We start from the raw sequence: 139,655 nt of genomic DNA, 5'->3' as shown, positions 1-139,655 counted from the left end.
AACATCTGGTGAGGGGTGGACCTAGCTGTGAGGAAAGTACAGCCTTTTTGAAGGGGAGTGTTTGATATATATAGGGAAGGTGAGGCCATTTTAGCTCTCTCTTGTGGTGATTTGCCTGGTTTGGTGAGTGCTGCAGTGCAGATATTTTGGTCACATTCGTGAGAGTGTTTATCAGCGCTTTGTACCCTCTGCCTTTTTTGATCATCCCTGATTTATTATGTCTGCCCGCCCCCAGCGTTCTGCCCGGCTTCCGGCTCGGTACCGCGGTTCTGGCGGTCGAGCTGGGCCGGGTGATGAGGTGGGTGGCCTGGGGGACGGGGCTCCGTCCCCCGGGGCCTCCCCGAACGCGGGCACGGGCGCAATGCGGCGGGCCAGGTCGGCCTCGCCGCTCGGGGCCGGGCCGGCTGTGCTGGCCGGGCGCGGGCGGCGTGGGGGGCCGGAGGTCCTGTCAGGCCGCCCGGAGGTTGGCGGGCATCGGCCCTCGCCTCCGGGAGCGGCAGAGTCCACGGCGGCGTTGGGCGCCCGCGGGCGCGCGCATGCGCGCCGCGGAGGGTGCTCGGCGGTTAGTGCAGGCTCAGCCCCTATCGCTCCCCCCTTGCCGCGGCTGAGTGAGAGTGCCGGGCGGGGGGAGAGGGCAGGACGGGGATCGGGTGGTCGCCGCGCGGGGCCTGTCTTAGAGCCTCGCGCGGCGGCTGTTAGCGAAGCACCAGCCGGGGGCTCAACGGCGGGAGGAAGTGGGACGCGCGCACGAGGTGCGTGCGCGCCCACGCTCGCCCCAGGCGGCGCCGGCCGCGCACGGCTGCGCGCAGCAGCGCCGCCAGCACCTCTGTCCCCGCAAATAACTCCCAGGCTGCCGGAATCAGGCAGGGGGAGGGGGAGGAGCAGGGGGGTGCAACGGTTTCCTCTAAGGAACAACGCTGGGCAGGATCTGATTATGCAGGCAGATGGGGACATGGCAGTGAGCGGCGTGGGGGCGCGCGCATGCTATGCGCGCGAGCCCACCGCGGGCCGTGCAGGGCGCGGGGGAACGAGCGCAGCTGCGCCGCGGTTTTCCCTGTCTCCCCATATCACTCCACCGGAGCCGGGATACAGCGGCTTTCAGGGGAGGAGGGGGGACAGGGAATGGGTTAGTGGCCGCAGGGCTGCGGCCACTGTACGTGCCGCTTTGCATGGCAGCGGGTCCTCCCCAGGATCGGGGAATATTTCTGATCCGCACGGGGAGGAGGCGTTTTCGGAGGGGGAGAGTGTGAGTGGTCCGACAGGGGGGCCCCCGCTTTCCCGCCGGGGCGGCGGACGTCGGGTCCCCGGGTCACGTCTGATGGACGGCGGGCGCGGGATCGCGCCCAAGCGCGGGCCGGGGGTTGTTCGGAGGCCGTTGCCGAGCAGCACGGCAGGCGGGATCCTTCCGGGTCGCTGGCGTCGGCTCTGGCCACAGTGGTGGAGGCATTGGGGCCGCTAGCCGCAGTAGCCTCCCCGAGGGCGGCAGGGAATTCCGGCCAGTCTGCGGGGGCAGGCGGAGGGCCTCAGCGGCGCAGCGGGTGGCACGAGCCTGCCGAGAGCTTGGAGCGGCCGCTGCGGAGTTGGAGCTAGGTCCGGGGCAGGATGGGCAAGGGCGCGTGGCCACAGCGCCCCCCACACGTGGGGCACGGTATGCGCCGCGAGCGCGGGCCGGGTCCCCCTCTGCTTTGTCTTTTACAGGGGACCATGAGGAAGTAGGGATGGCAGACTCCGTGGAGGACGACGTATGGGCTGACGCGGATGAGGATTCCAGGTCGGAGCGGTCGATGGCATCAGGTGAGTTGGTGCGGTCAGTATCGGTTTCTCCCACGAGCTCGAGTTCGCGCAGCTCTTCTTCTTCCTCCTCTTCATCTTCTCTGTCGTCGCAGGCGTCCGAAGTAAGTAGCACTACTAGGGCGAAGAAGAGGGCGGCGAAATTTGCCAAGCGGGCAGCAAAGCAGCAGAGGAGGCGTAAGCGGCGCAAGCGGGTTAGCGATGAAGCTCGTAGGGCCAAGAAGCGCCGCGATTTGCCCGGGGTCGTTCGCTGCGACTACACCGCAGTAATGCGGGGGCTGCGGGACAGCTGCCGCAAGAAGATTCGTAGGGGTGACTTCGTGGACGTGTTCGTAATAACAAAGGCCATGAAGAAGGATTATAAGGCGGCGGCCGCGAAGAAGCGCATTGGGGCTGAGGCTTTCCGGTCCTTCGATAATTGGCTGGCCGGTTTCTGGGTATTTGCGGCGTGCTACTTAGAGGATAGGCCGGAGGAGCACATGAATGTAATCCGGTACCTGCATCTCGTACACGACATGCAGCGCACATCCTCGGGCTCGGAGTGGCGTCGGTATGATCAGGAGTTTCGGGAGAAGCAGGACGGTTTGCGGGTCATGGACTTCGGATTCAAGGATGTGGAGGTCTGGCTCAAAGTAACCCGGGCCTCGCAGCAGGAGGAGGAACCCCGGAAACAGGGGGCGGACGGGCGACGCGCAGGGTCATCAGCCCAGGGGTCCGGCGCGGACGGCGGATTTGCAAAGGCAGGTGTGGATCGGCCGTCCGTGCAGGAGGGCGCTCCGCCACGAGAGGAAAGTGTTTTGCGTTTAACAGCGGAACATGTTCCTTTGGCAAGCAGTGTCGTTTTCGACACTCCTGCCTGCAGTGTGGCGGATCCCACCCAGCCTCCTCCTGTTTCAAAGGCGGTAGACAGGGGGCGCGGGGTAAGCAAGCGTACCCCAGGCCGGCCGCGAGCGGGACCGCTCCGCAGAGCTCCAACACCAATTAAGTTGGGGACTATGGGCCGGTGGTTGGAATTGTATCCGAACAGAGAGGATGCTAATTTTTTGTTTGACGGTTTTAAGTTTGGCTTTCGCTTGCCTGTTGCGAGTGAGGTGTCCGTGCGGGCACAGAGGAACCTCCAATCTGCCCGAGCCTTGCCGGGAGTGCTACGGGAAAAAGTGGATAAGGAGGTCAGGTTGGGCAGGATGGAGGGACCGTTTATGTCACCCCCGGTGGATGATTTGGTCATCTCTCCGGTCGGGGTGGTTCCTAAGAAGACTCCAGGCGCTTTCCGGCTCATCCAGCATCTTTCTTACCCGTTAGGGGCATCGGTCAATGACGCAATACCGCCGGCTCATTGCTCGGTGGTGTATCAGTCATTCGACGAGGCGCTAGAGATGGTCCGCAGCTACGGGACCGGGGCCCTTATGGCTAAGATTGATGTTGAATCAGCTTTTAGGTTATTGCCGGTGCATCCGGACTCATTCCGTTTTATGGGTTTCCGGATTGGGGCGGAGTATTTCATCGACAAATGTTTGCCGATGGGATGTTCCGTTTCGTGCTCATTTTTCGAGCGTTTTAGCACGTTTCTTCATTGGTGCGTGGAGTCTTCGTCAGGGGGTCACGGGGTTGCCCATTACCTCGATGACTTTCTGTGTGCGGGTCCGGCTAATAGTACAAGGTGCGGCGACTTGCTTTTCAGCATCCGAGCTCTCTTTTACCACTTCGGTGTTCCCGTGGCCGTGGACAAAACAGAGGGTCCGGCCTCCTGCTTGTCATTTTTGGGGATTGAAATTGACACAGTGGCGGGAGAGTGTCGGCTGCCCCGGGACAAGGTTTCGAAGCTCCGCGACACCATTTGTCGGTTCGAAGGGTCGCGTAAAGTCACGCTGCAGCAGGCGCAATCCTTGCTGGGCATGTTGAACTTTGCTTGTCGGGTAATACCGATGGGCAGGATTTTCTGCCGGAAGCTTGAAAGGGCGACGGCGAGGTGTGCCAGGCCATATCATTTTGTGCGTTTGTCCTCCGAAATAAAAAGGGATTTGGCCGTATGGGCCTCGTTCCTGGAGGAGTTCAACGGGGTGTGCATATGGCAAGCGCCAGCGGTGGACAGCGAGCGGTTGCAGCTGTTCACCGACGCAGCGGGTGCCTCTGGATTCGGTTGCTTTCTGGAGGGATCTTGGTGCGCGGCATCCTGGCCGGCAAAATGGCATAGCGAAGGTCTAACAAAAGATCTGGTGCTTCTGGAGCTTTTTCCCATTATGGTAGCGTTGGAGGTCTGGGGCGAGCGGCTGGCTAATCGCAGCATATTGTTTAGATGCGATAATCTGGGCGTGGTGCATGCGATTAATAACCAGAGGGCAAAGTCGTTGGTGGTTCTGCGGGTGCTAGGGCAATTGCTTTTGACATGCTTGCGCAGGAACCTGTGGTTCCGCGCGCAGCATGTGCCCGGTTTGGAGAATGGAATTGCAGACGCTTTGTCGCGAGGACAGTGGGAGAGGTTTTGGTTGTTGGCACCCGAGGCCGACGAGCAAGGTTTTCATTGTCCCGGTTATGTTTGGCAGGTGATCGGGCCGGACTGGAGGGTCTAGCGTTGCGGTCAGTCGCGCCAGCCACGCTCAAGGCTTACGGACAAGCTTGGAGCGAGTGGGAGGAGTTTGTCCAAGGTCGTCAGCAACAAGGTAAGAGCAGGCATCGGCTGATGCTTTCTTTTATTTGGCAGCTGTATGTTTCCGGTAGGTCCCGAGCGGTGGTATCCCGGTACTTGGCTGGGGTCTCGTTTTTCTGCAAGCTGCGGGGCGTCCCCGATGTGACAAAAAGCGATGTTCTGCGGAAGGCAATGAAAGGGTGGGCGCGAGTAGCGCCGACGCCACCGGATAGGAGGCGGCCCATCGATGCGGCTTTGTTGCCGGCCGTCATCGCGGCGGTGGGGCGAGTCGCGTCGTCCAGGATTGAGACGCTTTTGTTCAGTTTGGCGTTCTCAATGGCTTACCACGGGGCCTTTAGGGTTTCGGAGTTGGTAGCGCCTTCCAAGAGAGCAGATTCGCGCATGCTGGTCGGAGACGTGGTGGTGGGTGAGAGGTCCTTGCTGTGCAGATTGCGGCGCTCTAAGACGGACCAAGTGGGGAGAGGTCGCTGGGTCACTTTGGTTCCGGCGCAAGAGGAGAGCGTTTGCCCAGTAGGTCTGGCTGTGCAATATGTGGCGGTGCGACCCGTTAGGAGGGGGTCATGGCTATTGCATTATGACGGGCTGCCGGTGACGAAATACCAGTTTCGTTGGATGCTGAGTCGTTGTTTGGCGAGCTTGGGCCTCCCACCCGCTGCGTTCGGTACCCATTCCTTTCGAATAGGCGCTGCGACGTCGGCTGCGGCGGCGGGTTTGTCCAGAACTGTAATCCAGGCGGTGGGGCGATGGAAGTCGTCAAGTTACAGACGATATATTCGCCCCGTTGCGCGAGAGGTCGGATTGCGCATGGTGCTTTGTTTATTTGCATTTGTATTATGTTTGTTACAGTTCTGTGAGTTATGGTATTGTGCATTTGTTGGTGCCCCCCCTTTTTTTATCCTACTCAGGGATTAGCTACTCGTCGTTGCTGGCATGAGTCGGCAGCGGGGGTCTGGAGTTATTTTGCGATTTTTGCCTGACTTGACGGACTGAATTCTAATCTACAATTCGGCTAATCTGTTCTAATCAGAGTCCCTCAGCAGGTCTTTACGCTTTCACCTGCAGCTGAGTTATTACATGTGTTTCCCGTTTTATACCCCCCCCCCTGTTTTAATTTCATTGATTTTATTTTGAACTTCCCCTTTGTGTGTCTATGTTCGCTTCAAATTGGCTAGAAGCATGGTGCAGATCGGCTAGGCCGTGACTGCTGCAATAGCGAGATCTGAAGTTTTTTCTTTTTGGCAGATCCTTCAGGTGAAAGCAATTTATGAAGCTTTTTAGTAATCAATTTACCCCTCTTTCCCCTTCAGGTTGGTTTGAAGACAATTTGGCTATTTGGGTGGTCGGCCACTCTTATGTATACTGGGCAGCCAAGTTTGTGGCCTCGGAGGGGGCTCAGGCGTTGCCTGGAGCACAGGGTGTCAGACGGCTTGGCTGGCGAGGGATGATGTGGAGCGAGCTGAAGAGTAGGCTAGTTAGTCAGGCCAGCAAGCATGGAGTCCCTAGGGTCTTGGTTGTCCATCTAGGTGGCAACGACCTGGGGAAGAGGACATCCTTGGATCTGCGGTGGGCCATGATACAAGATCTGGCAAGTGTGGCCGCGGCATGGACCAATTGCGTGTTGGTTTTTTCATTGATGGTGCCGAGGTTGAGTTGGAGGGGTGTGGCGGATGGTCGCCAGATTGATGAGGCCCGGAAAAAGGTGAACGGGGCGGTGGCGAAGTGGGTGCTGTCCCACGGGGGCAAGGTAGTTCGCCACCCTAGGATTCGGTTCAGAGACAGTCACCTGTATCGGCCTGATAGGGTACATCTATCCAATGAGGGGATGATGTTTTTCCTGGAGGATCTGGGTTTCGTTTTGCAGGAGTTAGGGTAGGTTATGGTGGCGGTGCGAAGACTTTGGGGATGAGTCTTTCGCTGTTGGCGGAAAAGAACGGCAGTTTGGTATTTGTATGATAAGCTGTAGTGTTTTACAGTTTGGTGTGGTTTAGGTGCACTCACCTCCATCGACTTATTGGCCGCTTGACCACCCGTCCGGGAAGGCAGCGGCAGGGCACCCAGGAGCGGTGGGTAGTCACTGTGGGGGTTGAGTTGTCACCTATTACCGGTTTGTGATAGTTGTAGTAAAATTACAATGGTTTCGAATTTTTAGTAATTTAAGGTTAATTTAGGTTAATAGAGCCGTTCTTTTTGCTTCCACCATATGCCGGCTGGATCGGCATCTTAATAAAATTTTCTATTACAGGTTTGCTACTGGTTAGGGTCAAATAAATAGCTAGCAATTTTTCTGCCAAAATTCAAGTCTCTGTGTCTTTATTTCTGGTTTTGAGGGTAATGAATGCTTTACTTTAAAAGAAGGGGGTCCACCAAATATCACTAGGATGTTTAGGATAGAGAATTGACTGCATAGGAAAGGAAAGAGTTAAACATCTGGTGAGGGGTGGACCTAGCTGTGAGGAAAGTACAGCCTTTTTGAAGGGGAGGGTTTGATATATATAGGGAAGGTGAGGCCATTTTAGCTCTCTCTTGTGGTGATTTGCCTTCCCACCCTCCCGCCCCTGTGGTCAGAAATTCTGGCACGTGGTGCCTTGGCGTTAAGTTGTTGGCTGGTTTTATCGTTGGCTATTTATTGGCGGAAAAGAACGGCAGTTTGGTATTTGTATGATAAGCTGTAGTGTTTTACAGTTTGGTGTGGTTTAGGTGCACTCACCTCCATCGACTTATTGGCCGCTTGACCACCCGTCCGGGAAGGCAGCGGCAGGGCACCCAGGAGCGGTGGGTAGTCACTGTGGGGGTTGAGTTGTCACCTATTACCGGTTTGTGATAGTTGTAGTAAAATTACGATGGTTTCGAATTTTTAGTAATTTAAGGTTTGCTACTGGTTAGGGTCAAATAAATAGCTAGCAATTTTTCTGCCAAAATTCAAGTCTCCGTGTCTTTATTTCTGGTTTTGAGGGTAATGAATGCTTTACTTTAAAAGAAGGGGGTCCACCAAATATCACTAGGATGTTTAATAGCCTAAAAGTGGACTTATTTTCAAACACTTATGCTTGCTATTGTTAAGTGACCTTTGTTACTGCATATATAACTTCTCAATAAAACAACAAGTGGTCTCATGCGCTATAGCGAGTAGTGTTTATGTTAAACTGTATATCAGCAGCCACCCAGAAAGGGGGTATGCCAGCACCTCAAAAATCAGACAGTTATACAAGAGAATCCATATGGCACTTAATAGTATATATGAATTAATAATATTTATGTAAAGATACAATGTTAATAAACCTCCTGGGTGTATAACACAAAATATATCACATCAATGTGATTTATACATAGAATACATTATTATATAAAAGCACAATGGAATAAAAGTAGATTATTCCAAAAAAATATCTAATCATTCAATTTAGTTTGGATGATGGGATTGCCGCACACTGTATTTGGAATATACAATAGACAATACTTAGAACTAACATTTAATGGAACAATGAGCCTCAGTGCATTGCAGTGGTGCAATTAGAAACTTTTTTCTTGGTGGCACTGATACTAAAAATGGGCATGGTCACGTGTCATGAGGGGCGTGGTCACAGAACACTAGGGAAGTGGCTACATCACAATAGGGGCATGGCCACACACCATAATGCCCATTATACATTATGCCACACACCGTAATACCCATTAGACATTATGCCAGACACTGTAACACCCATTACACATTATGACACACACCGCAGTGCCCATTACACATTATGTCTAACACTGTAACACCCACTACACATTATGCCACACACCATAATGCCCATTACATATTATACCACACACCGTAATGCCTATTACATATTATGCCACACACAGTTATGTGCCAGTGACACCATTTTATGTCCCACACACAAAAATGCCCCTTATAAATTATGCCCCAGTGGTGGGCTGGTGGTACTGAGCACCACCACCATATTTCTTAATGGTACCCCGTACCACCCTACTTTCAGCACTGGTGCACTGTGATACAATGGCAAGAGTACTTAAACGAAGACAGTTTACCGTGGCTGTTGTAATTCTGGTAGATGGAAAGAGTGGCATCCAGTTCCAATCCTTTGTGTGCCGGGATCAGCGCCGCGACTGGAAACGGACCCCGGTGTATGTAGCGGCAATTGTTTCCGGATTGTGTAGCTTGTACCATTAAGCGCCACCTGGATTCTCTTGTATAACTGAATATAATTTCTGCCTATTTCCAGTATCTCTTGTAACAGCCAGAAATGATAAAACAATCCACTGAATAAGTTCCACTTGGTTCTTAACATAAAAATGGTCAAAGGATGTTATTAGCATTTGATACAGTACACTGACCTGTGTTTCCGAAATCCGACCCTTGGGACACAATAACAATTCTAGTTTTCCAGATATCTTCATATCATCCCAAAGGGATTGGTATGGGATCCCAGCATACGGGATGCCGGCTGTCACTATACCGACAGCAGCATCCTGGCCGCCAGAATGCCGTCAGCGGGGCGAGCGCATTGAGGCCCTTTGCGGACTCGCTGCGCTTGCCATGCTGCGGGCGCAGTGGCTCGCTTTGCTTGCCTCAGGTTCTCTTCTCACTCTATGGGTATCATGGACACCCACAGAGGGAGAATCACCTACCTCGCCAGTATTCCGGTGGCAGGATTGTACCCGTCGGGATGGCGATGGGCGGTATTTTAAATGCATACCATCCCAAAGCCAGAAAATGGACAACGTGGTTATTCACATAAATTAATTAATCCGAATTTAACTAACTTGTAGGAACAACCATTTTGTCCCTTTTACAGTGTTCGGGAATCGATGTGCAGTTGTCACTTCTCATTAGATACCCAAATATCTTTCACACAAGGGCCCTCATTCCGAGTCGTTCGCTCGGTATTTTTCATCGCATCGCAATGAAAATCCGCTTAGTACGCATGCGCAATATTCGCACTGCGACTGCGCCAAGTAATTTAACAATGAAGATAGTATTTTTACTCACGGCTTTTTCATCGCTCCGGCGATCGTAATGTGATTGACAGGAAATGGGTGTTACTGGGCGGAAACACAGCGTTTTATGGGCGTGTGGATGAAAACGCTACCGTTTCCGGAAAAAACGCAGGAGTGGCTGGAGAAACGGGGGAGTGTCTGAGCGAACGCTGGGTGTGTTTGTGACGTCAAACCAGGAACGACAAGCACTGAACTGATCGCACAGGCAGAGTAAGGTTGAAGTTACTCAGAAACTGCAAAGTAGTTTGTAATCGCAATATTGCGAATACTTCGGTCGCAATTTTAAGAAGCTAAGATACACTCCCAGTAGGCGTAGGCTTAGCGTGTGTAACTCTGCTAAATTCGCCTTGCGACCGATCAACTCGGAATGAGGGCCAATATTAAAACCCCAGATAGCCATTGATAGGCTAACAGGGGCTGGCTGACAACTTTCAACCTGATGTGAAACATAAATATGAGCCCCTGCTTTTCTATTAGCAAACTGTGGCGGAAAATAATACACCTTTCACACCGCACAAATAACCCGGTATCGACCCAGCATATTGCCGGGTCGGCGTGCGGTGTAAAAGGGGCATTGACGAAATTGCGGGTCGCCTGACCCGGCGATTCAACCCGGGAATAAAGCAGTGTTATACCCGGGTTGAATACCGGGTCAGTGGCTGCGGAAATGGGCTCCCGGGTCGATGCGACCCGAGACCCATTTACTAGATAGGGAGAGGCGGCGCGGAGATGAGCTCATCTCCCAGCGCCGCCTCCACCTCCACCTCCGCCCCCCCACTGCTATGGCAACCCGCCCGGCTTGTTGCCATGTCGGGAAAGCCTGCAGCAGCTGCCAATGCCGGATCCCACCCGGGAAGGACCCGTTTCCAATTCCCGGGTGGGATCCAGCATTGGCAGTGTGAAAGGGGTATAAGTGTAACAAAAATCTCACAGGAGCGGTTTATCTAATGTGGGTGTGGTTTAAATATCCAGTTTACTATGTAAAGAATTCTTATGTCAACGAGCTATAAACAAATGCAAAACCCGATAGCCCCAAATGACAAAGCAGCGACTATTTTAGTGCACTCTGGTCAATACAAAGAGGACTACACCTTTATACAGTAAACACAACTGACCACTTCTCCTCACTCATCAAAAATCATATGCCAGATCATAGCACCAGATTTCACTGCACCAAACCTCCATTCAGAGGTGTAGCATGTAGCCACGGCACCTGGAGCATGTGCCTGCTATGGCGCCCCCCAAGTGTGCACATAGGGTTAAATTAAAGGGGTATCTCCCCATGACTGCCTCCCCCCTGTCTCCCCATGACTGCCTTCCCCCCCTTTAGCGCCCCAAGACTGTCTACCCCCTCTGTATTCCCATGGCTGCCTTCCCCCTGTGTCTTTCCATGGCTCCCCCATGTCTTGTCTCCGCATGGCTGCCCCCTGTGTCTCTGCATGGCTTTCCCCCCCCTGTCTCCGCAGGGCTGCCCCCCTTGTGTCTCAGCATGTCTGCCCCCCCTATGTCCCAGCATGGCTGCCCCCCCTGTGTTTCAGCATGGCTCCCCCCCCGTGTCTCTGTGCAGCTGCCCTCTTGTGTCTCAGCATGGCTCCCCCGCTGTCTTGTCTCCGCATGGCTGCCCCCCCGTGTCTCAGCATGGCTGCCCCCCCTGTGTCTCTGCATGGCTGCCCCTCCCCGTGTCTCAGCATGGCTGCCCCCCCTGTGTCTCAGCATGGCTGCCCCCCTTTTGTCTCAGCATGGCTGCCCCCCCCCCCCCCCCTGTCTCAGTATGGCTGCCCTCCCTGTGTCTCTGTATGGCTGCCCCCCGTGTCTCTGCATGGCTGCCCCCCCGTGTCTCAATATGGCTGTCCCCTATGTCTCAGCATGGCTTCCCCCCGTGTCTCTGCATGGTACCCCCCCTATGTCTCAGCATGGCTGCCCCCCCCCCCCCCCCGATGTGTCTCTGCATGGCTGCCCCCCCCCCCCCCCCCGTGTCTCAGCACGGCTGTCCCCCTTTTGTCTCAGCATGGCTCCCCCGTTGACTTGTCTCCGCATGGCTGCCCCGTGTCTCTGCATGGCTGCCCCCTCGTGTCTCAGCATGGCTGCCCCCCCCCCGTGTTTCAGCATGGCTCCCCCCCCTGTGTCTCTGCATGGCTGCCCCCCCCCCCCCGTGTCTCAGTATGGCTGTCCCCTATGTCTGAGCATGGCTGCCCCCCCCCCCTACCTGTGTCTCTGCATGGCTGCCCTCCTGTGTCTCAGACAGTCCCCCCCCCCCTGTTCCCAGTTACCTGTCCTGCCTTTGTCTCGGATCACTGCTGAGATCCTCGTCGCTGCAACGGTGGCTCCTCCTCATCTTCAGTCATAGCGCACGGAAGTCATGACGTTGCGCAATGTGCCAAAAAAAAAAACTTTATTGTGCTAGGGTCGCCGGGGGGGAGGGGGGAGGGGGGGGGGGGGGGCGGCGGTGGGGGGGAGCATCCATCCCTCTCATCCCGCAGAGAAGCTGCCAAGCTGCTACTAGCAGGACTGCGGACGCCGCGCCCTTGCCAGAGACAGGCGCCTGGGGCATGAGCTCCACTTGCCCCTGAGTGTGGTGGGCTGCTGTAGCTATGTTTGTTTACCCTGTACTTGTCCTATATTGTCTTCAACTGTAAGTCGCTATTTCCCTGTTTTGATTATTTGTTTATGTACTCTGTAATTGGGCGCTGCGGATCCCTTGTGGCTCCATATAAATGAAGGATAATAATAATACAAATGACTCAGAATAAGCAGCCCATACATCATCAATCAATTCTGTGTTTTGCTGATTATTTTATAAAAAAAACAAATCGGCAAAATCCAACATGTTGGAAATCCTCAATTGGCTGATTCTGATCCAGAAATGGACAAAATCAGCGAGATGGGGATTTCTAACAGGTTGGCTTTTGCAGATCATCGGAAAATCACAGATCGGGGATCAAGACATTGGATCGTGGACAAGGGATCAGAATCAGGCAACTGATGTGCGGGCTTTTAACTCTAGTAACACAGCCACTACATGGTCACAACACTCACATACGACGGTTCTCTTATGTCTGTATGGCCAGTTGTTACCCAGAACTGGCCATTTCATGTGCGAAGAAAAACAGCTGAGATCCATCCAGCTTAGATTCCCCCGTAGATGCACACGTTCACAACTGTGCATGCTCAGTTTGCTAAAATTGACAAGATAGAGACAGATACAGACCTGCGTGCGACTCAGAAACAGGCCTAGCATGCAGGGGAAATGTGGGGGAATAGACCGCTTAACTGTACTGAAGCCGCAACCAGTTCCTGTTGGAGCGGTTTAGCGGCACTTAGGGGCTAATTTATAGGTGGACGGAGATATCAGCGGTCACCCATCTGTGAGTTTTTGCAAATACCACTACTCCACCATCAGTCGCACTATCAAAACCTCCACCAGACCTATGGCAGGTGCAGTTTTTCCATCCATGTATGGTCGCGTTTGTGGGTGGTTAAGCATCTGTGTATGCAGCTATTTCACTGACATTCTCATGACACGCCCATAAGATGGACCATCTCTGTGAGTGCACTAAGCCACCTTCCGGTCACTCTCATCACGTTTCCAATACATTTCTGATACCGTGCTTCTCAGTCACAGCAGCACTTCTGTGCGTACATGCAGTGTAACGCATGCATTTTTAGGTATTTTTGAGCATGCACAGTAGCAAAAAAATCGCTCAACTTCATGAACCTCAGCAATGCAAGAAGCTCTGAATTAGAGATATGCAGGATCGGACTTACCTGATTTACGCAGATCTCGAAACGGCATCTTATTGGCTGTCCGGCTGTCACATGTTTTAGATAGCCAATAAGAAAAATACGGATAAATCTGAACATGCGTTAACTTAGCATTAACAACATTTATCTCCAGGCAAGGCTTGGCTTAGTAAATAGACCCCTTTGTCATAAAGGGAACTGGTCTATTTAAAACAGGATATTTGGGATGGAAGTATACTTATAATGTACAGTAGGTAGGAACTCATTATCTTTGCAGTTACCCCAGCAAGAAGGGTGTACTATGGTATGCCTGCGCTTGGGATCCCAGCGCCCAGCATACCATCAGTGGGGGGTGAGTGCAAAAGAGCCCCTTGTGGGCTCACCGCGCTGTGGGCGTGGTGGCGCGCTACTCGCGCCACGTTATTTATTCTCCCTCCAGGGACGTCGTGGACACCCCAAGAGGGAAAATAGTTGTCGTATGTCGGCTGTCGGGATTCCGACACCGGTATGCTGAGCACCGGGATCCCGACAGCCGACATATCTAGTGCCACGCCAGCGGGAATAATAGTGAGAATCAAATACAGTATTATGAAAAGGTTTTATTTTATTTTTAACAATAGGCTCAGAATTACTGTATGTTTCAGACACAAAGCAAATGGCAAAAAGGACAGTATATTATACCTGTATACGTATTTGCAGGTAAGTGAACGGACTAACTGGTTTTTAAGTGAGCTTGACCCATGGCAGAAACGTGAGTTTAAATTTAAATAACTGTGCACAAAACCGGTCCATCCAAAACTGCACAAACAAGTTGAAGTATAAGTCCAGTAATGTCTGTTCTAACTACAAATGTAACATTCCAAAAGACTCACTAATCTTCTATATTACTTAAAGGACCACTCCCAGTTAAATGTTACTCCTTCCGCTTAACGAAACCCTGGCAACTGAGGTCCTATTTCAGATTTGTATGGAAACCCAATGGTTTACATCCAAGCTGATGTTTAGGGATCTGCGCAGGCGCAAGAACCGTTCTGCACATGTCAATCATACTGCACTGCGGTATTTGTGGGGGCAGAGCTTGGGTGGCATCCTGCATCGCTGCCGTGTGTTGGGTTCAGGGTCTGCATCAGATGCAGACTTCCTGGACCTGGGTGTCCGGATCCTACGGCCAGTCTGAGTAAACTTTAGCTTATGCGGACTCACTGTGGTCTGCAAGTGTCGTGAATCGTGACTGATGGTTGCAATGGTGATCCCAGGCTAAAGAGGATCTTGCAAATGTATTCAGGAGGCATCTATCTTCTAGATGCCTCCTGCTGCATTTGCATTTTATTTGCACGGAATTGAACAGCTGCTTCCCTGCGGCAGTGCAATGCTTTATAAATAAGAATCAAGTCCGGAGTTCGGAAACAGTTTGTTTCAGGTCTCTCCAATTGCTATGACACAGGTCCTGTCTTTTTTAGCTGGTTAAAATTTTTAAACAGCCGAATATGTCTGTCACATGTGGATAAGCCTGCGTCAACCAATAGAAAGGGATAAGCTCTTGGGTTTCAGCTTCCTATTGGTCCCTGCAGTCACACCTCCATAGATTGTATATAATATATTAAAGTGTTTGTGCACAATCTCTAGCAGAGATGAGCGGGTTCGGTTGTGCTGCTGAACTGGGCGCAAAGTCAGAGACTTAGGGGGTCATTCCGAGTTGTTCGCTCGTTATTTTTTTCTCGCAACGGAGCGAATAGTCGCTAATGCGCATGCGCAATGTCCGCAGTGCGACTGCGCCAAGTAAATTTGCTATGCAGTTAGGTTTTTTACTCACGGCATTACGAGGTTTTTTCTTCGTTCTGGTGATCGTAATGTGATTGACAGGAAGTGGGTGTTTCTGGGCGGAAACAGGCCGTTTTATGGGAGTGTGTGAAAAAACGCTACCGTTTCTAGGAAAAACGCGGGAGTGTCTGGAGAAACGGAGGAGTGTCTGGGCGAACGCTGGGTGTGTTTGTGACGTCAAACCAGGAACGACAAGCACTGAACTGATCGCAGATGCCGAGTAAGTCTGGAGCTACTCAGAAACTGCTAAGAAGTGTCTATTCGCAATTCTGCTAATCTTTCGTTCGCAATTTTGATAAGCTAAGATTCACTCCCAGTAGGCGGCGGCTTAGCGTGTGCAAAGCTGCTAAAAGCAGCTTGCGAGCGAACAACTCGGAATGACCCCCTTAATCAGGCACATTGAAGGCCGTATTCTGATGGAGAATCTGCACCTGGCATGGTTTCTGCAAGTTTCAATGGTGCAGTCCAATGGTTGTGTCTAAATATACGCACAAAATGGTACTTCAGTAACTAACGATGGTGGTCATTCCGAGTTGTTCGCTCGTTGCCGTTTTTCGCAACGGAACGATTAGGTAGAAAATGCGCATGCGCATAGTTATTTAACACAAAACTTAGTAGATTTACACAAGCTCGAGCGACGTTTTTTCAACGCTCGAGCGATCGTAGTGTGATTGACAGGAAGTGGGTGTTTCTGGGCGGCAACATGGCGTTTTCAGGGAGTGTGCTAAAAAACGCAGGCGTGCCAGGTAAAAACACAGGAGTGGCTGGAGAAAGGGGGGAGTGGCTGGCCGAACGCAGGGCGTGTTTGCGACGTCAAACCAGGAACTAAACGGACTGAGGTGATCGCAGTCTAGGAGTAGGTCTGGAGCTACTCAGAAACTGCAAGGAATTATTTATTAGCAGTTCTGCTAATCTTTCGTTCGCTATTCTGCTAAGCTAAGATACACTCCCAGAGGGCGGCGGCCTAGCGTGTGCAATGCTGCTAAAAGCAGCTAGCGAGCGAACAACTCGGAATGAGGGCCCATGTTCTAAGTGGGCGTCTTAGTCTTTGCACATGCAGATGTACACCAGGAAAGGGCTTGAAGCATGAGCATAGAGTCACACATGCTACACCGGCAAAAGACGCACATACGGACTTAGTGTGTTTCATTAAGTGGCAAACTGTACAACTTTTATACATTTTTGTGAATTTTCTTTCAATGGAATTCATTTATGGGTTGTCCAATTTGTCAGCAATATTATTCTCCACAAACAAAATTGGCAGGCTATTCACACAATGCTGTAGTATACTGTAGTTACACAAAGGAATATTTGAATTAGCTTTTGTTGTGAGACTATGGGCCTGAATCGGTGTATGAAGACGCAGCAGCGATGTGGAAATATGCTAATGCAGCAGGATGCGTCTAGTGTAAATAGACGCCTCCTGCCGGCTTCTGTTGAGTCCTAAAATGCAGCATCTGACCATTCTGCAAAGACATCGGCTACCTAAGTGAGCAGACACGTTCCCATTTTCAGAAACACTGGCCACCCTTGTCCCCGACCCAACCCCAAATGTGTAACTACAATAGATCTTGCAGTAGAAGACCGGCACATGTAACAATCTTCTAACATCAGAGTAGTACACAAACCATCTTATTTGCATACTACTCTGAATCAGATCCTCTGGGGGATAACCTATTAGGCCCGGTAAAACATCGGGTGCGAAAAACGCATATGTTTTTCTTGATTTTTCTTGATGTTTCACCGATATTTTTTTTACAGGCTATCCAGATTGATCGCCTGTAAAAAAATGCCCTTTCTCCCGAAAACACACAGGTTCAGTGAAACCTGTGTGCGAAAACGGTGCTGCTTCTGGGGATTTGGAAGCCCCTGAAGAGCGGGACAACCTGCAGCGTCCCATGTCCACTGCAGCAGCAGCAGGCTGAGACTGCAGGCACCCGGAAGCTGCCCTCGGCACAGTGACCCCCGGCGGAGAAGCAGGGGCAGCCCCGTGACCGCATCCACCCTCTCCTCCGCCCCTGGCAGCGGTCACTTGACGGGGGAGTGGCCATGTAACCGGGGAAGCCGGAGGAGCAGCGCTGCACCGGGTGCTGTCAGGAGCTGGCACCCGGTGCAGCTTCAGGTAAACCCCGATAAGCCACCGCTCGTGCTGGCTTATCGGGGGTAATAGGATAGCCCCCGGCGGGACAATTAGCCCCGGTAAATTACCGGGGCTAATTGGATATCCCCCTCTGTGCACCTGTGGTTTCAGCTGTGGATGGGAAATCAGAGGGTGATGTGACTACACGCATGAAGTCGTACGGATAATTACATTCAGAAAACCTTTTCTGTACTTCATTGTTTCGATACTGTATTACGCTGTTAAGCGCCTTGAGTCCTATTGGAGAAAGAGTACTATATAATTAAAATGATTATAATTATCATAAGGTAGTAACACTGACAGTTTGAATTCCACTCGTAGCACACACCAAACTCCTATGCTATGTCGTCAAGCGACCAGCATAACATCTCCAGCATGGAAGTACCTCCATGGTGCTAGAGGGAACTGCCCCCATGAAGATCTTGGTGTACTGTAGGTGGTGTCCTTCTGGTTGGTGCGCATCCTCTGTGCCCTCGTTGTGCTCTCCCAGTACCTGCTCTGCACACACCTCGCTCTCAGGGGACCTGGACACTCATGCAGGCAGCCAGAGGCTGGGTAACGGAGTGGGGAGCTGGCAGGTCCCTTCCTTGCGCTGTGTTGGTGCCTGGCAGTGTATGAGGTAGATAGGCTGCTGCAGTGCTCAGCAGGGTGTCCCGCATGCCTTGTTACAGTAGTAGTGTTCGGAGGACATCAGCAGCAGCCTCAGACTGTCAGAAAAGAGTAAGGGGACAGCGCAGCTAAAGGGGAAAAGAATCACTCTTCTACAAAGCTGGTTCTGCAGTTTTTCACAAGTGATACTTTAGTTAATGGAACATTATATTATAATGTTTATTAAACTCATAGCTGATATTTTTATCTTGATGGCCCCTAGGTACAGTATGTTGTATCAGCAGATCAGCAACACAATAGCAATCCATGCACTATTACTTCTCTGGTAATATCCATTTTTCAATTCCAATTCATTTTCAAACATGGCACTACCATCCCTATAATTGCTACTACAAAACGTATTTATCCTGCACAAGTATTGGTATTAGATACTTTTGGGGATGTTGGATGTTATTCAGGTTTGTTAGCAAACCAAAAAAGTTAGCAATTGGGTAAAACCATGTGCACTGCAGGAGGAGCAGATATAACATGTGCAGAGAGAGTCAGATTTGGGTGGGGTGTGTTCCAACTGAAATGTAAATTGCAGTATAGAAACTAAGCAGCCAGTATTTACCCTGCACAGAGACAATATAACCCACCGAAACCTAACTCTCTCTGCACATGTTACATCTGCCCCACCTGCCGTGCAGCTTGGTTTTGCCCAATTGCTAACTATTTTGGTTTGCTAACAAACCTGAATAACCTCCATAAACTGTCATGGTGCTTCCTGGGAGAACTTGTAGTTAAATACGAATATGCTTAAACAGTTTTCCAAACACTTTGCTTCTTAAATCAGTAAATGTTATTAATACATTTTGGTATTCATTGAGTCATTTCCCAGGACATCCACACATTTTGCCACATAATATTTACTATAAAAAGTTTATTGCCATTATCAGACTCCTTTTGCACCTGGAGAATAAGGACCTGTGACATATGATGCTGACACAATAGTTATACCCCTTTTCCACTAGCTCAAAAAACACGGGTAAATGCACGGGGGCGCGCATTTACCCGTGTTTTTTGCAAGTGGAAAAGGGTAAACCCGGATCAAGTGATCCGGGAATCCTACCCTGGTAGCTAGCCGGGTTGAACACGTGTTCAACCCGGCTAGCTGTCTAGTGTGAACGGGAGCCGTGTCGAGGTGACACGGCTCCCGTTCACAGTGCATAGGGAAGGCGGCGCTGGGAGATCATGTGATCTCCCTGCGCCGCCCCTGCCGTGTCACTAGAAGCGTCACCAACCCGGCATTTGCCGGGTTGTGACTGCTAATGGGAAAGGGGACCGAGCACGGGTCGCAGCAGGGGGCAGCTCCCGTGTCAGGCTCCCGGCTGCGACCCGTGCTCGTTAGTGGAAAAGGGGTATTACTGAATTTGCACCCCGGAAGGAAGCAAGGAACATGAAAGGATGGCGAAACAGACAGGAAAATCTGCATCCATCATTTGGTATTAGTAACTATCAGTACATTCAGCTATAATCTTATCTGTCAAAATATTATTTCTGTATATGTATCTTGACAACTCAAGGAAGTAAGAATTATATTTGTACATGACAAAGAAAAAGTGTTTTAAAAAAATGTTCATAAATTAAAAAAATGTTTACATTTTTAATAGAATAGTTACTAACTTGAAGTGTCCAATTTTGAAATGTGAAAATAACGCTTAACAGACATACAGTATATATATATATATATATATATATATATATATAAATACTGTACTGTAACTTGTAATATGCTCTTCTGCAGTAGGAGTAGAAGGTTATAGCACAATGCTATGCAATTACTGCCATCGCTGCTGTCTGTCACTGATAAACTCCATCCCAGGACTTTGGCAATGCTAATACAGGACAGGCTCAAGCGGTGCGATAAAAAAAAGGTTTTGTTTGTTTTCAGTCCAACTCATACTCAATGTCATCATCTTCCTGTAACAGCCAAAGAGCCGAAGAGCTTTCTGCCAACTTGTCTTCTCTGTTGATATCTTCTGCAATGAGATCACCACACAAAACATATGAAGGTGAAACTTAGGAAATATCACACATTACATCCTGAGGTAGGGCAGTACAGAGCCTGGCCGGGCCCAGGTTCTTTTCAGGGGGCGTGGTCTAATCATGGGAGGCGTGACCTTGCACATTTAGAAAAAAACGCAGAAAAAGTACTTTATGTGCCTCCCTGGCCAAACTGAAGCCCAGCACACAGCAGCGTGTGCTATGCTAAGGAGACGAGCTGCAAGTGCTGCTGCCTGGTAAGGAGATGGGGGACTTGGGCCCCCTATGGGCCTGAGAAAATAGTACCTCCCCATCCCTCTGCACCAGTGTCCTGAGGTATCAGTAGTACTTAAAATCTACTAACACAAGAAATGTATTACACAAAACAATCTTGATTTTGTACGCATCTCCCTTTATGACACTTTTCACAATAATTTTGCCACTCTAAAGGGGGGTACACACGGGGATAGATGTGCCAAAGATGTGTACTGAGCGATATAGCACAGATCGCTCAGCACACAACTCTGGACGCTCAGCACACAGCGCAATGTGTGTTGAGCGAGGGTAAAAAAAAAAACCAGCGGTGAAGTGAGCCATCTGACTAGATTTGGTAACATGTGCAGAGAGAGTTAGATTTGGGTGGGGTGTGTTCAAACTGAAATCTAAATTGCAGTGTAAAAATAAAGCAGCCAGTATTTACCCTGCACAGAAACAAAATAACCCACCCAAATCTAACTCTCTCTGCACATGTTATATCTGACCCCCCTGCAGTGCACATGGTTTTGCCCATCTGCTAACAAGTTTGCTGCTGCGATCAACTCTGAATTACCCGCACAGAGCGATGTGTGCTTAACTTCTAAAGGGCAGTATTCACGGGCCGATTTGGGGAGAGATGTGTGCTGAGCGGTTCGCTCAGCACACATCTCTTCCCCCGCTCAGCACAGCGCGATGTGGGTGAAGTGATCGACCTGCTAGATTGGCCTGCATGCAGGCCAATCTAGCACCAGCGATAGCGATGCGCGGGGCTGCGCATCGCTATCGCTATGAGGGGTACACGCGGAGAGATCGCTGCTTAAAATCTAAGCAATCTAGTCAGATTGCTTAGATTTTAAGCAGCGATCGCTCCATGAGTACCCACCTTAAGCAATCTATTCAGATTGCTTAGAATTTATGCGCACATCTCTACGTGTGTACCCCCCTTAACCACTTAACGGACAAATTTTTCTCTCCAAAAACCGCTCCGAAATTGTCAGGGTTTTTTTTATGATTGATTTAGGTATAGAATAGTTTAATAAATTAACCAAAATGATTTTCTTTAAAAAAAAATAAAAAAAAAATAAGATTTTAAACCTACCGGTAAATCTTTTTCTCGTAGTCCGTAGAGGATGCTGGGGACTCCGTAAGGACCATGGGGATAGACGGGCTCCGCAGGAGACATGGGCACTTTAAGAAAGACTTTAGGTATGGGTGTGCACTGTCTCCTCCCTCTATGCCCCTCCTCCAGACCTCAGTTAGAGAAACTATGCACAGAGGAGACGGACAGTACGAGGAAAGGATTTTTGTTAAACAAAGGGCAAGATTCATACCAGCCCACACCATTCACACCGTATAACTTGTGTATAAACTAACAAGTTAACAGTATGAAAAAACAACATAGCATCAGTCGGAGACCGATGAAAACTATAACATAACCCTTATGTAAGCAAAACTATATACAAGTCTTGCAGAAGTAGTCCGCACTTGGGACGGGCGCCCAGCATCCTCTACGGACTACGAGAAAAAGATTTACCGGTAGGTTTAAAATCTTATTTTCTCTTACGTCCTAGAGGATGCTGGGGACTCCGTAAGGACCATGGTAATTATACCAAAGCTCCCAAACGGGCGGGAGAGTGCGGATGACTCTGCAGCACCGATCGAGCAAACAGGAGGTGCTCCTCAGCCGGGGTATCAAACTTATAGAACTTTGCAAATGTGTTTGAACCCGACCAAGTTTCAGCTCGGCACAGCTTAGTGCCGAGACCCCTCGGGCAGCCGCCCAAGACAAGCCCACCTTCCTAGTGGAATGGGCCTTGACCGATTTTGGTAACGGCAATCCAGCCGTCGCATGTGCCTGCTGAATCGTGTTACAGATCCAGCGAGCAATAGACTGCTTTGAAGCAGGAGCGCCAACCTTGTTGGCTGCATACAGGACAAACAGTGCTTCTGTTTTTCTGACTCTAGCCATTCTGGCCACGTAAATTTTCTAAGCCCTGACCACATCAAGGGACTCGGAATCTTCCAAGTCCCGTGTAGCCACAGGCACCACAATAGGTTGGTTCATATGAAAAGAAGAAACCACCTTGGGCAAAAATTGAGGACGAGTCCGCAACTCCGCTCTATCCACATGGAAAATCAGATAGGGACTTTTGTGAGATAAAGCCGCCAACTCCGACACTCGCCTTGCCGACGCCAAGGCCAACAACATGACCACTTTCCAGGTGAGATATTTTAATTCCACCGTTGTAAGTGGTTCAAACCAGTGAGACTTGAGGAACCGCAACACCACGTTAAGATCCCAGGGTGCCACTGGAGGTACAAAAGGAGGCTAGATATGCAGCACTCCCTTCACAAAAGTCTGGACTTCTGGGAGAGAAGCCAATTCCTTCTGAAAGAAAATGGATAGGGCCGAAATCTGAACCTTAATGGAGCCTAATTTTAGGGCCAAATTCACTCCCGTCTGTAGGAAGTGAAGAAAACGGCCCAGATGGAATTCTTCCGGAGGAGCATTCCTGGACTCACACCAAGATACATACTTTTGCCATATACGGTGATAATGTTTTGCCGTCACGTCCTTCCTAGCCTTTATCAGAGTAGGAATGACCTCATCCAGAATGCCCTTTTCCGCTAGGATCCGGCGTTCAACCGCCATGCCGTCAAACGCAGCCGCGGTAAGCCTTGGAACAGACAGGGCCCCTGTTGCAACAGGTTCTCTCTGAGAGGAAGAGGCCACGGATCTTCTGTGAGCATTTCCTGCAGATCCGGATACCAGGCCCTTCGCGGCCAATCTGGAACAATGAGAATTGTCTGTACTCCTCTTCGTCTTATGATTCTTAATATCTTTGAGATGAGTGGAAGAGGAGGGAACACATAGACCGACTGAAACACCCATGGTGTCACCAGGGCGTCCACCGCCACTGCCTGAGAGTCCCTTGACCTGGCGCAATACTTTGGTAGTTTCTTGTTGAGGCGTGACGCCATCATGTCTATCTGGGCAGTCCTCACTGACTTGCAATCTGTGCGAAGACTTCCTGATGAAGTCCCCACTCCCCTGGATGTAGATCGTGTCTGCTGAGGAAGTCTGCTTCCCAGTTGTCCACTCCCGGAATGAAGACTGCTGTCAGAGCGCTTACATGATTTTCCGCCCAGCGAAGAATCCTGGTGGCTTCTGCCATTGCCACTCTGCTCTTTGTTCCGCCTTGGCGGTTTACATGCGCCACTGCGGTGATGTTGTCTGACTGAATCAGAACCGGTAGGTCGCGAAGCAACTTCTCCGCTTGACGAAGGGCGTTGTATATTGCCCTCAACTCCAGTACATTGATGTGAAGACAAGCCTCCTGGCATGACCAGAGACCTTGGAAGTTTTTTCCCTGTGTGACTGCTCCCCAACCCCGGAGGCTCGCGTCCGTGGTTACCAGAACCCAGTCCTGAATGCCGAACCTGCGACCCTCCAGAAGGTGAGCACTCTGCAGCCACCACAGGAGAGATACCCTGGCCCTGGGGGACAGGGTGATCATCCGATGAATCTGTAGATGTGACCCGGACCACTTGTCCAGAAGGTCCCATTGAAAAGGTCTTGCATGGAACCTGCTGAATGGAATGGCCTCGTAAGACGCCACCATCTTTCCCAGAACTCGAGTGCAGTGATGCACCGACACCCTTTTTGGCTTCAATAGGTCCCTGACTAAATTAATGAGTTCCTGGGCCTTTTCCAACAGAAGATAAACCCTCTTCTGGTCTGTATCCAGAATCATGCCTAAGAAAGGCAAACGAGTCGTTGGAACCAACTGTGACTTCGGGATATTGAGAATCCAGCCGTGCTGTTGCAACACCCTCAGGGAGAGTGATACGCTGTTCAGCAACTGTTCTCTCGATCTCGCTTTTATTAGGAGATCGTCCAAGTACGGGATAGTTGTGACACCCTGCTTGCGCAGGAGCACCATCATTTCCGCCATTACCTTGGTGAAAATCCTCGGGGCTGTGGAAAGCCCAAACGGCAACGTCTGAAATTGGTAATGACAATCCTGTACAGCAAATCTCAGGAACGCCTGATGAGGCGGATATATGGGGACATGAAGGTACGCATCCTTTATGTGCAGGGACACCATATAATCCCCCCCTTCCAGGCTGGCAATGACCGCTCTGAGCGATTCCATCTTGTACTTGAACCTTTTTAAGTATAGGTTTAAGGATTTTAAATTCAAAATGGGTCTGACCGAACCGTCCGGTTTCGGGACTACAAACAGGGTTGAGTAAAACCCCATCCCCTGCTGAAGCCGGGGGACTTTGACCACCACTTGTTGAAGACACAAGTTTTGAATTGCATTTAAAACTATCTCCCTCTCTGGGGGAGAAGCCGGTAGGGACGATTTGAAAAGCCGGCGAGGAGGTACCTCTTCGAATTCCAGCTTGTAACCCTGGGAAACAATTTCTATTGCCCAGGGATCCACCTGTAAATGAACCCAGACGTGGCTAAAAAGTCGAAGACGTGCCCCCACTGGGGCGGACTCCCTCAGCGGAGCCCCAGTGTCATGCGGTGGATTTTGTAGAGGCCGGGGAGGACTTCTGCTCCTGGGAACTAGCTGTGGTTGGCAGCTTTTTCCCCTTGCCCTTACCTCTGGCAAGAAAGGAAGATCCCCGCACTCTCTTGGTTTTATGCGACCGAAAGGACTGCATCTGATAATGTGGCGTTTTCTTAGGCTGTGAGGAAACATAAGGCAAAAAAGTTGATTTACCTGCCGTAGCTGTGGAAACTAGGTCCGTGAGACCTTCCCCAAACAATTCCTCACCCTTGTAAGGTAAAACCTCCATATGCCTCTTCGAGTCGGCATCACCCGTCCATTGTCGGGTCCATAGGGCTCGTCTAGCAGAAAATGCCATAGCTTTGGCTCTGGAACCCAGTAAGCCAACGTCTCTCTGAGCATCTCTCATATATAAGACAGCATCTTTAATATGACCCAGGGTCAATAAACTGGTTTCCTTATCCAGCGTATCTAAATCAGCAGATAAGGTATCTGTCCACGCAGCTACAGCGATACAAACCCAAGCCGATGCTATCGCCGGTCTGAGTAAGGTACCAGTATGTGTGTAAATAGACTTCAAGGTAGTCTCCTGCCTGCGATCAGCAGGATCCTTGAGGGTTGCCGTATTCTTTATTGCAATAATCATATAATGAATACTTTTAGCCAACTTTGGCTGCAACTTTGCATCATCGTAGTCGACACTGGAGTCAGAATCTGTGTCGGTATCAGTGTCTACTATTTGGGAAAGTGGGCGCTTTTGAGACCCCGAAGGCCACTGCGACATAGTGAAAGGCAGGGATTGACTCCCTGTACATTCCCTGGACTCAGCTTTGTCCAACCTTTTGTGCAATAAATTTACATTTGCATTTAAAACATTCCACATATCCAACCAGTCAGGTGTCGGCGTTGCCGACGGAGACACCACACTCATTTGCTCCACCTCCTCCCTAGAAGAGCCTTCCGCTTCAGACGTGCCGACACACGCGTACCGACACCCCACACACTCAGGGAATTCTCTAACTGGAGACAGTTCCCCCACAAGGCCCTTTGGAGAGACAGAGAAAGAGTATGCCAGCACACACCCAGCGCCAATGACCTTGGACAAAAATATACCCAGATAGCGCTTTTATTTCATATAAATATATCACTGTGCCAAATTATGTGCACCCCCCCCCCCCTCTTTAAAACCCTCTGTCACCGTGTTCAGCAGGGGAGAGTCCGGGGAGCCAGCTTCTCAGCGGTGTGCTGTGGAGAAAATGGCGCTGGTGAGTTCTGAGGATCAAGCTCCGCCCCCTCAGCGGCGGGCTTCGGTCCCGCTTGATTTAGTTTAAAAACTGGCGGGGGATCTCAAATATACAGTGCAGAGCCTATATATGTACTGTTTTTGCCAGACCAGAGGTTTAAATTGCTGCCCAGGGCGCCCCCCTGCGCCCTGCACCCTTACAGTACCTGCCGTGTGTGTGTTATGTGGGAGCAATGGCGCTGCGCGTTACCTCAGTGAAGATCTGAAGTCTTCTGCCGCCTCTTATGTCTTCTATCTTCTCATACTCACCCGGCTTCAATCTTCCGGCTCTGTGAGGAGGACGGCGGCGCGGCTCCGGGACGAACTGCTAGGAGAGACCTGCGTTCCGACTCCCTCTGGAGCTAATGGTGTCCAGTAGCCTAAGAAGCAGAGCCTAGCATTGAAGTAGGTCTGCTTCTCTCCCCTCAGTCCCTCGATGCAGGGAGCCTGTTGCCAGCAGTGCTCCCTGAAAATAAAAAACCTAACAAAATACTTTCTTTCAGGAAACTCAGGAGAGCTCCCTGTAATGCACCCAGTCTCCTCTGGGCACAGTATCAAACTGAGGTCTGGAGGAGGGGCATAGAGGGAGGAGCCAGTGCACACCCATATCTAAAGTTCTTTTTAGTGCCCATGTCTCCTGCGGAGCCCGTCTATTCCCCATGGTCCTTACGGAGTCCCCAGCATCCTCTAGGACGTAAGAGAAAAAAAATGTTGAAAATAAAATAAAATCAGAAAATCATCGTTGATCGAAACATCGCGACCATCGATATTCGGGACATCGCGACTTCCCGTTTTAGGCATGAGGCCCACGGAGCACTTCCAGCAGGCACTGGAGAAGAGGGAACCAGGAAGCAGGGGGACCGGAGGTCCCTCTGAGAGCAGCAACTGCACAGTGGGCTTTCTGACTGGTCGCATCAGATGCGACCATGTCAGGGAAAGCCCAGCCTGGTATGGTTGCATCTGCTGCGACCATGCCAGGCAAGTGGTTAAGGCACAGTGCTACTTCCATATATGGATAATATACAGTAGATGGATAATATACAGTCATTGCCTACATTTGAAATTGATTCCAGAGTTATCAATAAACATCTCAGATGTTAAAATATTTTGATGTACAATTTTAGCATGAAGAGCTTGACTTAACTTGGTGCTAATATAATTCAGTATTTATAATAGAACAGATTATGTGAATTAAATATATCTTGGGTGAAACAAAGGATAACTATCACAAAATCATTTTTTTTTGTCAAAATCAATACCTTTTAAAACAGAACCTGTTGTATGCTGAAAATTGTTTTTGCGCCTCTCATGCTTGTGTCACAAAGTCACATTTCTGTTGCTGAATAATGGTCCCATACTACTTGTCTATAGGAAAATCTAAACTATAAACATAAACTTAGCTCACAGCAGACTGCCGTATTTTGGGGCTAATTCAGTCCTGATCATAGCCGTGCGCTACGATCAGCCACCCTGACATGCGGGGGAACGCCCAGCACAGAGCTAGTCCGCCCCGCATGTCTGGCCCTCCCCCCGCCGCACGGGTGAGATAGCATAGCACGGCGGTGATGCTATCGCACCCAGTGAGTAAGGCCCTACCTGCGTGACTTTTCACCACGTCTTGGGTCGCAGCGGCTGCGTGTGGCATCACGCAGCTGCCGCAGCCTGTCCCCGCACGGTCCAGGCACACCTGCTGGCCCGCCGTCTCTTGCCCAGCGAACACCTCTGCCTGTCAATCAGGCAGAGGCGATCGCTGGGCTGAGATGCCGATATCTCTGGCATGCATATGCGCACTGCGGCGCATGTGCAGTGCAGACCTGATCGCCCGCTGTGCAAAAACAGACAGTAGCGATCAGGTCTGAATTAGCCCCTTTGTGGCCTCCCCCAGACTCATGAGAGATCAGGTTATTCTCCCCCACTCCCCCCACTGCCTAGTTACAGAGCAGGATGGGGAGTGGGATGACGTGATTCTCAGTGAAACACGGTATAACTGATCTATAAACGCATTCATTGTTATTGCTGCAGTCATGATGTCGGCAGTCAGAAGACCAATATTAATTTTGTCAATATGAAAAATGTCAACAACGGCAGAGTGCAGACATCAGAAACATTGGATGTCACAATGTCGACATGTTAATGTTAATATCGACATTCCAGGAGACTTAGGGTTAGGGGACAGAATTAGAACAAAACCTATATGTCAACATGCTAACAAATGCTGACATACTAAATGTCAACATTGTCAATATCACAAACATGCCGACATGGTCAACGATGACACTGTGACCATCGACTAGATATATTGCACCCATTTCTAATTATCTTCACTTATATGCTGAAGGTGAAATATGACCAAAAGAAAAAATAAATACAAACAAGTATAAATAATCAAAGAAGCAATGTATAATACATAAATTAGTATAATCATCCTAAATCCAATTACCAGACTATTGAATACATTCCTGGGAAACTGCAAAATATAAAGCATGAGTGCAGTTATAAAAATCAGTATATTTTAGCTTTTATTTTTAATGCTGTTAAAAAATAAGAATTGTATACAAATGTACACTAGAGGGCGCCAACAGGCTCACATGTTGGAGAGTAATATTGTGCATTAGTGCCCCCTGCTGATAGCAAACATGGTACAGGTACTGTACTATATACTACTATGTACAATTAAAGCAGACAGTTAATATATAGATAGTAAGGCAGCAGTGTCAGGCATACCAGAACACCTTTCGTCCTTTATAGATAGACTGCTGAATACTATAAGAACATTCATAAGGAAATGACAACAATAGATGCTGGTGATATTAGGTGAGTGTGATGTATAAGTTATATGAGCTACAGTCTGTGCAATAAAGCCTGCTCTATCTGTACAGATGAAGCCCTACCTGTACAAATGAAGCTCAAATTATGAATATATTATTGATTATCCCACTGCTATCTCTGGACTCATTTGATAAATCGTGTTATTCCTAAACGACATGCTTTTCCTAAAGTGGGTGCTACAGTCTTACTAAAGCGGGTGTTATTTCTAAACCAGGAGTTATTCCTAAACCATGTGTTAAGTAGGCTACGAAGACTTTGGTAAGTGTATATTCATTTCCATAGTTACCTGGTGTTAAGTCCTGCTGGGGCGCACTATTTTCTGGATTATCCCTGTGCTCCTCATCATCTGCATGTACAGCATCCAGTTCCTGAATGATCGGCCTTACTCTAGGCTTCAGTGCTCCAGTGTCCACTTGTCTTTGCTCCTGCAATTGGTCTCTATACAGTTCATCACTGGGCTTATTAAGTAGGTTTAGCACAGGGAGTAGAGTTTGCACGTTTTCATTAAGTTCTGTGGTCACGTATTCTCTCTCCCACTCCCCATCACTATCACTATGGTCACTGTCCGCAGAAATCACTTCAATCATTGGGCGATATACCTGTTACAAGACACGATGGGTCAGTAACTGTCATGAAATATAAATAGACTATGTACTGTATGACAGGGAATACACAGAGTGTAATAATTACTCATGCTATACAAATAAGATACAGGTTGTTCTGCTTGCTGCAGTGATTATTCATTCTTATTTTGTAACAGTCACTTGGTTCATGCGTACAGATAATAAGAATTTACTCACCGGTAATTCTATTTCTCGTAGTCCGTAGTGGATGCTGGGAACTCCGTAAGGACCATTGGGAATAGACGGGCTCCGCAGGAGACTGGGCACTCTAAAAGAAAGATTAGGTACTATCTGGTGTGCACTGGCTCCTCCCTCTATGCCCCTCCTCCAGACCTCAGTTAAGGAAACTGTGCCCGGAAGAGCTGACACAACAAGGAAAGGATTTGGAATCCAGGGTAAGACTCATACCAGCCACACCAATCACACCGTACAACTTGTGATAACCATACCCAGTTAACAGTATGAACAACAACTGAGCCTCAGTAACAGATGGCTCATAACAATAACCCTTTAGTTAAGCAATAACTATATACATGTATTGCAGAGAGTCCGCACTTGGGACGGGCGCCCAGCATCCACTACGGACTACGAGAAATAGAATTACCGGTGAGTAAATTCTTATTTTCTCTGACGTCCTAGTGGATGCTGGGAACTCCGTAAGGACCATGGGGATTATACCAAATCTCCCAAACGGGCGGGAGAATGCGGATGACTCTGCAGCACCGCATGAGCAAACTCAAGGTCCTCCTCAGCCAGGGTATCAAACTTGTAGAACTTAGCAAACTTGTTTGACCCCGACCAAGTAGCAGCTCGGCAAAGCTGTAAAGCCGAGACCCCTCGGGCAGCCGCCCAAGAAGAGCCCACCTTCCTTGTGGAATGGGCTTTCACCATTTTGGATGCGGCAATCCAGCCGCAGAGTGAACCAGCTGAATCGTGCTATAGATCCAGCGAACAATAGTCTGCTTCGAAGCAGGAGCGCCAACCTTGTTGGCTGCATACAGAATAAACAGCGAGTCAGACTTTCTGACTCCCGCCTTTCTGGAAACATAAATTTTCAAAGCCCGGACTACGTCCAGCAACTTGGAATCCTCCAAGTCCCTAGTAGCCGCAGGCACCACAATAGGCTGGTTCAAATGAAACGATGATACCACCCTAGGAAGAAATTGGGGACGAGTCCTCAATTCTGCCCTGTCCATATGGAAGATCAGATAAGGGTTTTTACATGACAAAACCGCCAATACTGACACACGCCTAGCCGAAGCTAAGGCCAATAGCATGACCACTTTCCACGTGAGATATTTTAGCTCCATGGTCTTAAGTGGCTCAAACCAGTGGGATTTCAGGAAATCCAACACAACGTTAAGATCCCAAGGTGCCACCGGTGGCACAAAAGGAGGCTGAATATGCAGCACCCCCGGAACAACGTCTGAACTTCAGGCAGTGAAGCCAGTTCATCTTTAGAGAAAATGTATAGGGCCGAAATCTTGACCTTTATGGATCCTAATTTTAGGCCCATAGTCACTCCTGACTGTAGGAAGTGCAGGAATCGACCCCGCTGGAATTCCTCTGTAGGGCCTTCCCGGCCTCACACCAAGCAACCTATTTTCGCCATATACAGTGAAAAAGTCTTGCTGTCACGTCTTTCCTAGCCTTTATCAGCGTAGGAATAACTGCATCCGCCCTTTTCCGCTAGGATCCGGCGTTCAACCGCCATGCCGTCAAATGCAGCCGCGGTAAATTTTGGAACAGACAGGGCCCCTGTTGCAACATGTCCTGTCTGAGAGGCAGAAGCCCTGAGTCCTCTGGGAGCATTTCCTGCAGCTCCGGGTACCGAGTCCTTCTTGGCCAATTCGGAGCAAAGAATATTGTTTTCACTCCTCCTTTTATTACAATTCTCAGCCCTTGGGTATGAGAGGAAGAGGAGGGAATACAGAGACCGACTGGAACACCCATGGTGTTACTAGTGCGACCACAGCTATCACCTGAGGGTCCCCTGACCCGGCGTAAAACCTTTTTTAGCTTTTTATTGAGGTGGGACGCCATCTAGTCCACCTTAGGCAGTTCCCATCAATTTGCAAACTGCGTGAAGACTTCCTGATGAAGTCCCCACTTTCCCGGGTGGAGGTCGTGCCTGCTGAGGAAGTCTGCTTCCCAGATGTCCACTCCCGAAACGAACACTGCTGACAGTGCGCTTACTTGATTCTCCGCCCAGCGAAGAATTCTGGTGGCTTCTACCCTCGCCACCCTGCTCCTCGTGCCACCTTGGCGGTTTACATGAACCCCTGCGGTCTGACTGGATCAGAACCGGTTGGTCGCGAAGCAGGATCTCCGCTTGACTTAGGGCGTTGTATATGGCCCTTAGTTCCAGGATATTGATGTGAAGGCAAGTCAGTTGACTTGACCACAGACCTTGGAAATTTCTTCCCTGTGTAACTGCCCCCCACCCTCGGAGGCTTGCATCCGTGGTCACCAGGATCCAGTTCTGAATGCCGAATTTGCGGCCCTCGAGAAGGTGAGCACTCTGCAGCCACCACAGGAGAGACACCCTGGCCCTGGGGGATAGGGTGATTAACCGATGCATCTGAAGAGGTGATCCGGACCACTTGTCCAGTAAGTCCCATTGGAAGGTCCTCGCATGGAACCTGCCTAAGGGGATGGCCTCGTATGATGCCACCATCCTTCCCAGGACTCGAGTGCAGTGATGCACTGACACCTGTTTTGGTTTTAATAGATTCCTGACCAGTGTCATGAGCTCCTGAGCTCTCTCTATCGGGAGATAACCCTTTTCTGGTCCGTGTCTAGGATCGTGCCTAGGAGAGGCAGATGAGCTTTAGGAACCAACTGCGACTTTGGAATATATAGAATCCAGCCGTGTTGCCGTTACACTTCCAGAGAAAGTTATACGCTGTTCAGCAACTGCTCTCTTGATCTCGCTTTTATGAGGAGATCGTCCAAGTACGTGATAATAGTGACACCTTGCTTCCGCAGGAGCACAATCATATCCGCCATTACCATGGTGACTATTCTCGGGGCCGTGGAGAGACCAAACGGCAACATCTGAAATTGGTAATGACAATCCCGTACCGCAATTCTGAGGTACGCCTAATGAGGTGGATAAATGGGGACCTGAAGGTATGCATCCCTTATGTCCCGATTCACAATAAAGTCTCCCCCTTTTTAGGCTTGCACTGACCGCTCTTAGCGATTCCATCTTGAACTTGAACCTTCTCAGGTATACGTTCAGGGATTTTTAATTCAATATGGGTCTGACCGAACCGTCTGGTTTCGGGATTACAACATGGTCTAATAATAACACCCTCTTGTTGAAGGAGGGGACCCTTGACCACCACCTGTTAAAGATACACTTCGTGAATTGCAGTTAACACTGGCTCCCTCTCTTGGGGGGAAGCCCGCAGGGCCGTCGGTGAGGAGGCATCTTCTCACAGTCCAGCTTGTATCCCTGAGACACAATATCTATTGCCCAGGGATCAAACAGGGAGTGAACCCACTTGTGGCTGAACTTACGAAGGCGTGTCCCCACCGGGCCTAGCTCCGCCTGTGGAGCCCCAGCGACATTGGTGGATTTTTGTAGGGGCCGGGGAGGACTTCTGTTCCTGGGAACTAGCTGCCCGGCTCTGACAAGAAAGGACGCCCCTCAGACTTTCTTGTTTCTTTATACGAAAGGCTGCATTTAATAATGTCGTGCTTTCTTAGGCTGTGCAGGAATATAAGGCAAACTAGCAGAATTACCAGCTATAGCTGTGGAGACCAGGCCCGAGAACCCTTCTCCACACAATCCTCAGCCTTCCATATGCCTCTTAAGTCGGCATCATCTGTCCAATGCATATTCTACAGGACACGTCAAGCAGAGATCGACATAGCTTTGACTCTAGGACCCAGTATACTCATGTCTCTTTGGGCATGCTTTATAACTATATAACTATCACTTAAGACAGCATCTTTAATATATTTATATTGCATACTAGGGTCTCATCTCTGCTGATAAGGTACCTGTCCACGCTGCCACAGCGCTATAAACCCATGCCGACACAATCGCCGGTCTGGGTAGTATACTAGAATGTGCACGCTATCTGCAGGATCCCTGAGAATAGCAAGTGCTACCGTCTGTGCAAACAGGACACCCCAGGGGAAGATTCTCAACATATCCTGGCCCTAGTGGGGAAAGGATACAGCCTGAGAATTCTCTTGTGGGAAGCTGCCGTCTCTTGTCTGGAGATTCACGCTCTTTTTCCTCATGAGAGGAGGGAAATTTACCTCAGCATTCTTCCCCTTAAACATGTGTACTCTCGTGTCAGGGACAGATGAGTCATCAGTGATATGCAAATCATCTTTTATTTCAATAATCATATATTGAATACCTTCTAGCCATCTTGGCTGTAACTTTGCATTATCGTAGTCGACAGTGGAGTTAAACTCCATGTCGATACCAGTGTTTGTTATTATGGATAGTGAGCATTGAGAGACTCTGAAAGTCTCTGTGACATAGGGACAGACCTAGGTAGATTTCCTGTCTGTTCCCTAACCTTTTGTGCAATAAATTCACCTTAGCACTTTCACATATCCAAACAGGTGTCGGCGTTGTCGACGGAGACACCCTCTCACACACATATCCGCTCTATCACCTCCTTAGAGGAGCCTTTTACCTCAGACATGTCGACACACGCGTACCGACACACCACACATACAGGGGATGCTCTATTTGAGGACAGTTCCCCCACAAGGCCCTTTGGAGAGACAGAGAGAGAGTATGCCAGCACACACCCCAGCGCTATATAACCCAGGGATTACACTACAACTCAGTGTTTACCCAGTAGCTGCTGTATATACAAATTTTGCGCCTAAATTTATGTGCCCCCCCCCCCCCCCCCTCTCTTTTCACCCTTTGTGTACCAGGATACTGCCGGGGAGAGCCTGGGGAGCTTCCTTCCAGCGGAGCTGTGAAGAGAAAATGGTGCTGGTGTGCTGAGGAAGAAGGCCCGGCCCCCTCAGCGGCGGGCTTCTGTCCTGTTTCTGACTAAAAATGGCGGGGGTTTACACATATACAGTCACAGACTGTATTATGTGTATTTATTGCCAAAAGGTATTCTTATTGCTGCCCAGGCCCCCCCCCCCCCCGCCCCCCCGCTGCAGTGCTGTGCGCTACCTTAATGAAGACCGGAGTCTTCTGCCGCCGATTTTATCTCCTTCTTCTGTCTTCTGGCTCTGCAAGGGGGACGGCGGCGCGGCTCCGGGAACGGACGATCGAGGTCAGGCCCTGTGTTCGAACCCTCTGGAGCTAATGGTGTCCAGTAGCCTAAGAAGCACAAGCTAGCTGCACGCAGGTAGGTTTGCTTCTCTCCCCTCAGTCCCTCGTAGCAGTGAGTCTGTTGCCAGCAGATCTCACTGAAAATAAAAAACCTAACAAATACTTTCTTTCTAGCAAGCTCAGGAGAGCCCACTAGGTGCATCCAGCTCTGGCCGGGCACAGATACTAACTGAGGTCTGGAGGAGGGGCATAGAGGGAGGAGCCAGTGCACACCAGATAGTACCTAATCTTTCTTTTAGAGTGCCCAGTCTCCTGCGGAGCCCGTCTATTCCCCATGGTCCTTACGGAGTTCCCAGCATCCACTAGGACGTCAGAGAAAACAGCGTTAAAAAATAATACATATATATATATTTCAAATAATGGGACTCAGCTAATTATGGTGGTTTTACTGGCTGACACCACTGTCATTTCAGGCATTACAGCTGGAGAAGTTTTATATTGTGAAAAACTTTGTGAAAGGGATGTGTGCAGCTTCAATAATGAAGCAGCTCGTACAATAACGTACTGCCCCCCCCCTTCATAAACAGGGACAGTGCGCGTCAAAAATATAGGGGCGTGGCTTCATGGGTAAGAGGCATGGCCACAGAATAGTACCAATTCACATTACACCGCACAGAAGTGACCTTCAGTCACATTACACCACACAGTAGTACCCTTATACACATTACGCCAGGTAGAGCCCCTTATACACATTACACCAGGTAGAGCCCCTTTTATACACTTTATGCCAGGTAGAGTGTAACAAGTGCATCTCACCTGCCAGGAACAGTAGTAGTAAATACACTGCAACAGGTGGGATCTCTCCGGCCAGGTATTTATAGAGACATCGTGATAAGATGGATCTCACAGGGGGCTGGAGTAGGTACAATGTAACCAGTTTGATTCCACAGCCGGGCAGTAGTATGTAATCAGTAGGGATCCCACAGCTGGCCAGCAGTAATGTAACAAGTGGGTCCTATCCTCACTTTGATCTTGTGCAGGGCCCTCTCCTCCTCCAGGATCTACACCCACACTGTGATCCCACACTTGTTATAACTCAGAGTCCAGCCAGATTCCAAGTGACACTCACTTCTGAAGTCCTGAAAGTCCCAGTCATCTGAGAATTGGATGCTGTCCCTGGACACGTTGGAGCAGGGGAGGCTCTGAGCGACCCCTGGCAGACAGTTCTGGCTCTTCTCGCACACTCTGCTCCCTAGCAGCTTGTCCATATGTCAGCAATGCTCTGATCCAGCCCTGGGTAGCTGATCCGCTAATAGCAGTCAGACAGGAGCAGCCCTGATTCCAGAAAGAGTGTGCTGAGCAGGGAGCAGGTCCCCCGGCTCCCCACAATCTCTTACCTCACTTTCACCCAGCATGCAGCTGGATGGAATTAAGTAGCAGGCAGCGGGTGGCGGCCAGCGCGGTGTGGGTAGCCGGTGGGCGCATGAAGATCAGATGGTACTAGCGTGGTGACTGCGGCCGCCCCCAAGTCTCACCTGCAGTAATATGTACCTTATTAGTGCGCATCTTGTCCTGCAGAGCTGGAGACAACTCATCAACTTCTGCATCTTCTAAATCTGGCAAATCCTATAGAAAACAGTTCCAGGTATCAGTTCACATTTACATGTTATTTTATCAGTATATCAGAAAGCTGATGTTTTTTGAGCGCAGTCCAAGATAGTGACACCTTTGCTTTCTGATGGCTCAGTGTACACAAACTTTGTTTCATGTACAAAATTATCATAAATATGGTATAAAATGACCTTCGGGCTGTGTGCACACGGTGTATATGAAACACAAATGCATTATGTGTTTAGACTTTGGTCACATCCCCAAGATATCTTATTATGATATGCAAATAATCCAAAATATGGAAGAATATGAAATCCGAAATACTTCTGGTTCCAAGCATTTCATATATGAGAGACTCAATCTGTATTAACTTTTATGTATAAAGGCACCTCAAAGTGTACACAGTGCTGTACAGGGTAAACATATAAAATAGCAATAGGGTATCAGAGCATAAATACAGTACACCATGGAAGGCCACAGCACAAGTACATTCAATAATATATTACCACAGATGGGACAGATTGACAGGGGCAATGGTAGGGAAACCCACTGAGGCAAGGTAATTCAGTACTCAGTAATCCTGCACCCACTGAATGGCTTAGTCAGAGTTACTAAGGGGAGGAAACAAGAGAGAAGAGCACTGGTGACATGGATAGTGTTAGGGAACAAGAGGATCGAAGGCCCTGCCTGTGAGAGCTCACATACTAAGGGAAAGGGGTGAACAGCTGGAGCGTGAAATGGGAAGGATACATAGTGGAGGGGTAGAGTAGAACAGTATTGAATTAGCAGGAGGGCTGGTACGCATTCATTTAAAAAAATAAAATTTATGGTAAGAACTTACCGTTGTTAAATCTCTTTCTGTGAGGTACACTAAGCTCCACAAGGATTAACATCGGGGTGTAGAGTAGGATCTTGATCTGGGCTGGTTAACGAAACTGAGCTCCTGTGCACGGAGACGGGGTTATAGAGGAGGCGGCGCTGTGCATCTTGGGAACAGTCAAAGCTTTGAGCCTGTTGGTGCCTCGGATCAAGATCCTACTCTACACCCCGATGTTAATCCTTGTGGAGCCCAGTGTACCCCGCAGCAGAAAAAAAAAAAATGTTTTAAGGTCATGTTTAAAGTTAATGAGACTAGTTGAGAGCTTGTTTTAGCGAGAAAGTGAGTTTCAAAAGATAGGGTATATTAAGCAAAATCTTGGAAGCAGGCATGAGATGAAGTGACCAGGTTGGATGCCAGGAATTGGTCTGAGAAGGAACAGAGAGGGCGAGAGGGAGGGCGGAGAGAGATGAGGTTAGAGATGTAGGGAGGGGAGAAGTGGTTAAGGCTTTGTAAGTGAGGGGAAGTAGTTTTAATTGAATTCTGTGCAGGATAGGGAGTCAGTGAAGCAGGTAGAAATGACTGCCCCCCAGGAGTGGAAAATTAAACGAATACAGTAGCAGCACTGAAGTGAGTCTGAATTAGGGAGTGGGAGAGCGGAGGAGACCAAAGAGTTGCAGTAGACTAGATAGGGAATGAGTAGAGCATGAATGAGATATTTGGTGGCACCTGGTTTAAATAAAGAGTTATATTCTGACACTGGGCCTAATTCTGAGTTGATCGCAGCATCAAATTTGTTAGCAGTTGGGCAAAACCATGTGCACTGCAGGGGGGACAGATATAACATATGCAGAGAGAGTTAGATTTGGGTGGGGTGTGTTCAAACTGAAATCTAAATTGCAGTGTAAAAATAAAGCAGCCAGTATTTATCCTGCACAGAAACGAAATAACCCACCCAAATCTAACTCTCTCTGCAAATGTTATATCTGCTCCACCTGCAGTGCACATGGTCTTGCCCAATTGCTAACAAAATTGCTGCTGCGATCAACTCGGAATGACCACCACTGTTTCAAGCTAGAAGTGACCTTTATATGGGGAGTGAAAGACAGCATAATCGACTATGACACCTTTACAGCAAACTTCAGGTACACAGGAGATACTAATGTTATTAACACAGAGAGAAGAAAGGACCCTGGAAGTGGGAAAAACAACTAGCTTGGTTTCCGTCATGTTGAAGGAAGAGATGGAACATCCAGGAGACAGACAGTTGGAGACATATGAGGAGATAGAACGAGAGAGGTTCAGAGAGGAGAAATAGATGTGGGTGTCATCATCATAAAGATTCTAGTGAAGGTTGAAAGGATCTGATGAGGTCTACATGGGAAGAGGTACAGAAGGAGAAGAGAAGGGGGCCAAGAACAGTCCCTTGGAGGATGCGTACAGGTACATTAAGTCAGAGAAGGTGGATACAGAGTTAAAGACTGAAAAGGAGTGATTGGAGAGGTAAGATTGAACCATGAAACAGTCTATTTACTAAGCCTTGGATGGAGATAAAGTGAATTGAGATAAAATACCAGCCAATCACCTCCTAACTGCCATGTTACAGGCTGTGTTTGCAAAATAACAGTTAGGAGCTGATTGGCTGGTACTTTATCTCAGTTGACATTATCTCCATCCAAGGCTTAGTAAACAGACCCCAGAGATATGGAGGCCACTGGAGTAGAGAGTGTGGAAGAGAAGACGGTGGTTGACAGTGTCGAAAGCAGCAGACAGATCAAGGAGGATGAGTAAAGAGAAGTCGCTCTTAGATTTGGCTAGTCGAGAAGGTCCTTAATGATCTCGGTGATGGCAGTTTCAGGAGAGGCGATGAATGAAGGCGGTCAAGAATTGAGCAGTAAGTGGGTATTAGGAAGTGAAGTGGAATCTTCTCAAGAATCTTGGAGGTATCGGGGCGAGAGAGAAAGGGCAGTAGTGAGAGTGTGTCTGGATAAAGTAAAGGTTTTGAAAGGCTGGGAGAGACCAGGGTATGTTTAAAGGAAGATTGGACATTGCCAGAAGGGAGGGATAGGGTGAAGAGATGTGCGAAGTGGGAGCAAACATTCATTTAATGTTTGTTTTATATGTATAAATAAGTAAAGACTTATTGCTGCTTTATCAGGGGAGAGTGAAGGTGTGAGGATATAGGGTCAAGAGTCAAGAGGGATTAGATGAGCAGAGGAGAATATGGACTTTAACCCTGGTTATCATCTTTATTATCCTAAATTTATATGGTGCCACAAGGGTTCTGCAGCTCCTAACAAAGTACATAACAAAATGAGCTCACAAGAAAACAGTGACTTAAATTCGAAGACATTGCAGGACAAGTAAATGGTTTATAAATGTTGATGCAAAATTGGGTATACCACTCAAACAAGCAGCAAGGTGACAGAAAACAATGGTTAGGTGCCATTGAAAGGAAGTATGGAGTAGATGATAGTATAAATAAGGGAAGCCAAAGAACATGAGGGAAGAAGGCCCTGCTTGTGAGATCATAGAGGTTGTGGGGGAAAAGGCAGACACGGCGGGAAGGCAGTTGAGAGAGAGTAGCGGCAAGAGGGGAGAACCAGGCATGGCGGCAAGAGGGGAGAACCAGGCATGGCTTCCATTTTGGAAGTGAATTTATTGGTGTAGTAATGTAAAGAGCAGATAGGGAGGAGGGTAGGAGAGGAGCTCTTTTTTGCTTTGCTCCCAACTAAGAATGAGCCCCAAAGAGAATATAAAGGGATTGTTGTCATTTACATACGGCAATGGATATAGCACAGGGATACTATGTTGCCAGTTTCACCTACATCAATGAACAGCTTCTGTGTGACCTTCAGAGGAACAGATTCTACATCTGCTGCATCAACCATTACAGTGGTCAGAGTACCTTCTGTATTCATCTCCTCCTGTGACTCTACAGACAAAAGATAATGACATCAGCTTACAAGTGCTGTAGCAACAGGCATCAGATTTATATATATATATATATATATATATACGGAAAGTGCACCAAGGGGGTAATTCTGAGTTGATCGCAGCAGGATTTTTGTTAGCAGTCGGGCAAAACCATGTGCACTGCAGGGGAAGCAGATATAACATGTGCAGAGAGAGTTAGATTTGGGTGGGTTATTTTGTTTCTGTGCAGGGTAAATACTGGCTGATTTATTTTTACACTGCAATTTAGATTGCAGATTGAACACACCACACCCAAATCTAACTCTCTCTGCACATGTTATATCTGCCTCCCCTGCAGTGCACATGGGCCCTCATTCCGAGTTGTTCGCTCGCTAGCTGCTTTTAGCAGCATTGCACACGCTAAGCCGCCGCCCTCTGGGAGTGTATCTTAGCTTAGCAGAATTGCGAACGAAAGATTCGCAAAATTGCGAATAGAAATTTCTTAGCAGTTTCTGAGTAGCTCGACACTTACTCTGCCACTGCGATCAGTTCAGTCAGTTTCGTTCCTGGTTTGACGTCACAAACACACCCAGGGTTCGCCCAGGCACTCCCCTGTTTCTCCAGCCACTCCCGCGTTTTTCCCAGAAACGGCAGCGTTTTTTCACACACACCCATAAAACGGCCAGTTTCCGCCCAGAAACACCCACTTCCTGTCAATCACACTCCGATCACCAGAACGAAGAAAAATCCTCGTAATGCCGTGAGTAAAATACCTAACTGTTGAGTAAAATAACTAAGCGCATGCGCTCTGCGAACATTGCGCATGCGCAGTAAGCGACTAATCGCAATATAGAGAAAATCGGCAACGAGCGAACAACTAGGAATGAGGGCCATGGTTTTGCCCAACTGCTAACAAAAATCATGCTGCGATCAACTCAGAATTACCCCCCAAATGTACTGCCAACAGTTTTAAAAGCACAGTTTTAGCAAAAATCATTGTAGAAATAACACAGTAATTTGCAGCATACATTATTACATTTCTGTGATACAGAATCTGGAGGAAATGTAATAGCTGGTGACTTGCAGGGCATGCACCCGCGAGATTACTGCAAGTCTGTTATAACGTGGCAATCATTTAAAAGTCAAAACCAGGTAGGTCGGGCATTTTAAATGATTGTCACTTTAAAATATTAGACAGGCTCTCCAGGATCTCGTTAATGCCTGCAAGTCGCAGGATTTTACATTTCCCCATATATGTTTGATGTAGTGTAACCTAAACTTCTGGATTATTTTATAAATATAATGTTAAACTGGGCTTGCATAGTTATAGTCACTTTGGCAAGTTGTGTATAATGTTATCTGCATTTTTACACATTTATTGATGAAATATGCATTCTCTGTAAGTGTAATCATTGTAGCTTGTGGACCTTATTCAGTAAGGATTGCAGATTCTGCTTTCGCCGGCCCAAAAATGCTCAGTCGCCGCCCCCCACATGCCCCGCGAACGCCTCTGCCAGTCAGTTAATGCGACTGACTCATGCAGGACAGGATGCGCAGGACAGGACCGAGCGTTTTCGGGCAGGATGGGACCTGCACAGAGCACGCCTTTCTCAAAAACTGTGGTCGCATTGTGATTGCGATGTGACTTGAATAAGGCCCTTTGTCTGCCAATCTCCTCTCATTTCTGCGCACCCAACTTGGAGGAACTGTTAACTTTTGTCACTGAAAAACTGAATAGAGGAAGTCACTGGATGTGACAGTATAAGGTCATGTGGAAAAGAGTAGGACAAAGAATTAAAGGTGAGTACCCCAGAAATGATCAGTGAGCTCCGTGCTGGTCATTATGTTAACTTGAATTACTGCAGTGCTGTTGCTTGTAGGACGTGTTTCCATAGGACATAACTTATCTTTATTCTGAACACTGCAATGCTCATTATCTGTAAATGTAGACGATTCCTGCTCAGACTGAGGAAACATCTCATCCTGCTTCTGCTCATCTGTGTCCAAGGGTTGTATAGGGTGACTTTTTGGTGTATCCAACCCATCTTTATTAGCGTATAACTCCTCGCAAGCCTCCATAGCCCCTTCTACAAACTTTTGGATCTTCTCCTGAGACTCCTCATTCCTGCAGAGTTTCTCCTGTTGCTCAGGAGCTGCATTACTCTCTGTGGACAGTTCTCCTAAACAATCATTCACAACATCATTCATAATGCAGTTTTTCACACGGGCATATATCGTATAGATAACATATATTAAAAGGGTTGGGTACGGGATACCGGCGGCCAGAATACCGACAATGGGATCCCGACCGCCAGAATGCCGGCAGGGGGGCAAGCGCAATGAGGCCCCTTACAGGCTCGCTGCTCTTGCCACGCTGCAGACTCGGTGGCTCGCTGCGCTCGCCGCAGGTTCTATTCCCACTCCATGGGTATCGTGGACACCCAGGAGTGGGAATAGTTGTGGCAGAGCTGCCGGCATTCTGGTGGTCAGGATCTCGGTGTCGGTATTCTGACCGTCGGGATCCCAAGCCGCCAGGATCCTGACTAAATCCCATATTAAAACATATGTCAATGAAAAAACAGGATTTTAATACCTACCGGTAAATCCTTTTCTCCTAGTCCGTAGAGGATGCTGGCGTCCACTACAGTACCATGGGGTATAGACGGTTCCGCAGGAGCCATGGGCACTTTAAGACTTTTCTAGAGTGTGAACTGGCTCCTCCCTCTATGCCCCTCCTCCAGACCTCAGTATAGGAACTGTGCCCAGGGAGACGGACATTTCAAGGAAAGGATTTACTTTAAAGTTAACGGTGAGATTTACACCAGCTCACACTTCAACCATGCCGCACAACATGGTATTAAACAAAACACATGCCAACAGCATGAACATTACATCAAACGTGTTAAAAACATTTTCAACAAAATAATAACTGCAGGTAAAGTACGCACTGGGTTGGGTGCCCAGCATCCTCTACGGACTAGGAGAAAAGGATTTACCGGTAGGTATTAAAATCCTGTTTTCTCATACGTCCTAGAGGATGCTGGGGTCCACTTCAGTACCATGGGGTTATACCAAAGCTCCAGAACGGACGGGAGAGTGCAGATGACCCTGCAGAACTGATTGACCAACCTGTAGGTCCTCAAGGTGTCAAACTTGTAAACTTAGTAAACGTGTTTGCCCTTGACCAAGTAGCTGCTCGGCAAAGTTGTAATGCCGAGACCCCCCGGGCAGCCGCCCAGGACGAGCCCACCTTTCCAGTAGAATGGGCAGTCACCGAATTCGTTAACGGCAATCCTGCCGCGGAATGAGCGTGCTTAATCGTACCTCTGATCCAGCGCGCAATAGTCTGCTTAGAAGCAGGACACCCAATCTTGTTGGGAGCATACAGGACAAACAGAGCCTCTGTTTTCCTTATCCGAGCCGTTCTAGCGACATAGATTCTCAAAGCCCCAACCACAGCTAGGGACTTTGAAGCAGCGATGGTGTCAGAAGCCACTGGCACCACAATAGGCTGGTTTATATGGAAAGAAAAAAACACTTTTGGAAGAAATTGTTGACGAGTTCGTAACTCAGCTCTATCTTCATGGAGAACCAAGTAAGGCTCTTGTGAGACAAGGCCTCTAACTCGGACACCCTTCTTGCGGATGCCAAGGCCAACAGCATGACCACTTTCCAAGTGAGAAATTTCAACTCAATCTCCTGGAGAGGTTCAAACCAATCTGATGGAAGGAATCGCAACACCACGTTAAGATCCCATGGTGCCACAGGAGGAACAAATGGAGGTTGGATGTGTAGCACCCCCTTCACGAATGTCTGAACTTCTGGAAGGGAGGCCAATTGTTTCTGAAAGAAAACGGACAAGGCCGAAATCTGGACCTTGATTGAACCAAATCGTAGGCCCGCATCCACACTCGTCTGGAGAAAATGGAGAAAACTTCCTAACTGAAACTGTTCCGTTGGAGTCTTCTTGGTTTCACACCAAGACACATATTTTCTCCAAATATGGCGTAATGTTTAGACGTTACTCCCTTCCTGGCCTGAATAAGAGTGGGAATGACTTCTTTTGGAATACCCTTTCGGGCTAGGATTCGGCGCTCAACAGCCATGCCGTCAAACGTAGCCGCGGTAAGTCTTGATACACGCACGGCCCCTGCTGCAGCAGGTCCTCGCGGAGAGATAAAGGCAGAGGATCTTCTATGAGCAACTCCTGAAGATCTGGACACCAAGCCCTCCTTGGCCAGTCTGGGACAATGAGGATCGCTCGAACTCCTGTTCTTCTTATAATTTTGAGAACTTTCGGAATGAGTGGAAGTGGAGGGAAGACATATACCGACTGAAACACCCACTGGGTCACTAGTGCATCCACTGCTATTGCTTGAGGGTCTCCTGACCTGGAACAATATGTCTGAAGCTTCTTGTTGCGACGAGATGCCATCATGTCTATTTGAGGAATTCCCCAAAGACCTGTCAACTCTGCGAAGACTTCTTGGTGGAGGCCCCACTCTCCTGGATGGAGATCGTGTCTGCTGAGGAAGTCTGCTTCCCAGTTGTCCACTCTCAGAATGAAAATTGCCGACAGAGCTTTTGCATGTCTTTCTGCCCAGAGGAGGATCTTTGACACCTCTGCCATTGCCGCTCTGCTTTTCGTTCCGCCCTGACGGTTTATGTACGCGACTGCTGTTACACTGTCCGACTGGATCTGTACGGGTTGATCTTGAAGAAGATGTACCGCTTGTAGAAGGCCTTTGTAAATGGCTCTCAACTCCAGAACGTTTATGTGAAGACAAGCTTCTTGACTTGACCATCTTCCTTGGAAGCTCTCCCTCTGTGTGACTGCTCCCCAGCCTCAGGGACTTGCATCCGTGGTCACCAGGATCCAGTCTTGAATCTAGAACCTGCGTCCATCTAGGAGGTGAAAACTGTGTAGCCACCACAGGAGCGAAATTCTGGCTTTGGATGACAGGATTATCCTCTGAAGCATGTGTAGATGGGATCCAGACCACTTGTCAAATAGGTCCCACTGGAATACTCTGGCATGGAATCGGCCAAACTGTATGGCCTCTTAGGCCGCTACCATCTTCCCCAACAACCGAATGCATTGATGAATCGACACTCTTGTTGGTTTCAGAATTTGTTTGACCATTCTCTGGATTTCCAGAGCTTTTTCTACTGGAAGAAATACCCTCTGTATTTCTGTGTCCAGTATCATCCCCAGAAAGGACAATCTTGTCGTCGGTTCCAATTGTAACTTTGGAAAACTTATGATCCAACCGTGATGTTGAAGTACTGTCAGGGAGAGTGCCATGTTCTGCACCAACTTTTCCCTGGATCTCGCTTTTATCAGGAGATCTTCCAGGTCAGGAATTATATTGATGCCTTGCTGTCGAAGGAGGACCATCATCTCCTGCCTTCACCTTGGTGAAAACTCTCGGTGCCATGGAAGGTCCGAACGGCAACGCCTGAAATTGGTAATGACAATTCTGTATTGCGAATCTCAGATAAGCTTGATGTGGAGGATAAATGGGAACGTGTAAGTAGGCATCTTTTATGTCTACTGACACCATGAAGTCCCCCTCCTCCAGACTGGAAACCACTGCCCTCAGAGATTCCATCTTGAACTAGAACCTTTGCAGGTAGAGATTCAGAGTATACAGGTTTAGAATCGGTATGACCGAGCCGACCGGCTTCAGAACCACGAATAGGGTTGCAATAAAACCCTTCTCCTTGTTGTAACAAGGGAACTAGGACAAAAACTTGATCCTTACACAATTTTTGTATTGCTGCTGCCACCACTTCCCTGTCTGGGATAGAAGCTGGTGAGGTCGATTTGAAAATACGGCCTGGGGAAATGTCTTGAAACTCCAGTTTGTACCCGTGGGACTATATTTGTATGACCCACGGGTCTAGGCCAGATTGAACCCAGAACTGACTGAAGAGTTTCAGACGTGCCCCCACCTGAGCGGACTCCCGCAAGGGAGCCCCAGCGTCTTGCTGAAGATTTGGCAGAAGCTGAGGTTAATTTCTGCTCCTGTGATCCTGGAGACACTGTGGACTTTATTTCCTTTTCCCCTTCCTTTTACCCACAAAGAAAGGGGAACCTTTACCCTTTTTTGTAATTTTTTGGCCGAAATAACTGCATCTGAGAGTGATGTGTTTTTTTTGCCGGCGCAGGGGCAATAGGCAAGAATGTCGACTTACCTGTGGTAGCCGCAGAAACTAAAGCATCCAGCCCATCTCCAAATAAGGACTTCCCTTAATACGGGAGAGCCTCCATATTCCTTTTGGAATCTGCGTCAGCATTCCATTGGCGAATCTACAATGCCCTCCGTGCTGAGATTGCCATGGTAGCGGCTCTTGATCCCAAGAGACCAATATCTTTCATGTACGCATCAGCGTCTTTGATATGACCTAACGTTAGGAGTATCTCGTCTCTATCTATTGAGTCAATGTCTGATGACAAGTTTTCTGACCACTTTTCAATAGCACCACTCACCCACGCACAGGCAATGGTAGGCCTGAGTAGTGTCCCATTGGCCACATCAATAGATTACAACGTAGTCTCCAACATGCGGTCTGCCGGCTCCTTAAGTGAAGCCGTCTCAGGCGCAGGGAGAGACACCTTTTTTCTTTAACCGTGATAGGGCACTGTCTAAAATGGGGGTTGACTCCCACCTTTTCCTGTCCTCTGAATGGAAAAAGCTACGCTGCCTGACTTCTTTTGGGAATCTGAAAATGTATTTTCGGGTTAAACCAGACTCCCTCCAAGAGACTGTTCAGCTCATGAGGTGGAGGGAAAGTTACATTACTTCTTTACTAAAGTAAGCCTGCTCCTGTGGTAAAGGAGGGGGCCCCGTAACTTCTAATACCTCCTTTATAGCTAAAAACATGTTTTTAATGTTTTTCGCTAATTTAGGACCTATTCCCCTGGAATCACTATTGTCGACACAGGAATCAGCATCCATGTCGGTATTATTTCATACTACTTGTGCAAATGTTTATGTGACCCAGAGGGGTCCCCTGTGGATGAAAGGCAGAAATATTAAAAATCACATCTTCAACAGATTATTTTCAGTTTTCTGCATGAGACTCAGACTTATCCAATCTCTTACTGATATGATTCACACTATCACGTAAATCTTTCACCCAGTCAGGCTCTTGGTGTCACATTACAACTCTGTGTCCCTAACATGGCTCCCACAGAGGAAGAGCTCCCTGCCTCAGACATGTCACACACGTGCACAAACACACCACAGACACTCCGGGGCTTATAGCGGACAGACCCACAGTAAAATCTGTCAGAGGGACACAGAAACGAATTGCCAGTCCACAAATCAGCGCTTAAATAAAAAAAACCTGTGTCGTGTACTTTGTACACAGAGACTTTTTGCACTATATATATTGTCAATAATAGGTTATAATACCACAATATACACTTTCCCCCCCTTTTTTCACTGTGATACTAAAATCATGAGTTGAGAGGAGGATCAGCGTTTCTTCTCTTGCTTTTTGCTGGAAGAAAATGGCGCTGAACAGGCTGCCTGAGGAAGAAGCCCCGCCCCCTGCAATGGCACATTTTTCCTCAGCAAACATGAGGTAATATTTATACTGGTGGGGGTGTAGGATTGTGCCACGGCCCAATATGCTTCCTTTTTGCCAGTCAGAGTAGGTTTTCATGCTCTCCAAGGCCCCCCCTCCCGCGCGCGCCCTGCTGTGCGCTGTGTATGGATAGCATGTCCGCGCAGGTTCCCGCTCGCTGTGCGGTACCTTGAGCCGTCACGATGACTGGAGGTCCCTCTTGCAGATCTCCGGTAATAATACTCACGCGTCTTCTGACTTCTGGCTCTGTTTGGGGGGTGACGGTGTGATGTGGGAGTGAGCGCATACCCGCAGCTAGTGTTCAGTTCCCTTCAGGAGCTAATGGTGTCCTGTCAGCAAAAAGCAGAGCCATGAACTATTCAGGAAGTTGGTTCCTACTTCTTCCCCCAAAGTCCCACGAAGCAGGGAGACTGTTGCCAGCAGTCTCCCTGAAAATAAAAAACCTAACATAAAGTCTTTCAGTGAAACTCAGTAGAGCTCCACTGGAGTGCGACCAGTCTGCCTGGGCACATTTTCTAAACTGAGGTCTGGAGGAGGGGCATAGAGGGAGGAGCCAGTTCACACTCTAGAAAAGTCTTAAAGTGCCCATGGCTCCTGGGGAACCGTCTATACCCCATGGTACTGACGTGGGCCCCAGCATCCTCTAGGACGTATGAGAAAAACAAATATTAGACTAATATTCTCTGGGGTAGCAAGCCCCTTTTCTAAGATCCTATTGGGTCTCCCTTACTTACATCACAAAATGTTATACTGGGCAGAGCTGTAGCATGGCAATAAAGCTCCCTGGAACATGTGACATCATGACTTAACAAAGAGAGGGCCAGGCCTCCATCGAGAGCAGGAAGTGGAGCTCCCAGCGAGCACCTCTCTGGACAATTTGCATGCTGCAGAATGCCACTCCAAGCACCCTGCAAGTCAAATACAGGTGCAACAAGGCAGCAAAAGTGCCACTCTCTCAGCCATGCACCCTAGGCAGCAGCACTGCTCGCACACTCCTAGTTAGAGCCCTGATGCTGGATAAAATATCCAGTCAGGTTGGAAAATTAGTGCTCATTCTTGTGCATAACATCCCTGGACTTCCATTAGTCACTGTGAAATGTGGAATAGTGTGGCAATGACCCTACTGCATGAAATAGCTCTTGCCACCCTTTATGACCTTTAGCCACCCATTGGCAGCTTGAATTAAATTATGTCTGAAATCAGGAATGTGTGATCATAGTCTTTGTACCCACTAACCACATCACAAATACAAACATCCTACTGACAATAAAGGCATAAGAATATTTGTTTCATGATGCATCTTATATCTAAGAGTCACCCAACTAGACTAGTAGGCTCAGGGTTTATTGTGGTTCCCTAGCTTCCCAGGGACCTCTTTTGTATGACAGCAATTTTCCTACAAATAAATAGATATAAAAGAAATGCAGTAAACCCTCTTCAAATAAATTCTTAGACATCACTATTTTGCATAAGCCCAATACCTCGCTGTTCCATCTCCTTCCTGTGTCTTTCTTCAGCTTGCCTCCTGATTTCAGATAATGCATCAATACTATCTTGGATCTTCTTTCTTTCTTTAGTCTCCCAGCGTTCTCTTTCCTTAATCTCAGCTTCCCGTCCTCCTTGGGCCCAGGCTTCTGCACATGCCCTGCAATAGTAACACATTACCTTGTTTACAGAATGGTAATAAAGACAGAAATCATATCATTCATTTACAAAATGCTTCAAAATGATTTCTGGAAGATTGCTAAGAGCTATTCCATATTTCAGATTACAATGTCACAAGACATGTGAGCAAAAGTGCCTATGACTTTATAGGACACATGAGTGTATTGGTAACATTTGTTTATTCCCTTAAATAAGTATTAAAATCCATTTCTCATACGTCCTAGAGGATGCTGGGGACGCTTAAAGAACCATGGTATAGACGGGATCCGCAGGAGACATGGGCACTTTAAGACTCTGAATGGGTGTGAACTGGCTCCTCCCTCTATGCCCCTCCTCCAGACTCCAGTTTAGATTATGTGCCCAGTGAGACTGGTCACACACATGGGAGCTCTACTGAGTTTCTCTGAAAAGACTTTATGTTAGGTTTATTATTTTCAGGGAGACCTGCTGGCAACAGGCTCCCTGCATCGTGGGACTGAGGGGAGAAAAGCAGACCTACTTCTGTGAGTTTCAAGGCTCTGCTTCTTTGGCTACTGGACACCATTAGCTCCAGAGGGTCTGATCGCCTAGATGCTCGTTCCCAGAGCCCGCCGTCACCCCCCTTGCAGAGCCAGAAGTCAGAAGACGGGTGAGTAGAAGAAGATCAGAAGACTTCAGTGACGGCTTTGAGGTACCGCACAGCGGGCATGCTGTGCGCCATGCTCCCACACACACAGGCACTGTAGGGTGCAGGACGCGGGGGGCGCCCTGGGCAGCATATAAATCCTCAACAGAGACTGGCAAACGAATATATATAATAAATATATAATGAATATATAATATAAATATATGTAAGAAATAGCGGGGCTGAAGCGCGCCATTAAGGAGGCGGGGCTTACCCCTCACACCTCATTTCAGCGCCATTTTCTCCTCACAGAGACGCTGGTCCTTCCATAACACTGCTGTACAGATCACAGTGAAAAACGAGGGGGGGGGGGGGGGGGCACAGTTGTTTGGTGCATTATAAGTTAAAAATAAAAAAGCACATTATATAATGAGTGCTGTGGAAATGAGCTGGTAAACTCCTTCTGTGTTTCCCTGACAGAATGTACTGGGGTCTATCCTTATAGCCAGTGTAATGTGTTTGGTACACGTGTGTCGGCATATCTGAAGCTGAGTGCTCTGCCACAAACGGCTGTGGGAATGACTCTGTCGGCACCGCCGACTCCTAATGGTACTTGGTACATGTGAATAAATGTCAACATGTCAGTAGATGTATGTTCTTCCCAAGAGAAAACTATATGGGAGACACAGACGTGTGGTGGTGACCCTGTCGGCACCAACAATATCTGACTGGGTAAAAATTGGCATGATAATGTGATGCATATCAGAAAGGGCTATACCTATATGTATATGTATGTATAGTAAGGTTTCATATGTCTGTGGCACGAACACAGACGTAGTAATATTTATGGAGGGTGTCATATTCATAGAATAGATTTCCAAGAAAAACAAAAGGGATTTTCCCACGCACTCTGCTGGCTGTTAGTAAGAAGAACTATATACTATGTAATAATAGAAAATGTAGAGCTCTTCGTTACATATGTTTTGCAAAAGATATGATAAGCCTCCAGGCCACTTCACGGCTGCTCTATTACTTGATGTCCCTAACTAAGCATAAGTCCAGGGCTTGGACCCCACAAAGTCGGCTCAGGCCCGACCACCCTAGGGCAGCACACCTGAAATACTAAAGTGTTAATATGTGTTAAGAAAGAAGCAGAAGCTATGGGTTAGAAAGTGCTACAGAAATAAGGGTGTTAATAAAATACTCAAAACAGTAATATTAGTGAAAAATTAGGAGTGTTACATAAGTGCTAAATAAATAATATGGCGTGCTGCAGTTCAGTGAGGCATAGATGGAGCCAGCATTAGGAGGGCATGCTGGGTCCTGTGGTGCCATATGGAGGATACAGGGGTGCCTCCAGGTCAGCTAGCTCTCAATCTGGATATGTTTTGTATGTGCCATTATCATGTGGCCATACATTAAGCAATTGTATGACCCATAGTGATTATTATTATTATTATTATTCTTATTATTATGCTGTGTGTGTTTGGGGAGTGGTACCCCTCAGGTCTGGTGTGACTGGGCTACCTTGGGGCAGCACGCCATATTATTTATTTAGCACTTATGTAGCTCTCCTAATTTTTCACTAATATTACTCTTTTGAGTATTTTATTAACACCCTTATTTCTGTAGCACTTTCTAACCCATAGCTTCTGCTTCTTTCTTAACACATATTAACACTTTAGTATTTCAGGTGTGCTGCCCTAGGGTGGTCGGGCCTGAGCCGACTTTGTGGGGTCCAAGCCCTGGACTTATGCTTAGTTAGGGACCTCCAGTAATAGAGCAGCCGTGAAGTGGCCTGGAGGCTTATCATATCTTTTGCAAAACATATGTAACGAAGAGCTCTACATTTTCTATTATTACATAGTATATAGTTCTTCTTACTAACAGCAAGCAGAGTGCGTGGGAAAATCCCTTTTGTTTTTCTTGTCTAGAGTAACCCCCTCCCGCAGCACCTGAGGATTGTTACCAGCTTGATTAGAGCAGTTTGCCACCATTTATTGTAGAATAGATTTCCCTCAGACCCCTCGCGATCTCATAAATGTTATTTTGCCCAGTTACTACTCCCGGAGATCGACACGAATACTGTTTCTTATGTCGACCATAATGTTTCCTGACTAGATCCACAAAATCGGCATTCAGTACATGTTTCATACACATTAAGAACGTATTAACGTCACTAGGGACCCTGCTGTTCCTGTCAAAAGGGATATTTATATACGAATTATATATATATATAGATATTTGTGTGTATAGGTGTATTTAAAGGTATATATATATGTATATATAAAAAAATGTATAATGAATGCTGAGGTAAAGTTATTCCTTCTCATGTGTTGAGCGGCCGTGACAAGATGTTTTCAAATCCTCAAGAGGATTCTGAGGGGTATATTTACTAAGCTCCCGATTTTGACCGAGATGGTGTTTTTTCTTAAAAGTGTCATCTCGGGAATTTACTAAACTCAAATCACGGCAGTGATGAGGGCATTCGTATTTTTGTTGAAGTCAAAGAAAAAAATTACGAATGAATACACCATCGCTCAAATACGCCTGTTATTTGGTAGAACTCGGTAATTTACTAAAATTTGTATTTCACAAACACTGCCGGCAATAGCCAAACACTGCCGTGAATAAATACAAATCGTAAAAAAAAGCAGTTTTCAAATAGACCTGCTTTTTTTTACCGTGTTCTGATAGGCATGCACGGATCCATGAGATCCGTGCATGTTTATCAGTGGGAAGGGGTGGGAAAGTGTTAAATGTAAGAAAAAAAAATGCGTGGGGTCCCCCCTCCTAAGCAAAACCAGCCTCCGGCTCTTTGAGCAGGTCCTGGTTGTCAAAATATGGGGGGGGAAATGACAGGGGTTCCCCCATATTTCATCAACCAGCACCGGGCTCTGCGCCTGGTCCTGGTGCAAAAAATACGGGGGACAAAAAGCGTAGGGGTCCCCCGTATTTTTTGCACCAGGACCAGGCGCAGAGCCCGGTGCTGGTTGATGAAATATGGGGGAACCCCTGTCATTTTTCCCCCCATATTTTGACAACCAGGACCGGCTCAAAGAGCCCGAGGCTGGTTTTGCTTAGGAGGGGGGACCCCACGCATTTTTATTTTTAACACTTTATTTTTTTTTACGAAAGGTGCACAATGAAGCCCTGCACGGATCTCACAGATCCGGCCGAGATTCATTGTGTTAATGTCGGCAGTGTTTTACTATTCACTCCCGTAAAACACTGCCAATAAATACGAATTACATCGACATCGGAAAACACGAAAATGCAGAATACGACAGCATAGTAAATTAGTCGTAATAAATTCAAAAAGTTGCAATTTCATACATTCGATGTCATTCGTGTTTGAACTTTAACCTCATTCTGAAAATTACGAATTTTAGTAAATATACCCCTGAGTGTTTATTCTTTTCCCGCCGTGGATAGAATAAAGTGAGAGTCACCCCCTGTTCTGCACGGGGCCCTGTCACAAAGGATCGTATGCAGGAAGATATGTGATACTCTAATTATGTGTCCGCGTGTACGTTGATTATACTTGCATTACGTGCGCATGGGGGAGTAGTTGTATGCAGGGTACTCCTTAAGTTGGGTCATATCTATAACATTGCAGCAGACTGCCGTGCGACCACAAGGGATATAGGACTCTTGGGTTCGCGGGCCAATTCCATGGCGGTCTCGACTAGGAGGGCGTTGTGGATTCACCAATGGAATGCTGAGGCTGACTCCAAGAAGAACTGGAGTCTCTTCCCTATGAAGGTGAAACCTGGTTTGGGGATGGCTTTGTCTCGGCAGATACCACTGGTAAGTCTACTTTCTTGCCCTATGTTCCCTCACAACGGTTGGGGACGCATTATAGTAGGATGCAGTCATTTCGACCGAATAGATACGGATTTCCCTTTCTTTGCAGGTAGAGGAAGGTGAAAAGGTAAGAGGTCAGCAGTCTTTTCAAGTTCACAGACGCAGAAATCATCCTCTGTTTCTGCCACATCCACCGCATGACGCTGGGTCTATCTTGCGGGAGCCCACACCGGTGGGACCACGTACAATACTCTTCAGTCAGTCCTGAAACGGACATAGACCAGTGAGTTTAAGAATAGAGGGGCAGATCTTAAACAGCAAGCTTATTAAACATTAGTTTTAAGAGGAGAAGTCGGGTTCCTGCAGAGCTCCGGCCAGCAACACAATAAAATAAACCCCTGAGCTAACTTTGGGGGCCCACCTGCAAGGAAACAATCCCCTAAGCCCTGCTACATCACCCTGCACCCGGAGGTCGAGGCTGCGGAATCAGGGAGGCCCTGCGTTGCCCCCTGCGGATTGCGGCCTACCTCCGCCCCAGAAGCCGGGGCCTCGATTTTAGAGTGGAGCCGTCGGTCCGTTGGACCTGGTGCGGCGATTCTGCGGACCCCCTCCCCCACCTGAGCGGCGCTCCCTGGCACCCAAGAACTCATCCATCAGGCACTGACCCTCACAGGAGACCGGCGACCGGACAATCTGCGGGAGGTGAGAGCCGGGACGCGTGTGACTGGTGGCCGGCGGCCATCTTGTGGTTGGCGCCGCCCGGACTTTAAGTTCTGCTTTGCCGATCCCCGGCCTCTCCGGGCGCCTGCCCTCCGACCCCCACCTTCAACATCTTCACAAGACAGATCTCCCCCCCTCACTGGCGGGGATTAACGACCCGGGGACCTCCGGAGGATCCGTGTCTCATTTACAGGCGGCGGCCATCTTGTGACTGGCACAACTCTCTCCTCACTCCATAGCTAGAAATGGCTGTAACTCTAGCTCCCTCTTGTGGCGACTTTTAGATTAGACAACTCACAGCCACTATAAATATATTTCTATACTTCTGCCTATTCTCATGTCTCCTGTTTAGCGGCCGGAGGGGAGTCATCATATTACACCTTGAAACAACAGGTGCGAACTTTAACAGCCCTGCCGCCATCTGCCCGGAGGCTTTCACCCTGCAGAGAGCTGACCCTGCACCCCTGCTGGAATAGGTGCTGCTGCGATCACCTCTATCTCGGAACCTGCTACCTACTGCTGTGACCCCTGAGGTACCCAGATACTCTCTCGGCTGGGAGACCCCCTCTTATTCTGTTTGCTGCAGGATTACTACACTTGGGAGCTGCTTTGCCCACTACCCCTGGGCCACACACCGTGTTGATTATTTCAGCCACTCCTATCACTATAAAACCAGCTCTCCCCCTACTGCCTTCTGGCATATCCGACTCTCCGGCTGATGGCTTCGCTCCACCTGCTCCACCCATAAACCCATGCCGGCTCCTACACCTGTGTGACATTTCTCCTCGCCCATGTGCGCTGTTCACGGACTGATGCCTACCGGTCCTGAGCCATTACTCGTTGGGATGTAACCTGTTATACTTCCCCTTTTTTTTTTCCTCTCCATGTGACCTCATTATAGCCTGCTCCTTGCGTGAGGCGACTCCTACTGTATAAATCAGTCCTCCGTTGCCCGCTTATTTTTATGGAAAAATTTCTCATACCCACCCCGATGTCAATTGCCCAACCCGAGGCGATACTGTGTGGAGACACTCGTCTGATTCAGATTGCTCTGTCACCCGTTCCAGGTCCTTACAAAAACGCAAGTCTGCTCCGGCCAGTAAGCCTCCCAAAATGAAACCTGCGGATATTGCGGCAGTGCTGGGCCCTCTGCTAGATGAAAAACTGGCGGGCATTAGAGAAGCTATTGACTCTACTCTATCTAAATTAACTCAACACTCTGGCCGCTTGGATGACGTCGAACAGAGGGTGTCTACCCTGGAGGATGATTTGCATGCAGCACAACTCACCATTAATTCACAGCAAAGTGACATTTCGGATCTGACCCAGAAGCTAGATGATTTGGAGAATCGCGGACGCAGAAGTAATCTCCGGGTGGTGGGTATCCCCGAATCGGTCAAAGGCCACGAGTTACTTGATCTTCTTTCTAACTGGATTCCGCAACAACTGGCCATGGATCTCAAAGGTGCCCCTCTGGCTATTGAGCGGGCACATAGTGTCACAACTGAGGGCCTGAGCTGACGGGAGGCAGCCTCAGTTGTAGGGGCTGAGATGTACCGGAACCTGGGAGGTTGTATCAGACCCCTGGACATGTAAGTAACATGAATAATAACTGCCCGAAGGCGTGACCACGACAACTTGGATAAAAGTCAATGATGTTTATTATGACAACTCCGCAACACAGCAGCAGTAAAAGAAAACGTAAAAGTCAGCAAAGAATAAATACAGTTCCTGGGTACTACAGGATGGCAGGAGCCACAGGGCACTGGTAGTGTGAGATAGTTCTTATGATCTTCTAGATGGAAAGTCCTTACCAGGCCCGACTGTAGCAATGGAGATAACCCAGGATTGTGCCAGCTGGTGTTCCAGGAAAAGCTGGGTTGCTGAAGATAAAACAGCTGCTGTGGATACTGGCTGGAACCAGACTGTTGTTAGCACGGAGTGGATACTGGCTGGAACCAGTTAAATAATAAATGAACTTGGGAGCGATGAAATATGAACTGAAATGTAGAACTTGAGAGCGGAGAAATAATAATACCGGTGGAGAGTGGTAAAGTGTAGAAAGGACACCGGCCCTTTAAGGGAAGCTGTACTCTGCTGGAAGCTGAGCTGGAAGCAGGTAATGTTGTAGCTGGAAACAGATGAATCCACAATGGATTGGAGAGTCAGGCTACACCGCAGGTGGAATGCTGGTGCGGGTCTCTATGGTGGAAGTCTTGAAACAGGAGCTGGAACCTGGAAGACAATCACAGGAGAGAGACAAACAGGAACTAGGTTTGACAACCAAAGCACTGACGCCTTCCTTGCTCAGGCACAGTGTATTTATACCTGCAGCAAGGAAGGGATTGGCTAGGCAATTATGCAGATTATCAATACTGAGAACAGATTGGTGGAAATGATCAGCTGACAGAATCCAAGATGGCTGCGCCCATGCAGACACTTGGAGGGAAGTTTGGTTTGTAATCCATGTGGTAATGAAAACAGTAATGGCGGCGCCGGCCACCGGAGACAGGAGGCGCCAGGCTGACAGATGCACATCCAACCACGCGGACACAGCGGAGGCCGCGGCTGACGTAATCGCCACTCAGACACTCTGCATGCAGAAGTTCAGGGACGGCGGCGGAGGCCACGGGAGACGCCATGCCAGGTGTAATATGGCGTTTACTGTGACAGCGTCCCAGAGTGACAGGAGAGGATACAGGAATGTACACATCAGGATAACAGATGGGATCCGGTCCTGGAGCGCTGAGCCAGCCTTAGGAGGCATCTGATGGGTAAGAAATGGCGTCCAGATACCCGGATCGTGACACATAGAATCGGCCCTGAACGTAAAACAAACTCTGGTCGCCCTCGCCCGGTGATCATGAAAATCCTTAATTATGCCGACAAAGCTCGACTCTTAGACCACTACCGGAAGACGGATAGCTTAACCTACAACGGAGATCGGCTCTTGATATTTCAGGATTTTTCCACCATTGTCGCTGCTAAACGCAAGGAGTTTGTCCCGTTGTGCAAGCAACTGTTTAACGCCAAAATCAAATTCTCTCTCCTGTACCCGGCCCGGCTGCGGGTCTTCGAGGACGGCAAGCCGTTGTTCTTCGATGACATAACACTCGCCAAGGCCCACTTCTCGAGTTTACCCACTTGATTGTTGCACTGTTATTATTGCTTGCATGCATGTTTTTCTCTCTTTTTTTTTCTCCATCTGTAGGTCACGTGGAGAGGAATAATTGCGCAGCTCTGTGTATACAATGAGCTGTAAATTTTCTTGTTTTTCTTGTTTGTTTTTTATGTTACTGTTTAATATTGTTGGCTGCACCTGCCGGACCTGCCGACCCCGATCCTCCATGGGTCAACCCCTTCCCGCTCGCTGGGACGGGCAGGGGCCCTACTTTACCTCTAGTATATTTTTTCTTGCATTCCCATCCATCGGTATAGGCTGATATAGCTGACCCCGCCCCTACTCCCCCCGCCGTCGCGGAGGATACCCCACTCCTTGCCTTCAATATAGTATCATGGAATGTGGAGGGCCTTAACGCTCCAGTGAAGCGCAAGAAAGTGCTCTCCCACCTCCACCGTTTGACCCCTCACATCACCTTCCTACAGGAAACACATTGGCTAGACGATCCCCGTAACACTCTACGTGCCCCCTGGATCGGAGATTGTATCTCGGCCCCTTATTCTAATAAAACCAGGGGAGTTGCCATCCTTTTTCACAAGTCCCTACAATATTCGATACGCAGAAGGTTTCTCGATCCTAATGGGAGATTTATTTTGCTAGATGTGATTATTGATAATGTCTTGTATACTCTCCTTAATCTATATGCCCCAAATGTCTCTCAACAGGATTTTTTTGCAGTTGTCCTACAGAAACTTTCCTCTTGGGGGAGCTCTAATCTAATCCTAGGAGGAGATTTCAACACGGTCATCGATCCGTCCATGGACAGGTCTAGGGTGAGTACTTCATCCTCCAAATCCGGCTGTGATCTTCTTTCTTCCCTCTGTTCACAACTTGCTCTCTCCGATCCTTGGCGTATCCATCACCCTCTTCTTCGTGATTACTCTTTCTACTCTCACCCCCACTCTACGCACTCCCGTATTGATTATATTTTCTTATCCCGACACCTCTTCCCTAAAGTCACTCACACATCGATTAAAAATATTATTATCTCAGACCATGCCCCTATTATGATTTCTCTTAAGCTTGCGTTGCCCCAATGCTTTTCCAAATGCTGGCGATTCCCTGCTTATCTTACTCACTCTGAGGATTTTCTCCTACACCTTAGACACACTTGGCACACCTACGTTTCTGATAATTTGACCCAGGCGGAGGATGTCTCACTGTTCTGGAGCGCCTCTAAAGCTGTTATCCGGGGCCACATTATCTCATACGTAAATTCTAAACGCAAAGCATTTAACTCCCGCCTCCATGAGCTGAGCTCCTTTCTCACCTCAACTTATAGAACGTATAAGCGTTCCGACACTCCCGCACATAAAGAGGCATACCTGACTGCTAAACAAGTATATGATACCTTCCTAACAGAGCAGGCCCAGACACGATATGATTACCAGCGGAACAAATTTTTTAGATGGGGTAATAAATCGGGCAGACTCTTGGCAAACCTCGCTCGGGGACCCCGCACGCGCACATGGGTTGAGGTGGTTAAATCTTCAGACACTATTATATCAGATCCGACAGCCATTTGCGCCGAATTTATGCAGTTTTACAAATCCCTATATACAGCAGAGCCAGATAACGTGGAGACAGGTAAATCCTTTTTGCATGACGCTCAGCTTCCTGTCCTCTCTCGAGATGACAGGGACCTTCTCGAGATGTCTATAACTGAGGAAGAGATACTCACAACTATCAAATCTTTACCAAACGGCAAGAGCCCAGGCCCTGATGGCTTTGGGGCTGAATATTAGAAATTACTTAATGCTGAACTCACACCCACTCTAGCCAAATTATATAATCATATCTTTACCTCCGGAACTATACCCTTATACTTCAATGAGGCACGGATAATCGTAATACCCAAGCCGGGTAAAGATCCCTCCCTCGTGGGTTCCTATCGCCCTATCTCACTTCTTAACCAAGACTTCAAATTGCTTACCAAACTAATGGCCAACCGTCTACAGTCTTGTCTGCCTCATCTCATTTCCCCGGCCCAGTTAGGCTTTATTAAAGGCAGACAATCTGTACAAGGTATTAGATCGGCGATAGCTGCTATTTCCCATACCCGCCTTCATAATTTGGAAGACAATATTCTTATTAATCTAGACGCCGAAAAGGCCTTCGATAAAATCGCTTGGCCACACCTTTTTAGAGTGCTCTCCCACCAGCAATTTGGCACTAATTTCTGTAGTCTAATGCGGACCCTCTGCACTGCTCCGATGGCCCAGGTGGTAGTTAATAATGTGGCCTCCTCTTCCTTTTTTCTTGAGAGAGGCACAGACAAGGATGCCCTCTCTCCCCTTTGCTTTTTAATTTGGCCTTGGAACCTTTTATTCGTTATATCCAACTACTACCTGGGTTTAGAGGCATTGTTGTTGGGGATCGCGAACTCAAAGTTATAGCCTTCGCAGATGACCTACTTATATGTACCTCTGACCCTAAACGCTCCCTTCCTGTATTGGTAGAGGCAATTGACAGATTTTCGTCTTTTGCTGGCTTCTCCATTAACTTTGCCAAGTCTGAAGCCCTGGCCATATTTGGCCAGGCGAGACTGGGTTGGATTAGACCCTTCCCGTTTAGATGGGCCCCCTCGCATATAACCTTTTTAGGAGTGGCTCTACCGCAACATCTCTCCACCCTCTATGCACGTAATATTACCCCGATCATACATAAAATACAGACTGAACTTAGCCTATGGCAAAACCTTCCCCTTAATATGTTAGGGAGATGCAACCTGTTTAAAATGGCAAGCTTCCCGAAACTCCTGTATATTCTCCAAGTGACTCCCATTCTTCTCACTAACTCCGACTTTTCTTTACTTAATACCTTGCTTTCCAAGTTTATATGGAACCGTAAGCGCCCCAGGATAAGTCTAAAAAAAATGTCGCAATCGGTGCGCCAAGGGGGTGTAAACCTACCAAACATTAAACAATACAATCTAGCGTGCTTACTACGTTTCGCTATGGATTGGCTCAGTGGCAACGATGTATTCACAGATACCAAGTTAGAATCTCAGCTTTGTGCTCCTCTTTCTCTTGCTTACCTCCTACATGCCCGGCCCTCTCAAATAAAATCTTCCCAATTTGATAACCCGCTATTGTCTTCCACTATTAAGGCGTGGAAAATGGCTAGGAAAGCTCTTGGTCTCAAATATTATTACTCAGTATCTCTACCTTTGCTTGGAAACCTGGAGTTCCAAAATGGTACTGCCTCTTTGCCTTTTGGTGCTTGGTGCTCCTCTGGTTTAAAGACTCTACGTAATCTGATGACACCTACTCACACCCCTTTGCCATTCCAGGAGGCTATTGAGAAATATGCAATTTCACCCCTGCATGGATTTTACTACTCCCAGGCTATACATTATCTTACATCCGTTCTCCCTCACCTCACGGGAAAAGACTTTGTTAACCCCTTAGACTCCCTTTTACGCTCCAACACATACTCCATATCTTCTATCTATGCGCGCATCCGCACTGAACTGGACCCCCACACTGATTTTCCTGATCTGGCTAAATGGATCTCCCAAATTCCTACATTCACAGTAGCCACCCTATTAGATACCTTTTTTATGACCCTTAAACTAATACCGGCTAGTATATATCAGGAAATGGCCTATAAACTGCTACACAGGGCATATATTTCGCCTAAACAAGGTTTTCTAATGGGTATATCAGATAGGGCCGGATGTAATAAATGCTCAACGGTAGAAGCTGACCTTTTCCATTGTCTCTGGGCCTGCCCTGTCATTCAAAAATTCTGGCATACCTTACACCATTATGGCACCTCAACGCTAGGCATCCCCTTTCAATGCACTGCTCCCTGGGCCCTCTTTGGTCATCTGTCGGACCAACCTGGAATTCCACGCACTGATAAAAAATTGATAGTGTTACTTTCAGCAGTGGGGAAAAAAGCTATATTGCAACAGTGGATCCATCCTACCTCTCCTACTCTCCCTATGGCTACTTCTAGGTTACTCTTCTTATTTAATATGGACTGGCTGGAGGCCTCTATCCACAAGGAAACCCTGACTCCTGCACTCTTTAAGTGCTGGGATAAATACATTTGTACCCTCCCTCCCCACACTAAACAAGCAATACATAAATGTTTCCAATCTAACTTTTGGTACTCTCTCCGACAACTTGATAGCCAAACTTCTCTAACTGACTGAGCCTCCTATCTTCCCCTCTCCCTCTTCTTCATCCGTACTTCCCTCTCCACACACTTCTTCTTTTCTTTCCCCTCTCTTCTTATTTCTTCTGTTTCTTCCCTGGCGGATTGGATGGACACTTCTATGGACGGATCGGTGGCCTGTGGCTCTTGGTAGGTGTTTTTGCTTATTTTTGTTCTAACGTTTTTGTGATGTTCTTTTTTACCTCTTCTTTTTCTTTATTTGAACTGCCGGAATTGAGTGTCAGTTTTTAGTCAGTCATATTCAGTCCCATTCTCAATATATTATAGCCTGACCGCCGCTCATCTGGTGGTTTACAGTTTGTTCTTGTTGATTGTTTTGGAAAATTGGAAAATTTCCTCCACCTACTCATATATGCTGTGTACTTTTACCTTTCTTATCTGCTTACTTTGATGTCGATATGTCTGATATGTATGCGGTTTTTTCCTTATTTCTGTACCATGTTTTGGAGGTATTTAATAAACATATTTGGAAAAAAAAAAAGAATAGAGGGGCAGATGTATTAACCTGGAGAAGGCATAAGGAAGTGATAAACCAGTGATATGTGCAAGGTGATAAAGGCAGCAGCCAATCAGCTCCAATATGTAAATTAACAGTTAGGATCTGATTGGCCGGTGCCTTTATCACCTTGGACATATCACTGGTTTATCACTTCCTTATGCCGTCTCCAGGTTAATACATCTGCCCGAGAGTCCCAAGGGGGACATACTGCAGTCTCCAGACATTTCCCCGCACCGATTTTTTCAAATAGACCTTACCGATTCTCCTCTGGACGGGGAGGTAGTATGCAACGCCATACAAGAGTTGTGTCAGGATCAGGGCATTGTCCTGCTGTCCGAGTCACACACAAAAAAAAAAAAAAGCTTTTTCGTGCTCCCGAGGCCGGGCGGCTCGGTCAGAACAATCCTATATCTAAAATCCCAAAAATTTCTACTTAAGAAGTTAAACTACAAGCTGGAATCTCTCAGCGCAGGGATCTCCAATCTGAAAAAGGAGAAAGGGGGTCTAATTACAGTTTCTTCCGCATTAGGCTTGCCTGGGTTTGCTATTCAGGATTGTCATTACCAATTCACCGGAGTGATGGCGGTATGATGGTTTTCCTTCAATAGTAAAAAAGAGTCATTATTATTCTGTACTGGAACCCTCTCCTGATTACGGCGAGGTCAAGAAACCAAGTGGTGCAAAACGTTGCATTCTCCCTGACAGTTCTTCAACAAAGTGGTTGGCTCCTGAACTTGCCAGAATCACTGTTGATCCCAACGACGCAGGTGTCGGCGTTGGAAATACTGTTAGATACAAAACTGTTGAGAGTTTGTTTCTTCCAGTGGAAAAAGCTCTGAGGATCCGGAGTTGGGTCAGATCTGCAACAGGGTCAATCCATCATTACATTCCGTTGATGAAAAAGATGATTGCGGCCTACGAGGCCATTCAGTGAGCAGGTTAAAAGCCAGAGTGTTTTCAGCGGGACCAGTGGACAATTGGTCCGGTTTCCACCTGGAATAATCCTGTTTTTTCAAGACCATACTGTAGTTTCACTCCTGTGGTAGCGGTGCAGTTCTCAAAAGCATTGGTTCGGGTTCCAGGACTGGATCTTAGGGACCACGGATGCATGCCTTAGAGGCGGGGGAGCTGTCACACAGGAGGAATACTTCCAAGGAAGAGGGTCAAGTTAGGATACTTGTCACCACATTAAACGGTCTAGAGGTAAGGGCTGTTTATAACGGTTTTCTACAAACAAAAACTGAAGCAGCAATGGCAGAAGCCAGAAAGATTTTCCGCTGGGCGACAAAATCATATGCGCGCTCTGTTCATTCCAGGAGTGGACAACAGGGAAGCAGACTTCCTCGGCAGACACGTTCTCCATCCAGGAGAGTGGTGTCATCATCCAGAGGTTTTCACAGAAGTGACAGGTCGTTGAGGAATTCCTAAAATAGACAAGATGGCGTCTCGCCTCAACAAGAAACTGCTTGTATTGTTCCAGGTCGAGGGACCCTCAAGCAATAGCGGTGGACGCCCTAGTGACACCGTGGGTGTTTCAGTCGGTCTATGTGTTCCCTCCACTTCCACTCATTCCAAAGGTGATAAAGATCATAAGAAGAACAAAGGTTCAAGTGATCCTCATTGTTCCAGAATTGGCTAAGAGGACTTAGTATCCAGATCTTCAGGAATTACTCATAGGAGATCCCTGGCCTCTTCCTCTGAGGGAGGATCTGTTACAGTAGGGGCCGTGCGTGTTCCAAGACTTACCGCAAATTCGTTTGACGGCTTGGAGGTTGAACGCCGGATCCTAGCCCGAAAGGGTATTCCCAAGGAAGTTATCCCTACTCTTATTCAGGCCAGAAAAGGAGTGACGTCTAAACATTACCACCGTATTTGGAGAAAATACGTGTCTTGGTGTAAATCCAAGGAGGCTCCTACGGAAGAATTTCAGTTAGGACGTTTTCTCCGTTTTCTACAAGCCGGTGTGGATGCGGGCTTAAAGCTGGGCTCAATTAAAAGTTCAAATTTCGGCTTTATCAGTTTTCTTCCAAAAACAATTGGCCTCACTTCCAGAAGTTCAGACCGTTGTGAAAGGCGTATTGCACATCCAACCTCCTTTTGTGCCCCCTGTGGCACCATAGGATCTTAACGTGGTGTTGCAGTTCCTTCAGTCTCATTGGTTTGAACCTTTATAGGAGGTAGAGTTGAAATTCCTTACTTGGAAAGTGATCATGCTGTTGGCCTTGGCATCTGCAAGGCGGGTGTCTGAATTGGCGGCTTTGTCTGACAAGAGCCCCTATTTGATCTTCCATGAAGATAGAGCGGAGTCGAGAACTCGTCAGCAATTTCTGTCAAAAGTGGCGTCATCGTTTCACATGAACCAACCTATTGTGGTGCCAGTGGCTACTGACGCCTTAGAAGAATCAAAGTCTCTAGATATGGTCAGAGCTTTGAAAATTTATGTAGCCAGAACGGCTCAGATTAGGAAAACGGAGGCTCTGTTTGTCCTATATGATCCCAACAAGATTGCGGCTCCTGCTTCCAAGCAGACTATTGCACGCTGGATCTGTCATGCGATTCAGCAGGCTCATTCTACAGCTGGATTGCCGTTACCGAAATTGGTGAAGACCCATTCTTCGAGAAAGGTGGGCGCATCCTGGGCGGCTGCCCGAGGGGTCTCGGCATTACGGCTTTGCCGAGCAGCTACTTGGTCGGGTTCAAACACCTTTGCGAAGTTTTCCAAGTTTGATACCCTGGCTGATGAGGACCTCTTGCTGGGTCAATCGGTGCTGCTGAGTCATCCGCACTCTTCCGCCCGTTCTAGAGCTTTGGTATAAACCCCATGGTTCTTGAAGTGTCCCCAGCATCCTCTAGGATGTATGAGAAAATAGGATTTTAATACCTACCGGTAAATCCTTTTCTCTTAGTCCGTAGAGGATGCTGGGCGCCCGTCCCAGTGCGTACTGTATCTGCAGTTATTGGGTATGGTTACACACATGGTGTGTTGCGTTTAAGTCAGCCTGTTGCTGACGTTATTCATGCCGTGGCATGCATTATGCTGTTATTGGTTGTGTTCACACACAGGTTGTGTTATGCTTTATGTCAGCATATTGCTGCATATTCTTCATGTCGTCGGCTGGTGTTCTATTGAATGCCATGTTATGCGGCATACTGGAGGTGTGAGCTGGTAAGATGCTCGCCGTGGTTTAACAATAAATTATTTCCTCGAAATGTCCGTCTCCCTGGGCACAGTTAATTAAACTGGAGTCTGGAGGAGGGGCATAGAGGGAGGAGCCAGTTCACACCCATTCAAAGTCTTAAAGTGCCCATGTCTCCTGCGGATCCAGTCTATACCATGGTTCTTGAAGCGTCCCCAGCATCCTCTACGGACTAAGAGAAAAGGATTTACCGGTAGGTATTAAAATCCTATTATTTCCAGCAAACCAACGTGTGGCTATGTCTTCTGTACCTAACTGCATGTATAGACATGTAAAGGTAAACATGACATAAAACGCAATAGCTATAATTAAATTAGTAGCAATGAAAACAGCAGAGGGAGTACCGCCACCACCAATCCTTCTAAAGAGCACAAGTACAAAATATTAACTAGGAACTGATTGGTTATTACAGGCAATACCTCTGCTTGTCCTCTCTAGAACGTGTTGGAAACCTCCCCCTATGAATGAAGAGTGGGAGGCAGCTAGAATTCCCAGCACAGGCTGATTCTGACTGATGAGAATGTTGGCCGACAACCTCTTTTGTTCCTGGCTGGCTTGTGGAAACCACAGAGGGACAGATACTATTGCCACTAAATATCTGGGAAAGTGGGCAGAGCAAATCTTCCTCAAAATACAATGCCTGGAGATAAACAAGGTGGCAGAGTATTGATTTGGAGTCCTTCCCATCAGTCACTTATTCTCTACTTCAACTTCATGTTGGTGCCATGTATCTCCCTTTCATTCCACCAATCCCAGTCTCCCAATTCCTTGGCAACATTGCTGCCTGGCTCACATATTTCCTGTTCACTGACCTACCTAATTTCATACAAGGCTATTTTAACTTTCCTACTGAACAACCAAGGGTCACTTCACTAGAGGCAACCTACTGGACCGTTCTACTGCTTTCAATTGTATTGTTCATCCTCTTCTCACCATGTCAAGAGGTGTGCAGTGATATAGTATAAGCTGATGGCAGAGAACAGAGCCCTATGTGATGCAACATATAGTGGGGGTGGAGGGATGTGCCGGAACCAGAGTCACTGAAAAAGTGGTTGTATAGGTAACTGAACCACAAAAGAAAACATGCCAGTGGATGGAAACATGCAGGAGAAGAGGATGAACAACACAATTAAGTTACATACTGTATATTATTTGCTTGTAACATGTGCTGGATGGTCAGGTGGATGTTGGCTGCAAGATGATGGTTACTGGTGACAGGGTGCTTGCTGAGTGTTGGTCAGATGTGTGATTCAAATATGGCTGCTATGTTGCATAGTGGGGTCCATTATGTAATACTGGCGGTTAGGATTTTGGCGGTCCAGAGACCAACGTCAAAATCCCGACAGCCGGAATCCCGGTGGTGAGTGCAGCCAATCCCCTCGCGGGCTCACTGCACTCGCGATGCTTCGGACCTACTCCATTTTATTCGCCCTCGGGTGGTGGCGTGGACCAGGTTTAGGCTGATGGAAAACGTAAGTATGTCAGGATTCTGAACATCTGGATGCTGCGGTCAGTATGATGAACGCCGGCATGTCAATCACAATCTGGTGGTTGTATCTTCTGTACATTCAATTACAGAAAATGTTTATTTCCATTCATTTATAAAAATGTGTACTGAAATGTTCTAAAAAGTTTTTATTTTATAAAATAATGAAAACCTCCATGAGGTTATACTTTACTACACATTATGCATATATAATTCTGTATATAATTTAATTATATCATTAAATCTATAATATATGTATAATTTTATTTTTCAAATAAATATATTATTTGCCCATCATTAAGATGCGTCTACAAAGTGTCACACACAACAAGAAATGCAGCATGTCCTGAGCTTACTACATTCTACCCTGAAGCAAAAAAATGATCTTTCAGGAAGAGAAAGTAATTAAGAAGGGAACAGGGGAAATACAACTGAGGGGTTCATTTACTAAGCAGTGATAAGAGTGGAGAAGTTGCCCATGTCAACCAATCAGCACGGAAGTAACATCTATAATTTGCATACTATAAAATGATACAGAGCTGCTGATTGGTTGATGGGCAACTTCTCCCCTGGCTCTCTTCTCCGCTCTTATCACTGTATCACTGCTTAGTAAATGCCCCCATTAGTGTGTGTACAAATCACTAAATGAAAAGGTAATTTGAGAACTTTCGATTAAAAAAAAATCATAAAATCCATACATGTGTGTTCCGTTAGTAGCTTCAGTCCAAAATAATGCTCCATTTAACATGCGCAGTTCAGAAAACAAAGAGTTAAAATGTCAGTCTAATGAGGGTTTTAACCCTTACACCGTGGAATATTTTTCCTAGCAAGTTATATTTTCCAGACTGTTCTAAACAGTCAATGCACCCTAACAGTCCGGGATTTAAGGACATACATGTTTGAGCACAGGTGGCTTAATTAGTGCTTCACTTTCATTTACCCAACTTTTCCACACAGTGGAGATGCTTTGCAAGCTAGCATGCCTGCAGACTGATGAACCCCTCTCCCAGGCAAGATGCAACGAGTTTGCAAACTTCTTTGCAGATAAAATATCCACCATCCGGGCTGGAATCTCCACAGTGCCATCAAAGGAGTGCCAAACTACAAAGCCTGCTAATATAAGCTACCAGCCTTCATGGACCAGCTTTGACCCAGTGGATGTAAAGGATACTGCTGAAATTGCTCGGATTTTGCGTCCCACCACCTGTGATCTGGACCCAGCCTCAACCAAGCTTCTAATAGGTTGTATGGATATAATTGGTCCTGTCTTTACAAAAATTGTTCAATGCTCTTTGCAGACAGGCATTTTTCCTGGACCCCTAAAGGAAGCAATTGTTAGACCGCTTCTTAAAAAACCTAATTTAGATCCCGACTGCATGACCAACTACAGACCGGTATCAAACCTTCCTTTCCTAGGAAAGGTTATTGAGAAAGTCGTTGCAAATAAACTGGAAACCCGCCTGACAACCCATGATATTTATGATCCATTTCAATCAGGATTCAGGAGAAGACATAGCACTGAAACAGCCCTGGTGTGTGTGTTAAATGATCTTCTGATGGCAAAAGACAGAGGTGACTGTTCAATATTAATCCTTCTGGATCTCTCGGCAGCATTTGATACCGTGGACCATGGGCTTCTGATTGAGCGACTGATACATTTCTGTGGTCTGGATGGCACAGTCCTAAGCTGGTTCAAATCATTTCTCACAGGCAGGTCACAGAGAGTATCATCTGGATTATACTCATCACCACCAGTGCCATTGCCATGTGGTGTCCCACAAGGTTCTATACTATCCCCCATGCTTTTTGCAGTATACATGCTCCCATTGGGTGAAATAATCAGGCGCCATGGCCTGGTCTACCACTGCTATGCAGATGATACACAACTGTACTTGTCCTTTGCTCCGGGCACTGATAACCCAATAGCAACCCTAAATGGCTTTCTAGCTGAACTACAGGAGTGGATGAGCGCCAGTTGGCTGCGACTGAACCTGGATAAAACAGAGGTCCTTATGATACGACCGCAACATCAAAGGACAAGACTGCAGCATAGCCAACCAACTGGACTTACACTCGGGGATTCAGAATTACAGACCAGTGATCATGTGCGGAATCTTGGCGTTGTCCTGGATGGTGGCTTGACACTTAAACATCAGATATCAGCCACAATCAAATCCTCATTCTTTCACCTGAGGAACATAGCCAGAATCAAGCACTTAATTCCCTCAGATGATATGCCAAAAGTCATACATGCATTTATATCATCTCGTTTAGACTACTGTAATGCCCTCTACCTTGGTCTACCAGCAAAAGAATTGCAACGCTTACAGCTGGTGCAAAACACAGCTGCCAGGCTATTAACCAACCAGCCCCGTTCTAGCCACATAACACCCATCCTCTACTCCCTTCACTGGCTGCCTGTAAGATGGCGAATCATCTTCAAGATTGGCTTACTGAGTTTCAAAGCATTACATGACCAAGGCCCAAGGTACCTGAAACAGCTTCTGACCACATACTGCCCCACTCGATTACTGCGATCTGTAGATGAAGGACTTTTAGCAGTACCTAGAATCTACCGTAATTCATCTGGGGGTCGAGCTTTTAGTCATGCGGCTCCGACTCTATGGAACTCACTCCCCCGCACAGTGCGAGAGGCCCCAACTATAGAATCCTTCAAAAGTAGACTCAAGACTTTTCTGTTTACTCAAGCATTTCCATAATGTCCCTTTTAGTATCTTCATGCTTCTGTATTTTATGAAAATGTACTTCATTATTTTCTGTACTATATTATGCTATGTATCTGTTAAGCGCCTTGAGTCCTATTGGAGAAAGAGCGCTATATAAATAAAATTATTATTATTATTATTACCCTTCAGTGGCCAATCATGGATATACTTAAAACATGGAGAGTTATAAAGCCTTGAGGACAGAGGACCTTATTCAGTAATAGAGTGACCATATTATCCCTTTTACCTGGGACGCTCATGAATTACACAGGTTCTGTGGCTGGCTGACTACAAGCCTGCATTTCAGCTGGTTTTAATCAGCCGCAGAACCTGTGTAATCCATGAGCGTCCCAGGTATAAGGGATAATATGGTCACTCTATTCAGTAAGGATTGCAAATTCTGCTTTTGAGCAGAATTTGCAATCCTTTAAATCGCATGCTGGGGGCCACCCATCGCAGGGCAAAGCCGCCCAGCATGCAGTTCACCAACCACCCACTGTGATCACGCTGAAATTGCACATGCGCCGCAATTTCAGCATGATCGCTGGAATAGTGGATGCCTCCTGCCGGCGCAGCCTGGCAGCGACAGCAGGAGACTTACTGACATTTTTTAGTTTGGAGCGGGTGCATGTGATGACACACCGCCGCCCAGAAAACGCAAACGACACGCCCCCCCCATTCGTTCTGCCACACCCCTGTTTACCCTGCGCCACCCCCACAACAGAGCTACCGCCCGCCCCGCAAACGCCTCTGCTTGTCAATCAGGCATAGGCGTTTGCAGTAAATGCTAACCATTAGCATTAACTGCATGAGCAGGACAGGACCTGCGCGTGTACAGTGGGGGCCATCAGAGAAACTGCGGTTGGATTGTGATTTGCGATCCAACCTGAATTAGGCCTAGAGTTTGGAAACAGTGCTAGAGAGATACCCAACACATGCAGCAAGTGACAGTTCTTTTCAGAAGTAACATTCTTATGTAATGATTTATATACACAAAGGACAAACCATGATATATGGGGCAGGGGCAGAAAAGAGACCCCACAATTATGATTGTCCAATCTATCTATGCACCTGCAGATGAATCTTTTTCCAGTACTGAGTGGACACACCTTTCTGAAAGATCTTTTACATAACAATAATTGTAAAATAGTAAGATAGTAATTGAGGTTGAAAGGAGGCAATTCAACCTGTATTTTGTATTAAGTTGAGTTGATTTTACTGTACCTGCTGAAGAATGTTTTTATGACTAGTTAACAACTACAAATCATGTTACACCCGGATTAACAACGTCAATATTTTAAATGTTGTAACCTTGGATGTCATTTTCAATCAGAAATTCATCAAATCCCCTTTTAAATGCTTTTACAGAGTCCACCATTACCACCTTCCTGGCAGGGAATTCCAAATCCTTATTGCCCTAACAGTGAAGAACCCTTTCCTCCGTTGCGTACGGAATTTTCTCTCCTCCAGCCTCAGCGAGTGCCCACGTGTCCTAAACAGAGTTCTTTTAATAAGTAATTCCTCTGATAACTCTTTGTAGTGTCCCTTTACATATTTGAAGAGATTAATAATGTCTCCTCTTAGACGCCTCTTTGCCATTGTATACATATTCATCTTAGTAAGCCTTTCCTCATAATCCAGACCCTCTAGCACTTTAATCAATTTGGTAGCTCGCCTTTGAACCCTTTCAAGTTCACAGATATCTTTTTTATAATGTGGTGCCCAAAACTGAACACAATATTCCAGGTGCGGACGTACCAATGATTTGTACAGCGGCAGAATTACATCCTCGTCCCTTGTCTCAATTCCCCGTTTAATGCACGCTAACACCTTTCTTGAATTCTTTACTGCGCTTTGACATTGTGTACGGTTATTAAGTTTATTATCAATGAGTACCCCCAAATCTTTTTCCAAAACTGTTACCCCTAGACTTTCCCCATTTAATATGTAGGATGCAAGTTTGTTTTTAGTCCCGAAATGCATAACCTTGCATTTTTCTATATAGAACCTCGTTCCCCATTAAGACGCCCAGATTTCAAGTTTAGAGGCTCCACATCTATTTCTGAATTAATTATCCTACACAGTTTAGTATCATCTGCAAAGATTGACACTGTGCTTTCCAGGCCTATTTCTAGGTCATTGATAAATATATTGAACAGCAGTGGCCCGAGTACGGACCCTTGTGGTATTACGCTGACTACTGGTGTCCAGCTTGAGGACTTCCCGTTGACCACTACTGTACCCTGTTATCCAGCCAGTTACTTATCCATGTACAAACAGTTTTTACTAGGCCAAGCTCTTTTAAGATCTGAGCGAACATGATCAGACAGGGAGGTATTTTACTATTACACTTCTCTTTGAACTTAATGTCAATAGTAAATGCATTCAAATATAACATCCTTACATGTCTGCAGGTCTTATTTAGTTGGGTAGAGTTTGCCTGCGCTACATACTCTGTGAAACATTCCACCAGACATTATATATTTACCTGTCCTTAGGAAAGATGGGTCTGTCATCAAGATAGGTTAGATCTTTCAACCGCACTGTAACTATCTTTCTATAATTAGGAATTTTCTTAATTACTTCATTTCCCATCAAGTTTAAGACATGCTACAAGAAAAAAGCAGACGCAAAGATTAAGTAGCAAACAGTGATAGTGTCAGGCGCTGCCACCGAGAGGTGTGGCAGGGGGAGGGGGGGTGGTAGCGTGTGCTAATTACCCAGGCCAGCCATCTGCCTTCCTGACATGTCAGCCGCAGCAGCTTTGTTCTCCATCCAACACACGCTGCTGTGTGATAGTTAGGCTGTGGGGTGGCCACTTAGCAGCAGAAGCAGTCTCTTATGTCTCTGCGGTGGGGTGTAGGGGGGTGGGGTGATCGTGCCCCCCTCTGGATTTGCCCCTGGCTGAGAGACACGATAGCGCCACCAACCCCTTTCCCCCCAAGAGTTTGTTTTACATAAATTATTATAAGGGGGTGTGGCCACACCTACCCCAATTAGGCCATGCCTCCAAAAAAAGTACCTGGGCCCGCCCACAGCTCTCTACACCCCTGCAGCAGTCAGGCACAATGAAGTATGATGTTCGTTGTGTTTTAGCTACAGCGGTGTACAGTACAATGCAATACGACACTTGCTTCAGTGTCATCAAAATCTTTACTAATGAAGTTAATGGGGTCAATTCAATTAAGAGCAAGTTTTGAAAAGAAAGTAATATCATGTAATGTGCACACCCCAAAAAAGACAACATTCAATTACAAATGCCAAATATCTACAAAAAAAGACCTGGGAGAAGCGCATGAAACACTTGCAAAACCATCCCATTCCAGACCTACAGAAAATGATAATATAATGGTAATATAGGAGGCAGTTAGTGGCCATTAGGAAAGTACTGGAAACTCTTAAAAGGTATCAAATCGATGATTTCTACAATTTTATTAATGGTGGAAAAATGATAGCAAGTGTTTTTCATCCAATTAAAGTCTCTCCAGCATTTTTTATACAGAAAAATGTCTGCGAACCTTTAATGCCATTTTGTAAAAAGTTCCCAACATTTTTACTCTGTAATGACATTTGCCCACCTTTTTACCTGCTCTGGGGGGGTGTACATACATGGGGCGGGGTGTAATGAAGTCCGAGTTCGGCGGCTGTGCGGGATGCCAACGAACTAGGCCGTTTTTCTTAAAGGGGCAATCATGTACAAGGATAAACCATACCTTGTAAAAGACTGCCCCTTTAGAAAAACCTCGGAGTGTGGCTGGCATCCCACACAGCCACCGAACTCAAAAAGCACTACGAGTTAGGATTTGCATTACAAATGCCATTTATGGATTGAGATCACCATGAGAACGGTTTGCAATAGCCCAGTCGCACCTATCTGAATTGACACCTATGAGCCTAATATACAATATATATAGCCTAGCAACTGACACCTTAACTTCACATACCAAGTTTGGCATCTTCCCTAGGATCTCAATTACAGCAGGATCATCCAGTTTATTGTGAGATAAATCCAAGACGCTAATGCAGTGACATTCCTCTAGGTGCTGTATATCTTCCACTGTATGCAATTGATTGTGAGCAATCTGCAGGGTGGTCAGAACTGGGAGACAAGCTGGAACACAAGCACATTATTTGAAACAGTCTCATTATGTAAAGGGACACTCTACCTCTAATACCCCTTTTCCACTAGCTCCTTAAAACACGGGTAAATGCGCGGGGGCGCACATTTACCCGTGTTTTTCCCTAGTGGAAACGGGTCCCCCGGCAAATTCCCGGATCAAGTGATCCGGAAATCCTACCCGGGTAGCTAGCCGGGTTGAACACGTGTTCAACCCGGCTAGCTGTCTAGTGTGAACGGGTGCCGTGTCGAGGCGACACGGCTCCCGTTCACTGTGTATAGGGAGGGCGGCGCTGGGAGACCATGTGATCTCCCAGCGCCGCCCCTGCAGCATCACTAGCGCGTCACCAACCCGGCAATATGCCGGGTTGGTGAGCGCTGTCATTAGGGGGCTGTAGCACGGGTCGCAGACGTGTCAGGCGACACGGCTGCAACCCGTGCTTTAAGTGGAAAAGGGGTATAAGCTACGTACATTGGGGGTAATTCAGAGTTGATTGCAGCAGGAAATTTTTTAGCAGTTGGGCAAAACCATGTGCACTGCAGAGGGGGCAAATATAACATTTGCAGAGAGAGTTAGATTTGGGTGGGTTATTTTGTTTCTGTGCAGGGTAAATACTGGCTGCTTTATTTTTACACTGCAATTTAGATTTCAGTTTGAACACACCACACCCAAATCTAACTCTCTCTGCACATGTTACATCTGCCCCCCCGCAGTGCACATGGTTTTGCCCAACTGCTAACAAAATTCCTGCTACGATCAGGTCTGAATTAGCCCCATTGTCCTTGAAGTCTGACATCAGCCATTTTGTTTTGTAACAACCTCTAATGTGAAAAAAATCTAATGTGTTCAATTTTTAATTTTAAAGATGTGAGCTTACCACGTCACACTCTACAGTACACCCTGGGGCAATAAATACTATAAAGCAGCTAGGAGATTCCTATAATTTTAACATTTAAAAAGAAATTTACAGTAAGAGGATTTTGTAAAGTTATACTCAAATATATTTACATTTCAAGTTATATTCATATTTTGTATTAATATTTGAGAACAAAAAAAAAACCTGAAGGATAAGTGCAACATTAGTTGAAATAAGCTTGTTTAACAGTACCTGCCACTTACAGTCTAGGCAGCCATTTTGTGAGGTCAGCCAACAAGCATAAGAATATAACCTACAGTATTAATTCAGCAGGAGGCACTTGATCTCTATGTTTATGAAACACTTGTAGACTGATAGGTTGCATTATTATAAATGTCAGTATAGATCCACCTGATCTGGGTGTAGATAACTGGTGATAACATTTTTTTAAAGTGATTGATTAGTAATTCATATCAAATACAGGCCCAGATTTATCAAGACTTGGAGATTATAAATTGCACGGTGATAAGCAGCAACCAATCAGCTCCTAACTGTCATTTTTCAAACACAGCCTGTAATATAGCAGTTATGAGCTGGATGGTTGGTACTTTATCACTGTGCAATTTATCACTCTCCAAGGCTTAATAAATTTGGGCCATATTCTCTACCTCTCCATATCAGACTGTCCACCTCTCTACAAAATTTAAAATGGGCTCTCAAGACCCATTTCTTCATCAAACCCATCCATCTCTCGTCCTAACCCTCTGCTACATTGCTCACTTCTACCCCATCTCTCATCCTAAGCCTCTGCTACATGCTCACTTCTACCCCATCTGTGTCACCCCTGTCTGTCTGTCCCTCTCCTTTAGAATGTAAGCTCTCACGAGCAGGTCCATTTCCCCTCTGGTGCTTTTCCCTCTCTTAGACTATTTTCTACTCCATACTCCCTACAACGGCACCTAACTCAGTTTCTGCCATCCAAAGATTATTTTAGTGTCCTGTCCTCTTATGAAGCAATGTTAATATACCATATATTTGCCCTACATTATCTTGTACTGTAAGTCATTGTTTTCTAGTTTTGTTCGTTTGTTTATGCACTTTGTTAGGCGCAGCGGATCCCTTGTGCCACAATATATATATATAAATAAAACAACAACAATAATAATAATAATAGTAGTACTACTACTACTACTACTACTACTACTACTACTACTACTACTACTAATAATAATATAATAATAATAATAATAATAATAATATAATTATTATTACCAGGATATTCCTTTTACTAGGAGCGCTTAAACATCGCCGTGTATAGCAAATAGATAATTTTCCTTGAACAATGAAGTAGACTGGCAGTCCTATCTCATATTTAATATGTACAATTTGAAAGAAATACAGTTACTTGTATAAGAACACTCACCCAGGTTCTCTATGGTGCTGATGTCATTGTTAGATAGGTTGAGAGAGTCCAGTTTCTGCAGGTGTGTAAGATTCTCGATTTTGTTGATCAGGTTTTGATGTAAAAAGAGACAGCGTAGCTCTGTCTGAGCACTGAGATTCTCTATCCTCTGCAGACCATTACACTCCAGCCACAGACACTTCAGGCCTGTGTATTCCTCCAGATTCTCAATACGCATAAATCCTACATAGGACAAAAAGATTAAACAATGTAACAGCGCAATCAGAGAACAAAATGACAGCATGAGAAACAAATTATACAGGTTGAGTATCCCTTATCCAAAATGCTTGGGACCAGAGGTATTTTGGATATCGGATTTTTCCGTATTTTGGAATAATTGCATACCATAATGAGATATCATGGTGATGGGGCCTAAATCTAAGCACAGAATGCATTTATGTTACATATACACCTTATACACACAGCTGGAAGGTAATTTTAGCCAATATTTTTTATAATTTTGTGCATTAAACAAAGTGTGTGTACATTCACACAATTCATTTATGTTTCATATACACCTCATACACACAGCCTGAAGGTCATTTAATACAATATTTTTAATAACTTTGTGCATTAAACAAAGTTTGTGTACATTGAGCCATCAAAAAACAAAGGTTTCACAATCTCACTCTCGCTCAAAAAAGTCCGTATTTCGGAATATTCCGTATTTCGGAATATTTGGATATGGGATACTCAACCTGTATATATATGTGTGTATATATAAAAATGTGAAAGCTCTCACTCACTCACTCACTGACTGTCTCATCACTAATTCTCTTACTTCCGGATATGTTAGGAAGATGAAATGTAACATAGGTATTCTGCAGGTGGGAAATAGGAAAACTGCATAATTTGAATTTGAATAAACCTCCCCTAAGGGAATGAAAAGGGGGCTGACATAATGACATTATTACCTATGCGTGGCATGCGTTGTGTAAATGATAACGCCCAGACAATTGGATCACAATTTTGAATGCACCACCAGTGTGTAGAATTGAATAAACTACAAAAATGGTCCTGTCGCTATTTACCGTATCTGCTACGGGTGCTCCTCGGGTAACGCCAAGAACCATGGATTAATATTTACTTACATTAACATGTCTCAAATTTACATCTCTATAGATTTACCAAATTTTTAACACTCATTTATATTTACAATCAGAAACAGTTTTTTTCTCCCAGTGCAAGGCGTATTGAGGCTAGATGTATGAGGACACATCTGCATGTCACAAACCTTTGTAGTGTAGGTATAGAGTGTCATTTAGGTACGGGGTTCGGTACAGTTTTTGCTGCTTGCATAACTCTTGCAGGTACTTTTTGGTTAACCTAAAGCAGGACCAAAGTATGAGAAACAGAGAAAGTGTTAATTGTTATATACATCCAATAGATACATTGTAGTGTACAAGTAGAGACCAATAACAGTAACCAGGGTGCAGCAGGATCATATAAGGGCTGTATGGCACATAATGTAGAACAAGAAATCATTTAAAACAATTGTCTTGGGAATATAGGACAACCGTTACACGTGGGGGACTTCTGGGACTGGAGCACATCACGGACCGGCGGGCAGCCATGGAGACAGCAGCTGCATTTTAAATTAGGCTCCGGCCGCGGACTGACTACTCCTGGGTAGACACTATGCGGAGTCTTGCTATACATCCCAGGCAGCACTCTCCGATCCCCGCGGACTCTGTTCAGGGCCGGCTCCAGGGCCACGTAGTGTGGTTGACAGGATTGATATCTGCTATCCATCTGGACTGTCATCAATCCCGGATGATAATCATACTTCGGCAGTGACAACAATTCTTGCTACCACGGCCCTTTTGTGCACTTGCCTACAGCTGAGCCCTTTCCGGGTGACTGCAGTTTACTGTTCCCGCCCTGCCACGCCCACCACTTTGGAGTAGCTCCAGACCAAAGTGGACGTGTGTGCACAGACAGCAGTGTGCAGGAGGGGTAACTGGTACTGATCAAACACAAAATTACTGTCCCAGGTAGATGCATGTCACTGCATAATTATTGATCCTTGGGCTGTAGTGCCACCCACATTGTCCACAGCAGGGGGCCCTACCTAATTTGCCAGTCCCAGGCCCCATAATTTCTGATGGTAGCCCTGCATACGTATACCACAAACATGACACACAGAACCTGCTGCAGGGCTTCCACTCTGGTACAATCACCAGCATCATCTGAATGGAAGACCAGTGATTCATAGAAAGCAAATGGGGGAGATTTATTAAACCTTCTCATCCTCTAGCTATCATTTATCAAGTTCATTGATTAAATTGATACCTAAAATTGCTGTAGAACCAACATAAACATAGAAACATACTGTAGAATAACGACGCCTGGATTCCGACCGCTGAGAATGCCGACAGCTGCACCAAGGCTATTCCAACTTGTGGATGTCCACGACACTCATAGAGTGGGAATAGAACCTGATCCTATTACCCTGCTGCCGGCATTCTGGCGGCTGGGATCCCGGGGTCGGTATTCTGACCAACGCGGCCCATCTAGCCTGCCCATGTACACGCACACACTAATGTTTTGTGGGGGGGGGGGGGGTTTGGGAGCCAATTAACATATCATTATATCTTTGGATTGTGGGAGGAAACTGGAGTACACGGAGGAAACCCACCCAAGTATAGGAAGAATATACAAACTCCACACAGTTAGGGCCGTGGTGGAAATTGAACCCACCACTACACTATCCGTACTGCCATTGCTCTGGAACCCCTGCAGCAAACCCCCCCCCAATGACTAATTAAGCAATTGGAAGTTTAATTAGTCCTTAACATATTCTACAGGATGCTATTCATTCATGTCAGTTGGTGCCCCAGGAACCCTTTGCCCACCACACAAGTGCATGCACACATCCAGCTATCAGCCAGAAGGCCCTGTAAGAGACACTGCTCTAATGCTGCTCTGCACCTCTGCATTTCTCTTTCTGCTCTATATCTTCTAACTATTTATTTAGCAGGTGAAGGATGATGTGTATTCTGGAGGTACATCAAATGTTAAGGTGAAGTAACAAAACATAAGAGAATGCGCAAAGATAAAGGGCCTGTTGCTGAGTTGGACACTTATAGTGCACCAGTTTTTCTACAAAGAGTAGCGAAACGCGTCAGTTGCTGGGTGATAGTGGCGTTACTGATACCGGTAGGTACAGAGATTTTGGTGGGCAGATCTGGTGAACACTTGGGGAATCCTGGAAGTGAACCTCACTTACAGTATGATTTGATGTACCTGAAAATGACCTCTGTCTAGCACATGATAAAACTATGGGAATGGTTCATGTGTGCTATGCTTAATCTGCTTTTAATATGTAAGTGCAATTCTAAGTACATTAGAAATACTTTTTCAGCATACAGTGTTGTACTAGATAGTTTTCATCTCTCCTTTCATGTGCATGGAAAATGAATTCCTATTATGAAAATACATTTGAAAAGGGAGACATATGGAAAAGCTCTCTATTTGTAATGCAAGGAAGATTATTTATTCCATATATGAGCAACTGCCTTCCTAACGTACAGATCTTTTGAAAGAAGACATTGGCCCTCATTCCGAGTTGATCGGTCGCAAGGCGAATTTAGCAGAGTTACACACGCTAAGCCGCCGCCTACTGGGAGTGTATCTTAGCATCTTAAAATTGCGAACGATGTATTCGCAATATTGCGATTACTAACTACTTAGCAGTTTCAGAGTAGCTTCAGACTTACTCTGCCTGTGCGATCAGTTCAGTGCTTGTCGTTCCTGTTTGACGTCACAAACACACCCAGCGTTCGCCCAGGCACTCCCACCGTTTCCCCGGCCACTCCTGCGTTTTTTCCGGAAACGGTAGCGTTTTCAGCCACACGCCCCTGAAACGCCGTGTTTCCGCCCAGTAACACCCATTTCCTGTCAATCACATTACGATCGCCGGAGCGAGGAAAAAGCCGTGAGTAAAAATACTTTCTTCATAGTAAAGTTACTTGGCGCAGTCGCAGTGCGAACATTGCGCATGCGTACTAAGCGGATTTTCATTGCGATGCGATGAAAAATACCGAGCGAACAACTCGGAATGAGGGCCCTTATTCCTCCTATTATTTACACAAAGGTGTTTATTAGGGTAACTGGTATTGCACTATTGGAAGATTTTTCTTATACCCCTTTCAGATCTCCAATGCCGGATCCCACACGGGAATTGGAAATGGGTCCTTTGCGGGTGGGATCCGGCATTGGAGACTCTGCGCTGGCTTTCCGATTCGGCAATATGCCGGGTTGGTTGCCATAGCGGTGGGGGGCAGAGCCGGATCGCATCGACCCAGGAATCCGTTTACGCTGCCACTGACCTGGTATTCAACCCGGGAATAACCCTTCTTATTACCTGGGTTGAATTACCGGGTCAGGCGATGATAGTGTAGGAGCTTCCGCAGTATAGTATATATATATATTGATTCACGTTTTTCGCATTTATTAAGATATTTACTGTTAATCACAAAATGAGTTGATATGTCCTTAAGAAAAATGTGCAGAGCTGGTCAGAATACTATATTTGCTGAATAATCTTGTTTTAAGGCATGACTTGTACAAGACAAATGCAACATTAAATGTATTGGAAATGTATCCAAGACGGACAAAGCAACACCAGATATATCCAAGGCTAATTGAGAAGAATAAAGAAAGAAATCTTTTGAGTTTATGTCCGAAAGACTGATAAACGAAATAATAACCATTTTCAAGGCTGTCCTAGTTGCCACTTCTAACATTGTATGACAATCGATGTATTCAAGACATACATGGTGTATTCTGATTGGCTAAAATGTATTGGCAAGCATAAACCCTTTGTGTTCAAGCTATAAATAATAAAGCCATGACGGCCCTCAAGCGGGTCACTTATGATTTGCTTCGGTTACGCATAAATTTGTGTCATCTTATCATTCATTGACCTCCAACCAGTTGCTAAAGGGGAACAGCATTCTGACTGATGACTGAAGAGAGTTCATAATCAGACCTGAATAGGTTAATATACCCTATCATTTGGGAGCATCGTCCGGGGTATTCCAGCATCTCCTCCACTGGCAATAAATCCTCTGATCTTTCAGGAACCGCTGATAACAAAAAAAAACCGGTAAGTGAGATTTATTGTGTAGATTTCTACCTGCTCACTTGAACTCAGCGCTTCCTGTGTAAATCAAGGGGAGAGTCCAGTCGGGAAGGTCAGAGGATATCTTAAAGAGCCCAGCGTCAGTCAGAAGAAATTTTTTTTAAGGTACCATACATGTATGTTATATTGTTGAATTATGTTATATTGTTGAATTGTGGGTAAATAATTTCAGATAATTTGTCACAAGTGCACAGGGGGAATTAATCAAGTATGCAGAAAACTTTTAAATTGTGCACGTACTAATGAATTGTTAAATTAAGAAAATAGAGCCGTTTTATAAAGGTGGCGCATGGCCAAGATATGTTCTAATGCTGATAACCAGTTTGAATTGATAAATAACCAAAGAGGTGTATGCAAATCTTGTACCTGTGTTGTTGTGTTAAGAAAATGCAAAGGGTCTGTAGCACCAAGATTGCTGGCAATTACAAGCACTGAAGTCTCATTTGGTTATGTGGAAAATGATGATGAATTTTATTGTACAAAAGGGTGTCATTTTAAAAAGAGAATTGTTGGAACATTACATTAAGAATGATTGATTTAACATCATAACCTATTGGCCTAGGAACCACATAATTCCAGGTCTAAGACCCATGTGCCGTGCAGTCTCAAACAGCTGCCGTGCACGCAGATAACAGATATAGGATTTACTGTCATCTTTGTTTTTGTATCCTTGCACTGTTATATGTACTCTGTCAATATGCTTTTGAAAAGGTGGGGGGGAGTCGGGTTGTCTGCTGAATAATGAAACTAGATTCTCCTACACACACTGATAGGTATTTCTCACATCCAAGCATTCCCGGTGTTAGCTGTTACTTTCTGAAGAGAAACAAGCATTAAACTACAACAGGGATACTGATACAAGCAGGAGTCCATATAGGCAGGGGGATAGACCCTTGGAGTAACTTAACAATAATATTAGGGACGCATCTCAGTGATCCAGAAGAAATAATCTATTATGCAGGTCTCACTTGGGGAGCAGTACTAACAAATTCTCCACCAACACAGGGAGGAAGGGGCAACACTACAACCCCAGTCATTTGTCCACAGACGGATTGAAGAAGCTCTTTTAGAGATTCCTTAACAGGAGATTTTAATTCCCTCAAAAGGAGTTATTAAAAGACCACATCAGGATGGGTTCAAACCCGTGGATATTGTTGATAACAGGGAGGGTAATGAATCTCTGAAAGGAATTTCAAAAGAACAGGCTTCCCGTCAGAGGGGACACTTGACCTAGATAGAGATTCTTTAAAAGGAGATTTTAAGTCCCTCAAAAGGAGTTATTAAAATACCACATCAGGAGGGGTTCCGCGCACGTTCACCCAGGCATGGGAGCGCGGTCTATAAAGATGTCAGGGCCCGACAAACCCGTGGATATTGTTAATAACAGGGAGTGTAATAAATTTCTGAAAGGAATCAAAAGAACAGGCTTCCCGTCAGAAGGGACACTTGACCTAGAGAAATGAGGAACATGATTTTCCCTATATACCAGAGTACCCAATAGCACCACAATCAGCATTAAACTCACTGCCTGTAATTGCAGCAACAACACCTGCACACTATACCCCACCCCTATACCCAGACATGTATGCACACCAAGGTACCCCTAGTATGAACAGAATGCAATTACCTACAAGCTCACTAACAGTGAAATTAAAAAGATACGAGAAAGGAAAAGAGTGACGAATAATCAGCCCTATCTTAGAAGGATCTGTGGTTGAAAATCCGAATGATTTACCTGAGCTATGTGTACAGAGTATGCCCCAGTGTCCTGATACTTCATCACAAGAAACCCCAACAAGGTTAAAGCAAAGAAATTTTCTACCTAATGCTTCCCTCATGTTTAAACGAGTGGTAGACACCTGCAATCAAGCTGAGTCCAGTAAACAATTGTCCACAATCAGGAACTATAGGCGAAAGGGTGCAAATCAGGTGAAGAGGAGAAGCAAGGGGTCAAGACACAGCCTCTACAGCTTTTCATGCCCAGGTGCATAATGTACAGAATAAACTGACATATTTTCCAGAAAGATTGTGTCCGGTATGTCAGTTTTGCGTTCCAGAAGGATATGAACATTGCCCAAATTGTGGAAACTGGATTTCACACCATGAACCACCATGCCAAGATATCTATGCGACTAGAAATACTGAAAGACGGTCATCATTGCCTGTTTCTCTGTATCCAGCACAAGTACAGGGAATACGCAACCCAGATAATGCAGCCAGGACGAACGAACCATACATCGTACAGAGCCAACACCACAAACCATGGTATGGCAATGACCTCGCAAATATAGTTGCAGAGTCCCCAGATCCTAGATAAAACCCAATAGCAGTTTATGCCTATATGGAAAGAATTCAAACCATATGGACACCAGCATGGGTCAACTATCACCAGTTGTGTGAGGCTGTACTAGGACCAGGAACAGCTCAAGCAGTAAGCACCATGGCAGCAGCAATTGCAGCAAACGATTGCCCAGCCATAGAGGCCGCCCCGGCAGAGGAAAATAGAACAACGTTCGAAAGTGGAAAGATGTACATGACAAGACTTAAGAGATGGTGTCATGCACCGACACTCAGGGCACCAGCAGCCCCATATTTGAAACAGGAAAAGACTGAGTCCATCAGAACTTACTATGATAAAGTCACTATACGACACACAAGATGATAGAATATGAAAGTGTGCAACTCCTGTGTCGGCAACAGTGTACTCAGTCACCACTGGCAGTTCGATAAAAGTGACTTTACCCACAGGAGACCCAAGGGTTTCAAGAGCTGTTTTTATGCACAACCAGATTCCTCTACGTTTACTTACAGATCAAGCCATTGCACCGACTGGATTGGGAGGTTAAGCCCTACCCTTGCAAGAAAGCAAAGATGTAACCTGAAATACAAGCTGCTATACAAGACTATCTCTCACAGGAAAAGTAAGACAAAGAGGAACAACAACTCCCAGCATAAACATCATTATGTTAAACACCAGCCTGGGTGGACTTGGACTAAGAAAATGACATGCCAGCAGCAGTGAGAAAGAATATGCAAGTAAAGAAAGAACAAAGTATGAAGAATAATGAATGAATCATAAAGAGAGGTGATTGGAAAAAAAAAAAAATGAAAAGTTGAGAAACAATATGAAGGTTGCATGAAAGTTTGGAGACTAAAGGAAGTCTGCTTTAGGAAGGACAAAGAAAGACATCTGACAAGTGGTCAGTACTACCTGGCAAGATTACAGAGATAATGCCATGATTTAAAGCAACAGAAGCTCCGGGGTTTAAAGCAAATAATAAGGAACAAGACAGAAAAAGTTCCAGAAGACAAATGAATGATGCTTCTTCTGCCAATATGAAGTACAAGCTTCTTTAGGTACTCCCCAGTGAACATAATGTCTCCAGAGGAAACAGCAGAAGGTATGATTACAGTCACCTTGCCCACTGGAGAAATACGTCTGTGCCTAATGAATACTGGAGCCAGCACACGCAGAAGACAGCAGAGGGAGATACCACAAGAACTGGTGATATCAGAAATTCTTAAAGGGACAGGAGATGAGAGAAATGCAGTCACCAATACCAGCCCAATTCTTGACCTTGGAGTACATGTCCAATGACTTTGCTGAAGCACAATGTACTAAAGCTTATCCAAGGAGAATACAGTACACACCAGCAGAAGTTTAACTTTCCAGCAACTTATCAAAGGAAAGAACAAAAAGCCATCTAGAAGCAAGTTAAAACAGAAGTTCAGTATTGGCTCATTCCCGCAGTACCAGTTGTAGAAGAAAGTAAGCAATACTACTGGACCAGGATAGCCCTGTGGAGGGGCTATATCACCAAGTGATATATCCACAAAACACACAGCTAAATACAGGATGTGAATGAACTGTTGATTGCCACCACTACTAAAAGAAGTACCAAGAAGGGGCAGTGTCCTTAGTGAAGTTTCTGGAAGAACAAGACTGCAGAGCCTCAGAAGGAGAAATTGCAGCTAGTCAAGCAAGAGTTAATCTTCCTAGGACACTCAAGGTACCCGACATCTAACAAAAGTGAGAAGGAAAAGATTTATACTGCAAGCTAAGATGCCAACTAGTGTCAAGCAAGTCAGATGATCATTCCTGGGCCTAGTAGGACACTACAGAACATGGATACCTCTAGCACCAGTCTACATGCAAGCATTGTATGACAACACTGAAAGGGAGGAGGGTCCGCATCCTACATACAGCAACAGATGAATTAAGCTATTGAACACCTGGAAACAGCAGTTGCCTCATCTCAAGCCCTAGAACTACCTGACTATTAAAGAAGGAGGCCATACATAGAAGTCCTTATGCAAAATCATGGACTGAGGTGAAGACCAGTGGCCTACAACTTAAGCAAGCTTGACAGCGGTAATCAAAGAGCACCTACCGGCATCAGAGCAGTGATAGCAGCAACAGCCCTAGAAGAGTATAAGAGCACAGACACAGTGATGAATCAGAAGTCCTAGAAGAGGACAAGAGCACAGGCATAGTGCTGAATCATGAACTTATCATCCAGGGTCCACATGCAGGTACAGAGAAGCTTCAACAAGCAAGAACCACACACCTGTCAGTGGCAAGGCTGACCATGTATGAAGTAGCACTGCCAAAATGTGACAAATAACCATCAGAAGATGTATTACCCTCAACGCAGCAACCCTTTTCCAACATTAATCAATAAAGGTGTTGAATCTCAAGATTCAAAAGGAGGGAAAATCAGATTATCTACTGATGAATGGGAAAGCCAGAAGTTTCTAATATTCACTCACGAAGGTAAACAATATGGTGGGACACAATTACCCCAAGGGGGAGCCACTAGTCCATCAGATTTCTCAGAGGCAATGGCATTAATCCTGCAGAAATGGAGACCACATTTTACAGACACCCAGTTAGTTCAATATGTCGATGATCTGCTTATTGCTGCACAGACAGAAGAGAAGTGCAAAAAGGAAACAGTATCACTACTCATCTTTTTGGCAGAAGAAGATTGCAGAGTGTCAAAAGACAAGCTTCAGCTAGTACAGAAAAAAGTTGTCTTCTTAGGACACTGCATATCTCAAGGAACAAGGCATCTTACTGATGAAAGAACAAAGGCAATAACTCAAGCAAAAACCCCAAGAACATTAAATGAAATCAGAGCTTTTCTGGGCCTTATTGGTTATTGCAGAGAATGGATTCCCTCGGCCTCATTACTGATGCAACCCCTATATGAATTAATAAAAAAGGAGGCGTCAGCAGAAAACAGGGACACCATTGAAGAAGCAGTAAGACAACTAAAGCAAGCCATAATCACAGCCCCAGCATTGGGATTGCCTGATTACAAAAAGCCTTTTAACCTATTCTGCCATGAAAACAGAGGGCATTCTTTAGGGGTGCTCACTCAGAAACATGGAACAAAACAAAGACCAGTGGCATACTATTCAGCCCAGCTGGATCCAATAATTAGAGGAGCACCATCCTGTGTCCGAGCAGTTGCAGCAGCAGCAATACTGAAGGAAAAGGTGGCAGACATTGTGCTTGATCATCCACTGTGTATACAAGTACCGCACGCTGTAACAGAAATATTAAGTCAAGAAAATAGCAAGCATCTTTCTGCAGCCAGACTTACCAAATATGAAGTGATTGCCTAGCCTCATGGAATTAGAGACTTTACCTCTTCCTAATGTCTAAGATACACCATTGGACAATCCAGACATGAACCTGTTCGTCGATGGATCAAGATATTATGATAATGGATCCCCAAAGACAGGATATGCAGTAACAACTGAAACTGAAGTCATAGACTCTGGAGCATTGCTACCAAGTATGTCAGCACAAGAAGCAGAACTCATAGCAATGACCAAAGCCTGCATACATGCTGAAAACATGACAGCTAACATCTAGTCCCAGGATTACGCTGTTATATGGAAAAGTAGGGACTTCAAAAGTGCAAACGGAAAACCCATCAAACATGCCAGTTTGATTATGGAACTCTTCAGAGCATTGGAACTACCTAAAAGAATTGGAATAATCAAGGTACAAGCACATACTAGGAGCCAAACCATGGAAGCTAAAGGAAATGCATTTGCAGATGCAGAAGCCAAGAGAATTGCCTTACAATCAAAAGAACCTGAGCAAGTCTTAGTAGCTCAAGATGTGAAGCAAATGCCCAGTGAGAGGAGTTGATCAAAATTCAACAACAAACATCACAAGGAGAAAAGGAGAAATGGAGATGATTTGGGGGCAGAAGAAGATGAACATGGACTTTGGAAATAAAGAGAATTGAAGTACTGTCTACCAGCAGCTCTATTTCCACCCATGTTACAAGTAGCTCATGGACAAGTACACCAGTCAAAGGAAGCCATGGTGAATAGAGTACAAGAGCATTGGATAGCTCCAGGCTTCAATAAAGCTGCAACAAACTTTGTAGCAGGATGCTGGATCTGTGGAATCAGCAATCCACGACAAAGAACTAAGACACCTCTAGGAACTATACCCAAAGCCTCTTACCCATTTGAAAGACTACAAAGAAACTGATATACAGTGGCGACGAAGCAGTCCATAGCAACGGACATGTTTAGTCACTGGGCCGAAGCCTGGCCAGTAAGCAAAGCCACGGCAAAAACCACTGCAAAGAAACTGATAGCAGAAGTAGTATGTGGATTTGGGATACCTGAGGTTATAGAATCAGATAGAGGTACACATTTCACAGGAGAAGTCATGCAGCACATAATGAAAGATTTGGGGATACAGCAGGCCTTCCACGTGCCTTACCGCCCCCAGGCGAGTGGGAGGGTGGAACGTTTGAACTTTGACCTTAAACTAAAACCACAGAAAATGATGACAGAAACCAAAAGAACTTGTCCAGAATGCCTACCTATAGTCTTGTTTAATATTAGGACCACACCCATGAAACCTAGTAAACTGACTCCATATGAAATATTGTTTGGGTCAGCTCTAAGAACAGGTTGTTATTATCCACAACAATTACAACATAATCATGGTGATTTTTACAGGTTATGTACAGGAGGTCTGTAAAACATTGACTAACCTCCATTGCCGAGTGTTTTCTTCCATTCCAGACCCAGAAGGATCAGCTACGCATAAGCTAAATCCAGGAGATTGGGTCTATTTAAAGAGACATGTGAGAAAGACCTTTGAACCAAGATATGATGGTCCATATCAAGTGCTGCTAACCATGTCTACCTTAAATTAAGGTGAAAGGTCGTGATCAGGCCTAGATAGTATAGGTAGAATAGGGAGAAAAAGTGGAATCAAAAAGAGGGGAAATGATAGTGTAGGAGCTTCCGCAGTATAGTATATATATATATTGATTCACGTTTTTCGCATTTATTAAGATATTTACTGTTAATCACAAAATGAGTTGATATGTCCTTAAGAAAAATGTGCAGAGCTGGTCAGAATACTATATTTGCTGAATAATCTTGTTTTAAGGCATGACTTGTACAAGACAAATGCAACATTAAATGTATTGGAAATGTATCCAAGACGGACAAAGCAACACCAGATATATCCAAGGCTAATTGAGAAGAATAAAGAAAGAAATCTTTTGAGTTTATGTCCGAAAGACTGATAAACAAAATAATAACCATTTTCAAGGCTGTCCTAGTTGCCACTTCTAACATTGTATGACAATCGATGTATTCAAGACATACATGGTGTATTCTGATTGGCTAAAATGTATTGGCAAGCATAAACCCTTTGTGTTCAAGCTATAAATAATAAAGCCATGACGGCCCTCAAGCGGGTCACTTATGATTTGCTTCGGTTACGCATAAATTTGTGTCATCTTATCATTCATTGACCTCCAACCGGTTGCTAAAGGGGAACAGCATTCTGACTGATGACTGAAGAGAGTTCATAATCAGACCTGAATAGGTTAATATACCCTATCAGCGACCAAGGAATTCTCCATGGCCCCTTTCACATCGCACACTGTCCCGGTCGATACCGGGTTATTTTGGCGGTGTGAAAGGAGTATAAAATAGTTTATACATTTTCTTCTATGGAGGAGTAGGAAAGGTTCAACACAGCACTGAAGCAGTAAACATATTTTATATATATATATATATATATATATATATATTTTTTTTTATGTTTTGGTGCTTCACATTATTTACTCTGCAGCTGCAGTGGTGGGAGGAGCGGATATATATATATTGTATCAAGTCACTGTTTTCATTTATGCATATTAATAAAAGTAAACATAAATGATATGCAATAAGTTGTTATAGTTGCAGGATATTGATATATAGAAGATATATATTGGTGGTTCCAAAACTTTTTAAACCAAGGCGCCCTAGAGCATCAGATTTTTTTTCACGGCCCCCCTAGGCCAAATGTTTCTTATTGAGAAAATAAGATTTTAAACCTACCAGTAAATCTATTTCTCCTAGTCCGTAGAGGGTGCTGGGGACTCTGTAAGGACCATGGGGTATAGACGGGCTCCGCAGGAGATAGGGCACCTAAAAAGAACTTTGACTATGGGTGTGCACTGGCTCCTCCCTCTATGCCCCTCCTCCAGACCTCAGTTAGAGAACTGTGCCCAGAGGAGATGGACAATACAAGGCAGGATTTAGAAATCCAAGGGCAAGATTCATACCAGCCCACACCAAGCATACCATGTAACCTGGAACATACATAACCAGTTAACAGTATGAACAACAACAGTAACGGTCCAAGACCGATTTCAACTGTAACATAACCCTTATGTAAGCAACAACTATATACAAGTCTTGCAGAGTTTCCGCACTGGGACGGGCGCCCAGCATCCTCTACGGACTAGGAGAAATAGATTTACCGGTAGGTTTAAAATCTTATTTTCTCTTACGTCCTAGAGGATGCTGGGGACTCCGTAAGGACCATGGGGTTTATACCAAAGCATCCAATCGGGCGGGAGAGTGTGTATGACTCTGCAGCACCGACTGAGCAAACTCTAGGTCCTCATCAGCCAGGGTATCAAACTTGTAGAATTTAGCAAAAGTGTTTGACCCCGACCAAGTCGCCGCTCGGCAAAGTTGTAATGCCGAGACGCCTCGGGCAGCCGCCCAAGAAGAGCCCACCTTCCTAGTGGAATGGGCCTTAACCGAATTTGGTACCGGCAATCCAGCCGTAGAGTGAGCCTGCTGAATCGTGCTACAGATCCAGCGAGCAATAGTCTGCTTCGAAGCAGGTGCGCCAATCTTATTGGCCGCATACAGGACAAACAGAGCCTCTGTTTTCCTAATTCTAGCCGTCCTGGCTACATAAATCTTTAAAGCCCTGACTACGTCCAGGGATCTGGAATCCTCCAGGTCACTTGTAGCCACAGGCACCACAATAGGTTGATTCACATGGAATGAAGAAACCACCTTAGGCAAAAATTGCGGACGTGTTTTCAATTCAGCTCGATCCACATGAAAAATCAAGTAGGGGCTCTTGTGTGACAAAGCCGCCAATTCTGATACTCGCCTTGCTGATGCCAAGGCCAACAACATGACCACCTTCCAAGTAAGAAATTTCAACTCAACCTTGTTAAGCGGTTCAAACCAGTGTGATTTTAGGAACTGCAACACCACGTTGAGGTCCCACGGTGCCACTGGAGGCACAAAAGGAGGCTGGATGTGTAGCACTCCCTTTACAAACGTCTGGACTTCTGGAAGAGAAGCCAATTCCTTCTGAAAGAAAATCGAGAGGGCCGAAATCTGAACCTTAACAGAGCCTAATTTCAGGCCCATATCCACTCCTGTCTGTAGGAAGTGGAGAAAACGACCCAGATGAAAATCTTCCGTAGGTGCATTCTTAGTCTCACACCAAGACACATACTTTCGCCAGATACGGTGATAATGCTTAACCGTCACCTCCTTCCTAGCCTTTATTAAAGTAGAGATGACCTCTTCCGGAATCCCCTTTTTCGCTAGGATTCGGCGTTCAATCGCCATGCCGTCAAACGTAACCGCGGTAAGTCTTGAAATACACAGGGCCCCTGTTGCAACAGGTCTTCCCTCAGAGGAAGAGGCCAGGGATCTCCTGTGAGCATCTCTTGTAGATCTGAGTACCAGGCCCTTCGAGGCCAGTCTGGGACAACGAGTATCGTCTGTACTCTTCTTTGCCTTATGATCCTCAACACTTTTGTGATGAGAGGAAGAGGAGGAAACACGTAGACCGATTTGAACACCCACGGTGTTATCAGAGCGTCTACTGCCACTGCCTGAGGGTCCCGAGACCTGGCACAATACCTCCGAAGCTTTTTGTTGAGGCGTGATGCCATCATGTCTATTTGAGGAGTTCCCCAAAGACGTGCTATGTCTGCAAAGACTTCTTGATGAAGTCCCCACTCTCCTGGATGGAGATTGTGTCTGCTGAGGAAGTCTGCTTCCCAGTTGTCCACTCCCGGAATGAAGACAGCCGACAGAGCGCTTACGTGATTTTCCGCCCAGCGAAGAATCCTGGTGGCTTCCGCCATCGCGACTCTGCTTCTTGTCCCGCCTTGGCGGTTCACATGAGCCACTGCAGTGACATTGTCTGATTGAATCAGAACCGGTAGGTTTCGAAGAAGACTCTCCGCTTGTCGAAGGCCGTTGTAAATGGCCCTGAGTTCCAACAGATTGATGTGTAGACAGGACTCCTGGTCTGACCAAAGTCCCTGAAAGTTTTTCCCTGTGTGACCGCTCCCCATCCTCGGAGGCTCGCATCCGTGGTAACCAGGATCCAGACCTGAATCCCGAACCGGCGACCCTCCAGCAGGTGAGCACTTTGCAACCACCACAGGAGAGACACTCTGGCCCCTGGGGACAGAGTTATTTTCCGATGTAAGTGCAGATGGGACCCGGACCACTTGTCCAGAAGGTCCCATTGAAAAGTCCTTGCATGGAACCTTCCGAAGGGAATGGACTCGTAGGCCGCCACCATTTTTCCCAGAACTCGAGTGCATTGGTGAACTGACACCCTTTTCGGTTTTAGCAGGTCTCTGACCATGTTCTGGATGTCCTGGGCTTTCTCTATTGGGAGGAAGACCTTCATTTGTTCCGTATCCAGTATCATACCTAGGAACGGTAGTCGAGTTGCCGGAATCAACTGTGACTTCGGTAGATTTAAAATCCAACCGTGTTGCTGGAGCACTCTCAGAGAGAGCGCCACACTGCTCAGCAATTTTTCCCTTGATCTCGCTTTTATCAGGAGATCGTCCAAGTATGGGATAATTGTGACTCCATGCTTGCGCAGGACCACCATCATTTCCGCCATTATCTTGGTGAAAATCCTCGGGGCCGTGGAAAGTCCAAACGGCAACGTCTGAAATTGGTAATGACAATCCTGTACAGCGAATCTCAGGTATTCCTGATGGGGGGCATATATGGGGACATGAAGGTACGCATCCTTTATGTCCAGAGACACCATAAACTCCCCCTCCTCCATGTTGGCTATTATCGCTCTGAGTGATTCCATTTTGAATTTGAATCTTTTTATGTACAGGTTTAGGGATTTCAGATTCAAAATAGGTCTGACCGAACCGTCCGGTTTCGGGACCACAAATAGGGTTGAGTAGTAACCTCTTCCCTGCTAGTGCAGGGGAACCTTGATTATCACTTGCTGTATACACAGCGTTTAAATTGTAGCTAACACTACATCCCTTTCCGATGTGGAAGCTGGTAGGGCCGATTTGAAAAATCGGCGCGGGGGCACCTCGTCGAATTCCAGTTTGTACCCCTGGGAAACTATTTTCACCACCCAGGGATTCAGGTCTGATCTGACCCAGGCCTGACTGAACAGTCAAAGATGTGCCCCCACCGGTGCGGTCTCCCTCAGGGGAGCCCCAGCGTCATGCTGTGGGTTTTGGAGCAGCCGGGGAGGACTTTTGTTCCTGGGCACCTGCCTAAGCAGGTGCTCTTTTGCCTCTGACCTTACCTCTGACGAGGAAAGAGGATCCCCGACCTCTTTTGGACTTGTGCGACCGAAAGGACTGCCTCTGATAGGGTGTTACTTTCTTTTGCTGTTGGGGAATAAATGGTAAAAAATTTGATTTACCTGCTGTAGCTGTGGAAACCAGGTCCGTCAGCCCATCCCCAAACAATACATCACCCTTATAGGGTAGTACTTCCATATGTTTTTTGGAATCCGCATCACCCGTCCATTGGCGAGTCCATAAGGATCTTCTCGCTGAGATAGACATGGCATTGGCCCTAGAAGTCAGCAATCCAATGTCCCTTTGAGCATCCCTCATAAATAAGACTGCGTCTTTTATATGGGCTAGAGTTAAGAATATAGTATCCTTATCCATATTATCAAATTGATCTGTCAGCTCATCTGTCCAAGCTGCAATTGCGCTAAACACCCATGCCGACGCAATTGTCGGTCTTAGCACAGCCCCCGTATGAGAATAAATACACTTTAAGGTAGTTTCTTGCCTGCGATCTGCAGGGTCCTTAAGGGCCGCTGTGTCAGGAGACGGTAGCGCCACTTTCTTGGACAAGCATGTCAGGGCCTTGTCCACAGTGGGGGGTGATTCCCAAATCTCCCTGTCCTGCTTAGGGAAGGGGTATATAAATTCTTTTGGGAATCTGCGGTCTCTTTTCCGGAGTCTCCCAAGATTTTCCAAAGAAATCATTTAATTCATGAGATGTGGGAAAATTAATAATCTGTTTCTTTTCCTTAAACATGTGTACCCTTGTGTCGGGGACCGAGGGTTCATCCTCAATATGCAACACATCCCTTATTGCCACAATCATACACTGAATGGTTTTAGTCACCCTAGGGTGCAATTTTACTTCGTCATAGTCGACACTGGAATCAGAATCCGTGTCGGTAGTAGTGTCTTGTGTTACGGGACGCTTTTGAGACCCCGACGGGCCCTGTGAGTCGGTCCAATCCGAGGATTGACCCCCTGATGTCCCCCCTAATTCAGCCTTATCAAGCCTTTTATGTAAAGATGCCACACTTGCATTCAACATATGCTACATGTCCATCCAATCCGGAGTCGGCACAACCGACGGGGACACACCACTCATTTGCTCCACTGCCTCCTTGGAGAAGCCTTCCGCCTCAGACATGTCGACACACACGTACCGACACCCCACACACACAGGGATTAACCTATAAGGGGACAAAACCCCAACCAGGCCCTTAGGAGAGACAGAGAGAGAGTATGCCAGCACACACCAGCGCTTAAAAACACTGGAATATATATACCAGATAGCGCTCTTTATATATATAGCCTTAATTCCCACTCACTGCGTTCCAAAGTGCCCCCCTCCTCTTTTTTCCAGCCTGTGAAGGTTCAGCAGGGGAGAGATCAGGGAGCCAGCTTTTCCTCATGCAGTTTCTGTGGAGAAAATGGCGCTGGTTAGTGCTGAGGATCAAGCCCCGCCCACCCGACGGCGGGCTTCGGTCCCAGTAAACTTATATAAAATATGGCGGGGGATTTGTAGATTTACCGTGCCACAGCCTAATCCTGCTTATATTGCCACCAAATGAGGAATATTGCTGCCCAGGGCGCCCCCCCCTGCGCCCTGCACCCTTCAGTGCCTGCTTGTGTGTGAGTACTGGGAGCAATGACGCGCAGCTTACCGCTGCGCGCTTACCTCATGAAGATCTGATGTCTTCTGCCGCCTGATGTCTTCTTGCCTTCTCATACTCACCTGGCTTCTATCTTCGGCATCTGACAGGAGGACGGCGGCGCGGCTCCGGGACGAACCCCAGGTGAGACCTGTGTTCCGACTCCCTCTGAAGCTAATGGTGTCCAGTAGCCTTAGAAACAGTGCCCAACTTGACAAGCCAGCTCTGCTTCTCTCTCCTCAGTCCCACGATGCAGGGAGCCTGTTGCCAAGAGGACTCCCTGAAAATAAAAAACCTAACAAAATTCTTTAAAACAGAAAACTCTGGAGAGCTCTCTGCATTGTACCCTTTCTCCTCTGGGCACAAGATCTAACTGAGGTCTGGAGGAGGGGCATAGAGGGAGGAGCCAGTGCACACCCATAGTCAAAGTTCTTTTTAGGTGCCCTATCTCCTGCGGAGCCCGTCTATACCCCATGGTCCTTACGGAGTCCCCAGTATCCTCTAGGATGTAAGAGAAATTTAGAAAGAAATATTAAATTAAGTGAATTGTGTTTATATGTCATCCTTAGGTGCAATTGTGTGGTGAGGGACAAGATTTGTTTCTGTTTTTGCACATATTTCATGATTGTCAGCCACCAGCACTGGATTTGCCTATTACACTGACCATAAATAATTTGAATTGGTCCTAGACCACCAATCCAAGGCACCCCTGCAAGTGCCCAGTTTGAGAACTACTCATATATATTATCAAATAAATGGGTTCAAATAGTAAGACAAACTACTTATTCATAAAATCATATTAAAATGAACCTAACATCACAGCAGCTGTTGCAGATAAAACCGCAGAAGTTGCACTTTTATGGTTATATAGAAAACGGCAATTTTAAAACCTCAGTACAAGAAAATCTCTTCTGACAATAATTATCGCACAACATTAGATTGTAAGTAATAGATCACGCTGATGCTTACTAAGGATTCCCTGTAAAATGAGATGTAAAGTTGGCAATCCACCCAGTCCATTAGGGGAATCTACACAAAAAAAAATCTTAACACTTCAAGTGTTTTCTATCCCATCTAAAACACAAATGGGTTTGTCTGACTTCCTCCACACTCAGGTACTTTATCGCTTGCACCACAGCATAGGCAAACGCAAGGGGGGTTTCTGATTGCCTGGAAACCCCTCTACTCTTGACAAATGGCTCAAATTATGACAACAATAGCAGTGGTATATAATACTATTATTAGAACTGCTGCTACATCATGCAATTTAAGGAACAGAGCAGAGCTGCTACACATGTCCAGTGGTAGCAGCTTCTTCTACCAGGTTTGCTGTGTGTGTGGATCTGAGTCCTTAATCAGTGCACTGTACCAAAGAGAAGCTACTAAGAAGAAGAGACAGGAGCCTTATCATGAGGTGGGAGAATGTGTGCTTAGAAAATGCAGTACTGGTTCTATTATGTTTGTGTATTCATTTATTTATTATGGTATGTTTAATCTTTTCCTGACTATTTATCTTATTTATATTATTTAAATGTTAGGTACAGCCTAAACCCTAGACCATAGTGTTCAATATTAATACTGCATTCCATGCAGTATCCAGTGTATAAAAAGACCAATGTGTACAACAATGTCCAGGGTCGTTACTAGGTTCATGTACAGCTGCCCCCAGACTCCCAAACTTGCTTCAATGTTCCGCAGAGTGGGAGATTGTGGATTGCATTTGGAAACCTCGCTCTAGAAATCCTGCGTTTGCCACTGCACAAGTCTAAGTCTGGATACACATCAGGACAAGCTCTGCACAATGGGGGTAATTCCGAGTTGATCGCAGCATCAAATTTGTTAGCAGTTGGGCAAAACCATGTGCACTGCAGGGGAGGCAGATATAACATGTGCAGAGAAAGATAGATTTGGGTGGGGTGTGTTCAAACTGAAATCTAAATTGCAGTGTAAAAATAAAGCAGCCAGTATTTACCCTGCACAGAAACAAAATAACCCACCCAAATCTAACTCTCTCTGCAAATGTTATATCTGCCCCCCCTGCAGTGCACATGGTTTTACCCAACTGCTAACAAATTTGATGCTGCGATCAACTCGGAATTACCCCCAATATGTAGTTTCCAGCCAAATCGGAACAGTATATAGGCCTAATTGTACAATGTATATGCCCGATTGCGTGCTCCCGCGAGTGGTACATGATATCTTCAGGTTGGCCATGCTGCATGGCATAGTACATCGTGCCGTCATACCACTGCATGGTGCAGTGTGTACAGGGAACACATCTTCCTGACGTATACCTGACCTAAAGTATCTACCTCACAAAACTTGACATAGGTCCAGCTCTAAATGAGAGCCACTGTGTATAAAGTGAGCAGAACAGACGTTACTACACAATGCTGCATCTCAGACTGACAATGCCTGCTCACTTAGGGGCATACGTTGCATATACTCATTTTTAGTGTAGATGTGAGAAATATTTTTTGCATAAATTTGCCATTGAAAATTAATATTTTCACACAAATTTACTAAAAAGCCCTTGCCAGTAGACAGACTCTGATAACAATTAGTAGCCCATTTGCTCCTACAAGATAATGCCATCTGGAGATGGCATTATCCTATCAGAGACAAGCTCTGGTGGTAAATCCGGCAGCACAGCAGCCTCCATAGAAACCTAGAAGGACTTCTGATGCTGTCAGCGATGGATGGGCCGCAGCAGATATCGGAGATATTTACTGCAATCCCTCCATAGTACATCTGGGCGCTACTAAATGTTTGCTAGTACTCCCTGAGACTTTATTGTTTTCTGGGAATTTCCCACACACATCTAATGATAAATAGGCTCCTTACAATTCTATAGGTGACATAATTACCTGGGCCCACATTCCTTCTCCTTCTTGGTGTTTGCTGAGGCTGACTCCTTTATCTGATTGGCATTTTCTTTACAGTCAGGACTGGTCACTTTAAAGGAAAATAAAACGGATAATTGTATAATGTAATAATTATACATGTCAGAGAAACAGTGAGAAGTTTATCCCATCAGCTAAAATAATGTTTATGTCCCGGAATGTATTTGAGTTGTACAATTATTATTATTATCATCCTATATGGTGTCACAAGGGTTCCACAGCGTCCAATTACAGAGCACATAAAGAAGTAAGTAAAACAAGAAAACAGTGACTTAAGGCCCATACACACTTGACGATGCACACATCGTTAACGACCGTCGTTAACGACTTCCCTTGAACTTCCCTTGAACAGCTGAGCAAACTACATGAGCATACACACTAAAGACGACCAAAGACGAAAGACGAAAGACCAAAGTCGAAAGACGAAAGACCATAGACCATTCATCGTTGAAGCATCCAAGCTGAACAGTTTATTAAAATAATGAGCTGGGAACAGGGCTGGTGAACACTGAACAGTGGCTTGGTCGTTGGTCGTTGGTCTTTCACACCATACACATTCAACGACTTCTCTGGTCGGTAACGACCATAGTGGAAATAGAGCATACATGCTCCACAGATAAGCGAGGGTCGTTAACGTCCCGCGGGGCCGCGCATCGGTGGTCGTCGGATGCATACACACTTGACGATATAATGAGCGACGTCGTTGATGAGGGCTGAAATGAACGACGTCGTTCATTTTATCGTCAAGTGTGTATGGGCCTTTACAGTTCAAGACAATATAGGACAAATACAGGGTATGTAAACATAGCTGCATCAGTAGATGACACTGAAATAATCAGAGTTGCAGAAAACTGAGGGATTTGGTGTTGTCGAAGGGAGCATGGAATAGAAGACAGTACAAGTAAGAGAAGGAAAAGCACATGAGGGAAGATCACCCTGCTCGTAAGAGCTTATGACCCTCATTCCGAGTTGATTGCTCGCTAGCTGCTTTTAGCAACAGTGCACACGCTAGGCCGCCACCCTCTGGGAGTGTATCTTAGCTTAGCAGAAGTGCGAACGAAAGGTTAGCAGAACTGCGCATAAAAATTTTCATGCAGTTTGTGAGCAGCTCGAAACTTACTCCTACCTTGCGATGACTGCAGACTGTTTAGTTCCTGATTTGACGTCACAAACACGCCCTGCGTTCGGCCAGCCACTCCCCCGTTTCTTCAGCCACTCCTGCGTTTTTATCAGGCACGCCTGCGTTTTTTAGCACACTCCCTGAAAACGGCCAGTTACCACCCAGAAACACCCACTTCCTGTCAATCACTCACCGATCAACACAGCAACTGAAAAGCGTCACTAGACCTTGTGTAAAACTGCATGGTTTTCTGTGAAAGTACTTCGCGCGTGCGTACTGCGGCCCGTACGCATGCGCAGATGTGCCGCTTTTTCAACTAATCGCCGTGCTGCGAACGAAAGCAGCTAGCGATCAACACGGAATGAGGGCCAATATTCTAAAGAGAGGTGGCACACAGACAGGGGTGATACAGATGGAGTAGCATTCTATGGGGGTAATTCTGAGTTGATAGCAGTAGGATTTTTGTTAGCAATTGGGCAAAACCATGTGCCCTGCAGGGGAGGAAGATTTAACATGTGCAGAGAGAGTTAGATTTGGGTGGGGTGTGTTCAATCTGCAATCTAAATTGCAGTGTAAAAATAAAGCAGCCAGTATTTACCCTGCACAGAAACAAAATAACCCACCCAAATCTAACTCTCTCTGCAAATGTTATATCTGCCCCCCCTGCAGTGCACATGGTTTTGCCCAATTGCTATCAAAAATCCTGCTGCGATCAACTTGGAATTACCCCCTATGTTTCTATTAAACATGCTTGGGATAGGCCTATGAATGTCCTTACAAAGAACTAATGTTCAAAAAGGGTTGAGATTACCTAAAGGATAATAAAAAGGGGCAGACTAGATGGGCCAAGTGGTTCTTATCTGCTGTCAAATTCTCTGTTTCTAAGTGAGCGTGGCCAGAGAGAGCTTAGGATGAGCGTTTGCTGGGTTTGGTGAAGAAGTGGGTCTTGATAGCCTGTTTAGAAGTTTTGTAGCAAGGTGAAGAGTCTGAGGGGGAGAAGTAAAGAATTCCAGAGAAAGTGAGCAGCATGTGCAAAATATTGGAGGTAGGAGTGGGAGGAGGTAATCAGAAGGCAGGAGAGGCGGCTTGCTTAAGCGAAGCAAAGAGGATGAGCGGGAGTGAAAAGGGAGATAAGGTCAGAGATGTACAATAAATGGGAGAGGAGTGAGTGACGGCTTTGTGAGAGTGAGAGAAGCTTGAATTGGATTTGAAGGGGAAGGGGAGCCAGTAAAAAGTTTGTAAGAGAGGGGAGGTTGACGCAGTGGCAGATATAGACCTTACTTTTAGGGGGGGAGGGGGTTAAAAATACTGACTCCTCCCCTCTCCACACATTACTCCTCTCACTTACTATATATATATATATATATATATATATAGTATCTCATATTACAGTACTTAATCATATTCACATGACAAAGGCTGAGGGGACAGAGAGGAGCTGGTGATGACAGAGGAGGGATAGAGGGGAGAGAGACAGAAGCTGGGGAGAGAGAGAGAGAGAGATAAGGGGAGACAGAAGCTGGAGAAAGAGAGAGAGAGAGAGAGGCAGAAGTTGAGGTGGTGGAAAAATGGAAGAGAGGGGATGGGGGGGGAGAGGGGGATAAGGGGAGAGAGGAGAGGGGAATAAGGGGAGAGAGAGAGAACAGGAGAGGGGTGAGAGAGAGAGGAGGCTAAGGGAATTCATAGAGATAGTACGGAATTGATAGATAGAGAGAGAGAGAGAGAGAGAGAGAGAGAGAGAGAGAGAGGAATCAGGGAGTCAGACTGTGAGAGACTGTCAGAAGAATGGGGAGAGGGAAAAGAGACAGAGAGTGGAGAGTGTGTAAAAAATAAGATTTTAAGCCTACCAGTAAATCTTTTTCTCGTAGTCCGTAGAGGATGCTGGGGACTCCGTAAGGACCATGGAGATAGACGGGCTCCGCAGGATACATGGGCACTTTAAGAAAGACTTTAGGTATGGGTGTGCACTGGCTCCTCCCTCTATGCCCCTCCTCCAGACCTCAGTTAGAGAAACTGTGCCCAGAGGAGACGGACAGTACGAGGAAAGGATTTTTGTTAATCCAAGGGAAAGATTCATACCAGCCACACCAATCACACCGTATAACTTGTGATATACTAACAAGTTAACAGTATGAAAACAACATAGCATCAGTCGAAGACCGATGAAAACTATAACATAACCCTTATGTAAGCAAAACTATATACAAGTCTTGCAGAAGTAGTCCGCACTTGGGACGGGCGCCCAGCATCCTCTACGGACTACGAGAAAAAGATTTACCGGTAGGTTTAAAATCTTATTTTCTCTTACGTCCTAGAGGATGCTGGGGACTCCGTAAGGATCATGGGGATTATACCAAAGCTCCCAAACGGGCGGGAGAGTGCGGATGACTCTGCAGCACTGATTGAGCAAACAGGAGGTCCTCCTCAGCCAGGGTATCAAACTTATAGAACTTTGCAAAGGTGTTTGAACCCGACCAAGTAGCAGCTCGGCATAGTTGTAGTGCCGAGACCCCTCGGGCAGCCGCCCAAGACGAGCCCACCTTCCTAGTGGAATGGGCCTTGACCGATTTTGGTAACGGCAATCCAGCCGTAGAATGCGCCTGCTGAATCGTGTTACAGATCCAGCGAGCAATAGTCTGCTTTGAAGCAGGGGCGCCAACCTTGTTGGCTGCATACAGGACAAACAGTGCTTCTGTTTTTCTGACTCTAGCCGTTCTGGCCACGTAAATTTTCAAAGCCCTGACTACATCAAGGGACTCGGAATCCTCCAAGTCTCGCGTAGCCACAGGCACCACAATAGGTTGGTTCATATGAAAAGATGACACCACCTTAGGCAAGATTGAGGACGGGTCCGCAATTCCGCTCTATCCATATGGAAAACTAGATAGGGGCTTTTATGAGACAAAGCCGCCAATTCCGACACTCGCCTAGCCGAAGCCAAGGCTAATAACATGACCACCTTCCAAGTGAGATATTTTAACTTCACCGTTTGAAGTGGTTCAAACCAGTGCGACTTAAGGAAACTCAACACCACGTTAAGGTCCCAAGGTGCCACCGGAGGTATAAAAGGAGGCTGAATATGCAACACTCCCTTCACAAAAGTCTGTACTTCTGGGAGAGAAGCCAATTCTTTTTGAAAGAAAATGGATAAGGTCAAAATCTGGACCTTAATGGAGCCTAATTTTGGGTGTGGTATTGAAAGTCGACAGTAACTAGGTCGACAATGTCTAGGTCGACCACTATTGGTCAACAGTAACTAGGTCGACAGGGTGTCTAGGTCGACAGGGTCTTTAGGTCGACATGTTCTAGGTCGACAGGTCAAAAGGTCGACATGGGTTTTTAATGTTATTTTGGTGTCGTTTTCTTCGTAGAGTGACCGGGAACCCCAATTAGTGCACCGCTTCGCTCGCCATGCTTCGGGCATGGTGCCTTCGCTCCGCTACCGCTTCGCTCGGCACAGATTACCGTTCCAATCGTAGTCCACGTGGATCGTTAAGTATGAAAAGGTTCAAAAAAGAAAAAAATTGTGAAAAACTCATGTCGACATTTTGACCTGTCGACCTAGAACATGTCGACCCAAAGACCCTGTCGACCTAGACACCCTGTCGACCTAGTCACTGTCGACCAATAGTGGTCGACCTAGTTACTGTCGACTTTCAATCCGGATCCCCCTAATTTTAGGCCCAAATTCACTCCAGTCTGTAGGAAGTGAAGGAAACGGCCCAGATGGAATTCTTCCGTAGGAGCATTCCTGGCCTCACACCAAGAAACATATTTTCGCCATATACGGTGATAATGTTTAGCTGTCACGTCCTTCCTAGCCTTTATCAGCGTAGGAATGACCTCATCCGGAATGCCTTTTTCCGCTAGGATCCTGCGTTCAACCGCCATGCCGTCAAACGCAGCCGCTGTAAGTCTTGGAACAGACAGGGCCCCTGTTGCAACAGGTCCTGTGGTAGAGGAAGAGGCCACGGATCTTCTGTGAGCATTTCCAGCAGATCCGGATACCAGGTCCTTCGTGGCCAATCTGGAACAATTGTTCTCACTCCTCATTTCTTATTATTCTCAACACCTTGGGTATGAGAGGAAGAGGAGGAAACACATAGACCGACTGGAACACCCACGATGTCACTAGGGCATCTACAGCTACCGCCTGAGGGTCATTTGATCTGGCGCAATACCTCTGTAGCTTTTTGTTGAGGCGGGACGCCATCATGTCTATCTGGGGCAATCCCCACTGACTTGCAATCTGTGCGCAGACTTCCTGATGAAGTCCCCACTCTCCTGGATGCAGGTCGCGTCTGCTGAGGAAGTCTGCTTCCCAGTTGTCCACTCCCGGAATGGACACTGCTGACAGTGCGCTTACATGATTTTCCACCCAGCGAAGGATCCTGGTAGCTTCCGCCATTGCCACTCTGCTCCTTGTACCGCCTTGGCGGTTTACATGAGCCACTGCGGTGATGTTGTCTGACTGGATCAGAACTGGTTGGTCGCGAAGTAAGGTCTCCGCTTGACGTAGGGTGTTGTATATGGCCCTCGGTTCCAGGATGTTGATGTGAAGACAAGTCTCTTGACTTGACCAAAGACCTTGGAAGTTTCTTCCCTGTGTGACTGCTCCCCAACCTTGGAGGCTCGCGTCCGTGGTCACCAGGATACAGTCCTGAATGCCGAACCTGCGGCCTTATAGAAGGTGAGCACTCTGCAGCCACCACAGGAGAGATACCCTGGCTCTGGGGGACAGGGTGATCAACTGATGAATTTGTAGATGTGACCCGGACCACTTGTCCAGTAGGTCCCATTGGAAAGTCCTCGCATGGAACCTGCTGAAGGAAATGGCTTCGTATGATGCCACCATCTTTCCCAGGACTCGAGTGCAGTGATGCACAGACACCTGTTTTGGCTTCAATAGGTTCCTGACCAGAGTCATGAGTTCCTGAGCTTTTTCTATCGGAAGATAAAACCTTTTCTGCTCTGTATCCAGAATCATGCCCAAGAAGGTCAGACGAGTCGTAGGAACCCACTGCGACTTCGGGATATTGAGAATCCCGCCGTGTTGCTGTAACACATTCAGTGAAAGTGAGACGCTGTCCAGCAACTGCTCTCTTGATCTCGCTTTTATGAGGAGATCGTCCAAGTACGGGATAATTGTGACACCTTGCTTGCGCAGGAGCACCATAATTTCCGCCATTACCTTAGTGAAAATCCTCTGGGCCGTGGAAAGCCCAAACGGCAACGTCTGAAATTGGAAATGACAATCCTGTACCGCAAATCTCAGGTACGCCTGATGAGGTGGATAAATGGGAACATGAAGGTATGCATCCTTAATGTCCAGAGATACCATAAAATCCCCCCCTTCCAGGCTGGCGATGACCGCTCTTAGCGATTCCATCTTGAACTTGAACCTTTTCAAGTATAGGTTCAGGGATTTTAAATTTAAAATGGGTCTGACCGAACCGTCCGGTTTCGGGACTACAAACAGGGTTGAGTAATATCCCCTCCCTTGTTGAAGCAGGGGAACCTTGACCACCACCTGTTGAAGATAAAATTTGTGAATTGCATTTAACACTATCTCCCTTTCCGGGGGAGAAGCTGGTAGGGCCGATTTGAAAAACCGGCGAGGAGGCACCTCTTCGAATTCCAGCTTGTAACTCTGAGAAACAATTTCTATTGCCCAGGGATCCACCTGTGAGTGAACCCAGATGTGACTGAAAACTCGAAGACGTGCCCCCACTGGGGCGGACTCCTTTAGCGGAGCCCCAGCGTCATGCGGTGGATTTTGTAGAGGCGGGGAGGACTTCTGTTCCTGGTAACTAGCTGTGTTGTGCAGCTTTTTTCCTCTGCCCTTACCTCTGGCAAGAAAGGACGCGCCTCGTACTTTCTTGTTTCTTTGTGATCGAAAGGACTGCATTTGATAATGTGGCGCTATCTTAGGCTGTGAGGGAATATAAGGCAAAAAATTTGATTTACCAGCTGTAGCTGTGGAGACCAGGTCCGAGAGGCCTTCCCCAAACAATTCCTCACCCTTGTAAGGTAAAACCTCCATATGCCTCTTTGAGTCGGCATCACCTGTCCATTGCCGGGTCCATAGGACTCGTCTAGCAGAAATCGACATAGCGTTGATTCTAGAACCCAGTAGACTAATGTCTCTTTGAGCATCTCTCATATATAAGACAGCATCTTTTATATGCCCTATGGTCAATAAAATGGTATCCTTATCTAGGGTCTCAATTTCCGCTGATAAGGTATCTGTCCATGCTGCTACAGCGCTACAAACCCAGGCCGACGCAATCGCCGGTCTGAGTAAGGTACCAGAATGTGTGTAAATGGACTTCAAGGTAACTTCCTGCTTGCGGTCAGCAGGATCCCTGAGGGTAGCCGTATCTTGGGATGGCAGCACTACCTTTTTGGATAAGCGTGTCAATGCTTTGTCCACCTTAGGGGAGGATTCCCACCGTATCCTGTCCGTTGGCGGGAGAGGATACGCCATAAGAATCCTTTTGGGAATCTGCAGTTTTTTGTCTGGAGATTCCCAAGCTTTTTCACATAATTCGTTCAATTCATGTGAGGGGGGAAAGGTTACCTCAGGTTTCTTTCCCTTATACATGTGTACCCTCGTGTCAGGGACAGGGAGTTCCTCTGTGATATGCAAAACATCTTTTATTGCAATAATCATATATCGAATACATTTAGCCAATTTTGGCAGTAACTTTGCATCATCGTAGTCGACACTGGAGTCAGAATCCGTGTCGGTATCTGTGTCTACTATTTGGGATAGTGGGCGCTTTTGAGACCCCGAAGGTCCCTGCGACATAGGGACAGACATGGGTTGACTCCCTGGCTGTTCCCTAGCTTCAGCTTTGTCTAATCTTTTGTGCAATAAATTTACATTAGCACTTAAAACATTCCACATATCCATCCAGTCAGGTGTCGGCGTTGTCGACGGAGACACCACATTCATTTGCTCCCCCTCCTCCCTAGGAGAGCCTTCTACTTCAGACATGTCGACACACGCGTACCGACACACCACACACTCAGGGAATCTTCTTATCTGAAGACAGTTCCCCCACAAGGCCCTTTGGAGAGACAGAGAGAGAGTATGCCAGCACACACCCAGCGCTATATGACCCAGGAAAAAACACAATAAATATATGTTTACCCAGTAGCGCTGTTTATATATATATATATATATATATATATGCGCCAAATTATGTGCCCCCCCTTCTTTAAAACCCTCTTTCACCGTGGAATAAGCAGGGGAGAGTCCGGGGAGCTTCCTCTCAGCGCTGTGCTGTGGAGAAAATGGTGCTGGTGAGTCCTGAGAGAGAAGCCCCGCCTCCTCGGCGGCGGGCTTTTGTCCCGCTCAAATATACTAAAAACTGGCGGGGGCTCTTTGCCCAGCTGTATATATATATTTTGCCAAAAAGAGGTTCATATGCTGCCCAGGGCGCCCCCCCTGCGCCCTTAGAGTGACTGCCGTGTGTGAGGTGTATGGGAGCAATGGCGCACAGCTTTACTGCTGTGCGTTACCTCAGTGAAGATCATGAAGTCTTCTGCCGCCTCCGAAGTCTTCTTTTCTTCTCATACTCACCCGGCTTCTATCTTCCGGCTCTGCGAGGAGGACGGCGGCGCGGCTCTGGGACGGACGGCGAGGGTGAGACTTGCGTACCGATTCCTCTAGAGCTAATGGTATCCAGTAGCCTAAGAAGCAGAGCCTTGAAACTCACAGAAGTAGGTCTGCTTCTCTCTCCTCAGTCCTACAATGCAGGGAGTCTGTTGCCAGCAGGCTCCCTGAAAATAAAAAACCTAACAAAATACTTTCTTTCAGGAAACTCAGTAGAGCTCCCTGTAATACACCCAGTCTAGTCTGGGCACAGTAGTAAACTGAGGTCTGGAGGAGGGGCATAGAGGGAGGAGCCAGTGCACACCCATACCTAAAGTCTTTCTTAAAGTGCCCATGTCTCCTGCGGAGCCCGTCTATCTCCATGGTCCTTACGGAGTCCCCAGCATCCTCTAGGACGTAAGAGAAATAGGATTTTAGCACCTACCGGTAAATCCTTTTCTCGTAGTCCATAAGGGATACTGGGGATCACTTAGTACGATGGGGTATAGATCAAAGGAGTCGGAGCACTTTAAATTTCTTCCACTGGGTGTGCTGGCTCCTCCCCCTATGCCCCCTCCTACAGCCAGTCTAGGTAAAACTGTGCCCAAAGGAGAATGGACATACTTGAGAGAAGGAACATAACAATAACGAGTTGTGAGATTCTCACACACCAGCACACCACAACATAAACCGACCAGCGAAGGCTGGTAACAAAACAGCAACAGCTGAACAGGTAAACTCATGTAGTAGAAAAACCTGTAGACAAGGCCACGCACTGAGGCGGGCGCCCAGTATCCTTTATGGACTACGAGAAAAGGATTTACCGGTAGGTACTAAAATCCTATTTTATCTACCATCCATAAGGGATACTGGGGATCACTTAGTACGATGGGGATGTCCCAAAGCTTCCAGAACGGGCTGGAATATGCATAGACGTCTGCAGCACCGCCTGCCCAAACTGGGTATCCTCTTTGGCCAGGGTAACAAACTTATAGAACTTCACAAAAGTGTTCTTCCCCGACCAGGTAGCAACTCGGCATAATTGCAAGGCCAAGACTCCACGGGCAGCCACCCAGGAAGACCCCACCGATCCTGTACACTGGACCTTCAGACACTGAGGAAAAGGTAAGGCTGCCGACACATAGGCCTGTTGGATAGTCAGCCTAATCTAATGAGCAATGGACTGTTTAGAAGCAGGGCAACCCTTTTTCTGCGCATCATAGAGCACAAACAAGGAATCCGTCTTTCTGATCCGAGTCGTCCTCTTGACATAGATCTTCAAGGCTCGCACAGCATCCAATGCCTCCAGAGGAGCAGAAATGCCAGAACTAGACAGGACCATAATAGGGTGGTTCAAATGGAATGCAGAGACAACTGTTGGCAGGAAATGCTACCGAGTCCTGAGCTATTCTCTGTCTCCATAAAAGACCAAGGGATGAATTTACTAAGGTGGGAGTTTTTTTTAGAACTAGTGATGTTGCCCATGGCAACCAATCAGATTCTACTTAACATTTGTCTAGCTGCTTCTAGAAGATAATAGGTACAATCTGATTGGTTGCTATGGGCAACATCACCAGTTCTAAAAATCTCCCCCCTTAGTAAATTTACCCCCAAGTATGGACTTTTACATGATAAGGTCTCCAATTCTGAGACACGCCTAGCAGAAGCTAGGAGAACTGTAGAAACTTCAATACCACCTCCAATTCCCAGGGTGCCGTTGGTGGCACAAAAGGAGGCTGTATGTGAAGTACCCCTTGCAAAAAGGTCTGAACTTCTGGCAACACTGCCAACTTCTTCTGGAAGAAAATAGAGAATGCCGAAAACTGAACCTTAAGGTAGCCCAGACGCAGGCGCATATCCACTCCAGCCTGGAAGAAACACAAGAAGCGTCCCATGTGAAAATCCGCAGAAGGATACGTGCGCTCTTGGCACCAAGAGACATATCTCCTCCAGATATTATGGTAGTGCTTTGACGTCACTGGCTTCCTGGCCTGAACCATAATTGCAAAAACCTTCTTGGAAAGTTCCTTGTGAGCTAGGATGTTCCGCTCAACCTCCAAGCCATCAAACAAAGTTGCCGTAAGTCCAGGTAGACGAATGGTCCTTGTTGCAGAAGATCTTTTCTCACTGGCAGATGCCAAGGGTCTGCGACGGATTTGTACAGAAGATCTGTGTACAACGCACTCCAAGGCCAATCCGGGGCAATCAGAATTGCCTGGACACCCTGATTCCTGATTCGCTTTAGCACCCTCGGGAGCAAAGGAATTGGTGGAAACAGGTAAACCAGCCGGTAAGGCCAGGGGGACGTCAGCGCATCTATTGCCCTCGCCTGAGGGTCCAATGGTTCTTCAGCAATACCAGCAAAGCTTCTTGTTGAGTCGAGAAGCCACCATGTCTATCTGTGGGTAGCCCCACAGGTCGATGATCTGTTGAGACACCTGTTGGTGGAGACCCCCCTCTCCCGGGTGGAGATCGTGACGACTTAGGGAGTCCGCTTCACAGTTGTCCACTCCCAGAATGAAGATGGCGGCCATTGCTCTTGCATTTCTTTCTGCCCAGAGGAGTATCTTTGACACTTCTCGCATGCAGGCTCTGCTTTTTGTCCCTCCTAGTCGATTTATGTAAGCCACCGCCGTGGCATTGTCCGACTGAACTTGGATCGCCCGATCTCTGAGCAGAGGAGAGGCCTGAAGCAGAGCATTGTAGATCGCCCAAATTTCCAGAATGTTGATTGGAAGTAGGGCTTCGTGGGCTGACCATCTGCCCTGGAACGGAGCCCCTTGGGTGACAGCTCCCCATCCTCTCAGACTCGCATCTGTCGTGAGGAGGATCCAATCCTGAATCCCGAAACTGCGACCTTCCAGCAGGTTTGAGGACTGTAGCCACCACAGGAGGGAAATCCTGGCGTGAGTTGACAGACGTACGATCCGATACATCTGAAGACGTGATCCGGACCACTTTCTCAGGAGATCCAGTTGAAATGTTCTGGCATGGAATCTGCCGTACCATCTTTCCCAACAGTCGGATGCAAAGATGGATGGATATCTGATTTGGACTCAGAACCGCACAGACCATCTCCTGGAGCGTCCTTGCCTTGTCCTCTGGTAGGAATAACTTACGAGCCCCTGTATCCAGGATCATCCCCAGAAACAGGAGCGCTGATTAGGTTCCAGGTGTGACTTCTGCAAATTCAGAATCCACCCATCATGTGACAGAGGCTGAATACTGCGGTTGATACTGACCAATAGAAGGTCTCTGGATCTCGCCTTTATCAAGAGATCGTCCAGGTAAGGAACAATGTTGACTCCCTGGACTCAGAGCTGGAACATCATTTCCGCCTTCACCTTCGTGAAGACCCTCAGAGCCGTGGACAATCCGAAGGGCAGAGCCTGGAACTGGTAGTGGTCGTTCAGCAGGGCAAACCGCAGGTAAGCCTGGTGAGGTAGCCAAATCAGGATATGGAGATAAGCGTCCTTTGTATTCAGAGAAACCAGGTACTCTTGTTGTTCCAGACCTGAAATCACTGCTTGCAAGGATTCCATCTTGAACTTGAAGACCTTTAGGTAAGAGTTCAAGGATTTTAGATTCAAAATGAACCTTACTGAACCGTCCTGTTTTGGAACCACAAACAGGGTGGAGTAGTAGCCTTCCCCCTGTTGTAGCAGTGGCACAGGAACAATGACTTGGGACTGGACCATCTTCTGGATGGCTTGTTGCAGTGTAACTTGAGTATCCTCTAAAGCTGGGAGGCCGGATTTGAAAAATCGGTGGGGAGGAGCACTGTCGAACTCCAGCTTGTAGCCCTGAGAAATTAGCTCTCTTACCCAGGTGTCCTGGCAGGAGCTGTCCCAGACGCGGCTGAAGTGACGCAACCGAGCTCCCACCTCGAGATCCTCTCGGGGTGGGGGTGCACCGTCATGCTGAGGTCTTCGAGGAAACTGAACCGGTGCCGCTGGTTTTCTAAGCTTACCTCTGGTGCCTCGTGCAGCACTGGAAGCGCCTCTGGCTCTAGAACGAAACTTAGCGGTCAGTAAGGACTGAGTAGATGGCCCCGGGTAGGATTGCCTAGCCGGCAGGGCCCCAGAGGGGAGAACCATGGATTTTCCTGCAGTAGCTTTTAAAAATAAGAATTTACTTACCGATAATTCTATTTCTCGGAGTCCGTAGTGGATGCTGGGGTTCCTGAAAGGACCATGGGGAATAGCGGCTCCGCAGGAGACAGGGCACAAAAAGTAAAGCTTTAGGATCAGGTGGTGTGCACTGGCTCCTCCCCCTATGACCCTCCTCCAAGCCTCAGTTAGGATACTGTGCCCGGACGAGCGTACACAATAAGGAAGGATTTTGAATCCCGGGTAAGACTCATACCAGCCACACCAATCACACTGTACAACCTGTGATCTGAACCCAGTTAACAGTATGATAACAGCGGAGCCTCTGAAAAGATGGCTCACGACAATAATAACCCGATTTTTGTAACTATGTACAAGTATTGCAGATAATCCGCACTTGGGATGGGCGCCCAGCATCCACTACGGACTCCGAGAAATAGAATTATCGGTAAGTAAATTCTTATTTTCTCTATCGTCCTAGTGGATGCTGGGGTTCCTGAAAGGACCATGGGGATAATACCAAAGCTCCCAAACGGGCGGGAGAGTGCGGATGACTCTGCAGCACCGAATGAGAGAACTCCAGGTCCTCCTTAGCCAGGGTATCAAATTTGTAGGATTTTACCAACGTATTTGCCCCTGACTAAATAGCCGCTCGGCAAAGTTGTAAAGCCGAGACCCCTCGGGCAGCCGCCCAAGATAAGCCCACCTTCCTTGTGGAATGGGCATTTACATATTTTGGCTGTGGCAGGCCTGCCACAGAATGTGCAAGCTGAATTGTATTACACATCCAACTAGCAATAGTCTGCTTAGAAGCAAGAGCACCCAGTTTGTTGGGTGCATACAGGATAACAGCAAGTCAGTTTTCCTGACTCCAGCCGTCCTGGAACCTATATTTACAGGGCCCTGACAACATCTAGCAACCTGGAGTCCTCCAAGTCCCTAGTAGGCGCAAGGCACCAAAATAAGCTGGTTCAGGTGAAACACTGACACCACCTTAGGGAGAGAACTGGGGACGAGTCCGCAGCTCTGCCCTGTCCAAATGGACAACCAGATATGGGCTTTTTTGAGAAAAAAACCACCAATTTGACACTCGCCTGGTCCAGGCCAGGGCCAAGAGCATGGTCACTTTTCATGTGAGATGCTTCAAATCCACAGATTTGACTGGTTTTAAACCAATGTGATTTGAGGAATCCCAGAACTACGTTGAGATCCCACAGTGCCACTGGAGGCACAAAAGGGGGTTGTATATGCAATACTCCCTTGACAAACTTCTGGACTTCAGGAACTGAAGCCACTTCTTTCTGGAAGAAAATCGACAGGGCCGAAATTTGAACCTTAATGGACCCCAATTTGAGGCCCATAGACACTCCTGTTTGCAGGAAATGCAGGAATCGACCGAGTTGAAATTTCTTCGTGGGGCCTTTCTGGCCTCACACCACGCAACATATTTTTGCCACATGTGGTGATAATGTTGTGCGGTCACCTCCTTTCTGGCTTTGACCAGGGTAGGAATGACCTCTTCCGGAATGCCTTTTTCCCTTAGGATCCGGCGTTCCACCGCCATGCCGTCAAACGCAGCTGCGGTAAGTCTTGGAACAGACATGGTACTTGCTGAACTAAGTCCCTTCTTAGCGGCAGAGGCCATAAGTCCTCTGTGAGCATCTCTTGAAGTTCCGGGTACCAAGTCCTTCTTGGCCAATCCGGAGCCATGAGTATAGTTCTTACTCCTCTACGTCTTATAAGTCTCAGTACCTTAGGTATGAGAAGCAGAGGATGGAACACATACACCGACTGGTACATCCATGGTGTTACCAGAACGTCCACAGCTATTGCCTGAGGGTCTCTTAACCTGGCGCAATACCTGTCCCGTTTTTTGTTCAGACGGGACGCCATCATGTCCACCTTTGGTATTTCCCAACGGTTTACAATCATGTGGAAAACTTCCCGATGAAGTTTCCACTCTGCCGGGTGGAGGTCGTGCCTGCTGAGGAAGTCTGCTTCCCAGTTTCCATTCCCGGAATGAAACACTGCTGACAGTGCTATCACATGATTTTCCGCCCAGCGAAAAGTCCTTGCAGTTTTTGCCATTGCCCTCCTGCTTCTTGTGTCGCCCTGTCTATTTACGTGGGCGACTGCCGTGATGTTTTTCCCACTGGATCAATACCGGCTGACCTTGAAGCAGAGGTCTTGCTAAGCTTAGAGTATTATAAATTTACCCTTAGCTCCAGTATATTTATGTGGAGAAAAGTCTCCAGACTTGATCACACTCCCTGGAAATTTTTTCCTTGTGTGACTGCTCCCCAGCCTCTCGGGCTGGCCTCCGTGGTCACCAGCATCCAATCCTGAATGCCGAATCTGCGGCCCTCTAGAAGATGAGCACTCTGTAACCACCACAGGAGAGACACCCTTGTCCTTGGATATAGGGTTATCCGCTGATGCATCTGAAGATGCGATCCGGACCATTTGTCCAGCAGATCCCACTGAAAAATTCTTGCGTGAAATCTGCCGAATGGAATTGCTTCGTAGGAAGTCACCATCTTTACCAGGACCCTTGTGCAATGATGCACTGATTTTAGGAGGTTCCTGACTAGCTCGGATAACTCCCTGGCTTTCTCTTCCGGGAGAAACACCTTTTTCTGGACTGTGTCCAGAATCATCCCTAGGCACAGCAGACTTGTCGTCGGGATCAGCTGCGATTTTGGAGTATTTAGAATCCACCCGTGCTGTTGTAGCAGTATCCGAGATAGTGCTACTCCGACCTCCAACTGTTCCCTGGACTTTGCCCTTATCAGGAGATCGTCCAAGTAAGGGATAATTAAGACGCCTTTTCTTCGAAGAAGAATCATCATTTCGGCCATTACCTTGGTAAAGACCCGGGGTGCCGTGGACAATCCAAACGGCAGCGTCTGAAACTGATAGTGACAGTTCTGTACCACGAACCTGAGGTACCCTTAGTGAGAAGGGCAAATTTTGGACATGGAGGTAAGCATCCCTGATGTCTCGGGACACTATATAGTCCCCTTCTTCCTGGTTCGTTATCACTGCTCTGAGTGACTCCATCTTGATTTGAACCTTTGTAAGTGTTCAAATTTTTTTAGATTTAGAATAGGTCTCACCTAGCCTTCTGGCTTCAGTACCACAATATAATGTGGAATAATACCCCTTTTCTTGTTGTAGGAGGGGTAATTTGATTATCACCTGCTGGGAATACAGCTTGTGAATTGTTTCCCATACTGCCTCCTTGTCGGAGGGAGACCTTGGTAAACCAGACTTCAGGAGCCTGCGAAGGGGAAACGTCTCGACATTCCAATCTGTACCCCTGGGATACTACATGTAGGATCCAGGGGTCCTGTACGGTCCCAGCGTCATGCTGAGAGCTTGGCAGAAGCGGTGGAACGCTTCTGTTCCTGGGAATGGGCTGCCTGCTGCAGTCTTCTTCCCTTTCCTCTATCCCTGGGCAGATATGACTCTTATAGGGACGAAAGGACTGAGGCTGAAAAGACGGTGTCTTTTTCTGCAGAGATGTGACTTAGGGTAAAAACGGTGGATTTTCCAGCAGTTGCCGTGGCCACCAGGTCCGATTGACCGACCCCAAATAACTCCTCCTCCTTTATACGGCAATACACCTTTGTGCCGTTTGGAATCTGCATCACCTGACCACTGTCGTGTCCATAAACATCTTCTGGCAGATATGGACATCGCACTTACTCTTGATGCCAGAGTGCAAATATCCCTCTGTGCATCTCGCATATATAGAAAATGCATCCTTTAAATGCTCTATAGTCAATAAAATACTGTCCCTGTCAAGGGTATCAATATTTTTAGTCAGGGAATCCGACCAAGCCACCCCAGCTCTGCACATCCAGGCTGAGGCGATCGCTGGTCGCAGTATAACACCAGTATGTGTGTATATACTTTTTTATGATATTTTCCAGCCTCCTGTCAGCTGGCTCCTTGAGGACGGCCCTATCTATAGACGGTACCGCCACTTGTTTTGATAAGCGTGTGAGCGCCTTATCCACCCTAAGGGGTGTTTCCCAACGCGCCCTAACTTCTGGCGGGAAAGGGTATACCGCCCATAATTTTCTATCGGGGGGAACCCACGCATCATCACACACTTCATTTAATTTATCTGATTCAGGAAAAACTACGGTAGTTTTTTCACATCCCACATAATACCCTCTTTTGTGGTACTTGTAGTATCAGAAATATGTAACACCTCCTTCATTGCCCTTAACGTGTGGCCCTAATAAGGAATACGTTTGTTTATTCACCGTCGACACTGGATTCAGTGTCCGTGTCTGTGTCTGTGTCGACCGACTAAAGTAAACGGGCGTTTTAAAACCCCTGACGGTGTTTCTGAGACGTCTGGACCGGTACTAATTGTTTGTCGGCCGTCTCATGTCGTCAACCGACCTTGCAGCGTGTTGACATTATCACGTAATTCCCTAAATAAGCCATCCATTCCGGTGTCGACTCCCTAGAGAGTGACATCACCATTACAGGCAATTGCTCCGCCTCCTCACCAACATCGTCCTCATACATGTCGACACACACGTACCGACACACAGCACACACACAGGGAATGCTCTGATAGAGGACAGGACCCACTAGCCCTTTGGGGAGACAGAGGGAGAGTTTGCCAGCACACACCAAAAACGCTATAATTATATAGGGACAACCTTATATAAGTGTTTTCCCTTATAGCATCTTTTATATATTTCTAACGCCAAATTAGTGCCCCCCCTCTCTGTTTTAACCCTGTTTCTGTAGTGCAGTGCAGGGGAGAGCCTGGGAGCCTTCCCTCCAGCCTTTCTGTGAGGGAAAATGGCGCTGTGTGCTGAGGAGATAGGCCCCGCCCCTTTTTCGGCGGGCTCGTCTCCCGCTCTTTAATGGATTCTGGCAGGGGTTAAATATCTCCATATAGCCCCCGGAGGCTATATGTGAGGTATTTTTAGCCAAAAAAGGTTTTCATTTGCCTCCCAGGGCGCCCCCCTCCCAGCGCCCTGCACCCTCAGTGACTGCCGTGTGAAGTGTGCTGAGAGGAAATGGCGCACAGCTGCAGTGCTGTGCGCTACCTTAAGAAGACTGAGGAGTCTTCTGCCGCCGATTCTGGACCTCTTCTCGTTTCAGCATCTGCAAGGGGGCCGGCGGCGAGGCTCCGGTGACCATCCAGGCTGTACCTGTGATCGTCCCTCTGGAGCTAATGTCCAGTAGCCAAAGAAGCCAATCCATCCTGCACGCAGGTGAGTTCACTTCTTCTCCCCTAAGTCCCTCGTTGCAGTGATCCTGTTGCCAGCAGGACTCACTGTAAAATAAAAAACCTAAGCTAAACTTTTCTAAGCAGCTCTTTAGGAGAGCCACCTAGATTGCACCCTTCTCGGCCGGGCACAAAAATCTAACTGAGGCTTGGAGGAGGGTCATAGGGGGAGGAGCCAGTGCACACCACCTGATCCTAAAGCTTTACTTTTTGTGCCCTGTCTCCTGCGGAGCCGCTATTCCCCATGGTCCTTTCAGGAACCCCAGCATCCACTAGGACGATAGAGAAATCCATGTATCCAACTCAACCCCGAAGAGACACTCCCCTGAGAAAGGGAGAGCCTCCATACTGCACTTGGAATCTGCGTCCGCTATCCACTGGCACAGCCACAAAGTTCTGTGCGCAGAAACTGCCAAAGCAGTAGTCCTAGCATTGATAGCGCCTATATCTTTAATAGAGTCGCACAGGACTCATGCCGTGTCCTGAATGTGCTTGACCAGAGTAACCATACTCACCAGAGACATATCCCCTGCAAGGCCTTCCTGAATCTGGCCCGCACAGGTGTGAATGGCATGTGTCATCCAGCAACCCGCTAGCACAAGTCTTTGTGATACACCAGCTGCTGTGTAAATGGACTTGAGCGTAGTCTCAATCTTTCAATCCCCAGGGTCCTTCAAGGCCGAGGATCCAGGGACCGGTAACACCACTTTTTTAGAGAGACAGGAGACAGAGAATTCTACCACAGGGAGGTCTTCCCAGTTTTTCCTGCCTTCTGGAGAAAATGGGAAAGCGCTTAGTCACCTGGAATTTTTTGTCAGGATTTTTCCAGGCTAACTTAAACAAATCATCTAATTCCTTAGAATCAGGGAAGTGACGCTAGCCTTTTTCTGTGCTGCGAAGAACGACTGCAGTGCTGCAACGTCTTCCAGTGGGGTTTTTAACACATCCCTGATAGCAATTATGAGGGGCTCAATCCCCTGTGCAGGAGATGAATCTTCAGTAATAGGATCCAGCTCCTTTCCCTCCTCCTGTCCTTCTTCATCAGATTCTGAGAATAAATCAGGGAGCCCATGCTTATGCGGCCCTGACCTAGGGAGGGGGGTCTATCTGTCATCTGGGGGGGGGGGGGGGGGGGGGGGGGGTGATTCTGAGCTGATCGCAGCAGGAACTTTGTTAGCAGTTGGGCAAAACCATGTGCACTGCAGGGGAGGCAGATATAACATGTGCAGAGAGAGTTAGATTTGGGTGGGTTATTTTGTTTCTGTGCAGGATAAATACTGGCTGCTTTATTTTTACACTGCAATTTAGTTTGCAGATTGAACACACCCCACCCAAATCAAACTCTCTCTGCACATGTTAAATCTGCCTCCCTTTCTCTGTCAGTTTTCCGGTCCCTGCTTGTGGCGTCCGGAAGCAATTACTTCGCATGGACGAGGACAGCGCAATTCTTAATTTGCCAGCGCTGCTAGAAAGAAATCAGCAGCGCTGACACGGCAAATACATTAACGCTCATAGTGGTATGAGGTCATCAGTTTGTGCAGTTTCTGCACAGCCCAGAACTTATCCCTGAAGATGCTGACGTCAGGAAACGGCCAGACACGCCTGCGTTTCTTCCGACACTTTCAGAAAACGGAGAGTTGCCGCCCAGGAATGCCTTCTGCCTGTCAATCTTCTTGCGATCGCCCCTGCGATCGCTTCCTGCGACCCCCGTTGCCGGGCAGCGACGCGCCTGCGCATTGCGGGACAAACCCGTTTGCACGGCTGAGAAAAATGCAGCGTGCGATCGGGTCTGAATGAGGCCCATAGTACAATGCAGTCTCTGTAACTCACCTTGCTGCAACGTGCCATTAAGCGTTACACCTGCAGATGTTTCCTGTTCAGGTTCGCAGCTGTCTCCCATGATGATCTTCCCAATGTTGTCCTTGCTCAGCACACCCCCCTCATAGTTCTCATCTGCAGACTCTGCTGTTGCTGGATACATTATACGGTTCTTCTCACTACAGAAAACAGAGCCAAATTGCTACTACGACATGTGCACTCCGGGGATAACAGGCACAAATCAGAGAGCACTATGGTGAGAAACTAAAGAGACCTTTCCCAATTCCATAAACTGTACGCTGAGATCAGCGCGTTCACAGTCACCATGGATACGCACTGTGCCGATCCCATAAGCCACTGCGGCCGGGAACTTAACTTTCTGCTGCTGCTGCTTCTCTAGCAACGGTTCAGTGCGGGCCCTTAGCAACACGGCGTTCAGAGGCCGCTGCAGGATTAATGTGTGTGTCACATGCCCGGCCGGCTACACAGACTGCTTGCACTGACTTACTGTATTGTGTGTGTGACCGTTTGTAGCGCACTGACTTACTGTATTGTGTGTGTGACCGTTTGTAGCGCACTGACTTACTGTATTGTGTGTGTGTGACCGTTTGTAGCGTGACGTGTGTGGCTGTTACATTGAGATATATATATTTCTCTGACGTCCTAGTGGATGCTGGGAACTCCGTAAGGACCATGGGGAATAGCGGCTCCGCAGGAGACTGGGCACAAAAGTAAAGCTTTGGGACTACCTGGTGTGCACTGGCTCCTCCCCCTATGACCCTCCTCCAAGCCTCAGTTAGATTTTTGTGCCCGAACGAGAAGGGTGCACACTAGGGGCCCTCCTGAGCTGCTTAGTGAAAAGTTTAGTTTTAGGTTTTTTATTTTCAGTGAGACCTGCTGGCAACAGGCTCACTGCATCGAGGGACTAAGGGGAGAAGAAGCGAACTCACCTGCGTGCAGAGTGGATTGGGCTTCTTAGGCTACTGGACACCATTAGCTCCAGAGGGATCGAACACAGGCCCAGCCATGGAGTCCGGTCCCAGAGCCGCGCCGCCGGCCCCCTTACAGAGCCAGAAGCAAGAAGAGGTCCGGAAAATCGGCGGTAGAAGACATCCTGTCTTCACCAAGGTAGCGCATAGCACTGCAGCTGTGCGCCATTGCTCCTCAGCACACTTCACACTTCGGTCACTGAGGGTGCAGGGCGCTAGGGGGGGGGGCGCCCTGAGCAGCAATAAAAACACCTTGGCTGGCGAAAATACATCACATATAGCCCCCAGGGCTATATGGATGAATTTTAACCCCTGCCAGATTACACTGAAAAACGGGAGAAAAAATACAGACGCCGACACGGATACTGACTCCAGTGTCGACGGTGAAGAGACAAATATGACTTCCAGTAGGGCCACACGTTACATGATTGAGGCAATGGAAAATGTTTTACACATTTCTGATAATACGAGTACCACCAATAGGGGTATTATGTTCAGTGAGGAAAAACTACCGGTAGTTTTCCTGAATCTGAGAAATTAAATGAGGTGTGTGATGAAGCGTGGGTTTCTCCCGATAAAAAAAATTATAATTTCTAAAAAGTTATTGGCATATATCCTTTCCCGCCAGAGGTTAGGGTGCGTTGGGAAACACCCCCTAGGGGGGATAAAGCGCTCACACGCTTGTCAAAACAAAGGCTCTACCCTCTCCTGAGATGGCCGCCCTTAAGGATCCTGCTGATAGAAAGCAGGAGGGTATCCTAAAATGTATTTACACACATACTGGTGTTATACTGCGACCAGCAATCGCCTCAGCCTGGATGTGCAGTGCTGGGTTGGCGTGGTCGGATTCCCTGACTGAAAATATTGATACCCTAGATAGGGACAGTATATTATTGCCTGTAGAGCATTTAAAAGATGCATTTCTATATATGGGTGATGCACAGCGGGATATTTGCCGACTGGCATCAAGAGTAAGTGCGCTGTCCATTTCTGCCAGAAGAGGGTTATGGACACGACAGTGGTCAGGTGATGTGGATTCCAATTGGCATATGGAAGTCTTGCCTTATAAAGGGGAGGAGTTATTTGGGGTCGGTCTTTCAGACCTGGTGGCCACGGCAACAGCTGGGAAATCCACGTTTTTACCCCAGGTCGCCTCTCAACATAAGAAGACGCCGTATTATCAGGCGCAGTCCTTTCGTTCCCATAAGGGCACGTGGGCAAAAGGTTCCTCATTTCTGCCCCGTGACAGAGGGAGAGGGAAACGGCTGCAGAAATCAGCCAGTTCCCAGGAACAGAAGCCCTCTCCCGCCTCTGCCAAGCCCTCAGCATGACGCTGGGGCTTTACAAGCAGACAGGGAGGCAGTGTTGGAAGCCATTCACAAGCTGTATTCCCAGCAGGTGATAATTAAGGTACCCCTCCTGCAACAGGGAAAGGGGTATTACTCCACACTGTTGTGGTACCGAAGCCGGACGGCTCGGTGAGACCGATTTTATATCTAAAATCTTTGAACACTTACATACAGAGGTTCAAATTCAAGAGAAGGGGACTACATGGTGTCTCTGGACATCAAGGATGCTTACCTTCATGTCCAAATTTACCCTTCTCACCAAGGGTACCTCAGGTTTGTGGTACAGAACTGTCACTATCAGTTTTAGACGCTGCCGTTTCGATTGTCCACGGCACCCAGGGTCTTTACCAAGGTAATGGCCGAAATGATGATACTCCTTCGAAGGAAGGGAGTTTTAGTTATCCCTTACTTGGACGATCTCCTGATAAGGGCAAGATCCAGGGAACAGTTGGAAGTCGGGGTAGCACTATCTCAGATAGTGCTGCGCCAGCACGGTTGGATTCTCAATATTCCAAAAATCACAGCTGATCCCGACGACACGACTTCTATTCCTAGGGATGATCCTGGACACAGTCCAGAAAAAGGTGTTTCTCCCGGAGGAGAAAGCCAGGGACTTATCCGAACTAGTCAGAAACCTCCTAAAACCAGGCCAGGTGTCAGTGCATCAGTGCACAAGGGTCCTGGGAAAAATGGTGGCTTCCTACGAAGCAATTCCATTCGGCAGATTCCACGCAAGAACTTTCCAGTGGGACCTGCTGGACAAATGGTCCGGATCGCATCTTCCGATGCATCAGCGGATAACCCTGTCACCAAAGACAAGGGTGTCTCTCCTGTGGTGGTTGCAGAGGGCTCATCTTCTAGAGGGCCGCAGATTCGGCATTCAGGACTGGGTCCTGGTGACCACGGATGCCAGCCTGAGAGGCTGGGGAGCAGTCACACAGGGAAAAAATTTCCAGGGCTTGTGGTCAAGCCTGGAGACATCACTTCACATAAATATTTTGGAGCTAAGGGCCATTTACAATGCCCTAAGCCAAGCAAGACCTCTGCTTCAAGGTCAGCCGGTGCTGATCCAGTCGGACAATATCACGGCAGTCGCCCACGTAAACAGACAGGGCGGCACAAGAAGCAGGAGGGCAATGGCAGAAGCTGCAAGGATTTTTCGCTGGGCGGAAAATCATGTGATAGCACTGTCAGCAGTGTTCATTCCGGGAGTGGACAACTGGGAAGCAGACTTCCTCAGCAGGCACGACCTCCACCCGGAAGAGTGGGGACTTCACCCAGAAGTCTTCCACATGATTGTAAACCATTGGGAAAAACCAAAGGTGGACATGATGGCGTCCCGCCTAAACAAAAAAATTGGACAGGTATTGCGCCAGGTCAAGGGACCCTCAGGCAATAGCTGTGGACGCTCTGGTAACACCGTGGGTGTACCAGTCAGTGTATGTGTTCCCTCCTCTTCCTCTCATACCAAAAAGTACTGAGAATTATAAGACGGAGGGAAGTAAGAACTATACTCGTGGCTCCGGATTGGCCAAGAAGGACTTGGTACCCGGAACTTCAAGAGATGCTCACGGAGGACGCGTGGCCTCTACCTCTAAGAAGGGACCTGCTCCAGCAAGGACCCTGTCTATTCCAAGACTTACCGCGGCTGCATTTGACGGCAGGGCGGTTGAACGCCGGATCCTGAAGGAAAAAGGCATTCCGGATGAAGTCATCCCTACCCTGGTCAAGCCAGGAAGGATGTAACCGCAAAGCATTATCACCGCATTTGGCGAAAATTTGTTGCGTGGTGCGAGGCCAGTAAGGCCCCGATGGAGGAATTTCAACTAGGTCGATTCCTGCATTTCCTGTAAACAGGAGTGTCTATGGGCCTAAAATTGGGGTCCATTAAGGTTCAAATTTCGGCCCTGTCAATTTTCTTCCAGAAAGAACTAGCTTCACTAACTGAAGTTCAGACGTCTGTAAAAGGGGTACTGCATATACAGCCTCTTTTGGTGCCTCCAGTGGCACTTTGGGATCTCAATGTAGTTTTGGGGTTCCTAAAGTCACATTGGTTTGAACCACTCTAATCTGTGGAGTTAAAATATCTCACATGGAAAGTGGTCATGTTGTTGGCCCTGGCCTCGGCCAGGCACGTGTCAGAATTGGGGGCTTTATCCTGTAAAAGCCCTTATCTGATCTTCCATTCAGACAGGGCGGAATTGAGGACTCGTCCTCATTTTCTCCCTAAAGTGGTTTCAGTGTTTCATCTGAACCAACCTATTTTGGTACCTACGGCTACTAGTGACTTGGAGGACTCCAAGTTGTTGAACGTAGTCAGGGCCTTGAAAATATATGTTTCCAGGACGGCTGGAGTCAGGAAATCTGACTCGCTGTTATCCTGTATGCACCCAACAAGCTGGGTGCTCCTGCTTCTAAGCAGACTATTGCTCGTTGGATTTGTAGTACAATTCAGCTTGCACATTCTGTGGCAGGCCTGCCACAGCCAAAATCTGTAAAAGCCCATTCCACAAGGAAGGTGGGCTCATCTTGGGCGGCTGCCCGAGGGGTCTCGGCGTTACAACTTTGCCGAGCAGCTACTTGGTCAGGGGCAAACACGTTTGCTAAATTCTACAAATTTGATACCCTGGCTGAGGAGGACCTGGAGTTCTCTCATTCGGTGCTGCAGAGTCATCCGCACTCTCCCGCCCGTTTGGGAGCTTTGGTATAATCCCCATGGTCCTTACGGAGTTCCCAGCATCCACTAGGACGTCAGAGAAAATAAGAATTTACTTACCGATAATTTTATTTCTCATAGTCCGTAGTGGATGCTGGGCGCCCATCCCAAGTGCGGATTGTCTGCAATACTTGTACATAGTTATTGTTACAAAAATCGGGTTATTGTGGTTGTGAGCCATCTTTCCAGAGGCTCCTCTGTTATCATGCTGTTAACTGGATTCAGATCACAGGTTGTACGGTGTGATCGGTGTGGCTGGTATGAGTCTTACCCGGGATTCATAAATCCTTCCTTATTGTGTACGCTCGTCCGGGCACAGTATCCTAACTGAGGCTTGGAGGAGGGTCATAGGGGGAGGAGCCAGTGCACACCAGGTAGTCCTAAAGCTTTACTTTTGTGCCCAGTCTCCTGCGGAGCCGCTATTCCCCATGGTCCTTACGGAGTTCCCAGCATCCACTACGGACTATGAGAAATAAAATTATCGGTAAGTAAATTCTTATTTTATATATATATATATATATATATATATATATATATATATATATAATGTCCCAAGTAGGTCTGGCACTCCATACATCAACAACAACCACCGGTGTGCCTTTACCAAAGGTGTATATGAATACAGGTGCAATCTTTGGAAAGCAGGCACGGCACTCCCGGATTAGTAAATAAAGCAGCAGTTTACTTCAACGTTTCAAGGACTATATCCCCGTCTTCAGGAAGCAATATAAACAGAATAATGAAAAAGACAAACCTTATATCCCGGTGAAAACCCCCACCGCGGGCGTCAGAGACGGGTCACGTGGTCCGGGATAACGTGCGGCGCATCAGAATGACGTCCGTCGCACTCATTACCCGGCGTTGTCATGCCAACACTAGACGCTGTCCCGCTCCGATCGTCAGCGTGGGAGCTGAAAAAAAACACAACACACCAATAACAGTAGTACAAGGAGACATAAACATAATAATAACAATTTCAAACAACTCATGCATAATAAAGTTACTGCATTAGCAGCAATGGAATTTTCAACAAGAAACAAACACTAAAAGCAAAAAATGCTTTTAAAGTGCGCATAGTAATTATAAACAACGTGCAGATGAAAATTTAGATCACATTAAAGAAGCATTTTCAGACAGAAGTTATATATAGATTATATGAACGCATTCCAAGTGATGCGCTCATTAAGACCCATGGGAGACACAGTACCAAGTCTGAAAATCCAAGAAGCTTCCTTTTTAAGGAGAATACCCTGACGATCACCACCACGTATAAGTGGAGGGACATGGTCGATAATCTTATACCGTAGCGAAGCCAGAGTGTGTCCTCTATTTCTGAAATGAGCCGCTACGGCTGTTCCATAGGTTTTCCCTCCAGAGCAGCCTTAATAGCGGACCGGTGGAGGGCCATCCGTTCTTTAAAAGTTCTCGTTGTCATGCCCACGTAATAAAGCCCACAAGGACAGATAATAACGTACACTACATATCTTGTAGTGCAAGTTACCACATGTCTAATATCAAATTCTTTACCAGAGTGAGGATGTTTGACACTAGAACCTGTTACCATGTAACTGCAAGTGACACATGTGGGACAGCGGTAGCAGCCCGTTTTTTTTGTAGAATAATTAAACAAATCATGATCAGTGATATCCGTGTGAACTAGATAATCACGGAGATTACGGCCTCGTCGGTAGCCAGTCATAGGACGAAGTTTATGAAAAACAGGTAAGTCTTTATCACTGGAGATGATTGGCCATAAGTAGATAAAGACAACCTTTCTGTCAAACTTGACAGGTACCACACCCCCTTTCTCCTAGGCTCCACCCCCTTTTAATATTAAATGATAGTGTTTTATATCGCTTAATATAAAATTTTATATTAAATTTTATATAAATTTATAGTGTTCGATATTAAACCGTATTAAAAATTTTAGCGTAACACCAGTCGCAGAGTGTCACGTAACACCAGTCGCAGAATGTCACACAACGCAGCGCGTCAAATCAGGTGGATGAAAGACGCATATTACACAGTGTTAAAACCAGGTAGTTTTAGCAGCATTGATAAATATTATGGGTCGGTTAAAAATAAATTTAAAAGATCCGACGTAAGAAAGTGGTTACAAGAACAAGACGCATACACGCTGCACAAGCCAGCAAGAAAAAACTATAAAAGGAACATGATTTGTGTATCGGGTATAAACCAACAGTGACAATGCGATTTGGTCTCGCTGATAGATTTGTCAAAATACAACGATGGCGTTAAATACATATTAACAATCATCGATATATTCAGTAAGAGGGTGTGGGGTGAAAGTCTGACCGCTAAGAATGCAGCAACGGTCGCTAATGCTTTTGAAAAAATATTCCAGCGCGGCGATGTGCCGATGAAGCTACAAACCGATAATGGTAAAGAGTTTCTAAACAGAAACCTAAAAAAGGTGTTAGAAAAATACGGTATAAATCATTTCACGACCAATAACGATGTGAAAGCGGCTGTTATAGAGCGCTTCAATAGGACTTTAAAAACACGCATGTGGCGCTATTTCACGGCAAAGAATACCTACAGATATATAGACGTTTTACAAGACTTCATACGCAGCTATAATAACACATACCATAGAACGATTAAGTGCGCTCCAAACGATGTGAATGACTCTAACGCATTGAGTGTCTTCAAAACGACCTACGGTGATTACTTTAGAAGTAAGAAAGCCCCAGTTTGTTTAGGAATCGGTGACCACGTCCGTATTTCTAAATATAAGGACATATTTCAGAAAGGTTACGAACAGAGCTTTTCTGAGGAGATTTTTGTTGTACATAGTGTGAACACTAAAGGGATTAAACCGCTTTATAAGTTGGCAGATCTGTATGGTGAAGTTATAACAGGTAGTTTTTACCCCGAAGAGCTTCAAAGCATACCAAAAAACTATAACAGAGTTTACAAAGTGGAAAAGATTTTAAAAAATAAGACGGTCAGAGGCCGTAAATACGTGTTAGTCAAGTGGCGCGGGTACCCCGCAAAATTTAACAGTTGGGTCGCAGCATCGGTGATAAAAGACATATAAAGATCATCAGTATCTAACAAGACGAGCGATGGATGACAAGTCGTTCTACATAACCTTACCCAGCAACGCATCGGCTGTTACCTTCCCGCAAAATAAGATTTCTAACTATACGACAAAGTTGGCTAAACCGATAGACTTAAATGGCGAATGGGAAGTGGCACTTACTGAGATACAATACCCGCATACGTGGAATACATTGGATTTACAAGATTGTAGACTGCAATTATCATGGGATGGAACGGCGGAACAGCCGGTGGCGAGAGTCGCGAGTTTGTGCATTAAACCCGGTTTTTATGAAACAATCGAAGTGTTACTGAACGTAATCAACGCTGAAATTGTACAACTGAAACTGGACGTTGGATTAAGACTAACGTATGATCCATTTGCGCGCGTTGTAACATGTGACAGTAAACTGTTGTATCAAATCCACGCCGGTTCTAAGCTGACATGGATACTGGGTTTACAACCTAAAACTAATATTTCTAAACCATGCGCCGACATCAAAGGCGGCCAATATACGATGTACGTGTACACAGACATTATCGAACACCAACGGGTCGGGGATAGTTATGTACCGCTACTTCGCACTGTTGAAATGAAGGGTTATAACAATGAGGTTGTCACAATACGATACGAGAAACCCGATTACGTACCATTGTGCAAAACACATTTTGACACGATAGCCATAGAGATAAAGAACGACCAAAACGAGAACATGGCATTTAAGTTTGGGAAAGCGATCGTGAAGCTACACTTCAGACGCCGCAAAACTGAATTTTATTAACTAAGCAGAATGGTCGCTGTTAAAAATTATGGCGATCCGGGACTCTATGCGCAATATTATAAATCTCAAGCCGGTAATGGATTACCAGGTTTTCACGGCAGCGCATACATGTACGGCTGCGGTTTAGGCGGTATTTTTCGAAGTCTTTTCAGAAAAGCTGTTCCTCTTTTCCGGAGAGGTTTAGAGCTGGCTAAACCGCATATGAAGACAGCGGTTCGTAATATAGCGAAAGATGTTATCGGGCAAGCCACAACGGCCGTTGTGAATAAGATACACGAGGCGAACCAAGCAAAGCAAGACGGTTCAGGACTAATATATACAAGAAAAGGCGTGTCTAAAAGAAAACGGAAGCGTATGATAACGCTTCCGCCTTGGGACATACCCTTTTTAAATAAAAAACAGAGACGACGCAACTCAAAGAAGAAGAGAAAGCCGAAGAGTGCCGTTGGTGATATTTTTTAAACATGTCTTTCATACACCACGAATCCGTTGAATGTGCAAAAACAGAGCTGGATCTTTTTGACGTGCCCCCGACACAAACTAGCATAGAGAAAAGTCTATACGTCGAAGTTCAACCTTTAGCAGCGTTATCCGACACAGCTCCGCTTGAATTTTATATAGCAGCCAGCGGTGAACACTACTACGATCTGAACAATACGCTGTTGTACGTGACATGTAAGATCGTACGAACCGATAACACGCCGATACCGCAAGGTGCGCGGGTCGCGCTTATTAATTACCCAATAGCGACTTTATTCAACCAAGTGGATGTAACTTTGGGCGACAGGCTCATATCACAATCCAACAATCTTTACGCATACCGCGCGTACATTGAGACTATATTAAATTACAGCTCGGACGCATTGTCAACAAAACACACAACAGGACTATTTTACAAAGATGTGGATGGTGAATTTAACAACACGGCGCTGGACGGCCCGAATACGGGATTCAAAAAACGAGCAGGCGCAACAGCGCAGAGTCGCACTGTTGAACTGCTAGGCCCGCTTCACTGCGACCTTTTCCATCAACATAAACTAATTTTAAACGCCGTTGATCTGAAGATTAAACTAACCAGAAACAAAGACGCATTCTGCTTAATGTCGTCTGAGGCGGATGCCTTTAAAATACAGATCACAGCTGCATCCCTGTTCGTGAAAAGAGTTCAGGTCTCACCGGCCGTGCGGATTGGGCACGCGCAGGCTCTGTTAAACGGTAACGCGAAATACGCGATTGACCGCGTTGGGATGAAAATCTACAGCGTACCAACAGGCAGTAGAGTATTTAATCTAGAAAATTTATTTTTAGGACAAGTGCCGAAAACAGTTATAGCCGGTTTCGTGGATAACAAATCATTTTCAGGAATCCATAACCGGAACCCCCTGTGCTTTGAACATAAAAATGTAAGTTTTGCGTCCCTTTATCTGGATGGAACGCCGCACCCCGCCAAGCCATTTCAACCCGACTTTGAAAGCGGTAATGCTGTAAGAGAGTATATGTCACTCATACAGATCACAAATAAGCAGAAATCTGACAATGGTATACTGATTGACCGCGAAGAGTACCTCAGGGGCTACACGCTATTTGCTTTTGACCTTTCACCAGAACAGGAGTGTGGAGAACACCTTTCCCTGATAAGAACAGGCAATCTACGTGCCGAATTCCACTTTGCAGAAGCGTTGGACCGGACAGTCAATGTGATAATATACGCTCTATTTGATAACATCATCGAGATTAATCAAAGGCGCGATGTGCTGTACGATTATCTATAAATGAAATAAACTAACACTACGCTGCTGAAAAAATGAACACATTACAGATAAACTGTATTCTGTATGCCGTGCAAAGCACAAGGCATGTTTTTAAAGGAACGTATCCGTGCGATATGTTACCGGTCAGTAAACTGTCGCAATATCCCTGCGCGTTTGTAATCAATACGCATAGCAGCGGGCAGCCGGGTGAGCACTGGTTGGCCGCTTATTTTAACGAACAACGTGAATGTTACTTTTTTGATTCTTACGGGTTAGCCCCTGACAGCCCCCTATTCCCAAAGGCAATAATACATTTTTTAAACTTGAATTCAAAAAGTGTTTATCACCAAAATATACAGTTGCAAAATTTTAACAGTACCGTTTGCGGTCAATATTGCATATACTTTATATTTTACATGTGTAAAAAATACAAATATGTGGATGTACTGGCCCGTTTTAGTGATGACACAAAACGTAATGATTGTTTTGTTTCAAATTTTGTAAGACGACTCCCAAGAAGCCATTGTCTGAGTCATTATGCATATAGATATATACAGAATTGTGTAACTTGTAACCAACGCTGTGCGTGAAGCGTTTTATGTACAACGTGTCATAACTATGACACGTTGTACATAAAACGTTTCACGCACAACGCTGTGTGTGAAGCGTGTTACGCACAACGTTGTGTTGTTTGTGTAACTTGTAATCAACATTCTGTTTGATACGTTTTATGTACAACGCGTCATATCTATGATGTTTTTCTAATAAACAACGTTGTTTATTAAACTTTATATCGTGTGCTTGAAATTTCTTCCGTTTACAGCAATAGAAACAAAGAACAAAACGTTGTTTTATAAAGCATAAGCATATTTTATTGATATATGTATATATATATATATATATATATATATATAACACGGTAAAGAAGCATTTAAAACATTACATAAAATATTATTGACATAAGTTAAACATTGTGGCGCAAAATACCAACACAAAATACAGTGTATAAAAATAATATAAATTAGTTATATGTTATAGGCCCTCATTCCGAGTTGATCGGTCGCAAGGCGAATTTAGCAGAGTTACACACGCTAAGCCGCCGCCTACTGGGAGTGAATCTTAGCTTCTTAAAATTGCGACCGATGTATTCGCAATAATGCGATTACTAACTACTTAGCAGTTTCAGAGTAGCTCCAGACTTACTCTGCCTGTGCGATCATTTCAGTGCTTGTCGTTCCTGGTTGACGTCACAAACACACCCAGCGTTCGCCCAGGCACTCCCACCGTTTCTCCGGCCACTCCTGCGTTTTTTCCGGAAACGGTAGCGTTTTCAGCCACACGCCCCTGAAACGCCGTGTTTCCGCCCAGTAACACCCATTTCCTGTCAATCACATTACGTTCGCCGGAGCGAAGAAAAAGCCGTGAGTAAAAATACTTTCTTCATAGTAAAGTTACTTGGCGCAGTCGCAGTGCGAACATTGCGCATGCGTACTAAGCGGATTTTCACTGCGATGCGATGAAAAATACCGAGCGAACAACTCGGAATGAGGGCCATAGTTTCAGCCACTGTGAATCCTGAAATAGATTTACGGATCTTTTCCTAGGCAGTAAGTAACCGTGCGGTGTTGTTAAACCTGGGGGACTTAAAACATTTATTCGACCTTTGTTAAGGGTTTGTAACGACATGGGCGATGTCACAGCGCCATCAGAGTCATCCTGCTTCTCAGCTTTTAATCGTTCTAAACACATTCTATTCCCCGCATTGGCTATGACGGTTGAGGGAATATTCAATTCAGACATTGCCCGCATAAATTCAGGCCAACCATTCGGTATATTACGGATCGACACACCGTTACTTTGCGTGATGCTTCTTATTAAATCTAACATGTTGGAACCAGGCACAGTGACGCCTTTGTACAGAAACTCCCCTTTACTGTTCCAGTCTGTGATGTGTTTAGAGCGTGTCATTTTACTCAATAGTATTTCACAGTTTTTCTTATACCGGTCATTAACCGCTCAAAAGCTCATGATAAACAGCATCGGGGGCAATAGGCTGTGTCGTATTATTTGATTCATCAACAGATTTTGCAACGGGTGATAAAAGAGCTAGAGTTGACATTTCACTATCAGCCTGTTTACTCAACACCAGGTATCTCTGCAACAACATTGTATATCGCTTTGCTTTTTCATATTCTGATAAATCATTATTCTGTAGTATTTTCACGATCTCTACATCTAGACCATGCGTTGCTGTTTTACGTATGTCGTCGCTGTTCGGTTTATTATGTAAACGGTCTATCTGATTCTGAGGTACCAAATACATTTTCTCAGCGTACTCCATCAACGATTAGACAATAGTCCTGTAATTAGTGGTATAGCAAAACCAAGCAGCGAACCGATAAAACCACCCGACTGTTTAACCAACCTCTTCTTTTTTCCAATGGCACATTTCTTATTACAAAGTGATTTTATAAGCGCTCGCTTCTTTTTAAGGTAGTTCAACTGGCGTTGAGACAGCGGTATTTTACCTTTAAGCGTGTTGAGCGCTATCTCACAAATAGCTGTGACTAAATCGTTTGAAGCGTTGGATAAAATAGCATTTCTTTGGAATGGTGTTGCTTTAATTAACGTTTTTAAAAGCACCCAATTACGTCTTATCCGCCCCGACATGTTCACCGTTGTTAGAATGACAACAAATGACTAAAGGTTGTACTGTTATAGCTTTATAGAACCACGCTTCTTAATGACAAAAGCGACAGGCGTGTCTGGTGGGAATAAGCCGCTTCGTAAACGATAATCGTCAAGAGCGTTGTTTCTTAAATCAACCAGCAAATACCCATAAGGGGCCGCCGTCGCGGAATCATAGGATTCGAGAAAAAAACGATGTTTCGATGGGTACATTTGTCTAGCCAGAATGCCCACCTGCATTTTATCCCTGGGGTTTTTGAACAGGACCATATATTTTGTGTTTAAATGTATAGTTCTGCTCTTTTTACCTTGACAAAATATGTTTTGGACAAGGTACAGGATACTGAGATTACGATGATGTACATACTTTGTGAAAGCCTTCTCAACCTCAGAATTATTACTTGCCACGTCCATCAAATCATCAATCACTGTTAAATTAACCTTATCAGGGGGAAAAAGTTGATCATCGCTAAAAGACTCTGGTAACCCCTCTATAAAGCGCGTACCGGGGTAATCACGCAGAAGTTGGTCGTATATAGGTTGCCAACAGGTGTAAAACCAAACAACATTATCAGGTACATGAGTCATATGTGTTGCAGCGTGTTGCAACAGCGTTTTGACAAAATAACTTTTACCCGAATTGGACGGCCCCGCTAAAATACATGAGAAAGGGTGTTGAAATCTGGTGTCCATCTTAATAGCCGAACGGCAGTGTTGTGAAGTTGTCCGTAAGAGACCGTTTAGTATAAACACACCTTTGCGTCTTCTGCAAAGTACGCGTCTCTATCTGCCAGCACTTTTTCACACGTACTATACCGGGTTGACGGATCACAACCTTTTTCTGGTCATCGCCTTCGGGGTTTAAAGGATAATCTAAGACCAGTTCTTTCAGGCTGTCAAAGTTAACGTGCTGCGCATTATCAACATTGAGCGTTATACCTTTAACTTTTAAACAGGTCTTTCCGTTGTTTAGTCGATAGCCGTATGACTTGGGACCGGCTGAGACAAATTCTGTTATATGTGTGCCTGTGGGCAGTTCGCTGGTCAACTCGCCTAAATAATCACCCAATGGCGGGCTCCAGTCACCGGGTCTACTGACAAAAATTACAGAATCGGTGTCGTGATAAAGACATCTATCTTGTAATCTATACAGTAGTTTGTACAGTTCAACACGTGCATAAGCCGTTGTAAAGATGGCTATAGTTACATTTGAAATTGCACCCCTGGTGTAATGATCTTTGGCATACTTCCAATTTACCATAACTGTATCATCGTCAATAAAATCCAAAGCGGACACGTCATAGTACGGTAAGAACGCGTATTCAAAAAGTTTGTCGGGGTCGGTCACTAGACACGTATTGGGCATGTTGCTACGTTGACCAAATTTACCCCATAAGGAATTTAAAAACAATTTTGAAATTTGTCTTTTAGCGGGGTTGATTTCTATGTGTTCGGGTCGTAAAGACACGCCTTCATTTTTTTTTGATAGGCGTCTATATACTCTTGGCGTTTCTCGGCGTCTGTACACCATTCGGGATAACCAGAGGCCTCTTGTTTATCCCTGAGGTGCGTTTTAATGTAGCCTGAAAACAATTTGTCAGATCTCTCATCAAAATGCCACACCTCATAGATTTTACATACCTTGTACCCCATTTCTACAGCCAAGTTTAGTTCCACGGTACACCATGTACCGATGAGCGCACGTTTTTCTGAATCATGAACGCACGGCTCAGTCTGTCCAGACTCAGCGCATGTGCGACATAATGGAAACATTAACTTGCCGCCCATTTTAACCGGCAGAACCGGAAAGAATAGGCCACGAGGTGGGTAAACTTTAACCCTGGCAAAACCGAAATACTTTGTGACATCACCAAAGTCCTTATAAATAATGCGTGGGTGCTGTATAGGATACGTTTTGGTTTTATTAACATACGGATAGAGGCTGGTGAAATCAAAATAGTGTATTTTTTCATCACAGCCTGTTTTGTGATACAGCTTTATGGCGTTTGTGCGCCCGCCATAAAGAGCATCACGTGGCTCCAAGGGTTCGGGTAATTCTTTACCCTTCAGAAAAGCCTGTAGATCCGCATCAGAATCTAGCATAGACTTCCATTCACAACCCCAGATTTCACGTATCTGAAATCCACAACGTTTAAGGTAGTGCAACTTTACCTGCGTCTTGTGGTGTAATTGACCGTAGGTCGTTTTAGTCAGTTTGTTTTTATCATCGGCGTTGTAACAAGCACCACAGCCGTGATAAAAACAACCTTGGAATTCAAATGCAGTGGGTGTTCCGTTAATCACGGCATAACCATCCAGGCTGTATTTACCAACTTTCTTCTCACCCCCTTGTAAAGCGTGTCTTATACTCACCCCTTCTTTGTGTTCTATGTACATTAACCACTGTATGGCGGGCGTTGAGTAACGCTTCTGCGTCTTGTGATAGTTATCACCCGGTACAAGCGCCAGTGTCTTTTCCTGTAAAAATTTACACCGGTACATGGCCATGCATACGCTCGCCAACGTAACTCATTGAAAAGCCTCGATGTGACGTTTAACCACAACCTTTTTTTTTTTCTTTGTTATTAGAAACTCCTGTTCTGTCATGGCTATAACAGCAGATCTGAAAGCATCACAAGCTTTTTGTAATATTTTCACATCGTCTTTACAATATCGTACGAGCTCTTTTTGAAAGTTAAACGGTTTGTGTACACACTGTTTATACCAAGCTGTAAACTCAGATAATTCATCAGGCATCATGTATTGTGGACCAAAATACTCTATTGACGGCATAGCTCCTATGTAATTTTGGTTATCAGCTGTGTTAAAAAAATGTGGGAAATAACCTTTGGTACCGTCAAATCCCATCGCCTTTGGTAACTTGCTAAGCCGCATGGGTAAAAAATTTAAAGAGTCGATAAATCTTATCTTCAAATCTTTTACCGTGATGCACATTATGTTGCCGCCTCTAGATAATAATTCCATCTTTAATTTCTCCTTAATCAGCTGGCGCAGCACAAAATACGCATCATAGCGACCCGCATTATGGGCTATGAATGTGTAATGCGCAAATTTTGGTTTCATGAACGTCTTTACAAAGTCTTCGATACACGCAACACCCTTAAACTCCCAGTCTTTCTCCCCCGTTAATGTTAAAGCGTAACAGTAGTTTGGTATGTGCACACCCGTCTCCTGCATACACTCAAAATCATAAAAGATGTATTTCTTTGTGGGCTCTTCCGACTTGATGGTTTGTATATAGCACAAATGGTTCGAAAACCCATCAACGAATACCTTACAAATGGGACACTTTAGGCCTCGGCAGTTATGATCTGTTCGCCTGTAGAGACAACACTTGTCACAATATACATGTTCAAGACAGGATATTTTGTGATCAAGAGCTAAAGCTTTGTGTTGCTCTAAACACTCGTTTGATCGACAAAATACCCTACACACCGAACACCTTAACGCCGTCACACCGTCGTCAATACAAGCCGGCCTGTGACAAGCCTTACAAAAGAAAAGACAATCGTGATTATTTCTATGATGGTAAGCGCTATGACAACGGACGCAATAATATCGGGCTCCAAGAAACGCTTTGATATCGAGTATCCCATAGAAGTGACAATCGTGATATAACACAAACAGTGTGTCTTTGTAACGTTTGTCCGTACAGTAATATTTCCAATCCCCTTGATTATAATAGAGGATATTGATAGAAGCGTTTAAATAATTTTAAAAAATTGCAACAGCGCTAAAGCTGACCGCTTTATCAAGCGGAAGATTCAAAGCTTTATGTAGTTGGATCGCTCTCTCCTGTATTACATGGTCATCGGCATTGTTACCTTTATCCAGAAGTTTACAGACGCTAGCGGCCAAACACAGGTTATTACCTATGCTTCTGTAGTCATAGAGGTATCTCTTTCTCTTATTTATTATTAAACTTTGGGGCAGGCGTTGTAAACTCCTCCCAGTCAAGCCAGACCCTGCCCTGTTCCTAAAAATACTGATCACAAATCTTAAGCCTGTGGATAATAAGAATTCAGCGTTACTTTGAAGCGTGTTTGTAATCTGATTCAAAAAACTGGCAGCGTCTAATGTTTCTTGCGGCTTACGATGCGAATATATGGCATTGTGTAACCCACCACCCTCCAATCTAAGCTGAACACGGTCGGCAGGATCCGCACCTGCGAGGACGCCATCGAGCATGGTCTGTATCGCAGTATGAATGGCTCGCACCCCCTCTACAAATGATGTAACCCTGTCCAAATTAACAAACCGATAGTGATTGTGGTACTCAACGGCTCTGAAATTCGGTCGTTGTCGTTCATAGCGGTTAATTGCTTCTAAGTATACATGTTGCCGACCTTCGTCATTACCGGGTGACTCAACACTGCCTGCATCATCATATATGGGGCTTGCATTGCGCTCAATATTGTCAGCCTGTGATTCGTCATTCGGTAATGCATGGGGTGGGGATTGATCTAAATCTACATGCCTCGCACTGTGCTGACCGCCTACCACATGTTCCCTGTGCCGCTTGCGCTTTCTCAATTGACCACCTACCGCATGTTCCCTGTGCCGCTTGCGCTTTCTCGATCTGGTTAATGTTGTTACAGCCTGTTTCACCTTTGCGCGTCGGAATAACTGTGAGATCTTGTATGTTAAACAAGGTTTAATTCGTGGTTTTTTTTTACAGGCATTTAAATTTAAAACACGTTTCAAACCATTGCCTAGCATGCCTAGTCACGGCTCAGTTTCATTTATTTCTGCAAAATGATGTATGTTGGCTTTAATAAATTCAGTTGTCTTAACCGACCGATCTATGTATTTTGACATGACATTCATATACGTCTCAACAACTTCTTTAACAATGTCTTGTTTACATTTACTACCGTGGCACACACCTTTAATGTGTTTTAACAAATATCCGGCTTTTACGCCCATGTTCTCAACATCTTCCCGTATCTTACCCAACAACGCGTAAAATTGTATTTCAGCGTCTTGGCCTAATTGTTCTGAATTTTGACATTCATCAACTATGTCGGGCGCTAGCCCTCGCGCCAGTACACAAGCATCAGCCGATGCGTGTACCAGGGCTGTCGTTGTAAAAATATTGGGCATTGATGTTACACAATCAACCGTTGTAGTATTACCAGGTATTCCTGCAACGGCTGATAATACTTCATCAGAACTATTCTGCGGATCTTGTGTCGTTGACTCTACACAGTTTGTAATAAGCTCTTGCCCATTTATGTCATCAATATCTGATATCACAGGATTACCAGCTATGTGTCTTGTTTCTGTTTCAGAGCAATCCTGTGTATCGGTAATAGTAATGACATCGGATTGCGACAATTGCTTAACATTACTTCTTGAGTCAATATTTGATAACAAACCAATGCCTGCTATGTGCCTTGTTTCTGTTTCAGAACAAACCTGTGTATCTGGAATTGTGATTACAGCTGATTGCGACAATTGCTTAACATTACTTCTTGAGAGACGCGATGCCCTCTTAACCTTTACAGTCTTTGTATAACCAGCGACATCCCGGTCTGCAGTGTTAAATGCTGTGTGTTTTGATGTTACAGCAACATCATTACTTACGCATGATACAGTTTGTAACGCGATCCTTCTCCGTTGCGGCTTATCATTTTCGGAATATGACAATTTTCTTTTCAGATCTGTAAATGCTGAATTATGACTTCTCTCATTCGTTCTTGGTCGAGCAGGCTTTCGTTTGTTCGGGTTGATACAACCGTTATGCACCGCCATAACTGACGACCTAGCAACGTCCTTATGTACAATTGCCGGCGTTACGAATTGATGGTTCTCCGCTTCAGCGGCGGTTGTGCGTTTTGATATTTTCCCGCTTGTACTAGGCCTGTGTATTTGCGCGACTGTATCACGGCCTGTTGGTATCAAAGGAGCATATCGTCTTGCTACAGCGTCATCTGTAATACATATATTATAAAATAAATATAAACGCCTCTGCCTGTAAATCAGTATTTAAATCACCGCATAACAATATACCATATAACAGTGTTTGATTACACACCTGCTGCTGCGAATTGATGGCTTTCCGTTTCAGCGGCGGTTGTGCGTTTTGATATTTTCCCGCTTGTACTAAGCCTGTGTATTTGCGCGACTGTATCACTGCCTGTTGGTATCGTAGGATCATATCGCCTTGCTACAGCATCATCTGTAATACATATATTATAAAATAAATATAAACGACGCTGCATGTAAATCAGCATTTAAATCACAGCATAACAATATACCATATAACAGTGCTTGATTACACACCTGCTGCTGCGAATTGATGGCTCTCCGTTTCAGCTGCGGTTGTGCGTTTTGATATTTTCCCGCTTGTACTAAGCCTGTGTATTTGCGCGACTGTATCACGGGCTGTTGGTATCGTAGGATCATATCGCCTTGCTACAGCGTCATCTGTAATACATATATTATAAAATAAATATAAACGACGCTGCCTGGAAATCAGCATTTAAATCACCGCATAACAATATACCATATAACAGTGCTTGATTACACACCTGCTTTATATTCGAATGTTTTAGCCCGACCCCCTGTCGCGTGTGGGAAAAACGGTTGCTCATCAACAACATTGCTGTTCTGTATAGAGGCGTTGTGACAATAATCAGGTTTGTTCAATATATCCCGTAGAATACCGTCAGCCGTCGCATCATCCATTTTTGTGGCATCTTTAGCCGGTGAAAAAATGAAAAAATAAATATTACATACGGTATAAAATTAGAATAACATGAAAAAGCGATTCATTACTGAGAATATAAAGTGTGTACAGTTGACAACAAATCAGCACAACTGTACAAGGTTTATTTTTAATTCTTTAGCCGTGGAAAAATAAATAAATAAATAAAAAATAAATAAATAAAAAATAAATAAAGATATCATGTTACTCACAGTCTGGCGCCAATTCCAAAATATTAGTAAAATCGGGTATAATGCTGAAATCTAAACCAAATGGGCTATCTTCAACCGAATCGAAATTCTCTGTATTTGTGATTACTGTCAAATCGGGGGAAATAAAAATGAGAAAATAATAATTATTTAATAATTACTATTTAATAATTACTTATCAATGTATCCAGACTGTTGTACGTTCATACTATTTAAACTTTTAAAAATGAACAAATTGTAGACCTTGACTATAATTTCATACTATTTAAACTTGAAATATAAATAAAAACGTGTCAATGTCATTTATAGACATAGCTTACCATGAGACGTTTGATAACTTGGCAAAGCATCATCATCATCATCAGAAGAAGATCTGGTTCTAACCATGAAAGCGTCTTTGCTGTTGATGTTCTGCATTGTCTGTCTCTGAACCAATAATGAAAATGAGAGACGATTAATATCTATCAAACGAATTAGATGAAATACTGTGTCGGCGCATTCCCAAAATGAACCACTAGATGTCGCTATTACCACATATTTAAATAACCTTCAGACAGTCACATTAATTAAAAACCAAAAGAAAACCCTGGTGCTCGTATGATCAACTACCCTGCACGTTTTATCATACACAAAATTAATTAATTTAATCAATACTAAGCGGATCCCAATGGTGCTTCCTAACATTTTATACAACTTGTTTGCACTTTAATCACATTAATTCATAGCTATATGTTCTATGTGTTACAATGCATCGCTAAACAGCAACATCAATGTGGGTATACCCCCACAAAAAGAAGGAGTAAAAACGTAGCATTACACATATGAGTTCATACTGCGCTTTGCAACTGTCCAATAGGTTTGAAATATTAACATATTATGCATGTATGCCTAAAAACAAAGGATGCAATGGCAGGGCAGAATCGTGTAACAGTGTGTATATCGCGGCATAGAGACCACATATTTAAACAGCCTTCAGAGCCATATTTGTAAAAAAAAAAAAAAAAAAAAATGCAATATGTATAAATATTATAATAATAATAATAATGATAATAATATTAATAATAATAAAAAAGAATATCATATTTACCATTATGACTTCAAGTGTGTATAGCGGTACAGCTTCAGTTGAAATTTCTTCTCAGTGCACTTCAGTGATGTGTCCTGTTCTTATAGTCATGGCTGTGAGCCAAATGGCCCCCACCACTCTGTGCTATGCCGTCCCACATTTCCAATCTGCTGGGGCGGGACTTTTAAACATATAAACTCTAGTCTATAATTTAGTAATTGTGATAATTCTTTTCAGTTACAATAAAGATATAATCTTTTAGCTGGTTCTTAAATGTCATACACAGCGCATCAAACGCATACCAAATACATTTATATTATATATACAGAAGAAAGAAAAAAAATTCCTGAGTGGTCTAAACTACTTGTATAGATTGAACGGAAGTCCTTCCAAATGGGTATATCTTATACTGTAGAATATGAGGTTCATAAAAAGCTCATAAAATTATTTAATAATAAAATTAATTCATAAAAAGCATTATACAGAAGTTCTTATGAACTAATGTACATGAATACAAAATTATTTTATGATTCCATAAATATACACTGGCTTACTGATTTGTAGCTAAAATTACTTTCAGGCTGTGTGTACATGTAACATAAATGAATTGTGTGAATGTAGACACAATTTGTTTAATGCACAAAGTTATAAAAAATATTGTCTAAAATTACTTTCAGGTTGTGTGTATAAGTCGCACATGCAATATAAATGCATTCTGTGCTTAGATTTAGGACCCCATCACCATGATATCTCATTATGGTATGTAATTAATCCAAAAGATGGAAAAATCCGATTTGAGTCAACACATAACCCTGTAGGTGGT

General features: G+C 46.2%; 1 protein-coding gene across 2 annotated transcripts; it reads right to left on the bottom strand.

Annotated features, from left to right (window-relative positions):
- Positions 1–18,991: 18,991 nt before the first annotated feature.
- DNAAF1 (dynein axonemal assembly factor 1) lies at positions 18,992–117,993 on the bottom strand. Of its 2 annotated transcripts, XM_063945432.1 has the most exons (12): positions 117,502–117,993; positions 97,547–97,634; positions 77,237–77,328; positions 75,964–76,185; positions 73,511–73,677; positions 72,055–72,176; positions 48,978–49,141; positions 41,709–42,080; positions 39,813–39,919; positions 36,108–36,182; positions 28,954–29,266; positions 18,992–19,774 (listed from the first exon to the last, which is right to left on the bottom strand). In XM_063945432.1, exons 1-12 carry the CDS (start codon positions 117,650–117,652, stop codon positions 19,683–19,685), a joined length of 1,965 nt encoding a protein of 654 aa, XP_063801502.1. In that variant the 5' UTR covers positions 117,653–117,993; the 3' UTR covers positions 18,992–19,682. The 2 variants fall into 2 exon arrangements, with proteins under 2 accessions (XP_063801502.1, XP_063801503.1); XM_063945433.1 differs by lacking the exon at positions 41,709–42,080 and having other exon boundaries at positions 117,502–117,992.
- Positions 117,994–139,655: the final 21,662 nt, after the last annotated feature.

This window comes from Pseudophryne corroboree, chromosome 11 (assembly GCF_028390025.1).
Source record: "Pseudophryne corroboree isolate aPseCor3 chromosome 11, aPseCor3.hap2, whole genome shotgun sequence".
Taxonomy (NCBI): domain Eukaryota; kingdom Metazoa; phylum Chordata; class Amphibia; order Anura; family Myobatrachidae; genus Pseudophryne; species Pseudophryne corroboree.
This window is presented reverse-complemented; position numbering and strand designations above follow the sequence as displayed.

What these genes read in the sequence shown, in the direction of transcription:
- DNAAF1 (XM_063945432.1), bottom strand. Translation starts at nt 117,652, where the DNA reads ATGTATCCAGCAACAGCAGAGTCTGCAGATGAGAACTATGAGGGGGGT. An exon ending in GAAGGAGATGGAACAGCGAG is followed by an intron (nt 42,081 to 48,977) that starts GTATTGGGCTTA and finishes ATGATTGTTTAG; the next exon opens with GAGAACTGTCCACAGAGAGT. An exon ending in ACAAGATGCGCACTAATAAG is followed by an intron (nt 29,267 to 36,107) that starts GTACATATTACT and finishes GTCTTGTAACAG; the next exon opens with GTATATCGCCCAATGATTGA.